The sequence below is a fragment of the Panicum virgatum genome, chromosome 4N, assembly GCF_016808335.1.
Source record: "Panicum virgatum strain AP13 chromosome 4N, P.virgatum_v5, whole genome shotgun sequence".
NCBI lineage: Eukaryota > Viridiplantae > Streptophyta > Magnoliopsida > Poales > Poaceae > Panicum > Panicum virgatum.
Genome location: NC_053148.1, coordinates 29,256,197 through 29,400,036, shown reverse-complemented (window position 1 = coordinate 29,400,036; position 143,840 = coordinate 29,256,197). Strand labels below are relative to the sequence as shown.

Below are 143,840 nucleotides of genomic sequence, written 5' to 3'. Positions count from 1 at the left end.
ATGCCGAATTTGATTAAAGAAGGATTTTTAACCTAAGCACCATGTTTAATTTAAAAATCCTATGGATGTATTGCGCCAATGCATCCAAACTAGAGCATATGAACGTAGGCAAGGAAGCAAGACTTTTGCATGATCAAGTTCTATGGATATAAATATGAGTAAGGATTGGTGAATCTTACCATTTCTTACCTGAGTATACTTACCGTCAACATATACGATGGATGTCTGGGAATTGCTACGGCAATGGCGTGTTGAGTGGGGTAGCAAAGGCCTGGAAAGGAAGCGAAGTATTTTCTTGATTGTATGCGTGTGTGAGCTGCTTGAGTGTGCGGAGCCAAGACCGGATGGAGTTTTATGTGAAGGTTGCCGGCTCTCTCCCATTCTTTCCTTCTTCCTTTCTCTCTTTCATTTTCTCTCTCTTTATTTTTTCTTTTTTCTTTTTTTATTTTTTATATCTCTCTCCTTTTTTTTCTTTTTTTCACCTCTCTTTTTTTTTCAAGTAAGCCAGGGCTGACACCTTCTTGAAACAAGGATACTCCTTTGGATGGCTGGAACTTGCAGTGTGACGCTATGCGATTTCCCTCACACTTGGACTTTTGTGTGAAAGTCAAGTGTGTAATGCCGGGGTCTCCTTTTGAGTGTGTTCCCACTCCAAAGAGCATCAAAGTGTTCAACTGATGCAGTCCATATGTTCTCGGGCATCATATGTCTCCTGTTCTTCTTAATCGTCACCTGAAATGGTTAGGACCAAGAATACCCGAAGGTGCATACTATGCTTAAAAACATGTTCTTGCTTTTATTGTTTAGGAGAAAGATTCTTTTTTTTTTAAGATTATCCGGGCTATCTTCCGGTAGTGCTTTGTTTATGGTCGCAAGCTCGACCATGGGGATTCATCCCGCAGCTATCAATGATGACGTAGTTCCTAGCTTCACCACCATTTATTGATTTATCATCGTTCAAGCTGCAAGGTTAGTGCACAAATACCACTACGAGCCCTCCAAAGATATTATGATAAGCAAAACCAACTACAACCATCATAAAGGGTGTCTATGATTAGAAACCCTACAAAGATCGTAAGACTCGTAGCGACTTGGTGCAAAGGACAAAAGATCTCAGAGATGTCAAAGACGAGCATGACTTTTGTGAAGAAACTTCATGCTCATGGAGTTAGTAGCTTGATCTCCAGATAGAGAAACTCAGGAATGTTCATGGCCCCATAGTGAAAAAGGATGTGTAACTCTGTGGGCCAAATGAACAATTCCGAGTTCGGGTCATGAGGGAAATGAATTTCTTTCAACTCATCCCCTCCTTAGGTGGAAAGCCTCACATTTCATGAAAGATGAACATGGTGGCAAAGCAATCCATCCTAAGCTTCCAATAGAAGTTCATTTGATAGGAAGGGTGATCATAACTTCTATTGAGCATCAATCAAAATCAAGTATTAAGAAATGAACTTTGATTCACTTGATTTGATTGGCATCGATCGATAATCGAGGATATGAATGTGAATTTATTTCACTCGATTCGATCGGTAAGGCATGAGGGTGAATCTTGTAGCCAGCTGAGGAAATAAGTCCAAAGAGGATGGCTCTAAAGACTTATCCCGAAGGGCGGAAGGTGTGTACGAGGATAACCTTCCAAGGGTAGCGGGGGTAGAGGTAGAGGTAGAGATAAGAAAAGCAAAAAGATAAGAGACTTGAATGGGTAGCAGGGGTGAAGGTAGAGCTAAAAAAAAGAAAATGTTTTTTTTTTGTTTTGAAAATATACGAGGACGAACTAGATTCGAAGGCAATATGGCAACTGTTCCCCGGCAACGGTGCCAGAAATGCCTGTTGGTATTTCTTAACATTCACAGAATAATCCACAAGCGTACGGAGATACCGTTGTAGCACTTCACCTGTGAGTATTCAGGGTATCGTATTTCCACGGGGAACGGAGGTACTAACTTTCTAACAGGTTCGTCCAAAGACAAACAAGAGGTAGGTAGGCAAGGATAGAGAGGATTCCTATGGCTTATAGTTCTAGTAAGATAGGTTCTACCTCTACTTACTTACTTCAGGCACCAGCTTACTCTTGGTCTGCCAAGAGTATCCGGCTATTAGCTCTACACCCAACCCTCACGTGGGGGACTACAAGGGATGGACAGGGCTGTCACCACCTGCCGCCTACCCCGACAGACCATGGAGAAGGTGTGAAACAAAGGTAACCTCTAGCCTAGACACCACGTCTACGCTATCGATTACTGCTCTAGCCCCGACTCCATCCACGACTCGAGCCATTAGACTAGAGCACCTGTCACGAGGACGGGCGATGATCCCGCAAACAAATGAAGAATAGAACTTACTTTACTAAAACACAAACAACCATAGAAGATCACGAACACTTACTTAAGAAAGAATCATCCGTCGAGGTACAAGTTGGAGAAGAGCGCCGACAGGCCGGCGCCCCTCCGAACTCCCCCTCACTCTCTCCATATTTTCTAAGTACTAGGCCTAAGCCTTGGAGTGGAGCTCTTCCTCCTCTCTTGTTGTGTGTCTTCAATTGGGGGCTCTCCTCTCCTTATATAGCCCTCCAAGGGTGGAACATTGGGTGATCTTTCGAGGTGGTACCACCCGGAGCCGGCGTAGGAAACACGGTGGGAATTTGCAGGAGAAAGATGGGCCTCATTGGCCCCAGTAGTGGTTCGGGCGACCCAGGGGTCGGCCGACCCCGAATGGGACCCCCTCGGGCCCTCCTTCGTCCGGACAACTGATAGGTGGGCCCTGGTGTTGCTCCTTTATGTTCTCCTGAAGTTATGTTGATTTGGTATGTCATTTGGCCCTTGGATCCTTGTATCTGCCTCTGATTTGTCAGAAGTGTGTTTTCTCTTGGGCTTGAGCTGATTTGCTTCTAAATGTGGGCCCTCTAATTCCCATGCTCATGTAGCGTGCTCTGAAATGTACTTTTGGCTTCATTTGGGTATGATTTCCCTCCTTATGCAGACATGGTCTCTTGAAATCAGTGATTCACCAAAACTTGTGGAAATGATTAGTATTAAACTTCTATCTCTAGTTTGGTGTTTGTTTTAGGCATTGTTCTTTGCCAGAGTTGATGGTCAGATATGACACTTAACGACCGTCAACAGACCCTCAGCCTGATTCTATGATTCAACCTAAGGCTCGGGGGGCTACTCCATATGGAGCACAGTACTTCGTGTACCATATATGATCAAGATTTTGGGGCTTGAGCTCCTCACAGCCTCGAAGTAACTGGACATACTTGGAGGACTACTCGACGTATCAGAAGGAAGGCCCAGAAGCAACCAGAAGGATGTTATGACTACTTGAAGTACTCAAAAACGCCCAGACAAGTACTCGACGCCTGCAGGACTCGGCTACGAAGAGCTCGGGGGCTTGTCAGACCCGGGGCAGCGGGACTGCTCATAGGCATAGAATGTTCTAGAGTAAGGGATAGCTCATGGATGTACCTTACTTCTCTTGTAACTACCCGAATAGGCGTAGAACTAGCTGCATTACAAAGAAAACTACCCGATTGTGTTGTAGTAGGACTCCAACTGTACTCTGCTAGGACTTTACATGTAACCCTCTCCCCCCGGAAATATAAGGGCGGGCAGGGACCCCCTCGAAACATCATCAACACTTAAGGCAATACAAACAACCACACAGGATGTAGGGTATTATGCAACTCGCGGCCCGAACCTGTTTAAATCTTTGTGTTCCTTGCACCATCGAGTTCTAGAGCAGTCGATCCCTACCTACAAATCTTACTGCTAGGGCTATCCCTGAGCAGGCTTGGCAGTAAACACCGACACCCAGAGGACAACACAGACGAGCCGCTCACTCTGGCAGGGGGAAGCTACAAAAGGTTCCTCAATGTTTCCTACGGTATGTCTCAGAAACCGCCCGACAGTACGTGGGACACGTACTCGGGTTGGTAAAGTCCTACTAGCCATAGATGCCACTTGATCCGCTAGGTGAGGGTGCCAGGGCTGACTGTAGTGAAGATCAATTTGATCAATATCTTACAGAGACCTCACCCATTGCAGATAAGATAGTGGACAGCTTGAGCAGGTCCTCATTTTCTTGGAGTTTCTTATATAAGAATGATGTAATGGGCTGCTGGAGCCGCATATACTCTTTTATTGTACAATTACTTCGATTTGCTTTGAGTATTTGGTGATGTTTGACTGGATCTTACAAATCCTTTGGTTGTCGAGTAGTATTACTTAGAAAGTATCATGGTGAGTACTTTGTAAGTTTGGCGGCAACGCGCCTACTCGATCTAGTGGTAGATATAGAGTATCTTGCCTTATAGTATAATATGGGTATTTGCCTTAAGAAGCAGGGTTTACTCAAAAGTGCAACAAGTATATATGTTCTATTTAAGAACTCAATGCTGACCGGTTAGGATTGAATCCCGTAGGATTAACCAAGTGGGAAAAGCACTAGGAGGGGGCAGCCAGGCCTTATGCTGAAGGGAATTTCCTTTTAGAGAAAAATAAGTGTTGGAGCAGTATCCTATGATCCTAGTTGTCCAAAACAAGCGGGAGACTCTCATCAACTACTCGGGGTACCAAGAAGACGTGAAACACCCTATGAACTTGGTGGCCTGAGCAAGCGGGAAACTCCCATCAACTACTCGGGGGCAGCAAGCCCTTAGTGTAACACTCTCAGTGGTCCAAGCAAGCGGGAGACTCACGTCAACTACTCGGAGTACCAAGAACGTTAAGCAACAACTAGTGAACTTAGTAGTCCAAGCAAGCAGGAGACTCTCGTCAACTACTCGGGGTACCAAGAAAACGTGAGACACCCTATGAACTTGGTGGCCCAAGCAAGTGGGAAACTCCCGTCAACTACTCGGGGCAGCAAGCCCTTAGTGTAACACTCTCGGTGGTCCAAGCAAGTGGGAGATTCGCATCAACTACTCAGAGTACCAAGAACTTTAGTATTGTTCTACCCTTAAGTTTTTTGGAGTAATTTCTGAAGTTGACCGGTTAGGATGAACCTCGTCAGGTTAACAAAGTGGGAAAAACTTTGAAAATATCCACAAACCTACTCAATCTAGTGAGTAGGGTGTCTTCTTGGAAGACTAGAGTCATCTTTAAAGCTGACCAATTAGGATTAACCTCGTCAGGTTACCCAAATAGGAAAAACTTTAGAGATATCCATAAACCTACTCGAGCAAGCGAGTAGGGTGTCCCACTTCGAGGACTGGAGTAACTTCTAAAATTGACTGGTTAGGATTACCCAAGTGGGACTTTATTTTGGATGTATCCAAAGCCTACTAGAACAAGTGAGTAGGGTGTCCTACCCAAGAACTGAAGTATCCTCAAAAGTCGACCAGTTAGGATTAACCTAGTTGGATTACCCAAGTGGGACAGACTTTGGAGGCACCCCTTAGGCTAGGTTGTGGCCTAGAAAACTACTCTATAGTTGCTCTTGTGTTTGTGCAGAAATTATGGAGTAGTGTAGAAGGGGGTATAGGTCGCATGAGTGAGAGCAAAGTAGTCAATTTATAAAGAAATCAACTTTATTGAGAATTGTCGTGATTGCAGGAATTGTAAAATGACAGACTCTGACTCGTAAGACCTACCCCTTGCTCATAGTATTGGATACTTGAGCAATGGTTTACATGACTAATAATGAAAGTATTTTAAAATTGTTCTAGTTGACATAGTAATCGACTAGATTTTTGGTAAAGTTTCCTTCACGAGGGATGCTCCGAGGGCTTAGCAGAGTCTGTTACACTCGAAAACTGTGTGAGAGCTCTTTGGATGCATAAAGCACATGCGTATGAGCATCTTGTTGATCTTGTCTCCTCCAAGGGATGTTTCGCCGCGATGTTGAGCATGGGGCATGCCCTGAGGAAGTGTAATTGCTTGCTTGCGTTTCTTGAAAGATCCAGAGACGTGTGCTGGGATGTGATAGTTTGAAGAAGGGCTACAAGCCTCTATTTCCTCATGCTCTTTTTTCCTTGAGATGATCACATTGCGTGCGTCATGGCCAATGTACATCACATTGCGGAGGTCGCTATTTGAGTAGTCATAGTTGTCGCCCTGCTGTTCTTGTCGGCGGTTTGCGGCGCACTGGCGCCTGAACGCCCTTTTCTGATTGAGCAGGCGACGGCGCACGTAAAGATTTTCCGCCACAGGCTCCTCTTCCAATTGGACGGTCACCGTCACAGCTGGAGGAGCTGCGAGTGCATATTGCTTGATTGTTGTCTTGACTTTTGTAACTGCTGAGGGAGTAGCTTCCATGTTATCAGAGAGGTACTCATCGTAGTCATCAGAATTGTAGTCGTCAAGGTTGACTCGCTCCATCGAGTTGTCATCTGATTCGTGGAGCACGGAGATGCGAACCATGAGAATTTCACAGCACAGATCCTTGATCTCCTAGTCTTGTTTGCTTCTTGATGGATCCAAGGGAGCGCCTTTCTGGAAGGGGAGAACAACTAGCTGAGGGCTAGAAGCCTCAAGAGGTTGAGGGTATGTCTCCTCCCAGCGCACTGTCTGTCCTTGCGGCGTCGCATATATGACCAAGTTGGGTAGGGAGTCCTAATCAGACTTGGGGTTCTTAGTCGAGTTGGATTCAACTTCTTTGCTGTACTGGATCAGGTTGTCCAATTCCTCCGAGTTGTAAAAGTACTCGGAATCGGAGTCGGTTAGGCCACCAATTTTGGAGTAAGTATTTTTGGGTGGGCGAGAAGTGGGATGCCCATCTCCACTCGTAGGGCATTTTCGTTCATCCAGTGTAGCCAGGATTGAGTAGGAGTCAGTCCTTCTGGCTCTTTGATCCAGGGTTTGTCGAAAATCAAATCGCTAGATTGTTCAGGGGCTTTGGATGCTCCTGTTTTCTTTATGAGCTTGACTAATTCCCAGAGGGCGTCAGCCATATGTGGGGGATGGGTAATGGCATCCATAAACAAGTTGATGTCGTCTGATCAGTCCTCGAGATCATCATATGGTTCGAGGTTGTCGAGACTCTCCATGAACTGATCGAAATCTTGATCAAATAGTGGGTCAGAAATGTTGATTGGTTCAGGAGTCCAATTGTGAGCAGAATTCGGCGAGGGGTTCTGGGGGTTCCCGGAAAGAGGTGGTCCCATCCAATCAAGCCGGGGGTTTGCCTTTTCGGGTTTCCCACATATTTCTCCTCCCGAGTTCTGCTTCTTGTTTTGCAGAATACTTTCGGCCATGTTAATACAGTCGATCAGCGTGGAGTCTACTTGATCGATCTTTGAGAACATATCGCCTGACCGTTCAGGTGGTGGGTTCAATATTTCTGTGTTCTACTGTGTCTTAGATGAGCCAAGAGCAGATTCTGCAAGCTTGATGCATCCCTCAATTGATCGTGAGACCCAGTCTACTCCATCGAGTAGTTCTGAGTTGACGATCTTAGGGCGCTTGATTGACTTGAGGTAAGCCACGTATTTTCCAAGGGTTTCAAAAAATTGAGAATTTTCGGAATTAGAGTTTGTACCTGACTCTGCTGGCTCGTGAATTCGAGTTGGAGTCGACACTTTTTCAGTGATGTCCGAGTCAAGCTCGAGTGGAGCTTGGTTTCCGCCGAGTTCTGCAGCATTGCTAGTTTCGGCGGATTGGCTGTTGATTTTTGATTCAGGTGCTTTAGGCGTGATAAGGTGGCTAGAGAAGCCGCACAATCCATCAGCCGTGCAAGCCCAGGAACCGAAAACGAGGGTTGTGCCCTTAGGCACGTTGTTGGCGTCGCTTGATTCGACCATCGAATTCGCTGATGAACTCGCCGAATCCCCTACCTGGTGCGCCAGCTGTCGGTGTTTACCGCCAAGCCTGCTCAGGGATACCCTCAGCAGTAGGATTGTAGGTAGGGATCGACAAGCTCTGGAACTCGATGGTGTAAGGAACACAAGGATTTAGACAGGTTCGGGCCGCGAGATGCATAATACCCTACGTCCTGTGTGGTTGCTTGTATTGCCTTAGGTGTTGATGTCATTTTGAGGGGGTCCCTGCCCGCCCTTATATAGTTCGGGGGGATAGGGTTACATGGAAAGTCCTAGCCGAGTACTATCAGAGTCCTACTACAACACGGTCAGGTATTTTCTTTGTACTGTAGCTTGTTCTACGCCTATTCGGGTAGTTACAAGAGAGGTAAGATACATCTATGTGCTATCCCTTACTCTAGAGCATTCTATGCCTATGAGCAGTATCGCTGCCCCGGGTTTGACAGGATGAGGGGAAGAAGGGGGCTGGGTGCTGGTTATATCGGGCGAACTTAATAGAGATGGGCAACGTAGAGCAACTGCCTCAGTTAATTGTGCATTAACAGAGGTGGTTGGTTACAGTATACCGCCTCGATTAACCTTTTAACCAAGGCGGTTGCACGGCCGGCGGCCCAGCCACCATTAACCAAGGCGGGGCGCCGGCCTGCCCGTCTCGAGGCTATTTTAAAAGGTGGTGGTTAATGCCTTTTAGTGAGCTAAGTTGTCTCTCGGCTACAACAATAGTGCCCTCAAATTTATGAGGCCTAGGGATACTAAGTATAACCCAAACCCTATCCCTAACCTACCAATCAATTACAACTCAAGTTTGATTAACTGAACCATTCAACACATATCTAACAACAACTAATATAAAAACCTGATCAAAATCTTTAATTTGGAGGAGAAGTTAATCACACTAGTACAGAAAGGTATTGTTGTCCCGGTTCCTAACCTATTGTAGTCCCGATTATAGCAACCAGGACTATGAATCCGGGACAAAAGGTCCAGGCTTTAGTCCTGCTTGCTACAACCGGGACCAAAGGGTATGTAGTGCATGCTAAAAAGTTTTGTGTCCTATGGGATTTGAAGACAGACCTCTCGCCTAGCGCATATATAGTTCCCTTGCCACTCCACCTACATAGTGCATGTAACTCTACATGAGATGCCTTCTTTTTAAATTAAATCGTGGAGGACCCTTTAGTCTAGGTTGGTGGTACTAACCGCGACTGAAGGGTTTGACTCTTTAACCCCGGTTGAAGCCACCAACCAGGACTAAAGATGAACTTTTAGTCTGGGTTGGTGACTTCAACTAGAACTAAAGAGCATTTTTGTTTCCTAGATGTTGGACCCGGGACTAATGCTTAAATTAGTCCCGGGTCTAACTATGGCTGAGACAAATGGCAATGATTAAAAGCCTATTTTGTAGTAGTGTCAGCGTGTAAGGCAAAACAATCGTGCAACTATTATCCATACTCATCTCCAAGAATATAAAGGGTTGTTTGGCTTGCAGCCACACCTCGCCACGCGAGCTGTGGTGTGGGCATCGGAGTTGTGGCAAGCTGTGGCGAGCGAATCAGACGCCACAGCTTGGCAGGAGTCACAACGTGAAAAAGCTGTGGCAGCCAAAAGCAAATAGTAAACCAAACAGCAGCCTTGGTAGGTGTCGCCGCTGAACTTGTGGTGCGGCGAGTTATGGCTGCAATCCAAACAGCCTCTATGCCTCAGCCACCTCCGGCCCAATTGAAAATTGAGTAAACAGAAAATTATTTTCTTGATCGAAACTATATAAGGTGATACTCAAGATAAAGTGAGCTATCTCAGAACTCATGTACTTCTTGGTTTCTGGAAAAGTAAAAACCCCAAGTTCAGAATTGACGCGCTGTGCAATTTGTTTCTCTTTCATTAATTATTAACATATGTAGATGTCGTAGCGGGCTAGTAAGACGCGCCTTCCAGTTTGTACCGTGTTCAGATTGGACCTATCGTTCACTGTAATGCTTATCCATTAGGATGTCATTCAGACTAAATGGTTATCTCTTTGACTTGTGCGTTACAAATTGGTTGAGTTGCATGATTTCCCAGTACAGCAATCAACTGATAATGCAGAGCCAACTCACGGCACCTTTGCAACTAGAATAGGAAACATCATCTCAACCTTTAAATAGTCCAGATTAATTTCCCCGCATTGCAAACAAGACTATTGCTGATATACTTAATTGAATAGTGCGTCAACTATCGTTTCATCTATGACAGACTTCTGGTAGTCACCCAAACCCCGCAAGAAACCACATGCCACTACGACATAAATTATTTTTAGGGTGGATGAAAATGTATTTTAGGGGCAGGTACAGTACCCGCACCTAGTTTTCGTAGCTAAAAATAATATTTTTAGGGGCGGGTAATGCACCCACCACTAAAATAATTTTTAGGGGTGGATTATGGAGTGACTCGCCCGTTGAAATTGAATTTTAGAGGTGGATCATGGCGTAGCCCGCCCCTATAAATCCAAATAAAAAATCAAAAACAACAAAATAAAAAGAAAATATATTCCAAGCAACTGGTCAACACCAGCTCTGTATTGTCGAGCTATAAATTTTTTGATGAAATATGCACACTTGCATCACCCTGAGATTCAAACCACCTACATCAAACCTCGCGCGTGCCTTTCTGATCACCACACGACGCAGTCACTTGTGAACTATAGAAACATAAAAGAATATGCCAAGTATATTTTAGTGTATATAAAGGTTAAGATTGTGGAAATCTCAAATTATATGAGTTGAGTTATATGAGATACTATGTAGTTATAGCAATTAGAGAACTTATAACAATTTTTTAAACTATTAAATGACTTTAAATGAAAAAAATTCAACTACAAAGTTTTAGATCTCGTCATTTTCTATAAATTTAATATTAATTTGACTTCATCCGAGATCATATGTAAAAGATAAATTTGTTTCATGGTATCATTTGTAGGGGAGGTCATGCCATCACCTGCCCCTAAAAATGCATTTTTAGATGTGGTGACGCCATCACCCGCCCCTAAAATGCCACCATCTTTAGGGGCGGGTGATGGCGTCACCCATCCCTAAAAATGCTTTTTATAGAGGCAGGTGACGCCATCACCAGTCCCTAAACATAACACTCATTTGTAGAGGCCGGTGATGGGTCACCCACCTCCTAAAAATGCATTTTAGGGGCGGTTCCAATGATACAGTAACTACATTTCATTTGTAGCAACGGATTACATTTTGACCTACTTCTGATAAAATCAAGGTGTTGCTACAAATTGTTTTTGGGTAGCGTGCATTACATTAGAATTTCCTGTTTGCATTGGTTGGATCTCCACTACCACTTTGGACTTGAGACAAAAAATCATTTGGAAGCATGCTAAGTGCAGCACCATTACACTAGTGACTTCAACATTTAGAATCAGAAAACGAGCAAAAGAGCCCATGCTAGTGCTCCAATAGCCCAGTTGCCGTCTTCCGCTTGTAGTGCAGTCCAATCTTTGTTTAGCAATCTTTGTCACCTCACGAAACCAGTAAACCACTCATGCGCAGCCGCCCACCATCGCGCTACCTGAGGTAGTATATTCCCTGATTTATAACTTTTATCGCCTATAAGAACTTGGCAAGAAACTGTGGAGTGTGCAAGCCCAGGATAGTGTGTAGACGAGTAACCGAGTAAGACATGGAACACGCTTACTCCCGGTTGCTGCTTGTATTTTCAGTTCTTGCACTGAGCCTCGGTAACCAGGGTGTGAGATGTCAGCTCACCTCTGATTATTACGACGAAACGTGTCCTCATTTGTACACTATTGTGCAGCAGCATGTATTCGCTGCCATGAGGGCTGAGATGAGGATGGGCGCCTCCCTCCTTAGGCTCCATTTCCATGACTGCTTTGTCAATGTAATTGCCTTGACTGTCTTCTACATCTCTGAACTCTAAGCATGTGTTTGGTTTGGAGATGGGTTGGGTACATCCCTATTTTTTCGGGTTGGGTTCAACCTACCTAGTGTTTGGTTAAAGGGTTGGGTTGATTCCAGTTTTCTGTTTGGTTTGAAGCTAGATATGTGGGTTGAGATAACCGTGTGTAACACCGTTAGACAACTTTTTGTGAGACCCACCTGTCAGTCTCTCTACTCGCCTTCTTCCTTTCTCTTCCCCTTCTTCCTCTTCCTCTCGTCGCCTCGCCCCGCCCCGCTCGGCCGCTCCTCCCGCAACCCGCCGCAAGCCCCGCTCCTCCGCCTCACCTCACCCCACTACGCCCGCTGGCGTGCCTCTGCCCGCCCCCCACGCCGGCGAGCTCCTCCGCCCGCTCCCCAGCGCCGGTGGCTCTGCCCGCCCGCCCTCGTGCCGGCGAGCTCGGTCGTGCTGGTGGCTCCGCCCACCCCCCACGCCGGTGGCCCGGCACGCTCCTCCGCCCGCTCCCCAGCACCAGTGGCTGCTCCCGCCCCCACACCGGCGAGCTCCTCCGCCCGCCCCCAGTGCCGGTGGCTCCACCCGCCCGCCCTCGTGCTGGCGAGCTCGGTCGCGCCGGTGGCTCCGCCCGCCCGCCCCCGCGCCGGCGAGCTCGGTAGCGCCGGTGCTCCGCCCGCACCCGCGCCTGCGAGCTCGTCCTCGCAGCCGTCGCCCACGCCCCCGCGGACGGAGCCGAGACTACGTCGAAGTGGGTTGGAGTGGTCCGCTCGATTTGAGCGGACCACTCCGACCCGCATCTGAGGGCTCGAGCGGACCACTCCGACCCGCATCTGAGGGGAATATACCCCTTCGGGTTCAACCCAACCCACATCAAACCTCCAACCAAACGCGGGTTCAATTGGGTTGGACTGGTCCCAACCCACCCGACCCAGCAACTAAACACACCCTAAGTCTCTGATAGTTTTACGTACGTAGATTCATCTATATACATGTTGCAGTTAATGAAATGGTGTAAACTTTATATATGCAGGAATGTGATGGATCAATCCTTTTGGACGGCAGTGATGGCGAGAAGTTTGCACAACCCCACTTGAACTCAGTTAGAGGGTACGAGGTCATTGACGCGATAAAGGCTGATATCGAGAGCGTCTGCCCCGAGGTGGTGTCATGCGCTGACATTGTAGCCCTTGCAGCAGGGCTATGGAGTACTCTTTGTAAGCCTCATCTAGCCCATACAGTCCAGTCTGTCGAAACATTCAGTTTCGTCAGACGAACCACTAAGACTGCAACAGGGCTGTGGCGTGTGCTGATTTTTTTTTGTTCTTCAGAGGCTTTCTCTCTCCAAACTTCACTATTCACCTATCACATCAAATCTTTTACTTCATGCATGGAGCATTAAATGTAAGTAAATAAAAAAATTAATTGCATAGTTTTGATGTACACGACGAGACGAATCTTTTTAGCCTAGTTAGATCATGATAGGACAACAATTACCACAAACAAACGAAAAGTACTATAATATACTATAGTGTCCGATGTGACTTTTTTTACCACTATTTTACAGATCTAAACACAACGAGGTCCTTATTGGGATGTCCTTCTCGGAAGGAAAGACGGGCTGGTGGCCAATCAATCTGGAGCTGACAATGGCTTGCCAGCACCATTTGAACCAATCGACTTAATTATTCTGAAGTTCAACGCCGTCGGCCTGAACACGACCGATGTCGTGGTCTTGTCAGGTAAATCTCGTGAATGAGCTACTTCTACTTACGCGTACATGTTTCAGAGCTAGTCCACATATATAGCTCTGTACGTTAGCCCACTCAGAAACGGTTATAAAAATTATATGAGTTGTACATTAAGTTTGTCATGATCTACTTGTGTTAAGATTCTGCAGAACTTACCCGCAAAAAAAAAAAAAGATTCTGCAGAACTCACATGCTCTGAACCTGAAAATGGACAGGAGCCCACACGATCGGTCGAGCCAGGTGCGCGCTGTTCAGCAACCGCCTGTCGAACTTCTCGGCCACGAATTCAGTCGATCCGACGCTTGATGCCAGCCTTGCCGACAGCCTTCAGAGCCTCTGCGCAGGCGGTGACGGCAACCAAACCACCGCCCTCGATGTCAGTTCCGCCGACATGTTCGACAATAAGGGCCTCCTGTCCTCCGATCAGGGTCTATTTTCCAGCCCGGAAGGCATTGCCAACACAATGGATCTCGTGCAGACCTACAGCGACGACGGGTATCAATTTTTCTACGATTTTGTCTGGTCTATGATCAAGATGGGGAACATCCCGCTCACGGGCCCGGAAGGGGAGATCCGCAAGAACTGCAGGGTTGTCAACTGACGATGAGGAAGTGAGGAGTGATACATGTGTCTGTGCGATCCATTTCTTGCACTTGTTTGTGAAGGAACCAAACTGTAGGATACGCGTGTAACGTTAAAGCTGTTACATGGTAAGAAGTTGAAAGAATAATAACTGAAAGGATCGTGGCCCAAGAAAGAGGGTTGAATTGGTATTTTTTTAAATTTCTAAAAGGTCCTTAACCTAGACTAGTATTGAACAATCTACAAATTTGAAACCTAATGACTAGAGCACACTAGCAAAAGATCCTTAAGTAGGAAAACACACTAACATGCTCATTTTGCCTAGGGAAGACCACACTAGCAAGAACAAGTCCTAAACAAAGATTCACACTACCATGCAAATTGTCCTAGTCAAACTACAAGCAAACAAGAGCAAGAGCAAGAACACAAGAATTTAATTGCTTGAAGTAAATGCAAAGGACACGAGACAACCGGATTTTTTTCCGTGGTATCGAGGAGTTGACGCTCCCCTCTAATCCACGTTGGAGCACCCACACAAGGGTATTGCTCCCTTGCTTCACCAAGGAGCAAGTGATCACCAAGAATGCTCCTTCTCCATCTCCGGAACGGCGAGCTTCACACCGTATACAAACTTCTCTTCTTGGGGCTCCCACAAACTCCAAGAGCTCACCAAGAACCTTCCGATCACCAAAACCATCTAGGTGCCGTCAAACACCAAGAGTAACATGCTCCTAAGCCTTCACTTGACCTACACTCAGTTGGCCCTAGCTCAGGCACACTTGCTACACTTGCAAAGGTTGAATTCTTCAAGTGTTGAACACTATCAAGCTCTAGATCATCACTCTTTTGCTCAATGCACTCTCTCTTCTTCTCAAGGGTGGCCTCAGGTATTCAATGCGTCAAAGGTAGCTCAAATGAGCCAGGGGGTGCCCTTATATAGAGTGGAGAGGGTCACATAGCTAGGGATGGCACCCGCAGGCAAACCCGCGGGGCTGGGCAAAACCCGCCCGCAGGCAGACCCGCGGGTTCATTTCTGCACCCGCACCCGCACCCGTCGGGTTTCGGGCGGGTTTCGGGTATCCGCAGATTTGACAACAGCTATAATAATAATCACAATTCAGCATAATAATAAGATGAAGTTAACAATAAATCCATAAATTCAAGGTCACAAATCACAATTCAGCATAATAGTAGCACCACAAATCAACAATTAAGTGTTACAATACATTGAACAATCAACATAGCCACATAGGGATAACTAGTACAGTCATTTTATTTCAAGTTCACAAGTACTTCAGCAGCACCATGACAACACTCCCAGCAGGTCAGCATGCAGCACCACCACATCAGATGGCTCCCATCGGCAAGCATCAATCAATAATGTCCGACTCAGGTGCATCCTAATAGGAAAAATAGTAGAAATTAAATGAAGCAAGAAGGAGGAACAAATTAGAAGAGGTAAAGTGGCAGTACCATTTCTTCTTCTTCATCATCAAGACATGTCAGCAATGCATTCATAACAGGAGACTCAGGCCCTAAATCAAACAAGATTAACAAGTTAGTGTTATCATGTATGAGAGAAAACAATGCTACCATAAATGTAAAGCAAAAACCAGCATATATACCTAACATTTCAGCACGTGACTAAGCTTGCATACACATTAATGCTTCCACCATTTTTGGAGCAAGTTTGCTGCGACTCGGGCTTATAATTCTCCCACTAGTGCTAAAAACTAATTCTGAAGCAACTGTTGTTACAGGAATAGCCAAGATATCTTGAGCAATGTTTTGCAAAGTAGGATATTTCATCCCTGCATACTGCCACCAATGAATAATGTCTAGATCTGTTGTTCTTGGCCACAATAGCTCTTCCAAGTACAAATCCAATTCTGTGCGCACATAAGTAGTTGAGACTATTGGTTGGGAAGACAAATATCTATCAAATATGTCAACTACTGCTTTATCTCCACTTCCCACAGTACTACTGCTACTGTTATTGCTAGAAGTACCAACACCATCTGTTGTGCCAACACCTTCCATAGAACCTTGGTATTCCAACACCAAATCATACAACAAATCCCTAACTTTCTTCACTTCATTGAACCATGTATGCCCATAAATTTGTTCAAACATAGCATTCAGGAATTGCAATTTGTACCGAGGATCTAGAACAGTAGCAATTGCCATAAGACCATGAGTGTCTTTCCAGTACTTTAGAAATTTTTCTTTCATCAGTGCTGACATCTCTTCTACTTTGGGGATATTACTAGTTTGCCATTTGCTAATAGCTAAATAAATTCCACAAACTTTTGGAAAGAAAAGGTTTGCTGTAACATATTTAGTGCCTGACAACAATTCTGTTATATCATAAAACATCTCCAGCCTATCACAAAGCTGCCTAGCAAACTTCCAATCATCTGCAGATGGTCGAAAAGGAGCACAAAGTTTTTCACGGGTTGCAAGACAGTCAAAAATAGGTATATATTCTAGTGCAGTACTCAACATGAGATATGTGGAATTCCATCTTGTTTTCACATCAAGAGCTATCTTTTTGTCATATTTAAGGTTCTCCTGAGCAACAGCCTTTTCAAAACGCTCATGTCTTTTAGGTGTGGCAGTCCAAAACCTAACACTTTCACGGACTCTATCAATGCCCTCTACCATGACAGACAATCCATCTTTCACAATTAGATTGATGATATGTGCAGCATAACGCATATGCATGAGTCTACCATTTAACATAAGAGAGGAAAGAGGCATCTTATCTTGCATTTGGTCCATAAGATTGTCATTGGTCGTGCAATTATCAAGAGTCACAGTTGAAACCTTCCTTTCAATCCTCCAATCCAAAAGTACATCATGCAGCACATCACTTATAGCTCCAGCAGTATGTGGGTGTGGCACATATATGAACCTGTACAACAATAGAATGAGAATATAAGACAAGCAGTAAGCATAACAATGTACAAAGGAGCAGTTTCAGTTATTACCTTAGGAGGAGGAAACTTTTCAGCTTCCAATCATCATCAATAAAATGTACTGTCACTGCCATATACCCTTTCTTTCGGTGATTGGCCGTCCACAAATCAGTAGTGACTGCAATTCGAGCTTGAATTTTTTGAAAGAATTTTACCATGGAGATCTTTTGCACTTCATGCATATCCAATATATCCTTTCTAATTGTGTTTCTTGACACTACTTTAAACAAAGGTTGCATAGCAGCACAAAACCTTCGAAACCCAGCATGGTCAACAATGGATAATGGGTACTCATTCACACATATCATCAAAGCTAGCTCCTTCCTACAAAGATCTTGATCAAAGACATACTTCTCAACAACAACAGAACCATCCGTTTTTGCTGATAACTTCAAAGTAGACTGTTTTAGGCCTTTCTTAATGTTTCTTTATTCACAAATTTTTAGATGACCATGCAAGTGACTTGTGCCATTCCTTGTCTCAGCTGAAAGCAATTTGTGGCACCAATCGCATTTAGCTTTAGGTTTTCCTCCTACTGATTTTTCAGTAAATTCATCCCAAATCTTAGATTTCTTCTTCTTATTCCCAACTTTTCTATCACCATCATCTTCTATTTCTACCACATCAGTAGTATTAGTACCTTGTGTTGCTGTTTCCTCTTATGCAGCACCATTTCCGCCACCTGAAGATGGAGTCGGTGGTCTACTCCCAGATCGACGAGGATGTTTAGATCCTTCCACTCCACTACCATTAGTTCCTTGAGTAGACATCCTAGCTCAAATAGATGAACTAAATCAGTACATAAAACTATCTGAATTAATCAATCAAGTTCATAAAAGGCCGGTCTAACCTCATTCATACTTGTCTACTTAGTGTATCTTATTTATATTTCAAAGCAACATAATACTCTCATATAGCAAAATCTATGGGCCCGTGGCACGACAACACCTCCCTCTCAATTCTATGATGTCACTCAAACCAACATACAAGTCCACCTTTCACCCCTTTCTTTCTTACATAAAAAATTTGAAATGCTCATAAGTGATTGTTCATTGTTCAGCTCTAATGTTTGAAAGAAAAACAAATTTCGTATCTGCAGAAAAATAATGGGTACATGTAAATTGTGAAATATATGGGATTTTGTCCTTTAAAAGAAAAAGATGTACGATGCCGGCCTGACCTCCTGGGCTGGGTTGGACGGAGCCTGTGGTGGAGGCTGGGTTGGACGGCGTACCCCGCCGGCTGCCGCAGCGTGCCAGCGTCCTGCGCGAGGGCCGAGGGGATGGGTCAGTGCTGAGCGGCCGCGCGCGAGCACACGGACTTGTCGCCAGCGGCAGATTCCGGATCCTGCTGGAGCGAGGCGAGTGGAGAGTGGAGACGGCGCGCAGCGCGCCTGCCTGGCGGCTGACAGGCCGAGATGGGGGCGCGAGCACACGGACTTGTCGCCGGTAGTAGATTCCGGATCCTACTGGCGCGAGGTGAGTGGAGAGTGGAGACGGCGCGCCGCGCGCCTGCCTGCCTGGCGGCTGACGGGCTGAGATGGGTGGGGGGCGGCCGGTCGGGGGAATGGGGGATTGGAGTACTGGGAGCTAGGGTTACACCGTTACAACCAGCTATATATAGGTTGGGTAAATGGGCTGGGCCTAAAGATTATCTGGGCCAAAATTTATGTATGGTGCGGGTGCGGGTTCATCCGCGGGTGCAATTCTAAACCCGCACCCGCACCCGCATATTGCGGGTGCGGGTGCACCCGCGGGTTGAATTTGAAACCCGCACCCGCATCCACCGGGTCTAAAATCCGCGAGTACCCGCATCCACGGGTCCAATTGCCATCCCTACACATAGCCGTTAGAAGTCCACTACAGAAAAATCGTGACCATCGGAAGAACCGACGGGTTAGAAGTTGAGGGCGTCGGTTAAACCGGTCTCTCTGTATCCAAATATTAGCTGTTGGGGGTTTTGACACAGTATTCAGACTTGCATCATTGCACCGGTGCATGCTCCGAAGAGGCATCGGTTCAACCGGTGCTGAAGAGGTTCTCTGATCAACTCAAACAAGCTCTCTGGAACATAGTACATCGAATGCACCGATGGTAGTTTTTGAAGCGTCGGATGAACCGGTGCTGAAGGCGAGTTGAGGTCCACCAAACATGCTCTCTGGAACAAAGTACAACTAATACATCGGTGCTTTGCTTGGGACCATCGGTTCAACTGGTGATATAGAGGACTTGACTTGATTTCAGCTTGCATCCAGAGGAGATAGGCCGACAGGGGCGTCGGAACTTCCGCCAAGCGCCGGATGCACCGATGCTAAGGCATCAGTTAAACCGGTGCTGCAGTTTTTCTTGATTTTCAGCTGAATTGACTTGGAGTTGAATGTTACTTCAATTGTTTCTTTCTCCAAGTGTTTTGTTGACTTCTTTTGACTATTTTGAGCTGTTTTGAGCGAGTGTGCTAGATCTCTAAGGCCAACTCAATTTTAGCCAATCTACTAACTCACGAACCCCTCTTAATGGTACGGTCAAGAACTAGAAACTATAAAAACTAGCTAAATCAAGTGTGCTTCATCTCCTTGTGACACTTGAGACTAGAAAGGTTCTTAATCTTTGAAATTTAATCCTTGGCACACATGATTATTTTGAATTGAGGGGTCTCCTTTCACATTTTATATGGGACTAATCCAATCATTGATTTTTCCTTCAAAACACACGTTAGTCGCATACGGTTATCATTAATCACCGAAACTTACCATTAGCATCTATCGACCTAGATGCGCTTCATTCTCCCCTTTTTTGGTGATTCATGATAACACAAAGTAGAGATACAAAGATATGACAACACAAAGTAGAGATACAAAGATATGAAATTGAAAGCGATAAACAGGTATGCATTACTGAAAAAAAAACATATGTAGAGACATGTGAACACAGAGCATACACAATATTCAAATAACATGTCCATACATAAAATTCATGAAGATCCAAAACACGCCACAAACCACCAAAGCTCCCCCTATCTCTACTCCCCCTATCTATCTCCCCCTTTGGCAACAAAGCACCAAAAAAGAAGGCGATCTAGTCCTGGGCTGGAGAAGGCGGAGTCTTCTTGCTCGGTCCGGTGGTGAACTGAGTGGCGGAGTCGTCGACGTCGTTGTCCGTCCAGTCTTCGTCAGCCGAAGAGGACTTCTGCGTGACCGAAGTTGCCGGAGCAGCAGAAGTAGCCAGAGTAGAGGTAGTAGCTGACTCAGACACGACGACCGTGGAGTCCGTCGGAGGAGCAGATGTGACAGGAGTCGTGTCTGGCTGAGTGGGGCGAACAGCAGACGGATGGAGCACCTCAATCTGTGAGGGTGACTCGAACGTGAGGGACTGAGCTGAGGGGTGGTGAAGCTGATGCAGAACCTGCTGCTGCCTAAGGAACTCTGCACGCTGTGTAACACCCGGTTTACAAAAGGGCATAAACCGAGCAGTCATATATGTGCCAGGATCAAGTCACACGTATATACAACAGAATGAACAGTATATCACAGCACATATCATGTAAAAAGATATAATAAAATGAGTACGAATGTTATTTATTACATTAATAACAAAATGTCTGATACAAATATGCAGAAGCGTAGAACAAGTACGAAACTCTCTCTGAAGCTGGGCGCCACAGGGACATCGACTGGGAGACGACTGCCTAGAAGTCCTCGTATTCCTGGAAGTTCTAAGTGAACTCCTCCGTGTCGCCGGGAACTGAGCAGCAGTAGGGTGTCCCCAAAGAGAACAAGAGGAAAAGAGTAGAGTAGGCAAGAGTGAGTACACAACTTGTACTCAACAAGTATAACACAAACTATGAGGCTCTAAGGTTGGCTGACTCAACTGCATTAGCTTTTAATTTTGGCAAAATTTTATTAAAGCTAATTACTACAAGTGGATGAATTACCATAAACCCAGTTATATAGAAATTAATCAAAATTAATTATGAACTACTGAGAACCAAACCAAACCAAACCAAACCACCCGGGTAACCCCCCTAATCAAAGGAAGATAACCCCACTAATCAAAAGAATGATCTAGGCCGCTCATAACCATGAGCACGGCTAGTATACCAATTTTACACTCTGCAGAGGTTGCACATCTTTACCCATAAGTCGTGAGCTATGCTAGTTGTTCATCACACTTCCGTAGGTGAGATGACTAGCAAACTCACTACGAGGCCGTTACAAAGAATCTCGTTGGTAAGGAGTAACCGCGAGGGTTGGATTGGTGACGATGAGCAGGTCTAGTGGGCGTCAAGTCACAAAGCACAGACGAGGCCACTCAGTACGAGGGCCATAGAAGCTTACCACTCTTGCCCCGTAGGTAAGTTACTCCAAACCAAAAAGACCTAATTAGTAAGCCAAGACCGTCCCATTCCAGTCTTGTGGTAGCGCTGTTGTCCCATGTTATCGCTCTATGAACCGGTCCTTAGGGAGAGTGGCCAACCAAGCACTAAGCACCGTGCTGGCCCCCTAAACCATGTTTCTAGAAAAAAACCAATTTTAACGAGATGTGAGCCACTCAAGCACAGAACACAGAGGACCACTCTCAGAATTAAGTTGCATATATTATTAATCAAATTAATTAAAAAGGACCAAGTGTGTTATAGCACGACACCTAGCACAACTAACCAAAATGCAACCCAAGGGAAATATATAAATGATATAAAGTGGCTAGGAAAGTTCTTATTGGCATACAATATTAAAATGCAGTATGAAAATATATTTAAAAGTGGTAGGCGGTTCATGTTATACTTGCCTTCCTCAAACTACTCCTGCTGCTCGAAGTGTCCCGCGGAAGGTGGCTCCTGGTACTCCTCCAACTGCTCAATGTCTACTCATGATCGCAACGCCAAAACAAAGTCCAGCACATACACATACAAGCAAACAAGGCAAAAACTAAGAAACAGTACAACAATACATAAAAACAGCAAACAAAACTGAGCTAGAACTATTCTACGCATCACAATGATTGCGTGGACATAAAGAACACCTAAAACGGAGCTAGAACGCGAAATCTAGGGCTAAAACAAGGTCCAGGGACTAAACTGCGAGAAAACTAGAACTACAGGGGGTTCTGCGCAAAAACCAGGGACCTAAACATAATTAAAGGTTAGATCTAGGGTCTAACGTGCAAAAAGATAGGGGCTGGACTGCGGACCCAAAAACTGGAAAGCTCAGGGGGTTCTGTGAAAGATTCTGGGCTGATCTGGAATTATTTTTGAACTGGACAGGACTGCAGGTTGATTCAAGGAAAAGCCAGGGACTCTTTAGCCAAGAAGCCAGGCCGAACCGTTATTCTCAGATCTGATCCGTTGTAACACGATCGGGCGGCTGACGACGTAACGGTTCGCAATCTAATCCCATTCGCCGGAAACAGATCGGACGACAAGGATCAAGCGGACGCGCGGGGCGGCGGCGGGGCTCGCCAGCGACCTTGCTCCGCGGCGGAGCAAGGCCGGAGTTCTTCAAACTCGGCATCCCCGGGGGTGAAACGAGCTGGGGTTTGGTCGGGGAGCACGCCCGTGGCATGCGTAAACCACCTGGGCACTTGGCTGGGCACGGGGAAGCTCTGGGCGGCGCTAGTAGCTGCGGCGGCGGGTCTGCGCGGCGAAGCTCGCCGGGGCAAGCGCGAACGCGCAGCTCTTGGCTCAACAACGTGTGTAAAAGGATGTGCGTGCGTGCTCAGTGCACAAGCAAGGCAAAATGGTGCTCGCGCGGGGTCAGGGCGCACTGCAGGAGATCCGCCACGGCGGAGCTGCGGCGGCGGAATGCCGGCGTCGGCGTTCTGGTCTCGGTGGTACCTACGGGCCATTACATCTAGCGCAACAGGTTCAGGGGTGGGTGCTGGTGCTTACCAAGGGTGCAGGTCGGACTGAAGGGCCGTGCAGGGTCAACGGCGACATTGACCAGCGGCGGAGTCGGCACTGTGCTTGCGGTCCGGGTGCTAGGGTGGTCCTCCGGGCTCCTGGGCGCCACGATCCGACACGTGGGGCTCCTACGAAGTCAGAACGGGGGTTAGCGCGGGCTGAACTGCACTGGTGGCAAGGAATCATGGCGGTGCAGAGAGCTCACTGTCGAGCGGTCCAGGTGCAATTCCAGCGAGGCAGGGGCTGGGCTCCGGGTCAAAGAGCTTGGGGAGCTCCCTGGGGCTACGGAGAAGCTCCTGCGAGGGTTGGCACAAGCTAAAGGGCAGCGGAGCGGCGTGCTCACGGCGGCGCAGAGGAGCGGCGCTGGGCGGAGCAAAGCGGGGCGGTGCGCTAGGTTTCTGGGTGGGATGAAGATGGCACGTGCGGGTGCAGGGGTCTGTGGGTGACAAATTAAAGGCCGGGCGGGGATCCTGGACGTGCGTGCACAACACAACCACGGCGGAGATCGCGGGCGTGATTCGGGTGGAAGAAGCGGATCGCGTACCGGTGCTGCGCGATCTCATCTCGGGGTGGTGAAGCTTCTAGAAGGAAAGGCTCTGGCGAGGCTGGTCAGTGGGCCTTGCGGGGAAGGGGCGGTCCACAGGCAGTGAAGGAAAGGAGCTCATGGCGGTGCGGGAGGAGCTGTTTTGGCGCAGGGAGGAAGAAAGGAAGGTTGGAGAGAGAACGCGCCGACAGGTGGGGCTGCTCGGTCAGGGAAAGAAAGGCGCGCGCGGAGGGGGTGGCTGACGAGTGGGGTCGGCCTGTCAGTGGGGGCGCGACGCGCGCGGGCACGTGCTCGGACAGGAGCGGGGAGCAGGGTTTACCTAACCGGTGGGAACCGGTCCAGTTTGACCGGTACCAAACCGGCTCAAATTCAAAATTTAAATTTAAATTTAAAAAATGAAAAATTCCCAAAAAATTCCTAAAAATACTTCAAGGTGCGACGAATCTAATGGTGTCAAATTTTCTCAAAAATTCGTTCATTTAGTATAGTTTGCGGGGATTTTAAGTTAAAAAAAACGTGCATACAAAAGTATACAAATACAATGTAAAAGTAGTACAAAAGAGGGTTGGAGGGTTCATTTAGACTAAAATATGTTATACAAACATTTATTTAGTATACTTTGCGGGCATTTGAATTTAAACCAAAAAAGAAAAAAATTTGAATTTGTCCGGTTACCAGGCAAACCGACCGGTTACCAGTAAAACCGGCCGGTATACCGGTCTAACCGGCCGGTATACCGGTACGAACCAGTTGAATTGCGCCATTTGAATTCAAATTTGAATTCCACTGGTTCCGACCGGTAACCGGCCAAACCGGACCGGTATACCGGTACCGGAGGCCGGCGGTTACCGGACACCGGTCGGATATTAAAACCCTGGCGGGGAGAGGACGAGCTGGGCCGTCGGTGCTGCTGGGCCAAGGGGGAGAACGGTCGCGGGCCGAGCGCGGAAAAAGGCCGGGCTGACTCGCGGGTTGGGCTGGGTTTTCTTCTTTTTCTGGTTTTACTTCTCTTTTCTTTTTCTTTTTCAAACTAACTCAAACTATTTGAATTCAAATGAAATTTGAATTCAAACCCTATGCACTCAACTAAATAAAACTTATGCACCAGCATGTATACACAAACATGTCGAACCTAGAAAATTTTAATTACTTATGAAAGAAAATTAATTTAAATGCAAGACTAAGCATATAAACCTTAGAAAATTAAGTAAAGCCAATTAAATTTATTATTAAATACTGAGAATCTGGGCTGGCTAGCAAAGAGAAATAAGGATGGGATTAGGCTCTACGCACACCTGGTATCACCTGCTGCTGATCCTGATCATTCTAGGCACCCTGCTTGGAGAAGTTCCTGGAAATAAGGTGGGCCTCGTCACCACTGGTACGTGCGGGACTGGTGATAGGTCCTGGATCCTGAGCCTTCATGGTTTTTCTAGTGCACACCCTTTGGCATTGTTGAACTTAGTTGCACCCTCCCGTTTTTGATGAGACTGAGCTAGATACTGGTGCTACCGATGACAGGCACTTCTGTGGACAACTTTTGGCATAATGAACTTTTTGCCCGCATTGGTAGCACATGCGGTGGCGGTGAATGGCGCTACTTGGTTGATCTCCCTGTGAACTTAACATCCCATCTTGCATTATTTCTGCTGCATGCTTTTTGGACTCCTTGCGACCGCATGGCTGAATCACCTTCATAGTGATAGTCAACCCATCAACATAATCATAGAGGGCTTGGTTTTTGACCTGTGTATCTCTAGAGCACTCAGGATCCTTTCTCTTCTGGATGGTTTGTAGCTCATCGACCGATGGAAAGTCAAGGAAAAGGGAATCCTCTGCTAGCTGCTCTTGATGAGACATCTTTCTTTTGTACTGGAGAACAACCTCTGGTTCCTCCTAGTTCTGGCTTCATCTTCAGTCGCACGAACTTGACGACAAGGAACGCCATAGGATTGGCAACACGGGCAAGCTTTCTCACCATTCTTCGGGTGGTATGTTGTTTGCGAAGACTGATCTTGTACTGTTATCGGCTGCTCCACAGAAACTGTTGCATGAACACCATCACCCATTGCACTGTCTCCAAGGCCTTTTTGTTCCGCCGACATCTGAGCTGGGATAAAAGGAAGCATAGATTGGTAAGGTCAAAGAAGAGAGAAAACCCCACTATGTAAGGTTCTATCTTATTTAGACAACACTGCCCATGCATCACTTCTGCTAACTCCAGATAGGTGTTACGTAAATCTGAAAAAGGGAACTATAGCATAACTCTTCTGCCTCGTCTGAGAGATTCTCAAATTCTCCTGTACTATCTGTAGGCTGGGGTGTCCCACACTGCTCGGCTGTACAGACACTCGGCTGAGGAGCAGGAGTTGGGCTGGCAAACACCCCGGTCTGAAGAAGAGGTGACATTGGGAAAGACACCAAGGGTGTCTGCACAAAGCCTCCAGCAGGTGGAGCAAGAGCAGTGGGGTCGAACTGGAGCTGCTGGGGTGTAGGGAGCTAAGGCTCAGGCAGACCAATGTGATGATAGAACTGACCAAAGCATCCTAAGAAGAATGGTAACATCTGCTGTTGAATCTGGGACTGCTGCTGGAGCTGGATCCTCATGGCCTCCTGCTGCTGGCGTATCCCCTCGAGCACAAGTGTCTGGGCCTCCCGCTGGCGAGCCTGCTCGGCTTGCATGCTTTGCTGAGTTGCAGCAAATCAATCCTGCTGATCAGTGAGCTTCTGAAGAATAGCAGCGAGTGAATCAGGCTGAGTGACCTGAGCTGCTGAAACAGGAGGAGCAGGGGCTCTGGCTGCACCGGAAGATCCTGCCTCATCATCGTGAACACCTTGGGGGGCGGTAACAGTGGGAATGTAATCCTCGTCATCCTCCAAGTCCTCTGTGTCTATGGCCAGGTAGTGCGGGAGCTGTGCCTCTGCTGCTGTGAGTGAAGCATCCTCAGCTACCGTGGGATCATCTGCAACTCTACCCTCAGCCAAGGCACGCTCATCCAGAACCTGTTGTGCTCTGCGCTGGCCTCTCGGGCCACGACGTCCGTCTCGAGTAGTAGTAGGTGTGTGTAAACTGTGAAATATGTCCTCGACTGCGCCAGCGTATCCATATGGGCATTCTGTTCAAGTTGGGCAACAATCCAGCAGATCTAGTGAGCGAAGGGGTGGCGACGGTGAACTGTCATCCCATCCATGATCACGTCCTCTAGCTCGCAGATGAAGAAGTCGACAAAGTCAAAGTCTCAACCTGTCATGATGTACAATAGTAGCCACTAATGTAGAGCTGTGATCCCCTCATTGTAGCCTATCCTGAACAGCAGACTCTTCCTCAGAGCAAGATGGACAGTGTGTGCCACGGGAGTCAGCCTGTCCGGAGTCCTAGGAGTGCCAGACAGGCAGGGCTACTGAAAGAGAATGCCGACCTCCTCATCAGATGGGAAGTGAGTCTCATGAGGACGACGAGGAGGCACCGTGTTGCCATAAGCCTGGTAGTGCAAGAAATGTGGCTCCTCGGCAATTTGAACTCCAAGGAGAGTGGCCAATCTCGCACGAGTCAACCAATAGTGCCTCTCCTGAAACATGAAATCGATGAACTGGTGGTCCTCCTCGACAAATAGGGTGGCGTAGAAAATGTGAACCCACTCTCTGATGTATCTGGACCTCTCACTTAGCAGAGCTAGCAGTCCATCGTATCTCTCGAAGAATGGGAGTACTGGAACTCCTCCGGCTGCCACACGAAGAGCGACCCAGTGGAGCATCTTGTGCTCACTAATCTTATAATCCATCTGGTAGTAGGCATGGTAAAATGACTCCTGGAGCAGAGTGTGAAACCTGCGATCTACTCCAACATCCTTCTGCTCAGGAAACCACTGCTCCGGGGTGACATATCTCAATCTCTTCACTCGGGGCCCTAGTATCCCCCTGAGATCCAACAACTCAACCTCGGGAAGCTCCTCTCCGCAATCCTGACCGCCTGCCTTAGTGCCACTGTCGGTGTGCTGCTGCTGGGCATGGCCCGCTACCCTCTGAGTACCACCACCTCAAGTCCATTTTCCAGAGCGGGACTGAGGTGAGGTCTGAGCTGTCTCTGGCTGACACGTACACCCTGAGCGATGTAACCGCTGCTGTGGCTCCCCCTGAGCCTGAGGATCCCTGATCCGAAGCAAACACTATCTGTCCGCTGCATCTGCAACTGCCTGAGCTCGCTCTATCTCACGATCTTCACGAGTGCGCTTCTTTCTCTGCTATACCACCTGCTTGCCCTTACTCTTCTTATCTCCAGCCATCTGTCATAGAGAATCGATACAAGATAATAGAATAAGACAGGGAATTATGGATATACGAGATCATATACTAGAGATAAGAGTGTCCTTAAGCATAGAATGGAGTGATATGAGCCTAAATCAGGAACATCTAGTGGATAACAGCCTCGATGTCCATGACACACTAAAATGTCTTTAAAAAGAACCAGGTGTGTGTGCAAAGTGCAAGGGAAGAGTCATATGAAGACATGTGTGGAAAGGGTAAGAACCGAGGAAGTGACACAAGCCTAGAGCGTTAAAACCATACCCTGACTTAGCAGTGAAGAACCCGAAGAGCAAACGACGAAATTTGCCTTTGGGGCAAAACGTCGAACACCTGGCGTGCACAAAAAACTGATAGAGGGAGGTGCAGAGCACAAGCTTGAGTGCGCGCGAGTGGGTGAGAGCGTGGGGCAGGGGAAGCTGTGCGCATGAGATGCGAGGAGGAGGCGCATCGGCGGCAACGAGCGGTGGCACAGGCGGCGGCGCGCGGATGCAAAGCAGCGCTCAAACAACGACGGCGTGGAGGCGTGAAGCTCAGGCGCGGGCGGAGCAAAGTGCGGCGGCAGCGCAAAGCTGGTGCGAGGCGGTGGAGCAGCACACTTTGCGGAGGCGACGGTGAGGTGTGGCGACGTACGGGCGGCGACGCAGAGCGGCAGAGGAGGTTCTGATTTGGAAGGGGAGAGGAGGCATGTGAGTCTGACATGCGGGGCCCACGAAGAATATAAGCGAAATGGTGCGTGCGGGCCCGCAAACCCTAGTCATCGGAAAGACCAATGGTGCTGAAGATATAGCGTCGATGTATCATTGAATCAAAGTTTGACTAGATCTGAAAGAGTTTGAACGCGGTCAACAGAGGGGCATCGGAAGATCTGTTAGGCAGGCACCGGAATATCCCATAGTCATCGGTGCATTGGCCGGAGAAATGCCCAGAGACGCTGCGAGGCCAACGTTCCACGCAGAAGCACCGGAAGAACCGCTGCAGCAGCATCGGTTCATCCGTCAACCATCGGATGCACCGGTGGCAGTCAGTGTAACTGTTGGCGCTCCTTAAGTACCCACTTTATCCCTTGTTTATCCATGATAATGGCATGAATTTAATATCAAAATCACTAACTGTACTAACCCTGGCCTAATTATTGGTCATTTTCACACCTGCACATATATTTTAGAGGAACTTTGTTTTTGCAAGTTTTTGGCCTATTTAAGGAAGGATTCCCTATCCTATCCTTTCCTCGAAGATATCTCCAAGATAACGACGTCCAAAGGGGTGCAATTGTGAAGGACATAAACTCTAGAAGATGCGAGGAGTCTGCACGCGAAAGATGAGACCGAGGCGAGACCGAAAGGGGGTAGGTCGGCCTAGCCCGTTTCTGAGGCGGTTTGGCCTCCCCTTCGACCGGTGGCTTCCTCGGCTTATAAATAGCTCGCACCTTATTCAACTCGTAGCATCCATCCACCCTGAACTCGACGAAAACCTAGGGCCAAGACCAGAGGGAGACGACGGCTGCTGCAAGTGTTCGAAGTTGTCTAGGAGATGGCTTAGGCCACCCCTAGCTGCCATGGCCTCCCTGCGTGGTTGTGCCATGGTGGAGTTCATGAGCTAGTTGGAGTCGTCAATGGTATGTACTCGGTGGTGACGATCCAAACGAATCTATTATGTGAGTAATGATAATCATGTCTTCCAAATCTATTAGCGATCATGTTCTCTCTTTCGATTTCGTTCTTTTCTTTGGATTTGCTTCATCTTAGATCTATTATCGATATAGATCGCTTAGCATGATCTTGTAGTCATGGTGGCAAGAGGTTCATGGCGGAACTACCAAAGGGGGTTCGACTTGCTTCATGGTACTTTCGTCAAAAGGGGGGTGTCGTGATAGGGCGCTTCCACTGAGTAGGTGGGGTATCGAAGGATCGGATTGGAGATTTCGATTTAAAGATGCTTTTGATTGAGATGCATGATTTATTTGCTCGTTAGCTTGAACTACAACTAGATGACGATAGGCCTAGTCATGTCTTTGGTTTTGCTATGATTAAGCCTATGTGCATGGATGAGATCAACCTTTACACATCACTCATATCTGCCAAAGGTTTACCCTTTATATGCAATCAATGCTTCATGTTAGGATAGATCCGTTAGATTAGATGGAAAACCTTAGGTAGTTCTTTGTCGATCCACAGATTGATAAACCTTGGGGGAATACTCTAAGGGAAAAGCTACACGAACCGTGCACTTGCGGTATACAAATCGGGGCGCTAAGGAGCGTCAACAGTAACTGCCGGAAATTGTTCCAGAGACGTAACAAAAACCAAGCCACAAGAAGTTAAGCACCGGTTGAACTGATGCAGGGGAAACCAGGGCGTCGGTTAAACCGGTGGTTAAGGAAATTTTCTGCTGAACTACAAACTCTACTTCTGATCCAAATTTCCAAAACCAAAGACATAAACACTCAATTTGGACCATTTTTGAGAGACAACCTCACCCCTCAAACACTCATACTTATAGTGCTTGCAAGCTTTTACATAGAAATAGGCAAATTAAGATCCAAGCAAGGTTTAAACACAAAAACTAAATGTATGAGCCACTTTGCCTATGAACTTAGAGATTGAAACTTTAAGCTCGATAGGACGTGGCTCAATAGGCATGAAAGCCCAACATTGATTTTATCACCCTTGTAGAGATGATATATCATATTTAGCATGAATATCTTTCTTTAAGTGTGGTTTGCTCCCTTGTGATGCTACTAACGTGATGCAATGGCAATGCAAAGCGAGAAAAATGTTACTGTTTAAAGACTCCCCAAAGCAAAAGATGATAAATAATGTATGCCACCATGTCAATTGATTTTAAAGACTAATGTTTTTGGGAAAAATTGTTTGTTCAAGCAATAGGTATGAAGCATGCCCACGAAGAAAATCGTGCGATCGGATCATCATCATCTCCAAAGTGTTACTGTTGTAATGAGTTTTTCGTCCAAGATTAGTGAAGTACCGTGAGCAAATAATAGATTATTTTTAAGCTTCATCAAGTCTACTTTCCAACGCATCAAGAATCATGAATTTTGGAGATCGGTGTGATGAGTTATGGTAAAATCTTTCAACGCTCCGCGTTCTGAAATGTCTCGGGACAGAGCGTAGTGCCGGAGTAAAATGACCATAACTTCTTCATCCGGAGTCCGTTTGGGATCAATGACTACTCGTTGAAAAGTTAATTTCATAAGGCTTGCCATGGAGTATAATTTTGGTACATGTTCTGTGCAGGATGATCAAGGAATTCAATGAAGAAGATGCAGCAACAAACAATGGATAAAGTGATGACGATGTCGCAAGATGTTTGGAGAACCTTATGCACAAAAGTTGATGATTTGAAGTTGACAAACGCTAGAGGCAACAAGATTAGAGGAACCATGATGCCACCCATCTTCCCCATGGGATGCTCAAGAAGCTTCTAGTCGAGTGCAATCGAAGAAAGAGACCGCTCTGATCATCGACACAAAGCACGGGAGCCTCCTTCGATCCCGACACCTTAGGCAAAGCAAGAACCATGGAGACAGACCATTGGAGCCATGCTACTCACTGGTGAATCAATGGTGATGACCTTGAAGACAAGGATGCACAATAAGATGCTCCGAAGACCACAAGATCAAGATCATCGACATCTTCGGATCGATTCGTAAGAAGTCATTGTTATCATCAATATTCTGCTCAACCTCAGAAGCAAATAGCAGCATATTTTTGGATATTCAAAAGCTCCACGAAGTTCCCGTCCCAATGAATCAAGAACTAAGTCAATCGGAGATTCCTACAAGCGGGTATGGCCAAAACATTGAAGGTTGTGCACTCTGAAAATTTCTGGACAGCACGCAGCGCCAAAAGTGAAACGGGCATAACTCCCTCGTTTGGACTCCGTTTAAAGCGAATGACCACTCGTTGGAAAGGTAATTTCATAAAATTTTCAATAGAGCTATATTTTGGTATATGTTCTATTGAGTATACAGGAGAGATTCCACGAAGAAGAGGCAAGAGTAACGCGATGAGAACAAGATAGAAAAGATGACGATGGCAACAATGAAGGGGAGCTTGGGCGATGTTTTCATCAACAGTACATGATAAAATTCAGAGGCTTGGAGCAGAGGAAGAACCCCAATGACATTGGCAAATGAAGGCACAAGCAGTCGACCTTCGACAAATGAAGATGTTGCAAACAAACCACGACGGATTACAAGAGCGCAAAATTCAACACATGGAGACGTGAGAAGCAAATCATGACGGACCACGAGGAGTGCATCAAGATGATATCTCGCACAAAGCACCACAACTCCAATGAGTATGAAAAAGCTCCGAGGCTAAGGTATATAGTGAATTCTCAAGCTTCTATTGGTTTTGTTGATAATCTTTAAAAATCTCATGCTTGAACCGATAGTCGGAATGAAAGTTTAAATTCTATGCCTTGTTCTTTTCATGATGATAGACTAGAGTTTCTAGAGAAGGTTGATTTCATGCTTAAAGAACCTCTGCCTAATAATGAGCTCCGTGCTATGCAAGAAACACCTGCTGCATTTAATTACACCATGCCTTGTTGATGAAATTTAATTGAGGATGTGATTATGTTGCATATGTTTACAAATAATTGCAAATCTCGATCTTGCTTTGCGCTTGGTCAAACTCATGACCCTAAAAGAGCACATGTCGGGAGAAGCCCCAAATTTCACTAACCATACAGGACATGAAACTCAAATGATGAGGAGGAAAACTGTGCCCAAAATTTTGAACACCATCATCAACATCTTCAAGTTTCAAGAACGGACGTCGCTAAGCCTCATCAATTTTGTGCACAAGTCCAGAGATTTACAATGCAAGAAAGTTGAATATTCAGGATCTCTATCAAGTCATCGGTTCAACGCATCCATGACCGATACAATTGAAGACCCACATGAGGAGCTATGTCTCAAACATCGGAGATGCACGTGCTGAAATCAGCACGGGGCAGATTGCAGTGACGGGGAAAAAGGGGCATAACTCCCTCAATTGGAATGCGTTTTGGGCAAATGAAGACTTGTTGGAAAGAAGATTTCGTGCACCTTGCATTCGATCAATTGTTTGGTGCAATTCCCAATCTGGACAGAGAGGAAAATCTGTGAAAAGAAAGATATCTACGAAGGACAACAAAGAAGGAGGTGACCATGATGTGAGAGACGATTGGGCAAGTTTTCCATTAAGCGTGATTGATCTTGTCCAACATGGGAAGTGGAATAAGAGCTGCATGGAACACCTTCATCTCTTGCATGAAGGACCATGGCTTCGCATCAATGAGAAGGTATGTAAGAAAGTCGAGCTCTATGACTCTAAATGAAGCGCTTTGCGGGAGGCAACCCGATCTTTTATTTTGTATATATTAATATGACCGTCTACATTGCACTCTTTAATCGGAATATCAAGTAACATTGTACCATTGCTCTAATAAAAACCACAACTTCATGTTGTTCATTCTAAATGTTATTGAGGGAGCACTTTGTTATTTGATCTTGGGAAACTTATAGACCTTTTTGTGTGCCTATTAGTGTCTTGAGTCTTTTTCTTTGTGTCCTTTTTAGAGAGATTTATGAAGCATTGCACCACCCTTTGATTCTAAACTTGTGGCTAGTTAACTTAGGCTAACTTTTTGTTTTGTTTTAGACCACCTCATCATGTCATATCATTTTCTTCACCCACCCCGTGTTGCATTGGATACCATGTTGTTCGTCTCACCCTTGCATTGCATTGCATGTTGCATTAAAAAAAACTTTTCTAAAAACATTGACTAGCCTCACTTTTGAGATCCTAAAACCCTTAGGAAAACCACTCATAGAGCAATCCTAATACCATAGGTTATGTTTTTCATTCAAAAAAAAATCTAACTTTTGTTTCTCTCTAGTTTTTTTAAAAAACCACCTTAGATAGAATTTCTATACCCAACACTCTCTCTTCAAAAAAATATAAAAAACTCATAAACCTACTTCTAAAACCTTGTTAGCTCGGTTGCTTGGTCCTTTTCGATAAATAACCTTTTCATTGACAAAAACCTCACTTCTTATGAAGTGTCGCGAAGGCTTTTTGTCACTCTTAGCAATTGTTTTTGAATAAGCTAGTTGCGGAACAACATCGAAAAGTCCTTTCAACTTTGCTAACACTTGTTTTTGCTAACTTTGCATTTACATTTTGCATCCACCTCATTGTCCTCACTTTCATTTTGTTAGCTTGATCCTTCGGAAGAATTTTATTGATCAAAGCTTTCATATCCATGTTAATGCTTGACGTGAGCATTTTCCTTTTTGCAATCTTGTGTAAACATGGTGTTTAGACATGATTGAAGACCATCATCATTCAGTTTTATAAACCAAGCTATGAGGTTGCATTTGGTTGGTTTATAAGCTTTGCAATGCGCGTTATTTTTTCTTGTGCTATGAAGGCCTATTGATCTTGGGATAGACATGGTGTTTTGACCTTGGTTAAATAAGTCTTTGTGGCTATCGAGAAGTTCGTCAACCTAGTTGTAAACATGGTGTTTAGAACTAGGTGTAAACATTGTCTTTGTTTATATACCTTCTTCTCATCTGTATTTACACTAGCACACACGTACACTCACTAGGTTTTTATTTTTTTCGCTAAGCTAGCTATGCCACAAATTGAGATCTTAGGAATGGTAGGTTTGTTGGCAATTGTCTCTACTCCCGACTGTCACCTTGGGGGTAGATTGTGCACCTGAATTGTTTTGCAGGCATGACAAAGCGTTCCCATGAATTCGTGATCAAAGAAGAAATCAAATTCGTCAACATCTCCAAAGTTCGAAAGTAAGCCCCGCTGTTTTCATCAAATTTTGCACATGGACAGAGATGTACAAGGAAGAAAAAGTTGATATTCAGAAGCTCCATGAAATTCCCATTCCAACGCATCCAAGATCAATGAATTTGAAGACCCGTACAAGGAGATATGGCAAGAACATTGGACGTTGCGCGTTCTGAAATCCGAGACAGATTGGAGCACTGGGATGAAATGGACATAACTCTCTTGATCAGAATCAGTTTTGGGCAAATGAGGACTCGTTGGAAAGGAAAATTCGTGCACTTTGCAATGGAGCAATGTTTCAGTACATGTTCTGTTCTGGAAATTGAAAGAAAAAAATTCATGAAGATGAGGCAGCAATGAGACAACGAGGAATTGAAGGAGGCGACGACGATGTGAAGCAATGATTGGGACCATGACTTAGTACAAGAAGAAGTTGAAAGAAATTGAGGCAACAAAGGTGAAGATACACTGAAGATGATATTCATACACATGAGGGAAGGACTTCAAGATGGTTCATCTTCTCCTTCCACGCCTAGCATCATGCTAAGCATGGGGGAGGATTTCGTGGACAAGGAAGAAAGATCTCATGGAGTAAGATAATCACGGTTGCCACAAGATGCTCATGATTCTTCTTCCATGCTTAGCACAATGCTTAAGTATGGGGGAGGCCACGCTACACTTCATTACGAGCATCGAGAAGGACGGTAATTCTTCCTCAACTCTCTCTTTTTCTAAATGCTTGTACATATATGCCTTCAACCATAGACGCAACCTTTGTATATACCTCTCAACCTATCACATGGCTTCTAGGAGGACAACCTAGTTTTGTTTTTGTTTTCAATAAGCGTAGAATCACCATCACTTTGTGCTCACCACATTGATACATTTTGGCAATGCCTTATGCTTATGGAAAAATGATGAAAGTTGATGCTTTGTTTTACCTACGCTATGTTGTATATGACTTGACCATTTGCTCTCAATTAAATGGAATTAAAATGATTAAATGCTGGCTCTTTTATTTGTGGAGGTTAAATGACTAAATTCTAAACCCACATATTCTATGTTCCTCTTTGATTTAAGTCTACCGATGACTTTACACCTTGTGATTGTTTAATTTGAAAACTTAATTCCTATGCTATCTACATTTGTGAATCTCTTGCAAAGTTCTACCTACCAAAGCCTATACATACATATTCTTTCATGATGAAACCTTTAGATTGCAAACTTATATTTTGATTAGTTGGATTAAGATTGATTTCTTTGGTATGAGACTAAGAAGATGATCATTCCGTTTTTTTTGTGTAACCTTCTTTTTGCTAGCCTATTTATCCATGCATTGTGAGTTTCTACTTCGGGAATTTTGCAAACCTCGCTGGATATCCACCTAAACCAAAAATATCTTTTTGTGATTACCTCCTTGACCACAACCCAATTTGAGTATGGATTATCATTTCGACGGAATCAAAAGAATCAAGGGCACCATATAAAGAAAAGTTTTGGGAGACAAGGCTCTCCGGAGATTCAAGAGGTTCTACGAAGAAGAAGGTGAATTTGAGATACTTACCCTAGCTAGTTGGTTCTCCCACTATTCATACTCGAGGACGAGCATTCATTCAAGCATGGGGGGATGGCTGGGTAAGTATTCTATGCTATCAAAAGTTCTAAGGAGCAAAAATAAAGAAAAAATAAAGAAAGAGAAAAATAGAAAAATGAAAAAAGGGAGAAAAGAAAAGAAAAATGAAAGAAAAAAAGAGAATAATAAAATGCTCCTTAGCCCTTTTTGGCTTCATTAATTTTCCAAGTTACTTTGAAGAATTATTCCATACTCAAATCTTCCAACCATGTGCAATCCGATAACGAGAACTTCATTTGTGTCTCGGGATCATCCATTTTCCACTTGCACATGTCCACCTATCTAAATGTGTGTGTTTCATCTTTCTCCCTCTCCAACATTATTTTCCAATGGCCCTTTTGACTAGTCTCAGTAAATCCAATAGATCTCTCTCTTAGTTTGACAATATTTCAGATATAATGTTTTACTAGGATTGCTTTTACCTACCAAGCTCCACATAAGCCTTCTACTTTTATATATGAGTAGAATAGGTTGAAGACAATCTAACGTAGGCTTAAGTGATTTGATGAGATGAGTATTTCCATGATCTTTTGCTATGATCTTTTGTTTGATATGCATTCTTTTGAAAACTCTTCACGATGAAACAAGGTAAAGGTTTGAAGTTCGCTTAAGTTTGAGAGCATTGCATTTATTTATTATTGTGGCTTGTTCTTTAATTGCTAGTCTATCTTCCATAATGAAAAAGTAGCCGGTCACAACATAAACTTAAATGCTAAATACTTGTGAGAGCAATATGTCTTGTTATGTATGACTAAGTGCAGAGAGAACACTGAGGGGCAACGCTGATTTCTTTATAAGCAAAGCTCCTGGACTTACTCGAGGACGAGCAAGGTTTAAGCATGGGGGGAATGTTGGCGCTCCTTAAGTACCCACTTTATCCCTTGTTTATCCTTGATAATGGCATGAATTTAATATCAAAATCACTAACCGTCCTAACCCCGGCCTAATTATTGGTCATTTTCACACTTGCACATATATTTTGGAGGAACTTTGTTTTTGGAGGTTTTTGGCCTATTTTGGAGCATGAAATGATGAGGCCCGTGATCGAGCGCCAACATGAAGAAAGACGAAGGCCAAAGCCCAAAGGAAGGACCAAAGCCCATATTGATTCGAAGCCCATTCATGCACATCCATCCTCCAAGAGAGCCCAAAGGACCAAGCCCACGAAGATGAGATCAAGATACTTCGGGATTAAGCAAAGCAAATGAAGATTTAAGGAAGGATTCCCTATCCTATCCTTTCCTCGAAGATATCTCCAAGATAACGACATCCAAAGGGGTGCAATCGTGAAGGACATAAACTCTAGAAGATGCGAGGAGTCTGCACGCAAAAGATGAGACCGAGACGAGCCCGAAAGGGGGTAGGTGGGCCGGCCGGCCCATGGGGCCGGCTGGCCTAGCCCGTTTCCGAGGCAGTTCGGCCTCCCATTCGACCGGTGGCTTCCTCGGCTTATAAATAGCTCGCGCCTTATTCAACTCATAGCATCCATCCACCCAAAACTCGACGAAAACCTAGGGCCAAGACCAGAGGGAGACGACGGCCGCCGCAAGTCTTCGAAGTTGTCTAGGAGATGGCTTAGGCCACCCCTAGCTGCCATGGCCTCCCTGCGTGGTTGTGCCATGGTGGAGTTCATGAGCTAGTTGGAGTCGTCAATGGTATGTACTCGGTGGTGACGATCCAAACGAATCTATTATGTGAGTAATGATAATCATGTCTTCTAAATCTATTAGCGATCATGTTCTCTCTTTCGATTTCGTTCTTTTCTTTGGATTTGCTTCATCTTAGATCTATTATCGATATAGATCGCTTAGCATGATCTTGTAGTCATGGTGGCAAGAGGTTCATGGCGGAACTACCAAAGGGGGTTCGACTTGCTTCAGGGTACTTTCGTCAAAAGGGGGGTGTCGTGATAGGGCGCTTCCACTGAGTAGGTGGGGTATCGAAGGATCGGATTGGAGATTTCGATTTAAAGATGCTTTTGATTGAGTTGCATGATTTATTTGCTCGTTAGCTTGAACTACAACTAGATGACGATAGGCCTAGTCATGTCTTTGGTTTTGCTATGATTAAGCCTATGTTCATGGATGAGATCAACCTTTACACATCACTCATATCTGCCAAAGGTTTACCCTTTATATGCAATCAATGCTTCATGTTAGGATAGATCCGTTAGATTAGATGGAAAACCTTAGGTAGTTCTTTGTCGATCCACGGATTGATAAACCTTGGGGGAATACTCTAAGGGAAAACCTACATGAACCGTATGCTTGCGGTATACAAATCGGGGCGCTAAGGAGCGTCAACAGTAACTCCCGGAAATTGTTCCAGAGACGTAACAGAAACCAAGCCACAAGAAGTTAAGCACCGGTTGAACCGATGCAAGGGAAAACAGAGCGTCGGTTAAACCGGTGGTTAAGGAAATTTTCTGCTGAACTACAAACTCTACTTCTGATCCAAATTTCCAAAACCAAAGACATAAACACTCAATTTGGACCATTTTCGAGAGACAACCTCACCCCTCAAACACTCATACTTATAGTGCTCACAAGCTTTTACATAGACATAGGCAAATTAAGATCCAAGCAAGGTTTAAACACAAAAACCAAATGTATGAGCCACTTTGCCTATGAACTTAGAGATTGAAACTTTAACCTCGATAGGACGTGGCTCAATAGGCATGAAAGCGCAACATTGATTTTATCACCCTTGTAGAGTTGATATATCATATTTAGCATGAATATCTTTCTTGAAGTGTGATTTGCTCCCTTGTGATGCTACTAACGTGATGCAATGGCAATGCAAAGCGAGAAAAATAAACATGGATGCATTCTATATGACAAGCACAATGCATTGCAAGAATTTGAATCTATCTTGTCAAGTTTGAACCCTTGGCAAGCTTCTTCATGATGAACCATTCTTCATGCCATGAGCGAAAGCAAGACCACCGGCTCATGCAAGATCCATGTTCATCACTATCTTGACAAGGTTAGACAAGCTCCTAGCATATATACAAATGAAATGCATCTATATGACAAGGCATTTTCATGATGTTAGAAGCATCTAGAACGTTAAGCTCACTTCGCAACCTACAAAAGGTGCTCTCATCTAGAGGTTTTGTGAAGATATCTGCCAATTGATCTTCGGAACAAACACCACAAAGTAATATATCATTTCTTGCCACATGATCTCTTAGAAAGTGATGGCGAATATCTATGTGCTTAGTGCGAGAGTGCTGAACTGGGTTATTAGCAATTTTAACGGCACTCTCGTTATCACAAAGGAGCGGAATCCTATCTGATACTACACCGTAGTCCAAGAGGCTTTGCTTCATGTAGAGGATTTGAGCACAACAAGCCCCGGCGGCAATATATTCCGCCTCCGCGGTTGACAAGGCCACGGAATTTTGTTTCTTTGATGACCAAGAGACTAAGGAACGCCCTAGCAAGTGGCACCCACCCGATGTACTCTTGCGATCCACACGACATCCGGCAAAGTCCGAATTCGAGTATCCCAAGAGTGTAAAACAAGCACCTTTGGGGTACCACAAGCCTATGCTAGGCGTATGCTTGAGATATCTAAGGATCTGCTTAACGGCACTAAGGTGTGATTCCTTAGGATTAGCTTGAAAGCGGGCACACATGCATACGTTAAACATGATATCGGGCCTAGATGCGGTTAGGTAAAGAAGTGACCCAATCATGGAACGATAGAGAGTTTGGTCAACCGATTTACCTCCCTCATCCAAGTCAAGATGTCCATTAGTTGGCATTGGAGTCTTGATCGGCTTGCAATCATCCATCTTGAATTTCTTGAGAATATCCTTTGTATATTTTTCTTGATGGATGAAAGTCCCTTCCTTCAATTGCTTGATTTGAAACCCAAGGAATAAATTGAGCTCACCGATCATGGACATCTCGAATTCTCTAGCCATCATTTCTCCAAATTCTTTGCAAAGAGTGGGGTTAGTTGAACCAAAAATGATATCATCAACATAGATTTGACATACGAATAGCTCTTCATTGATGATTCTTGTGAATAGAGTTGTATCCACCCTCCCGATCTTGAAGCCCTTGTTGAGAAGGAAGTCACGAAGGTGTTCATACCAAGCCCTTGGCGCTTGCTTGAGCCCGTAGAGTGCCTTATGCAACCTATAAACATGATTAGGATACCTAGGGTCTTCAAACCCAGGAGGTTGTTCCACAAACACCAACTCATTAATAAAGTCATTTAAGAACGCACTCTTCACATCCATTTGAAAGAGTTTCATGTTGTGATGTGAAGTGTACGCTAAAAGGATATGGATGGCTTCAACTCTTGCAACGGAGGCAAATGTTTCACCAAAATCCAACCCTTCAACTTGTGCAAAGCCCTTTGCCACAAGTCTTGCCTTGTTGCGAACCACTACACCATGCTCATCTTGTTTGTTGCGGAAAACCCACTTTGTACCAATGACATTCTTGTCTTGAGGACGTTCTTCAAGAACCCAAACTTCATTGCGGGTGAAGTTGTTGATCTCTTCTTGCATGGCCATCACCTAATCCGGGTCCTCAAGAGCTTCATCTACATTTGTGGGTTCCAAGCAAGAAACAAACGAGTAATGTTCACAAAAAAAGGCATATTGACGTCTATGAGTTCTTACTCCACCGGAGGGGTCACCCATGACCAAGTCAATGGGATAATTCCTTGAAGTTCTTGTGAGCCTCTCTTGTGATTGAGACGATGAATCTTCTAGTGGTTCGACATCTTGGGCTTGAGCTTGGGTTTGTTCACTTGTGATGTATGTATCATAAAATGGAAGTTGTTCTTCAACCACTTGTTCATCTTGGGTGTCATGAGGAGGATGCGAAGTGCCATATTCTTCATCGGATGACTCATAATGGCGATGTGATGGTGTACTCTTCTCTTCATCCTTGGAGTCATCCTTGGAAGTGGCTTCAACTTGAGTGGATGAACTTGGTAGCTCCTCAACTTCCTCCTTTGGCTTGACTTGCCCAATGGCTATGTTCTTCATGACTTCCCTTAGCGGTTCATCACCTACATTATCACAAGAAAATTCTACCCCTTGGGAGCCATTAGTCTCATCAAACTCCACATCATAAGTTTCTTCAATCATGAGTGTGGCATTATTGAATACTTGATATGCTTTGGAGTTTGATGAATAACCAACAAGAAAACCAACATCACATCTACTTTCAAACTTGCCTAGGTGTTTCTTTTTCTTGTAGATGTAGCACTTGCAACTGAAGACTCAGAAGTATGAGATGTTGGGCTTCCTCCCAATGACAAGTTCATAGGGCGTCTTCTTCAAGAAGCGGTGAAGATAGATCCGGTTGGATGCATGACATGCGGTGTTGATGGCTTCCACCCAAAATCTTTGTGAGATGCCATAATCATCCAACATTGCTCTTGGAAGAGTGATCAAGGTCCTATTATTCCTCTCCACCACTCCATTTGGTTGGGGTGTGTAAGATGATGAGAATTCATGCTTGATGCCAATATCATTGCAAAACTCTTCAACTTGAGTATTCCTAAACTCTGTGCCATTGTCACTCCGGACCTTCACAACACTTGACTCAAATTCATTTTGAGCTTGCTTGACAAAAGTCTTGAAGATCCCCATAGTCTTGCTCTTGTCCTCTAAAAAGAAAGTCCAAGTATATCTAGAGTAATCATCAACAATTACAAGACAATAGAGATTACCATCAAGACTTTTGTAGGTGGTTGGCCCAAAGAGATCCATGTGTAGTAGCTCCAAGCTTCTTGATGTTGATAAATAAGCCTTCATGGGATGTGATGATGCAAATTGCTTCCCTGCTTGACAAGCACTACACAATTTGTTTTTGTCAAATGTAACATCTTTGACACCAACCACCATACCTCGTTTGAAGTCCTCCTTGAGTTGGCTCATGCCAATATGAGCAATGCGGCGATGCCAAAGCCAACCCATGGAGTTCTTGGAGAAGAGACATGTCGCCAAGCTTGCATCATTAGATGAGAAATCAACAAGGTAAATGTTACCATGTCGAAATCCTTTAAATATTAAGCTCTTGTCCTCCTTACTTGTCACTACAACCTCACTATCACTAAAGGTGCATATTAGTCCTAAATCACAAAGTTGAGCAATAGATAACAAATTGAAATTAACCGACTCAACAAGCAACACATTGGAGATAGAAAGATCCTTGTTATGGCTACCTTACCCAAACCTACCACTTTTCCTTTTGAATTATCACCAAAGGTGACATGTTCATGATCGCCCACATCTTCATCTAGTGAGGTGAACATCTTTACATAGCCGGTCATGTGTTGTGTACATCCGCTATCAAGCACCCAATGCTTTCCACCGGCTTTGTAGTTCACCTACACACAAATGAATCATTTTTGAGGTTTGGGAACCCAAGCAAGTTTGGGTCCTTTGACATGAGTTACTAAAGCTTTAGGAACCCATAGTTGGCGTGGTAGCTTTCCCTTCATTTGAGTGCCAATGAACTTTGCCTCAACCTTACCACTTTTAAGCTTGCTTAACAAGAAATGATGTTCATTGAATTGAGACATGTAGTTAGGAGGCAAGGTAGGAGGTGGGCGAGTATGAATTGGACACTCCCTTGTATGATGCCCGGTGATGCGATAATGTTGGCAAAATGAGCCAACTTCCTTGTTGAAGCATGCCTTGAGTTCTGGGGACTTGGGACAATTTTCCGGAGACTTGGGAAATGATCCAAGTCCATTTGTCCCAAAGTGCATTGCATCATGGAAGAAAATCTCCTTGTGCAAGTATTCTCTTCTTGTCACATTGAATATGCACTTGGTCATGCTTTCAAGTTCCTTCTCAAGTTGTTTCTCCCTATCATGGTTAGTCTTTGAACAAGAAGGAGAAGTATCATGACAAGTAGTAGGGTGTAACACCCTAATTTAAATTTCAGCTTTTATTAATAAATTTAATTGGCTTTATTTAAATTTCTACGGTTTATTGTGTTTAGTATGGCATATAATCCAATTTTGTTCCTCAAGTAATTAAAATTTTATCATAGGTTTAATTGTTGGTGTTGCATTCATGCCGGTGCATTAATTTATTTGTTTGAGTGCAAGTTGTGAATTTAAATTTGAATTTGAATTCACCTAGTTGTGTGTTAGTTTGAATTAGAAATAGGAATGGAAAAGGGAAGAAACCCAAAACCAAGCAAACCAGCCCAGCATCCAACCCCGCGGCCCAGCTCCCGCATCAGCCCAGCCCGCTCACCCCTCTCCCATTTTCCCGCTCGGCCCGACCCAGGCAGCCAGCACAGCTCCACACCGGCCCAAGCGCAGCGGCCCAGTCCTTTTTTTCGCCCCACTCGCGCACGGCCCGCATGCCCGCGTTACCTAGCACGCTGCTCCCGCACGCCGCGTTGACGCCCCGTCGCTGACACTGCGGCCCCACCCGTCAGCGCCCCTTCTTCAACCTTCCTTCCTTCTTCCCCACGCCGAGTGCTCTCTGCTCCGGCCCGCTCACTCATCCCACTGCCCTTTGGACCACCCCAACGTCGTAGCCCCACTGGCCATCCACCCGAGTGCGCGCCGGCCTTCTAGAAGCAGCAGCCAGAGCCCGGGATCGCGCAATCCGTTGCCCGCGATCCGCTTTCCCTGCGCAGAATCCCGCCGAGATCACCGGGGCTCGCCCGCCATCGTCCTACGCCGAGGATCACGGCCTCATCCTTTAATTGACCCCCGCACATCCCCCTACGCCCTCACCTTCGCCCCCATCGCAGCCAGAGCCGAGTCACACCGTGCCACGCCTTGCTCCGCCGTGCCGCCACGGCCACGCTGCTCCTCCGCACCCCAGCCCCACCGAAGCCGCGCACCAGCCTCACCTCAATTCCAGGATCATCACCGAGGCTACTGTCCCCAATCCGAAGCCCTACACGCGCCGGATTCCGCCCCGAAGCCATCACCGCCAGTAAGTCCACTCCCGAGCAATTGCTTGCCGCCGTGGAATCTTGGACCCCTCTGACCCCTTGTTCTTCTCCCCAGAGACGCCGCGAGTCAAATCTTGCAGCCTCGACGCCCGGAGGACCGCCGTAGCGCCCCTGTCCACGAGCTCCGCCTCCGCTCCGCCGCTAGTCAACGTCGCCGTCGACTCTGCCCGGTCTTCCAGCCCAATCTGCAACCTCGGTGAGCACCCCCAAACCCTCTCCGTCCTTTTTTGCTAGTTGTTTTCACTAGTGGCGCGCCCTGTTGCCCCGACCCCGTGCGCCGGCGACCCAGCGCCGCCGCACCACGGCGAGCCCCTCCGCGCTACGCGTTAGGCCCCGCAGAGTGTGCCAAAAGGTGTGCCGCGACTTGTGCGTGCTCCCTGGCCCCGTTGCCACAACCCTGGCCGGATTAATCCCGGGAAGGCCGACATTGGCCACTTCCGGCGATCCCCCACAGCGGGAGCCCTGCTCCAGCGACAGCGCCGCCGCCCCGCGCCCCATCTCTCCTGAGCCGTCAGATCCCGCATGGACGCCCGCGATTAGAACCCGAACTAAACAGATCTGGGCCACCAGATCGAGATCCAACGGCCTGGATCCAAGGATACCGGTTCGGCCTGGCAAACTTGCTAAAGAACCCTTGCCTTTCTTCGTATTCAACCTGCGGTCCATCTTTATTCAGAAATATTTGCAGAACAGCCCTGTTTTCTTGCAAGGACCCCCCTGAGTTTCTCGAATATAGAACCCGCCGTCCTAGCTTGGTAATTTCGCGAGTTAGACCCCAGATCTAATCCTTAATTATGTTTTAGTCCTCGGTTTTGCCCAGAAACCCCCTGGAACTCCAGTTTTCTTACAAATAGGTCCCTGGATCTTGTTTTTGGCCTAGATTATGCGTTTTAGCTCCGTTTTAGGCGTTCTTTATGTCCACGGGATTGTTGTAATGCGTAGAATAGTTTTAGACTAGTTTAGTGTGCTATTTTTATGTATTGATGTACTGTTTCTTAGCTTTTGTTAGTGTTTGCTTGTATGTTTATGTTGTGTATTGTTTTTGGCCATGTGTTCGTGAGTAGACGTTGATCCATCTGAGGAGCCCCAGTACCGGTACCTGGAGCAGCCGTCTTCCGACCAGTTTGAGCAGTAGTAGGAGCAGTACGAGCAAGGCAAGTATAACATGAACAACTTATCACTTTTAAATACACTTTCATACTGCATTTTAAAACTGAATGCCTATAAGGATTTCATAGCCACTTTATTATATTATATATATCCTTTGGGTTGCATCTTGGTTAGTTGTGCTAGGTGCCGCGCTATAACACACTTGGTCCTTTTTAATTAATTTGATTAAAAGTTTATGCAACTTAATTCTAGGAGTGGCCCTCTGTGCTTCGTGCTTGGGTGGCTCACGTCTCGTTAAAATATGTTTTGTTAGAAACATGGTTTAGGGGGCCAGCACGGTGCTTAGTACTTGGTTGGCCACTCTCCATAAGGACCGGTTCATAGAGCGACAACCTGGGACAACAGCGCTACCACAAGACTGGAACGGTCTTGGCGTAATAATTAGGTCTTTTTGGTTTGGAGTAACTTACCTGCGGGGCAGGGGCGGTAAGCTTCTATGGCCCTCGTGCTGAGTAGCCTCGTCTGTGCTTCGTGTCTTGACGCCCACTAGACCTTCTCCATAGTCGCCGATCCACCCTCGCGGTTACTCCCTACCAACGAGATTCTTTGTAAAGGCCTCGTAGTGAGATTGCTAGTCATCTCACCTAAGGAAGTGTGATGAACAACTAGCGTAGCTCACGACTTGTGGGTAAAGATGTGCAACCTCTGTAGAGTGTAAAACTGGTATACTAGCCGTGCTCATGGTCATGAGCGGCCCAGATCCTCCTTTTGATTAGTGGGGTTATCTTCCTTTGACGAGGCAAGTTTCCCCGAGTGGCTTGGTTCGGTTTGGTTCTTAGTAGTTCTTAATTAATTCAGATTAATTACTATGTAACTGGGTTTATGGTAAATCATCCACTTGTAGTAATTAGCTTTAATAAAATATTGCCAAGATTAAAAGCTAACGCAGTTGAGTCAGCCAGCCTTAGAGCCTCATAGTTTGTGTTATACTTGTTGAGTACAAGTTGTGTACTCACTCTTGCCTACTCTACTCTTTTTCCTCTTGGGGACACTCTACTGCTGCTCAGTTCCTGCCGATGTGAGGGAGTTCGCTCAGCGCTACCAGGACTACGAGGACTTCTAGGCATTCGTCTCCCAGTCGACGTCCCTGTGGCGCCCTGCTCAGCTTCGGAGAGTTTTTATCGTATTTGTACTTCGCTTCCATTGTATCAGACATTTTTGTCATTATTGTAATAAATAACATTCGTACTCGCTTTATTATATTTTTTTACATGATATGTGCTGTGATATACTGTTTATTCTATTGTATATACATGTGACTTGATCCTGGCACGTATATGACTGCTCGGTTTATGTCCTTTTATAAACCGGGTGTTACATAGGGTGAGACAACTCCACAAGATCATCACATGAAGTGGATACATTGACTTTGATGACTTCCTTTTCAGTTTCTTTTAGTTCTTCATCCAAGGCATCAGAGGCAAGGTCAAGTTCTTGATACTTCATACTTAAGTTGGCATAATCAAACTTAAGTTTCTTGTTGCATGAAGTGACTTATTAAGCACAACTACTTCCTCATGTTTGACATTCAATTCGTTGTGCTTAGCAAGTAACTTGTCATGCTCCTCTCTAAGTTGCTTGCTAGAAACAATACATGTATCACGAGTTTCTACTACCTCATTGTGTCTAATAAGCAACTCATTATTTGAGGCCTTAAGCTTAGCATATTCATTTTCAAGAACTTTACATTTACATTTGTACTTCTTGATCACTTGTTCGTACTCATCTAGGATGGTTTGCACTTCATTAGGAGATAAACCATGTTCACTTTCATCACTAGAGGAGTTGTCATCATCGCTCACCTTAGAGTTACCTCTTGCCATGAGACACGGAGGTAGAGGTGGCTCATCATCACCATCATCATGCATGGCAATCCCCACTATCTTCTTCTTGGAATCATCATCACTTGAGGATTCGCCATCGGTGATCCACTCTCCAAGAAAAGCCTTGATATCTTCCTTTCTCTTGAAAGACCTCTTCTTCTTGAAGTCCCTCTTCTCATGACTTTTCTTCGAGTGCTTGTTATGATTGTCATCATCATCTTGTTTCTTGTTGAGCTTTGAGGGTTCGGGACAATCATAGGAGAGATGCTCATATTTGCCACAATTGTAGCACATCTTCTTGGCATTGTCATTGCTTTTCCGGGTATGGAATTTGTTCTTCTTTGGATCATAGTTGTACCCTTTCTTGTTTAATCTTGACATCATCTTAGAGGTCTTCCTCTTGAGGAGTGCAAGCTCAACATCACCATCTTCATCACTTGAATCATCACTAGCCTCATCATCACTTGAGCTTGGTGAGGAAGCCTTGCACTTGTTCTTCTTCTTGGACTTGTGATCACTCGTAGCTTTGAGTGCAAGATCTTTCTTTGCTTGTGGAGTATCTACTTCTCCCAAGAGGAACATCTCATGAGATCGAATCTTTCCAACAACTTCACCTACTTCAAGTTTTGATAGATCTTTCTCATAGAGTAATGAGGTGATGATGTTGTACTTGGGCTTGTGAAGTGAATGAAGAATCTTCCGGATGATGTCACTATTAGTCAAAGGAGAAATTTCAAGAGCATTAATGTCCTCAACAAGTACATTCAATCTAGCATACATTTGTTCAACTAACTCATTGGGGAACATTTTGAAATCATTGAGTTTTTCCTTAAGCACTTGGTACTTCTCCTCATGAAGCTTTGTAAACCCAACATGAATGGTCTCAAGCTCTTTCCAAACTTCGTGAGCCATTTTCTTTCTATGGACGCGCGCAAAGATGTCCTCACTAAGAGCATCAAACAAAGCATTCTTGGCTCTAGCATGGTACTTAACTTGGTCTTCACTTCAATCACCACCAATAGGTTTTTCGGTGACCTCCCAACACATGACATGGAGAGCCTCAAGGTAACCCGTCATGCGGGCTTTCCAACAGCTATTGTTTCTCCCATCAAGTTTGGGCGGTCCACTACTCCCCGGGCCATCTCTAGGATTTTAAGCCTATGAAAAGAGAGCATACGCTCTGATACCAACTGAAAGGATCGAGGCCCAAGAAGGAGGGGTTGAATTGGGACTTTTTCAAATTTTTAGAAGGTACTTAACCTAGACTAGTATTGCCCAATCTACAAATTTGAAACCTAATGACTAGAGCACACTAGCAAAGGATCCTTAGGTAGAAAAACACACTAACATGCTCATTTTGCCTAGGGAAGACCACACTAGCAACAACAAGCCCTAAACAAAGATTCCCACTACCATGCAAATTGTCCTAATCAAACTACAAGCGAGCTTCACACCATGTATAAACTTCTCTTCTTGCGGCTCCCACAAACTCCAAGAGCTCACCAAGAACCTTCCGATCACCAAGACCGTCTAGGTGCCGTCAAACACCAAGAGTAACAAGCTCCTAATCCTTCACTTGACCTACACTCAATTGGCCCTAGCTCAAGCACACTTGCTACACTTGCAAGGGTTGAATTCTTCAAGTGTTGAACACTATCAAGCTCTAGATCATCATTCTTTTGCTCAATGCACTCTCTCTTCTTCTCAAGAGTGGCCTCAAGTATTCAATGCGTCCAAGGCAGCTTAAATGAGCCAGGGGGTGCCCTTATATAGAGTGGAGAGGGTCACATAGCCGTTAGAAGTCCACTGCAGAAAAATCGTGACCATCGGAAGAACCGACGGGTTAGAAGTTGAGGGCGTCGGTTCAACCGGTCTCTCTTTGTCCAAATATTAGCCATTGGGGGTTCTGACACAGTATCCAGACTTGCGTCATTGCACCGGTGCATGCTCCGAAGAGGCATTGGTTCAACTGGTGCTGAAGAAGTTCTCTGAAGAAGGATCTCGTGCAGACCTACAGCGACGACGGGTATCAATTTTTCTACGATTTTGTCTGGTCTATGATCAAGATGGGGAACATCCCGCTCACGGGCCCGGAAGGGGAGATCCACAAGAACTGTAGGGTTGTCAACTGATGATGAGGAAGTGAGGAGTGATACATGTGTCTGTGCAATCCATTTCTTGCACTTGTTTGTGAAGGAACCAAACTGTAGGATACGCGTGTAACGTTAAAGCTGTTACATGGTAAGAAGTTGAAAGAATAATAACTGAAAGGATCATGGCCCAAGAAGGAGGGTTGAATTGGGATTTTTTCAAATTTCTAAAAGGTCCTTAACCTAGACTAGTATTGCCCAATCTACAAATTTGAAACCTAATGACTAGAGCACAATAGCAAAAGATCCTTAAGTATGAAAACACACTAACATGCTCATTTTGCCTAGGGAAGACCACACTAGCAAGAACAAGTCCTAAACAAAGATTCACACTACCATGCAAATTGTCCTAGTCAAACTACAAGCAAACAAGAGCAAGAGCAAGAACACAAGAATTTAATTGCTTGAAGTAAATGCAAAGGACACGAGACAACCGGATTTTTTTCCGTGGTATCGAGGAGTTGACGCTCCCCCTAATCCACGTTGGAGCACCCACATAAGGGTATCGCTCCCTTGCTTCACCAAGGAGCAAGTGATTACCAAGAATGCTCCTTCTCCATCTCCGGAACGGCGAGTTTCACACCGTATACAAACTTCTCTTCTTGGGGCTCCCACAAACTCCAAGAGCTCACCAAGAACCTTTCGATCACCAAGACCATCTAGGTGCTGTCAAACACCAAGAGTAACAAGCTCCTAAGCCTTCACTTGACCTACACTCAGTTGGCCCTAGCTCAAGCACACTTGCTACACTTGCAAAGGTTGAATTCTTCAAGTGTTGAACACTATCAAGCTCTAGATCATCACTCTTTTGCTCAATGCACTCTCTCTTCTTCTCAAGGGTGGCCTCAGGTATTCAATGCGTCAAAGGTAGCTTAAATGAGTTAGGGAGTGCCCTTATATAGAGTGGAGAGGGTCACATAGCCGTTAGAAGTCCGCTGCAGAAAAATCGTGACCATCGGAAGAACCGACGGGTTAGAAGTTGTGGGCGTTGGTTAAACCGGTCTCTCTGTATCCAAATATTAGTTGTTGGGGGTTCTGACACAGTATTCAGACTTGCATCATTGCACCGGTGCATGCTCCGAAGAGGCATCGGTTCAACCGGTGCTGAAGAGGTTCTCTGATCAACTCAAACAAGCTCTCTGGAACACAGTACATCGAATACACCGGTGCTTTGCTTGGGACCATCGGTTCAACTGGTGATATAGAGGACTTGACTTGATTTCAGCTTGCATCCAGAGGAGATAGGCCGACAGGGGCGTCAGAACTTCCGCCAAGCGTCGGATGCACCGATGCTAAAGCATCGGTTAAACCGGTGCTACAGTTTTTCTTGATTTTCAGCTGAATTGACTTAGAGTTGAATGTTACTTCGATTGTTTCTTCTTCCAAGTGTTTTGTTGACTTCTTTTGACTATCTTGAGCTATTTTTGAGCAAGTGTGCTAGATCTCTAAGGCCAACTCAATTTTGGTCAAGCTACTAACTCACGAACCCCTCTTAATAGTACGGTCAAGAACTAGAAACTATAAAAACTAGCTAAATCAAGTGTCCTTCATCTCCTTGTGACACTTGAGACAAGAAAGGTCCTTAATCTTTGAAATTTAATCCTTAGCACGCATGATTATTTTGAATTGAGGGGTCTCCTTTCACATTTCATATGGGACTAATCCAATCATTGATTTTTCCTTCAAAACACACGTTAGTCGCAAACGGTTGTCATTATTCACCGAAACTTACCATTAGCATCTATCAGCCTAGATGCGCTTCAATAACACTTACAGATTGGTCCCACATGTCAAACTCAATTGCTATTTCGACAGAAAAAGGAAATTTCAGAAGGTAACAAATGGGTTGCAGGCCGCACGTGCTGTTATAAAGTTGCTACTGGCTTTTATTTCCTGCACTATCTTGAATAATAGGCCACTGTATTCTACACTGATGTACTATATTGCTATGTTTACAATTTGTAGGACTAAAGTGAAACAATGATACAACTTCATGTATGGTGGATACATTTTACTCGTGTAACTAAAATTGTAAGGAACAGTAACATTTGTTTGATGGGAAAATTGCTAGATGACAATATTCAAACTTGACTTTTGCTTATAGCCACTAAAAGTACATCTCTTTGTTAGGAAAAACTCTTCAACCATACTAATTTGCCATCTTCCCCTAGTGCAATTATGGTCTCGTCCGTCCGCGGGCGTCGGTGCAACCATCCCCCCCACCCAACTGCGACCGTGCGGCACCGACGGCCGATGCCCCCCATCGCTACTCACCACGCACCGCACCCACCCTCTCCCGCAGTCTCAACTGCATCGGCCGGTTGCCTGAGTAATCAGCAATGCATGGAATCGACACCTTCCCTGTCGTGTGTGGATCACCGACTTCTCCTTGTATCGACACCATGTACGGATCACCGGCTTCTCCTCGCATCGACACCGTGCATGGATCACCGACTTCTCCTCGCATCGACACCACGCGCCGATCGCCCGGCCTCGCCTCGCATTGACACCATGCACGGATTCATAGCCCACCACACATCAACGCCGAGTGGAGCGACAACGATTGCTCCCCTCCACAGCCTCTTCCTCCAATGTGGTTGCAACCGCTGCAGCCTAGGCTCCACGGCAGACATGGCGCCATGGCGGGGATTGTATCTTGCACTTTTTCGTTGCAGAAGCTGGTAGGTCTCGGTGCCGGGTGGCCTGTCACGAACCGCAAATGTGTTGGCCACGTCGCTACCACAGGGGATCTGGAGCACCTGGGGATGCATCACGGTGATCGCGGGTGCCTCCACTCTCTGCCTCCTGCGTGATCAGTAGGGGCGGCTTCGGCTTGTTCTTGGAACCTGGGGGCAGTCGCTTCACTTCTTGGACACCTCGATTCTTGCCGTGTTGAGGCTAGCAGACATCACCAATGCGGCAGTGCCCTATACCACTTGCAGGCTCCTTCAGCTCAGCGCTCTCGCGGTTGTCCGCCTCATCCGAGAAGTAGCACCAGTGGTGCTGCTCATCACGGCAGCCATGGGGGTGCTGGTGGGATGGCTACGACATGTTAGGGACGAGCAGGGTAGAGGGGAATATAGGAAGGAGAAGGGAATTATGGAAGGAACAGCTAGCAATTGGGATTGGATGATGTCTGGTTGATTAGGGGACAAGTGTTCTTGTTACATTGATGATTCTCCCGCTCATGTCTTTCTCTCTCTCTCTCTCCTCTTATACATCATCTACCACTCCCACTTTGGGACACTGACGCGCTTATTGGGCTTCTCCTGCTGCTTGGGCCTTGGGCAGGGCCCCTATGGAGTCAGGGCGGTGCTCAAGCCGCTAACACGCCCCCCCCCCCCTTGTGAGAAGACTTGTCCCCAAGTCGGAGCATTCAGAAACCGTTGACGCAGAGCTTCCAAATTCTCCCGGATCGCGAGACCACTTGATTAGACCCTGCAACACTGGGCGCTCTCTTGCAAAAACTCGGCACTAAAGATTACATTCTGGAATAGCCAATGATGCTAGAGCCATAGGGAGCGAAGGAGACACCAACTAGTTTCCAACAGCTTGCTTCAATTGGGACACAAGAAACACCGGGTGGATGAGCGCTGAAGGAGGAAGACCCAAGTGGTAAGCGATAGCGCCAATGCGCTCCACCACTTTGTAGGGGCCGAAGAACATGAAGGAAAGCTTTTGGTTGGCGCGAGGGGCAAAGGATGATTCCACATAAGGGTGAAGCTTTAGGTATAGGCTATCGCCCACCTGGAAGCAGGGTTTTCCATGCCGGTAACAAAAAAATACCGGAGGTCACCAAGAAACGTGTTTCTCGGATTTATCGGAAAATTTTCGGATTCGTCGTTTTGCTTTCGGATGAAATTTAGAAAAACCCCTTCAATTTGTACAGGGAATAACTTAGATTATTTCCAAACAACCTAATAGCAAAACAAGATATAACAATGCAATGAGATGAGAAATATGATTTTGTTGAAGCAACAGATAATCTTTTCAGTACGTAGCAATGGAGGCGCAGAAGCATCATCCTCCCCCGCCATCGCTGTCACCGCGCAGCACCCGACGCAGCCGGTCTTGAAGGCAACGAGACTTGCGTGTTGCAGCGAGCAGAGACAGGGATTGGGGTGGCGGCAGGTGGCAGCACTGCAGCAGCGGCTCGCTGGCTCCGTGCGTCGCACGCGAAACTCGGCAAGGAAGAAGGTGGAGCCATGCAGGAAACAGCGAGCATGGCTGCACCTCTAGCGCCGTTGCGCAGGACAGGTGGTGTGCGGCCGCGGCAACGGCGACCAGGGGAGGAGCAGGGCGCGGGCACGCAGAGATCTGCCGCTGCCATGGCTTGCTGTGCAGGCGTGGAGAAGCGATGGGGAATAAAATGGATGAGATTCAGGGTCTGGAGGTGGCGGGAGGTTGCCTGGTATTAGACCGGGCCAATATAGTTTGGGCTGGATTCAAAACTACCGAAAAATTTGGGCAATAAACAAAAAAATCGGGCTGCACCGAGAAACACGATTTTCGGTTTTCTCGGAAAATTTTCACCGAGAAAAAAAACCCTGCCTGGAAGACCTGTTCTGAACACCATTTATCGGCCTGCCTCTTCATACAATCCTAAGCACGGAGAAGGTGCTGGCGAACCAAATTCTGCATGACCTCACACTCCTTGAGCCAATAAGACAAGTCGGAAGCTGCACAAGTTGACACCGGGCCGATACCGAAATGACGAGGAGTGTGACCATACAGCACTTCGAATGGGGAATGTCGCAAAGCAGAGTGTGAGCTCGTGTTATACTAGAACTCCACAAGCGAAAGCCATGAAGACCACTTGGATGGGTAGGCGTGTACAAAGCAACGCAGATATGTCTCCATGCACTGATTCACCTACTCCGTCTGACCATCCGTTTGAGGGTGGTATGCGAAGCTCATGCGCAATTGAACTCCAGCTAAGCCAAATAACTCCTTCCACAAATAGCTGGTGAACACCCGATCACGATCAGAGATAAGAGATGATGGCATACCATGCAGCTTGTAACATGATCCATGAAAGCCTTGGCAAGTGAAAGAGCAGTGAATGGGTGTGGTGTAACGAAATAAAGTGAGTAAACTTGGAGTATCTGAATGACAAGAACAAGGCAGACCCTCCACAAAATTGAGTGACACCATATTCCAGGCTGAAGAAGGCACTAGCAAAGTTGGAGAAGGCCTGGGTATCGGCCATGAGCATGTTTCGCCTGTTGACAAACTGAACAAGCGTGCACATACTGGTGGACTGCAAACTTCATGCCGGGCTAGAAGAAATACTGCTTGAGGCGGTTATAAGTCACCGAGATGCCCGAGTTCCCCCAATGGCTGAACTATGCATAGCAGAGATCACTTGTTGGTGCAGATTCTTATCATGCCCGAGCCAGATACGGTTCTTGTAACACAAAACACCAGCAGACAGGGTATAGTGGGGCACAAAAGCGGGTTGCAAGGATAGCTTGGCAATGAGATCGACAGCGACAGGGTCTTTGGCATAAGAACTCACGACTGCCTCTAACCACTGCGGGGTGCAGGTGGATATTACCATCAGCTCCGGAGGACTGGTCCTACGGGACAGCGCATCAGCGGCACGATTTGTAGAGCCATGTTTGTAGACAATCTTGTATTGCAACCCGAGGAGCTTGGTAAAGACCTTCTGCTACCAAGGCATATGAAGACGTTGTTCATTAAGGTGAATTAGGCTTCTCTGATCAGTGAAAATCAAGAACTTGTCGTATAGAAGATAGTGGCGCCATTGCTCAACTGCAACTATAATGGCCAAGTACTCCTCGTAGGTGGATAGACCCATAGTATGGGGCCCCAGAGCCATGCTGATGAACGCTAGCGGGTGGCCACGCTGCATCAGGACGGTACCCAACCCATTGGCACAGGCGTCAGTCTCAATAGCGAATGGAACAGAAAAATCAAGCAGGGCCAGTATCGGAGACGAGGATAGCACCATATTCAAGGCTGAAAACGCAGCATCATCCTCAACAGTCCAGACAAACATAGTATTTTTCTTCAGCAAATATGTGAGGGGTCGGGAAATAATGCCAAAATGATGCACAAATTTCTGATAATATCCAGCGAGACCGAGGAAGCTACGCAATTCCTTGGCTGATGTGGGAACAGGCAAACTAACTACAGCCTCGACCTTGGCGGGATCTGTCGCCACACTGCTCTCGCTGACAATGTGTCCCAAATAAGAGATAGACTTCTAAGCAAATTTTCATTTAAAAAATTTCAGCTCTACTGATCGCGGGCCAACCACTCAAACACCTGACTGTTGACGGTCCTTAAGTGCAAAATATATACCGTCAACTCCTGCATTAAGACATAAAGAATGAACATCAACAGTAGTGGTATGAGTTATTACTAACGAATTCCACGAGTGTTGGTGAATTATTGATTGCAGGGACACAAGCCGGAAATAAGATGAAAACTTGCAGAAGACACAACAGAAATACACAGAACATCGTTGCCTGCGTTACACATCCATAAGAGGCCCATTTAACAGAGCAAAAGGACCAACCAAGGCCGGGCACTGCGAATCCTGAACAAGGGGCCCACAAGCAGTGCACCAGCCAAAGATGGGCCCAAACAGCCTCAGTCGGGGTTTGGCCGAACCCATGGATGGGCCGACCCCCTTTGGAGGCGGTGTTGGCATTTCTTAGCGTCGCCACTAGGAGGGGTTAGTTCCTAGCAACGCCGCCAAGGGAACGCCGTGTTGGTATGTCTTAACGTTTACAGAAAGATCCGCAAGCGCACGGATATACCGTTTTAGCATTTCACCCGGAAGTATTCAGGGTATCGTTATTTATATTTTCCCAAGGGATGGCTAGGTTGTGTAAAGATATTTTCTAGTTCCATAACCATGACACTTATGAAGTAAGATGCAGACTACTAACTACACAGGAGTAAGTGATAAATAAAGGATAATCAGGGGTAATGTGACACACACAGAACAACCAACTCTCATGAATGAAGAATAAACAAGCACACCTAAGGTTAGTGGGAGCATAGGCACAGATTCCTAGTATACTATTTATGTTAGCAGATAAGTTACATTAGCCACATGCTTAGACCTGCAGGTGCCGGGAAATTAGGGACACCGGGGAGAATGACCCGCACTGGAGAACATCCAGTCCTGTTTCATCTTTGCATGAACTCCTACACAATATCCGAACGTCGGGGAGTACGCTAACCGAGAAGCAGCTTCCCGGCAGACCGATAGGGCTGTCACCACCTGCAGTCAACCCCAGTCACACCGTGGAGCATCGTCATATCCGAAGGATCTTGCATACCCGGGAACCATACCCGCATATGAGGTCACTACCCTAGCACCCCCGCGTCCCCCACCCTTCGGATGGACAGGTAAGATGCTAAGGTAAACCCGAAAGCACAACAAACCGATATCCTTACCCAGATCATCTGGTCTAAGCAAGCAACTAATATAACTTGATAAAGCACAGATCAAGGCTAAGCAAGCTACAAACATAGCAAGATAACCAAGACCGAACTCAATATGAATAGCATAATAAAAGTCAAAATACAAAACCATACCAAAGGCCGAGGATTGCTCGCCGACCCCGAGGATGACTGGATTCGCTAAAGAGATGAAGTACTAGCCTAGCTCCACTACCCTAAGGAGTACAAGTCACAAGAGAGTGTGAGAGAGAGGCCTTCAAGTGGTGTGTGTGGTGAGAGTGGTGGGAGGCCCCTTTTATAGCTTGAGAGGTCGGTTCCCACCATCTCTATACATGGAAACATGCCAAACCGCCATTGGGAGAGGATAAGATTAGCCTTCCCGCCAAAATTCAGCAGGAACGGCTTACAGGTAGGGTTGGCCGACCCCCCTGTGCCGCCTCTGGTCACCGCCTTTCTCTTGTACACAGCCTGGTGGGTCCTGATGTCAGATGGTCGGTGCCGGGGCTTGGTTGGTCGGTTTGGTCTAGTTTGTGGGCCTCCTTTGCATGTGCTACGTAGGACGCGATCGTCTGCGACTTTGTCTGCGTATTCGTCGTGTTTTCTTCTTATTCCAGACTTGTGCTCCTGAAATCATGAATCTTCGAAAACAACTGTGGAGCTAGGTTAGTGATACAAATATGTGAGTACGAGGTAAAGTTTTCCTTCTTTTATGAGTATGGTTGACGGTCATATTTCACACTTAACAACTATCAACAGGCGGTTCAAGCTCATCTTTGGCGAGAAGATTGTTCTTATCCTCTAGAAGGCGGTTATCAGCGTTCCCGCCCGTATCTCACCCGGGAACCGACCTATTAGAACTATAAAAGGGGCCTCCCTCACCCCCTCTCATCACACACACCACTTGAAGGCCTCTCTCTCACACTCTCTTGTGACTTGTACTCCTTAGGGTAGTGGAGCCAGGCTAGTACTTCATCTCTTTGGCGAATTCAGTCGTCCTCAGGGTTGGCGAGCAATCCTTGGCCTCTGGTATGGCTTTGTATTCCGACTCTCGTTATGCTATTCATATTGACTTTGTTCTTGGTTATCTTGCTATGTTCATAGCTTGCTTAGCCTTGACATGTGCTTTATCAAGTTATACTAGTTGCTTGCTTAGACCAGATGATCTGGGTAAGGATATCGGTTCGTTGTGCTTTCGGGCTTGCCTTAGCATCTTACCTATCCATCCGAAGGGTGGGGGACTCGAGGGTGCCAAGGTAGTGACCTCATATGCGGGTATGGTGCCTGGGTATGCGGGATCCCTCGGATATGACGGTGCTCCACGGTTTGACTGGGGTAGACCGCAGGTGGTGATAGCCCTATCGGTCCGCCGGGAAGCTGCTTCTCGGCTAGCGTACTCCCCGACGTTTGGGTATCTTGTAGGAGTTTATGCAAACATAAAATGGGACTGGATGTTCTCCAGTGTGGGTCATTCTCCCCAATGTCCCTAATTTCCCGGCACCTGCAGCTCTAAGCATGTGTCTAACATAACTTATTTGCTAACATGAATAGCATATTAGGATCTGTTTCCCTATGCTCCCACTAATCTTAGGTGTGCTTGTTTATTCTTTATTCATGAGAGTTGGCTATTCTGTGTGTGTCACATTACCTATGCTCATTCTTTATTTATCACTTACCCCTGTATATTCAGTCGTTTACACCTGACAGAGGTAGATCTAAATACCTCGCTGCCGAGTGGGGTCCCCGTGTTCGGGTGACTACCCTACTCGGTGACTCGGCTATGACTACTCGGCATGCAGGGACTGAGCTGCACGTGGAAAGGATCTTCAGTAGATCAGGATGAGAGGCACCAGTTAGAAGCCCGAATATCTATGGATCTTAACCGACCTCCTTCCTTGTAAAACAACCCGAGCATATCTTCCTTGTACCCCTACAACTCCTAGTCTACATAAAGGAGGCGTAGGAAGACCCATAGAGTGACTTTTTCTTCGCATCATTCCACAATCCCTAATGCAACCCCGAACACAGGACGTAGGGTATTATGCACATTGCGACCTGAACCTGTCTAAGTCCATGTGTCTTTGTGTTACCATCGAGCTCTTGGTCCTGAGATCCCCGTACAGCCCTGGTGGACTGGCCGGAATAACAATCCGACAGATGGTGCGCCTGGTAGGGGACTCAGGGCTCATACATCGAGTTCAATGGCAGCCAACACCGGCGTCATCTTCTCGACCAGCGTCACTGCCCAGATGCAGGCGACAGTCGGCTTCTCCTTCAGCTTCGGAACCTTTCCGGAGGCCGCGGTTCCCAGGAGCCCCACTTCTAGCCCCTCGACCACCGAGGGCAACGTCTTCACCGGGGTCGGATCCAATCTGACTTCCCGGACTCCCGTCATGTCTCGGGTTTCCGAATCCGAGAACCTCAACATGACGGCCACGCCCACCAAGGTGACCCGTCACCATGCTGAATCTGCTGACGATCTATTCTTCCAGATAGATCGCGTCGGTAGATCCATTGCCGAGTGCATCCAACTCGACGAACTCGCACTTCACCACCAAGATGATCCTGACCGAGTCCTCCGCGGACTCAGCAGCGCCTCCACTAGGACCAGATCCGATCTGGCCACCCCAAGATCCGTTACATCTCGAGTTCCCAATCTCGAGGCTGCCAATGTGATGGCTACTTCTCCCAGGGCGATCCGTCACCCTGCCGGGTCTGCCGACAATCTATTCTCCCAGATAGATCGAATCGGCAGATCTATCGCCGAGAGCATCCAACTTGGTGAGTACGCACTTCGCCATCGTGATGACCCTGATTGGGTGCTCTACGGACTCCACAACGCCGCCACAACGTACTCGGATTAGATCCGAGTGCTCCTCTCGGACTCGTCTACCCCGGGTCAAATCCGATCTGGCTCAGCTTCGGGAATGGAGCTCGGCTTCCAGGATACTCCGTTCACCCTACCACCCAACCGCTCATCGGCAACGGAGCATCGCCGGATCTTTGTCGTCTCCGCCGATTGCAACACCCGGCCCAACAAGGACAACAAAGAGAGAGCCAACCGACTCCGCTGCAACGACATCCTCACCGACAGAAGGCGCAATGAGGCGGTGATTCGTCAGTCCGAGCATGACATGCAGGACGCTGATCGCCGCAACCCCACAAAACCGGCGCTCACCGATCCGACCGCGCAACCCCGACGCCGACTTTGTCCTCAACTACAACGGCCAAGATGTCTTCGCCACACCATCGGCCAATTTGACCATGGTGTTCTGGGTGCTCGAGGGCCTCCAGGAGACCCCCGAGATCGTCAAGGCTCATGCTCATCTGCCCATGGCAGCCACGCAGGCCCAGTAGATCCGCAAGGACAACTCGGCTTACTGCGCCCAGTCGAGTCATCACTCGACACGACCCCAAGATCCGCAAGGACAACTCGGCTTACTGCGCCCAGTCGAGTCATCACTCGACACGACCCCACGATGATGGAGAGGAGGTCACCCAGAATGACCTTTGCCTTGAGCTCAACTAGCAAGACCTATGCCCACGCATCAACAACCGTCATCGCGAACGCAATGCCGCCGAGCGTGAGTGACGTCACCGGTACGATGAGGAACACGGCATCCCTGACGTTGACCACCAGTACCATGGCCGCTGAGGCAATAACCCTCCCCGGCGACCACCTCACGACTACGAACCCAGCAACGACCTTGACAGTTTCTTTGCCTTCTCCAACCGGCTCCAGGCCATCCAGTGGCCCGCTACCTTCAAGCCAGTCGGCATCGAGAAGTACGATGGCGAGTCGGACCCCAAGACGTGACTGCACACCTACTCCATCACCGTCCGAGCAGTGAACGACGACAACGACATCATGACTGCCTACTTCTCGGTTGTTGGCATTTCTTAGCACAATCACTTGGATCGGGGTTTTTAAGCTCGTTCATGGTAACAGCGCCAGAAATGTTGGGTTGGTATGTCTTAACGTTTACAGAAAGATCCGCAAGCGCATGGATATACCGTTGTAGCATTTCACCCGGAAGTATTCAGGGTATCGTTATTTATATTTTCCCAAGGGATGGCGAGGTTGTGTAAAGATATTTACTAGTTACATAACCATGACATTATGAAATAAGGTGCAGACTGCTGATTATACAAGGGTAAGTGATAAATGAAGGATAATCAGGAGTAATGTGACACACACAGAATAGCCAACTCTCATGAATAAAGAATAAACAAGCACACCTAAGGTTAGTGGAGCATAGGCACAGATCCTAGTATAATATTCATGTTAGCAGATAAGTTAGGTTAGCCACATGCTTAGAACTACAGGTGCCGGAAAATTAGGGACATCGGGGAGAATGACCCGCACTGGAGAACATCCAGTCCCATTTCATATTTGCATGAACTCCTACACGATACCCGAATGTCGGGGAGTACGCTAACCGAGAAGCAGCTTCCCGGCGGACTGACAGGATTGTCACCACCTGCCGTTTACCCCAGTCAAACCGTGGAGCACCGTTATATCTTAGGGATCCTGCATACTCGGGCACCATGCCCACATATGAGGTCACTACCTTAGCACCCCGGGTCCCCCACCCTTCAAATGGACAGGTAAGATGCTAAGGTAAGCCCGAAAGCACAACAAATCGATATCCTTACCCAGATCATCTAGACTAAGCAAGCAACTAGTATAACTTGATAAAGCACAGATTAAGGCTAAGTAAGCTAAGAACATAGCAAGATAATCAAGAACAAACTCAGTATGAATAGCATAATGAATGTTGGAATACAAATCCATACCAGAGGCCGAGGATTTCTCGCCGACCCCGAGGACGACTGGATTCGCTAAAGAGATGAAGTACTAGCCTAGCTCCACTACCCTAAGGAGTACAAGTCACAAGAGAGTGTGAGAGAGAGGCCTTCAAGTGGTGTGTGTGGAGTGGGTGGAGGGAGGCCCCTTATATAGTGCCTTGAGGTAGGTTCCCGCCAAAACTATACATGGAAACACTGAGAACCCTACGTCCAGTTTGTGCTACTTGTGTATCTTGCATTGGTTTGTGGTAGGGATTACAAACAAGCGAGAGAGGGATGGGCATCCCAAGTCTTTGAGATCGGTCAGAAGAAAGTGTGTGTGTGGCTGGATCGCTCTGGTCTAGTTAGGGTAATTGCCGACGAGAACTGCCCCAGAGTTCCGCCTGCTTCTTTCCAAGGGGTGAGATGGTGTCTACATGCTCCGATGTGGTGGTGTGGTTGGTCAGAAGTTCGATCGTTCGGAGTCCCCCTTTGTGCAAGAATCCGTCCTCCCTTTATACGACAAAGAGGAGGACGTTTGTTCGTGGTCCACTCGGCCAAGCCAATCTCCGCCTCCTCATCGGAGACATAAGAATCTCCAGCAAAATTTACTTTCTTCTGGAGCATAGTCCATCCTGGAATCATGGTTCGGGTGTCAACACACGCTAACCTCTAAGAAAAATGGCTCAGGCTCTCGAACTCATGAGAAGAAAACCTTTCCTTGATGTGAGGAAGCAATCCTTGAAATGCCAATTCAGCTAACTGGCTATCGCTGAGAGACAGGCTGAAGCACCTACTCCTGATGTCCCTCAATCTCTAGACGTAGTTGTTGACACCAGATTTTGACACGTGTCAAAATTGAGTGTTGCAAAGGAGAAAAGGTTCTACTCGGGCAGGAACGGTGGATTTGGCAGGATGATCATACATCGCCGGTGGAAATCCTGTTGACCGAAGAAAGGCAGAATTGACAGGATTTTTTGGCTTCGGTTTGGCAGGAGATATTTTATTTAGAAGTAGTTTTTATTTTTTAAGTTAGAATCATATTTGCCGTGATCGGCTAGGACTTTGTTAGCGTAGGGTATAAATATAAACCCCTAGTCATTGTAGAAGATTGATACACATCCACACAACAAAACTCTACTTTTCCTGCAATTTACTTTTTCGTCGGCTACTTCGCCTTTTTCTTTTTCGCGAGTTATTTCAAGCCGATCAAGGACGCCTCACATTCGAGCGACTTGGTTTGCTGGTAAGTTTTCATTTACCAAGTAAATCTGAGCTTTAAATTCTAGCCATATCACTGCAGCTTCGTTCAGATCTATTCAAAAGTTTAGATCTCGGGCTTTGATCTCGGGCGCATCGCTGTTTTCTCGTTTAGATCTATTCACAAATTACCCAACTTAGCAATTTGTTTAATCGGCTATCAGTTCCTTTGTCGTAACGTTAGACCTTGAAAAGCAGATTAGATTGGTTGTAAGCTTAGTTTGGCTCAGATCCATACATTCATGGGTTTGCGCATTGTTTCATAGCATGTGTTGGTTTTAGATCTAGCCGTCTGTTGCAAACTTGTATCGGCAGCTTCTTGTCGATTCCCTTTAGATCGCTTTCAATATACGTTTATTCTACCTGATTTATTATCGTTTTCTGTATCGGCAGAGCCTTGCCGATACGGCGCGTGAGAGTTATTCAGAAATCCTGCCGATATGCTCTCATATTTGACGGTTTGCTGTTTCCTTGTCAATTTACAGGTCAATAATTGACTGGCATGCCTTGGTTTGAATCAAGTGCAGTCCGAGCTTGGCGTACGGGGCTATCGGGCTTTGGTGTGTGATCGTTTCGAGCCGGTGGAACTAAAAGGATCAACATGTCCAAAGGCGAGGTTACAAAAGATAATTACATCCCAGTGGACGAGGATAAAACTGAAGGATGAACATAAGGCAGAGCTCCAAAAGGCTACAGATGATTATAAGAAAGCATGCCTTAAGTCTTTCAGTGCAACCAGGGGTGGAGAGGTGATCAAAAAGTTTGATTTTCCTACTCTCCATACCTTTACTGAGGCGCAGCGAGAAGACAGGATGGCGCACATGGTAAATCAAGTGGTCGGACAAGCTTTTATAAGTCAGGGTCCGGTCATGACCAATTCTGTTCATAATGTTGTGGTCAAGACACTACAAGAGGGGGGATTGCAAGGTTTTATGGGACTAGCCTATCAGCAAGCTAGTCAGACGATCTTCGCCCCTACCGGATTGGCTACTGTAGTGCCTCTAGTTATCCCTCAGACCATAACAGAGGGAAACATTGGGGTTTCATAGGTGTTCACAAACTCTACACCAATGGCCACACACGCATAAGGAGGTTTCATGACAGGATTCCCTGTTGGACGGGACCCTGCTTCTGGTCTTTGTATGCCTCCAGAGTTCCAAATTCCAACTACAATGGGGCCAACAAGCTTGTCGGCTTCATAGCCGGTGAATTAGCAGGTAAATGCATCGGCTCCACAGCTGACCCAGCCTCAAGATAGCACGTTGGCTCCACAGCCAGCAGTTACAAGTCCGTCAGCACCGCCGTCAACGGATCCGGTCAATGTGTTGACTACTGGGCCGACACCTCATCAGCAACACTTGGCGATGCTGATACAACCCAAGTCTCCTACGGAGGTCCTTGTGTCAAGATTCCCTCACAGCAATGGAATCACTTGGATATTTCATGACCCGGCAAATGGTTCTGTTCGTCATGTGAATGTGCCATATGTATATCCTGTGGCACAACAGCAAGTTAATCAATGGTCAGCGCAAGCAAACATCGGCAATGAGATGGTTCTGTATTAGCAACCATCCAATCAGATCACTCAGCATGCTACACAGAGGACATCAGCTGTTCAGCCGATGGCTCCGGCCAGTCCACAGCCAGCATCGGCAGCTTTGCCGATGGCTTCACCACTGTTACAGCCAGCGCTAGTAGTTGGTCAACAGGTTGACTGGACGTCCAAGATTGCTGAGGTGATGAGAGATTAGTTTGGGTTAAGGCCAAAGTAGCAAATTCTCATGTACAAGATGCCTTATCCATCAGCATATGATCAGATCCCGTTGCCACACAAATACAAGTTGCCAGATTTCACCAAGTTTTCGGGGCAAGGGGAAGTCTCCACGGTTGAGCACGTCAACAGATTCATCATGCAATGTGGAGAAGTAGCACATAATGCCGCGCTGAAGGTGCGTTTGTTTTCTATGTCTCTCTCAGTGGTTTACAACACTTCCAGCCAACTCTATATTTTTCCGGGTCAATCTGGAGAAACAATTCGACCAGTTCTTCTACTCTGGCGTGTACGAGATGAAGCTGACCGATTTGACAAATCTGAGACAAAGGAACAATGAATCGGTTGCTGCTTTTATCTGGAGGTTCAGAGATGTCAAGAACTGGTGCAATAGTCTAGTTCTGTCTGATCAGTAGCTAGCGGAGTTTGCTTTTCAAGGGCTTTTGTCACACATCAAAGAGAAGTATGCCTCCCAAGAGTTCGAAAGCATCAGTCAGATGGCTCACAGAATGACTGGATAAATCAGGCCCTACGAGCAAAAGAGGGGTAACTTTCAGAAGAAGGTTAACTTTGTCGATTGCTCAGATTCTTCTGATTCCGATGATGACCAAATGGTGGGATCGGCTGAATGGGTTCATAACAGCAAGAAGCCGATCTCATGCCCGTTTGGTAACAAGGAACCCGAGAAGTTTGGGTTCGACATTACTAAGGCTGACAAAATCTTAGATCTGTTGTTGTCAGAGGGTCAGATCAAGTTGAAGCCATATCATAAGATCCCAATAGATCAAGAGCTGAAGAACATGAAGTACTGCAAGTGGCACAATGCAACTTCTCAAGACACGAATGAGTGCTAAGTGTTCCGTTAGTAGATACAGTCGGCTATTGAGCAGGGTAGGCTCAAGTTTAAGGCACCCAAGAAGCCGATGAAAATAGATGGGCACATGTTTCCTACTAACAATGTAGATGTTAGGGGAAAGAAAAATGCGTTGCAAACAAAGGTGCTTACATCACAATCGGCTAAGGAGTCTGGAGCTGTTGATCCCAAAGCTCAGGTATCGGCCGATGAAGCCAAAAGCAAGAAGCCGCAGGAGGAAGCTAGAGGATCTACGGCACCAAAGAAGAAGGTCACGTCCCAGATGCTACTGAACAAGTTCCAGCGTGACCAGGAAAGGCAACAATACAGAGACAAAGCTACACGACGCAACGAGGGGCACTGGAGATGTCTTTTCTTTGTGTACTGTTGGGAGGAAGGGTTGACTTTGCCGACAGTAGATAACTGTCCGGAGTGCAATGGTTTTTACGTGATGACTGATCATACAAGAAGCCATGTGTCGACCAGAGGCCTTGAGGGCCGATCATCAAAGAGAGAGGTGATGACAGACGCATCTCTGTACATAATCGGCTGGGGGGGCAGGGTCTCAGTGCATGATCGGCTAGGGGGCAGGACCATGTTGCATGATCCTGCGGGAGGAAGGTTTCCTGCTGATGAGCGGTTGGAGCAGATGGCTAACGACAGAGTTCCAGATGATCAGCCAATGCGGAAGGATCTAGAAAGTGAGCCAGTTCATGATAACATTGATGGGCTTTGATGGTGTCCAGCAGGTTTGACCAGATCGCAGAAGAGGCAAGTTCAGAGGTTGCGTCAGACAGAGCTTACTAGAAGAAGAGGGAAAGGAAGCTCCCAAAAAGAAGGGAGTCAGATCATAAGTTTGGCGTGTCAAGCCAAGGGCTGATGATCGGCAAGATTCTGGCTCATTGGCTGCACCTGTTAACATGATTCACATGCTTCCACCGATCCAAGTAGTCGGTTTCCCAAACCGTTCCTAATGGATGAGTTCCTTGATGATGACGGGAAGTTAGGGCACGGGTTCACATCGGCCGATGCATTAGAAAAGGTAGACATTGGTGATGGAGATAGACCAAGGCCGATGTTTATTAGTGCCAAGCTAGATCCTGAGTACAAACAAGAGTTGGTAAAATTGTTGAAAGAATACAAAGATTGTTTTGCTTGGGAGTATTATGAGATGCCTGGCCTCGATCAATCTATTGTTGAGCATCGGTTGCCTATTAAACTTGGGTATCGGCCATTTCAGCTGGGTGCGAAACAATGCAATCCTAAAGTCTTGTCGATATAAAGGCCGAGATCACAAGGTTAATAGAGGCGAAGTTCATCCGGTAGTGCAGATATACTGAGTGGATATCTAATGTGGTCCCTATGTACAAGAATAATGAGAAGCTACGTGTATGTATTGACTTCAGAGATCTCAACAAAACTGCGCCGATGGATAGTTACCCAATGCCTATTGCCGACATGCTGGTAGATGCTGCTGCAGGGCATAAAGTTATCAGTTTTATGGATGGTAATGCTGGATACAATCAGATATTCATAGCTGAGGAGGATATCCATAAGACTGCATTCAGATGTCCGGGACATGTCGGATTGTTCGAATGGATTGTCATGACCTTTGGGCTAAAGAATGCTGGAGCTACATATTAAAGGGCCATAAATTATATTTTCCATGAAATCATCAGCAAGATTGTGGAGATTTACATTGATGAAGTTGTGGTGAAATCCAAAGGGTATCGAGAACATTTAGCCAACTTGTGCAAAGCTTTGGTGTGCACCAGAAAGCATGGGTTAAAGATGAATCCTAACAAGTGCGCATTTGGTGTGTCGGCTGGTCAATTCCTTGGGTTTATGGTTCATGAAAGAGGAATTGAAATTAGTCAAAAGACTATTACAATAATCAACAAAGTAGTGGCTCCAGTAACGAACGTTGAATTTCAATCTTTGATCCACAAGATTAATTTATCTGGAGGATTATTTCTAATTTGTTCGGTAAAATACAGCTGTTCAGTTCATTATTTAACATTGCCTCCTGTGTTGGTTCCACCGCAAAAGCACAAGCCATTTAAATTATATTTATCAGCTGATTAACGTGCTATCGGATCGGCCCTTATTCAAGAATTTGAAGGAAAATAATGCGTAATATATTTTGTCAGCAGAAGACTTCTGGATGCTGAAACCAGATATTCTCCCGTCGAAAGGTTATGTCTCTGCTTATACTTTCTTGAACTAAGCTTAGGCATTATTTATTATCGGCAGAATGTGTTGTGGTAAGCAAAGATGATGTAATTAAGTACATGCTCTCGCTGCTGATTTTAAATCAGAGAATTGGAAAATGGATTTTGGCCTTATCTGAGTTTGATCTAAGATACGAATTGGCTAAAGTAGTTAAAGCACAAGTCATGGCCGATTTTATTGTTCAGCATTGTGGGCCAGAATTGGGAATTATTGATCTTGTTCCATGGACATTATTCTTTGATGGTTCATCATGCGGAGTTAGATCTGGTATTGGCATTGTCTTGGTGTCTCCTCGGGGGGCAACCTTTGAGTTGTCTTTTCCAATAGAAGCAACTACTACTAATAATCAGGTAGAGTACCAGGCTTTGCTCAAAGGAATTTGACTATTACGAGAAACTGGAGCCGATGTAGTAGAAATATTTGGGGATTCCATGTTGGTGGTTATTCAATTGATCGGCGTATATGAATGCAAAGATGATATTCTACGGGTTTATCATGAGGAGTGCTACCGATTGCTGAAGGAATTTAAGAAGGTGACTATAGAACATGTTCCCAAATTCTACAATGCTGATGCGAATCGGCTAGCACAGCATGCCACTGGCTATCGGCCGATGGGAGGTGTGATGGCTCTGGAATTGCCCGCCAATGATTGGAGGAAAGAGATTGTTGATTATCTGGAAGATCCTTCCAAGAAAGTGAGCCGAAGAATTAGATTTCAAGCGACTAAATGTGTGTTGCTTGAGGGAGAATTATATTACCGGACGGTTGATGGAGTTCTGCTCAGATGCCTTGACAAGGAAGAGGCTAAGGTTCTGATGGGAAAGATACATGAAGGTGTTCGTGGATCTCATCAATTGTTGTACAAAATTAAATGGGTAATCAGGAGAAACAAATATTTTTGGCCAACAATGCTGGAAGATTGTTTCACATATTACAAAGGATGCCAAGAGTGTCAGAAATTTGGTAACGTGCAGAGAGCACCGGCATCGGCTATGAATCCCATAATTAAGTCGTGCATTTAGAGGATGGGGAATTGACTTAATCGAGCAGATTTATCCACCATCCAGCAAAAATCATAGGTTCATACTAGTGGCAACAGAATATTTCACCAAATAGGTTGAAGCAATTCCTCTAAAAAATGTGACATCCAGAGAGATGATTGAGTTTGTGAAGGAACATATAATTTATCGGTTCTGTATTTCGCAGACCATTACGACTGATGAAGGTAGTATGTTTATTTCTGAGGAATTTGAGGAGTTCGCCACGAGTATAGGAATCAAATTGATGAATTCTTCTCCATATTATGTCCAAGCAAATGGCCAAGCAGAAGCATCCAACAAAGGGATCATAAAGTTGATTAAGAGAAAGGTTGATGAACAACCTAGGAAGTAGCATACTACGCTTAATGAGGCTTTGTGGGCCTACCTTATGGCTTGTCATGGGGCCACCAAGGTGTCTCCATATCAGTTGGTATATGGGCATGAAGCTGTTCTTCCCTGGGAAACAAGACTTGGATCTAGGCGTGTGACATTCCAGGACCAATTAACAGCCAATGATTATATGGCACTAATGAAAGATGAGTTAGAAGATTTGGCTACTCATCGGCTGAATGCTCTCATAAATATTGAAGCTAACAAAGCTAGAGTGGGCCGATGGTATGACAAGAAGGTCAGGGTCAAAACTTTCGACTAAGGGGATTTAGTGTGGAAGTTAATCCTGCCGATAGGAACCAAGGATCCCAGATTTGTCAAGTGGTCCCCTACATGGAAGGGTCTTAGTAGATGTGTTCCTGGAAACGCATATATTCTGGAGACATTAGAAGGAGAGGAATTTTCCAAAGCATTTAATGGAAAATATTTGAAGAGATACTACCCAAGTGTTAGGGTAGATGCATTGCCGATTACATGGATGATAGGTTGGTTTCATATATAGCCGATGCGGGAGACATCACCTTCAGCATTAAAATAAGAAAGACATGATCGTGACGTGGACGCGTTCGGGTACTTTTGTGGCCGGTATGATATATATCACCCTTAGTGCAAAAAACACACCCAATACAAGCAGATTTTGCTCGAAATCACGTGGTGTTTTTCCTTGTTTGTCAAGGTTTTCGAAATGGGTTTTTTGATTTGGATCGTGAGGGTGCATGAATTTGTTCAGTGCAATGGTTGAGGTTAATGCAAGAAGAAATCCAGAAGAAATCGAAGAAAGACAAAGGAAAAAGAAGGGGAGGAGGCCCATTCATTAATTATATTTACAAGGAGCCAGATAGGTTGTTACATCACTACAACCTAATCCGACTCCTCGCAGAAGACGATGCTGACCACCCCATCAAGGCTAACATCGTCGACAATGGCGTCAGCGACGATACTGAGGTCGACAACCAGGTCCTCAAACTCCTCCCGCGTCGTGCCCCACTCCGAGAAGACCGGCTGGAATTGCCGGTAGTTGGCCCCGAACATGGTCGACACCACGGCAATGGCCTTGGCAGCGCTGTCGTGAGCCCCATGACCGTCGACCTCCGTGACGCAGCTGGGGATGTTCCGCAGGCGGGCAGCGATGGTGCTCCCCCGGGCATTGACTGAGTCTATGGCGACTCGGGTCGCGTCGAGGAGGGTCTCGACCTGCGACTCCAGGTTTGAAAGGAAGAAAATTAGAAGCAAGAAATTAAAACGATCAATGGAAGGACTATGGCAAGAAGGCTTACTGGCGACCCTGGTGTCGGCATTAGAGAGCTGGCCACGGATGACGACCCTGTCGGTCTGTGCCACATCGAGCTAGCAGCGGGCCTCATCCCTCTGGCGGAAGAGGTCGCGGATGAGGCCCTGGGTGCCCTCATCTAGGGCGTGGAAGTTGGCGGGGAAGTCGGCGTCATTGTCCCTACAGAAGTCAAGAACCAGTTACAGATCTGAATTTAGAATGCAGCTTTGGTGAAGAAGAGAAAGAGCCTCCTACCCATGACGGGGACGGAGAGGAGGAGGCGCATCAGAGGAGCCCTCACCGGCGCGCTTGTTGCTCGCCATTTGCTCGAAAGGGGAAAGAGAGACTGGGGTTTTTGTCTAAGAGAGGAAGAAGGAAGCAGAGAAAGCTATGGCCAATGAAGAAAGTTACTGTGCCGATGGAGGCTATTTATAGCCCCAAGTGAGGAAGATGAATCGGCCGCGGGTGCTGATACGGTTTTTACCCCTGGATTTAATTAGGAAGAGTGTGTGGGTAAAAAGACGGAAGGTGAATCGGCAGATTAAAATTGTGTCGACGAGAAGGCGAAAGGTGAAGGGCAAAGAAGAGATTTTGGCTCATTGGCCGCACGGGAAGCGATATGGCAGTGATGAGAAGACCGTTCGACAGCATAATCATGACAAGGTTTAATTTAAAAGTAAAAGAAAATTTTACTCCAAAATTTGGGGGCATGTGTTGACAGCAGATTTAAACACGTGTCAAGATTAAGTGTTGCAAAGGAGAAAAGGTTCTACTTGGACAGGAACGGTGGATTTGGCAGGATGATCGTACATCACCGGTGGAAATCCTGTTGACCGAAGAAAGGCATAATTGATTGGATATTTTGGCTTCGATTTGGCAGGAGATATTTTATTTAGAAGAAGTTTTTATTTTTTAAAGTTAGAATCATATTTATCGTGATCGGCTAGGACTTTGTTAGCGTGGGGTATAAATATCAACCCCCGGTCATTGTAGAAGATTGATACACATCCACACAACAAAACTCTACTTTTCCTGCAATTTACTTTTTTGTCGGCGGCTTCACCGTTTTCTTTTTTGTGAGCTCTTTCAAGACGATCAAGGACACCTCACATTCGAGTAACTTGGTTTGCTGGTAAGTTTTCATTTACTGAGTAAATTTGAGCTTTAGCTTCCAGGCGTATCGCTGTGGCTTCATTCAGATTTATTCAAAAGTTATCGGATTTATCTAAGCTTTGATCTTGGGCGCATCGTTGTTTTCTTGTTTAGATCTATTCACAAATTACCCAGCTTAGCAATCTGTTTAATCGGCTATCAGTTCCTTTGTTGTAACGTTAGGCCTTGAAAAGCTGATTAGATTGGTTGTAATCTTAGCTTTGCTCAGATCCATACATTCGTGGGTTTGCGCATTGTATCTTAGCACGTGTTGATTTTAGATCTAGTCGTCTGTTGCATACCGATATCGACAGCTTCTTGCCGATTCCCTTTAGATTGCTTTTAACATACGTTTATTCTACCCAATCTATTGTCGTTTTCTGTATCGGCAGAGCCTTGCCGATATGGCGCGTGAGAGTTATTGGAAATCCAGCCGATATGCCTTGGTTTACGCGTGAGAGTTGTTTCCTTGTCAATTTACAGGTCAAATTGACTAGCACACATTGGTTTGAATCAAGTGCAGTCCGAACTTGGCGTACGGGGCTCTCGGGCTTTGGTGTGTGATCGTTTCGCGTCAACAGTAGTCTATAACAGGCTCGTCATTCCTCTACCTAATGACAGTCAGGTATGTGAGCTTCATCTCGTGTACTCCTGAAGAAGTACTTGTGGAACTATTTCTCCAGATCGGCCCATGTAATGATAGAATTTGCAGGCAAGGAGGAAAACCACGTAAAGGCCGATCTAGACAGTGAGAGTGGGAATAGACAAATCTTCAGAGCGCTGACTCCTACAGCTTCTCCGCATTGGATCAGGAATCGGCTAATGTGGTCGACCATGGACATCATGTCCTGGGCAAAGAATTTGGTAAAATCTAGCACTCTGTATCTATGTGGTAGAGGAATCTAATCGTAAGACTCAGGATAAGGCTTACGGTACATGAATGCCAGTTCTTTAGGCTTCAAGCCGAATTGATTTCTCATCATATCAGCTATCTGTGCAGACCAGTCAACAACTTGAGGTGCAACAACCTGCTGTTGTGTGGGTCATTGTTGCATCTAGATTCGCGTCGGCTGTGCTGACTGTGGAGTAGGAGCTGCAACAGGTTGAACTGGTAATTGTTGCTGATGCTGGACAGGCACCTGATCCTGCTGATGTTGGATGGGCACTTGTTGTACCGTTGACGGTTCCTAGAGGTAGGCTAAAATCGTTTGGTGGAGTATGTGATGTTGGTGATCCAGGCTTCCAATCAGCACGATTCGAAGTCCTGTAACCATTACACAGCTGCTCCGATGGTTATCAATCAAGCACAACTTGATTGACCTCGCCGAGAAGGCTTTTCCTGCAAGCGAATAGAAAAACACAAGCAAGAAAGGGTAAACATGTAATTTGAAATTGCAGATGTATATGAAGTAAGAAACAAGATGGGGTTCAAGCTTTGGTCACAAAAGGACTAATCGCCACAGCGGTGAAGACCAAGAACAGGAGCCCTGATTAACAGCGAAAGGACTTGTCGTCACATTTACAACGAAGAAGACAGTTTCACGATGGAAAACTTCATCTAAACAAAACCCAAACCCTAAGTGGCGGCGGCTATTGAGTTTGTACTAGATAGAGCCTAGAGGGATGTCCTAAACTTGGGGGCAACCAAGGGGGCGCCCACAACTTGGGCTTAAGGCCCGACACGACACAAAGGCATGCTCGGCCCAAAACAGGTGATGCAGCACCTTGTCGTGGACACACAAAATGATCCATGAATTTTTTGGAGGTAGGACCAGAACCAAAATAAGCATCTCATCGTCAGTTTTCCAATGCATTGGAGACACCTTATTTGGATGCTGTATGAGGGAGGTATCACCGTTTGAGTGCAGGGTTTTTGGTTGAATCCGAACCGAACGCGCAGTCCAAGTTGGCGACGACTTGTAGCTTGGTGATTAGACCGGCTTGATTGTGTCCAGCATGGTGATGTCCTCATCATCCTCCCCTTCTTGAATTGGAGTCGTTCTCGACTCCATCCCACGATCAATCTCCTACAAAAGGTTAGGGACAGCAAGGCGCAATTTTCTAGACAAAGTAGTATGATCATGGGGAGGTGAAACATGTTTAGAGAACATAGAAAGCATAGTACGGCATGGTGCACCATCAACATAATTTTCAGCATTCAGAAACGTTTTAGCAATTAAAGCACCTCCCTTCAACTTAATCTCTTTGGTTGTAGCAGCAGATGAGTCTAAAGCATTGTCATTCTTAGAAATTTCAGCAAGCTCTTTATCATGTTTGACAATTTCAGCAGGTGTTAAAGGCAACAAAAAAATTTTCTTGCCCTTATGCACCAAGGAATGTGTATTAGTTCTACCATGGTCTAAAGCATCAGTATCATATTCCTATGGATGTCCTAATAAAAGTGAACATATTTGCATAAGCACAACATCAAAATCAGCATAATCATGATATGAACAAATGAAAAAGTGTATCCTTGCTGATTGAGTTACCTTTTCCTTACCACTATTGTTGATCCATTTAAGGTGATAAGGTTTGGAGTGAGCACGTGTGGTCAAGCCAAGCTTCTTGACCAAATCTGAACTAACCAAGTTATTGCAGCTCCCACTATCAATTATGGTACAAACACAACAATCCTTGACAATGAGAAACGTGTGGAACAAATTATGGCATTGTAGCATCTCTCGTTCGTGCTCAAGTTGTGTACGCAATGTATGCTGCACAAGAATAGATTTGTAGCTCGCAGTAGCAGTCATAGAGTCAGTGACCTCTTCTTTGATCTCTGAATCTGCAACATGGTTAGCAGCAAGAGCCAAATCATCCTCAACATCACTAGCACTTACATACCCTCCATATTCTGTAGCAATGAATGCACGACAGCTCGGGCAATCCTTCATGACATGTCCCATGCCCTTGTTGCGGTGGCACACGATGTCGGTGGAGTGGCTCGATAAAGCACTAATAGAAACAACCTTCTGAGCAGCTTCTTCCAATACACACAAAAAGAGAGTATATAACATTATTACATTCTAATAAATAGACACAAAGGTCTTTATATGTTCCACAGATATCCAAAGCGAACAACTTCTTCCACAGGAAATTGACTGGTGAGCACACGCCTAGAACTCCTTGTAGTCGTTGTAGTTCTCCACTTCAATGTTCCCTTTTGAGCAATAGTTAGGCAAGGGTGAGTACACTTATGGTTAGTTCTAGCAAGTGGGAGAAAATGCAAGGTGATCAAGGAAAAGCTGAGGTTTATATCAGATAGCATTTTAGTTGGTCAAATTTTTATAAGCAAGCACCTAGTTACTAGATATAAGTTTATACCACCCCACGTAAGCATATAAGCATAAACGATCCAACACATACCAAAGAACCATAAGTTAATTATTCTTCGAGTTCGATTATCATGTGAGGGTCCAGGCCGCTCTTGACCATGAGCACGGCTGATATATCAGTTTTACATGCTTTGTAGAGGTTGTACACTTTCACCACAAGTCACGTAAAAGTTCAAAAGAACTTTGGACCCAACCACACTGTGCTGATCAGGCACAATACCACACTTCCGAGGTGTGATTGCATAGTGACGCTACGAGGCCTTTACAAATATTCCCTAGTAAGAAGTAGTCCGCTAAGGTTTCTGGTGCAATAGCAGAGTATAAACCTCCCTAATGGGCATAGTGTCTTATCTAAGCCCTCTTCACAAGAGGACCGGGTTATACCCCATCTACTGCCGCCCCTTTGCCCTTTCGGTAAGACCGCTTCAAACTAGAGTCTCTAATTAATCAGCCAAGACTACAGCCATGTGGTTCTTATGGTTGTCCTGTTTTCCTAGGTGGTTCTCCATGTTTCAATTAAAGTCATATGATCTTGTAGTTAACCACAATATAACAGCATAAATAAAGTCATGCTTAATATTCCAAAGATTATAACATAACCATCCCAACCTAAAGCATCTAAGCCGTTCTACCCAACAAATTTATTTTAAACCCGGTGTTCAAGGTTTTAGGGTAAAAGACTAGGTAAAGTCCTTAATAGGATTCCCATCAAATTTATGCAATACAATGATAAATTAAAGTGAATTAATATGATATTATTAGGATAAAACATAATATGTTTTTCTCTTCTTTGAACTGCTGCTCTTGATTTCCCTCGAACGGCGCATCATCTAAATGATCACACAAGAAAACATTCCAAAATAAGGAACATCAAATAAAACAGTAAAAATAGAGAAAGATATGGTGATAAAGATGTTGTGCGTGTTCCAAGGATAGTGTGAGCGCAAGAATTGATGAAAACAGAGTTGAAACGTGGAAGTTATGGCCAAAACAAGGTTCCAGGGGCTTATTTGCGATAGATACAAACTTCCAGGGGTTAGATCTTAAGAAAGTGAGGGTTATAATGTAACTAAACTTAAAACATAGGGGCTAGATTGAAAATAGAGGGCTGAAGGATGGTATGTTCTAATTTGCAAAGGTCAAGAGCTAGAACATAAAGAAAAGGATTAAAACCTAATATTTTCAAACTGAGTAGGATGGCGGATTGATTATGGGAAAGCATTGGAGCTCTTTAGCAAAAATGTGGGGCGCTCTCCAGTATTCACCAAGGTTAGATGGCTCTGATTCATCGGAGCTGGATCCGATGGCTCGAATCAGGTGGTGGCGGCTCGGCTCGGAAGGCAGCTCAGGATGGCTCGGCAAGCGGCTGGCTCGGGCAAACGGCTTGGCTGGGCTGAGCACGAGGCTCGGCCGATGGCACAGGCGACCACAAGCGGTGGAGGGCGGCTGGGACTTTGCCGGAGAAATGCATTTAAGCATTTCCGGTGTCGATTTGGAATGGGAAAAGGGGCGAAAGTGAGAGAAGGAAGCGGTAAACATGATGGATGGGTCGGACAATGAGTTGGAGCTGTAGAGAGGGTGTTCTGCGACGAGGCGCGGTGGTGAGGTCGCCGAAGACGGGCGGTGGCGCTCTGGTGCTTGGCTTCGCGTGCGGAGTTACTGAGGAGGGAGAGCGGGCAAAGGGGAAGGCGATTGGGGCCAGCTCGGGTGCGCAGGGTCAGGGAGGTGGCGTGCCACAGCGAGGGGTGGAGGAAGAACTCTGGCATGGAATTGCCGTGGTTGGAGGAAGAACTTTTCCAACGCTGGAGATCAAGGAAGAATAGCACGACGAGGTTGGAAAAGTAGGGTAACGAGGAAGAAAGGTAAAAACGATAAAGATAGATTGATTTGGTAAATTTGACTAGGTTGGATATCCTCAATCGGCTGTGGCCCATTATATTTACAGGGAGGAATGGTCTTGCCCCATTAGGAGTCGAAACCCAAATTAATCTCGTGCTAAAATACAACTCCAGCTCAGATTACACAGCCAAAAACCGGTCTGACCGCCCCTGTGAACCGGTCTGACCGGTTTGCCCGGAGTGCAGATCTTCTTGAAACCATATCTCCCTCATACGGACTCCAAATTGGATGTTCTACTTATGCATCTTGATATACTCAACGAGAGTATCGAATGGTGAATTCCAGTTTACATTTTGAGGATTTTTACCAAACTGGTCTGACTGGTTGGGGACACAGGTCTGATTGGTCTCCTCCAAACTGCCATATTTTGGAGCAAACATATGCCCCCCTGTTTTATGTCAAAGCTTGCCTACCATAAAACATTCTCAATTGTCAAAATTGCTCAAGGACGATGATGGACAATACGTTTGGCCATATATTTTGTAAGGGCGATAATATGCTATCGGCCATGACTTGCTTTAATTTCAAGTTGAATGAAATAGCCTGCTTCGGTTGCCACACTTTCTTCATGGTCGCTAACTTCATTGGCAAAACCTCCGCTTGCTGCTCCTCTGATTTTTTCTTGAGCATCTGTTGTAACCTTCTCTTTTGAGTGTGAGATAAGCTTGAGGCACACCATCTCAGTTGTGTATACTTAGAACTTTTCTTGCTACTAATCACACTGTTTATCATTAGTACATGCATTACCTTTATCCAAATTTCTATTGCAAGCAATCGGTTGTTGTAGTGCACCATAATTTGGATATGAAATAATGTATGGTTGTAGGTACATACTATTATAGTCACTAGATGCATAAGGATATGACAAATACAATGGCACATATGACCCAACAAAAGAATATGGTGCAGCAGCACAATTACCTCGTTGTTGGTGAGATCCTTGTTGCTCTCGATGCCTTAGTGATGAATTTGCATCTCTAGTGCTATATGGCCGACTCCTTTGCTTCTGATCATCTCTTTTCTTCTCATAGACGACTAGCAGATCCTTGAAGCTCGGCCTCATCTTCTTCTTTGGCCTTGGAAGAATTTCTAGGCTTCCTGGATACACCGATCAGACCGATATGAGCACCAGTTAGACCGGTCTGAGCACCAATCAGACCGACTTGAGAATCGGTTGGCTTGTTGCTGGTCTTCTTCTCCTTGCCTTGCCCCCAGCCGAACTTGATTGTTGTTCAGCTATATTATTAAAAGTATGATCTCCATTGGGGACAATTTGATCAACATAATTAGCCAATGTTTCTTCAACGGTCGGCTTTTCTTTGTCTAGTGTCAAATCTGAAATTTTAGTCAATCATCCATCTTTCTTGACACAATAGACTTGTTTAATCACCTTGTACATCTTTTTCTGTATAGACCAATCTTTGTGATCAAAATGGTCATTATTGATAGGTGATATTTTACTAATCACCGACTCCCTATAGGTAATATAATCTGGACACAAATATCTAGGAAGAGGCTGCAAACATGAATTATAATACCATGATGGATAAAAATAAGGCATGCTGTAATAAGATCTGCATGGCATAGCTATAGGTCACTCATGTGACGGAAACAACATTGAAGTAGGAAAATTATTCCCTTGCCGATTCCGATCATGGAATTCCTGTCTTGGAGTAGATCTTGAGTGTCTTGGATGTTTTCGCCGACTAGCATCATTGACATTCTTTTACCTTTTGGATTTAGCATGAAGCTCTCCATGAATATGCTTTGGCTTTTCCTTTTGATGCTTGCCATGGCCTTTGGCTTGAATAGTTTTCCAAACATCGATCTCATGTTTTTGGGCTCAACCATCTTATGTTTTGATTTAGTTCTGGAAACCCTAGAAGAAGCGATTAGACCAGTCTTGAAACCGGTCAGACCGGTTTTGTCACAACCAGCCTCTTTATCTTTGCCTTGTTGCCCCCTAAGCATAGAAGTACTTGATATAGTCTCTGTGTGCTTTTTGGGGAGTTTTGGGTCGACATATTCGGCTTGAGACGGCCGAATTGTATATTGACCAGCAACATTAGGCAAAGTTTCACAAGAATTATTATTTGCCAGCTTCTCAATAGCCGACTTTTGAATAATAGGAACTGAAATTGAACTATCTTCTTGATCAATCAAATACTATACAAGATTAGATAGAGCATCGGATAAAGTACCTAAGGATTGCACTTCTTTAGTAAGTCAATCGTGGATGGTGGCTGCCACTCTTTCATCTTGATGATGCCTTGCTCTATTTTACGATAATAGGATCGAAGCAACCTTTCATCCGTCCGATCGCACTTTCACTGATACTCCTGAAGTAGTTCTTCATGTGAAGATATATTGCTAGGTAGGGATGGCAACGGGGCAGGTTCGGGTCAGATATCCACAGGTTTCGGGTCTAGCAAGTTCGGGTTCGGGGATGATTTCTTACCCACGGTTTTCAGGTTCGGGCCCCAAAATCTATCGGGTTCGGGTTTGGTTTCTCACCCGTGGATACCCAATGAATAACTATTTCGAACAAAAACTCTTGTTTTATAGTATACTTAATAATAATTTTGTTTATTTAAACTACTAAATTTATTCTCAATTGACTTAGAAAATTATTTACTATTTATTACCTCTTGTTTATATTTGTGAATGTTATATATATCATGTATATGTTTATAGGAAGTACTTATTGCTCTTACTAGATTGTCATATAAAACGGATTTCGGTATCCAATCGGGTTTCGGGTATCCGTGGGTTCGGTTTTGGGGATGAATTTTCACACGAAATGGTGTTCGGTTCGAGTTTGAGTTTTAAGTTTGGGTTTCAGTTTTTTGTGCCCAGACACTCCACCCGATCCGAACCTGACCCGTTGCCATCCTTATTGCTAGGGTTTGACGGATCTTCCATCATAGACTGATTCTCATCCCCAATAGAGGAGCCAAAATATGTTGGCGCCTTTTTTGTGCCAACGCATGATTGCACTAGATTGCGCAGCGCGCAGCGACGCACCCTGCAACGCCGCTGCACCATCCGGTCAGACCGGTCTCATCGGGGTAGCTCGACGAGGATACAACGAACGAACGCCCGGGAGGGACCCCGTTGGGGTAGGCACACCTTGGGTTTCTCTAGGCTCGGCAGACCAGCTAGGGTGTCTTCAAACGCTATGAAGATGAAGGAAGAATAGCATGACAAGGTTGGAAAAGTAGGGTAAAGAGGAAGAAAGGTAAAAACAATAAAGATAGATTGATTTGGTAAATTCAATTGGGTTGGATCTCCTCAATCAGCCTTGGCCCTTTATATTTATAGGGAGGGATGGTCTTGCCCCATTAGGAGTCCAACCATAATTAATCTCGTAATAAAATACAACTCTAGCTCGGATTACACTGCCGAAAACCGGTCTGACCGCCCCTTGAACCGGTCTGACCGGTCTATCCCGAGTGCAGATCTTCACGAAGCCATATCTCCCTCATCCGGACTCCAAATTGGATGTTCCACATATACATCTTGATCTACTCGACGAGTGCTATCCAATAGTGAAGTCCAATTTACATTTTGAGGACTTTTACAAGATGGGTCTGACCGGTTGGGGACACAGGTCTGACCGATCTCCTCCAGGCTGCTGTATTTTGGTGCGAACAGAAGGTTGAGCCGAGCAGAGGATTGGGCTGTGTAGGGAAGGAAAAGGGAGATGGGAGAGGGAGGAAGAAAAGAAAAATAGAGAGGTGGGCTGGACTGGGCCAAAAACAAGGGAGGAAGAATTATTTTTTGAACAAGGCAAAAAGGTCGGTTTGAAATTAAAACATTTTGAATTTTAACAAAATTGATTTTGGGTGTTACAGTACTTGACCGGGGTAAGATAGGATATGCATCATCGGATGGTGGCTCGAACGTCTTGGCCGGACATCAGCGTGCGGCAGGAGCGGCGGCGACTCACTAGAGCGCGAGCGAAATCAAGCTTTGGTGTGCCAAAATAGCATCGAAAGATGCTATGACACGAGCGCGGGATAAGAAAGCAAGCGCGGGGCTTTGGGGCATCGGGTGAAGCACTAGTGGCGGCCGGTGAGGATAATTTCTGGTGGCATGGCTCCAGGAAGATTGCGAGGGGTTGTCGGGGCACGGAAGAGGATGGAGGAAAGGCCGAGGAGCACAACTAGATTACCACGAAGCTAAAAGCGGCAACAGCACGGGCCGAGGGGTAGTGGCAGAGGAGATCGTCGGAAGCGCAGTGCGGCGACGCTTGGTGGCAGTGAGCAAGGGCAAGGAAGGTGTCTCGTGTGGCGTGAGGAGTGCTGGTCCGGGTTCCGCGGAGGTAAAAAGGAGATTGGGTGGTGAACTCGAGTCTGCCTTGGTGCGCATGCCATAGGTCTGTGGGGGAGGGGAAGCTCGAGTCGGGATCAGACCCAGTGGGAGGTGGGTGATGATAGGTGGGCCTCGCCCATCCGTGAGGAGGAGGGTTGAGGCCTGAGGGGTGAGGGAGAGAGAGGGCATTGTGGGTTAGACTGGCTTGGGCCTAAGAAGGAACTAGATGAAAAAAGAAAGGCTGGCCTGAGGGAGGATTTGCCGGCGGCCCAAGATAGAAAAGAAAATGAAGAATAAAAGAAGAAAGAGGAAAAAAGAAAAAAGAAAGAGAATTTTCCTTCACTAGAAATAGAAATAAAAGCATAGAAAATAGAATCGAACCTGAAATAAAATCGAGAAAAATTTTGGAAAAACTATAGAGCACAAACACTTCCAAACAAAATTAAAATATGCGACAAATCAAGTTTGAGCCATGGTGTGTTTTAAATATTCCTAAAATTTATAGAATTAAGCTAGATACTCTAAAAGTGAAACTTAGGGTGTTAGACTCCATGTCATTTCCGAGGTACCAACACAAATAGACTACAAAAAGAGAAAAAAAAATAAGTTTTGGAAATAGGTCTATAAAATAGATTGGAGTGAGTATCAAATAGTGATGTACATATATTTTGCAAGTGTGTTTGCACCTTTCACTCCCCAACATTATTTTTGTGCAAAAAATGTATTTGTCCCTTTGACCTAGTGAGTTATACCCGGTTAATCTTCTTATTAAATAAAATCTTATAAAAAAGAAATAAGAAAAAAAGAGTTTTCCTTTGCTAGAAAAAGAAACAAATTCTTATAAAATAAAATTAAATCCTAAATAAATCTGGGAAAATTCTGGAAAAACTTTAGAGCACAAACACATTCAAATAATATTATAAGACATGCAACGGCTTGGATGCAACAAATCAAGTTTGAGCTTACGATGTGTTTTAAATATTCTAAGATTATTTCTTATGAAGTATAAAATTTATAGAATTAAGCTAGACACTCTAAAGGTGAAATTTAGGGTGCTAGTCATTTCCGAGGTACCAACTCAAATAGAGTACAAAAAGAGAAAAAAAAATCAGTTTTGGAAATGGATCTATAAAATAGAATGGAGTGAGTATCAAATAGTGATGTGCATATATATTTTGCAAGAGTGTTTGCTCCATTCACTCCCCAACATTTATTTTTTTGTTAAAAATGTATTTGTCCCTTTGACCTAGTGTTATACCTGGTTAAACTTCTTAATAAATAAAAGCCTGCTTTCCTCTAAAAATGAAGAAGAAGGGAAAGGAAATGAGAAGTGGACTATAGAGGGTTTTGCATAAAAAAGGAACAGCTGAATGTTCTACCATAGGGCATCGTGCACCTTAATCTCAACTGGACCAGCTGCCACTATCTTTTTAAGACCATATATAGCATTCCCAAGTCCCGCTGCTGTCAGAGCTTGGGCATATAATAGAACCTACTCTGTACAATAATAAATTTCTCCATAAACGACGAATTAAAATTACAAGGTTGGTGCTCTCCTTTAGCCCCTTCCAGTAGAAAATATGGAGAAGTCGTAGGTTTCGTGCAATCAGCAGCATTGATCTTCAACTAAGCATTTGAAAACAGCTGCTTAATGGTGATACAATTGCCCAACACGCTGCAGTGTCCAAATAAAAATGCATCACGCTGCATCGATCGTCCTTTAACAATTCGCTCGCCCCTTTAACAATTCGCTCGCCCATCTAAGCGCCGATGGTAGCGTGGATGCATGTGCATGGGATTTAATGCTTGGAACAAGTCAACACATGCGATGAGCTCCGCGATCCAGGGCTCTCGTTCCTACCAATACGCGATAAAAAGAGGTGGTGCCAGACGAAGCACACTCTCTCACTATAGCTGCATTGTCGCCGGCGTGCAGAAGCTTGTGGCAAATGAGAGGGAAGCAAGAATATACCAAGCATGGGAGCAGCACCGGGACGACGGCGATATGGCGGCTGCTGCTGCTGCCGCCTCTGCTAGTTCTCATTGTGCTCAAGACTGGGTTCCTGCCGCAGGTCACTCGCTGTAAGTCGCCATTTATGTGTTTTATCCTTGGATGAAGATCAATTCCATGGATCGGCCCGGGATCATTTTCGGTTCGGCTTTTATGTTTTATTTTTGGATGTCTTTTTATTTGTTCACGAAACTTAGTAGACCATTGTGGCATGGTATGCAAACCTTTGCTCTTTTCAGATTTCCTTGAGCAGGTCTCGGATAAAAATGTGCTAAAGCGCTGCATATAATCAAAATTTGTAATTAACAAAGGGTAGAGCAAATATTCCTTTGACTGAAACAAATATTTTCCTAGTAATGTTGTAAACAAATTCTTATGGTCTTTAATTTGGTCTGCTGGAATTATCAAACCATAGAAGCATGATGAAAATAAAACCCAAATGACAACAACTGTAAGAGCATAGATACTGATTGCTCTTTTTCTTTAATTTTCATTCAAGAAACATGTTTTAAACCGTTTGAAGTATCAACGCCTTAATTGGTAGCAATGGGGAAGCATGTACTATAACGACAATTACAAGTTATGACTACCTTACAGAACTAAAATGCACCTTCAACTTTGTGCAGTTCGGGAGACAGGATTCACCAAAGTCAGAGACGAAATGGTTCACAAGGTTTCAACTTTAGGTGAGCTATACAAAGTTTGTAAACTGAACATTGGGTTTTCATCTTCATATTGATGTCCAAAGTTTGACATAGCTTGGTGTAATTCACTTTTATATATCATATTCAAGGTCTGGACGGTGCAAGGTGGCAGGAGCCATCACATGACAAGGTGAAGCGAGAAACTGCAAAAGGTATGTTTGCCAATCTAGAAAAATTAAACAAGTGCCTCCCCGATTGGTAATAACAACAATATACACCATGTGCCTCTCCTTAATTTGATTCAGATTCGATTCATGAGCATGCAGTTCCTTCACTTTCCACTTCCTCGAAACTAGTGACTACTACCTAGAATTGATCAAGTTATGTACGGCATAGTATCACCGAAGTCTATATGGTTTCTTTTTTTTTTGCAAGGACTAAAGTATATATATTTGATTTTTATGGTATTTAATTAATATCCAGTTGATCAAGTTGGCCGTTAGCATGGATCCAGTAACTGGCTTAGTCAACTTCAAGTCATAGTGTGCTCAGATATGAAATGAGCAATAACTGAAAGCTTCATATAACAATCATCAGTTCAGTTATTAGTTTGAAGTGTATATGTACTGAGTTTGTGTTACATTGTTGTTACACTTTTAGTAGCACTGCATATGAAATCGCATTAATCCATGCCGATTTTCTGCAGAGTACAACAAACCACACCAAATGTTGGCTGCAAACAGCGCAAAAGATACTTCATTGATAAATTCAGGTACATGTACATTTGAAAGTATGATTACCGTGAACTCTGTATTTACTCCAATCCTTCCATCCCAAAAAGAATGCAACCCTCGTTTAATTTCCTGATATAATTGTAATAATGTAATTTAGATATTTTTCAAACATCATTCCTCTGGTATATGCAGATGTGGCAGCACCAATCAGCAAGTTAACATGCAACTTCAGCAATGTTCACTCTGACACCTGCACAATGGAAGGCGACCTACGAATCCATGGCAAATCCGCCACAGTCTATGTCGTCTCAGCATCTACCTTCCGGCTGGAGAATTCAACGATCAAGGTGCAGCCATACACGAGAAAGTGGGAGAAAGAGACCATGTCGAGGATCCGGGAGGTCACCATGCGATCCATGGCTCCAGCACCTTACAGTTTCACTATCCCACCGCGATGCACGGTCAGGCACGACGTGCCAGCAGTGGTCTTCTCCACCGGTGGCTGCGGTACAAACTTCTTCCATGCCATGAGCGACCTCATCGTCCCCCTATACATCACGTCCCACGAATACGACGGCCGCGTCCAGCTTCTCATCACCGATTATCAACCCAAATGGGTTGCCAAGTTCAGGCCGATCCTCGCCGCTCTATCCATGTACCCCGCGATAGACTTCGATGCCGACACCGCCGTGCGCTGCTTCCCGTCGGCGCATGTTGGGTTGGAGAGTCACAGGATGCTTGGGATCGACCCTGACCTCTCCCGGAACGGTTACACCATGATGGGATTCCGTGACTTCCTCCGGTCTACCTTGTCGCTGCAGCAGCCATGGACGGCCCCTATAAACAGGAGCTCTGGACGGAAGCCCCGGCTCGTCATGGTTCTCCGGCGCCACTCAAGGGCAATAACGAATGAAGCCGATGTCATCACCTCCATGGTAGACTTAGGCTTTGAGGTGGTTGCAGCAGGACCAGAGGACGTCAGTGACATGCGCCAATTCGCCGGGGTGGTGAACTCCTGCGACGCGATGGTGGGCGTGCACGGCGCTGGGCTGACCAACATGGTGTTCTTGCCTCACAACGCCACGGTGGTGCAGATCATTCCCTGGGGAGACATGAAGTTGGCGTGCAGGTATGACTTCGGCGATCCGGTGCCGGATATGGGGCTCCGGTATGCAGAGTACGAGGTGACCGCGGAGGAGACAACCCTGAACGATAAGTATCCCAGGGACCATCCCGTGTTCACAGACCCAGCTTCGTTACACCGCCAGGGTAAACTTTGGGAGATCTTCCTGCAGGGCCAGAACGTCACCCTGGACATCGGCCGGTTCAGAAGAGTCATGCAGCAAGTGTACCAGTCCATCACAACGGAGTAGAGTAGAAGGAATGCATGCATCAAGCTGTCTCTGAAGTGGTACGGATCAATGTGTAATTTTCATCATCTTTTTAGGTTTCGTTTTTCAGCTCCTAGCTATTGTCACTCATTAGTCACAGTATAGTTTATGAAAATAATGGCAGAAGTGTTAAGAGGGTTGCAGAATGGCATAGGCCGAGATAAGCGCATGCTTGTCTTGGCACGAATTTTATTATTTATGAATGAGGAGGGGCAAGCCCCTACTGTGTTTAGTTCGGGAAAAAGTTTGAATTTTGGTAATGTAGCATATTTCATTGTTATTTAACAATTAATGTCCAATCATTAACTAACTAGACTTAAAAGATTCACCTCGTATGAAACAGTTGAATTATATAATTAGTTATTTTTCAACTGCATTTAATACTTCATGCATGTGTTCGAAGATTCAGTGTGACGAATATTGTAGGAAATTTTTTGGGAACTAAGCATGGCCTAAAATGAAAATAAGTATATACATCAACAAAGGTAAAAAAAAAAGATTTACAACAGAGTGTTGAGCCATTCAAAGAATCTTGGGAGGTTTTTGCACGATGGATAACCATGGCAAACTCATTCTTGAAGAGGCCACACATCGATGCACCATGCTGTTACGATTGTTGAAGATGATTCCGTTTCTTGCTGTCCAGATGATCCAGGTCATCAGGACCACTATCTCCATACATGAAGGGAAAACCCACCATTTTTCATTGTTGAAGTACGGCTGACCAACCAGTTTATTTCAACCGTTCACTCGTCAATTGTAAGGAAATGGAGCTCGAAAGAAGGATTTTAATGAAGTAAACTTAACTCTGGGCATTGAACGGTTTTGACCGAATTCTGGAACGACGACATAGATCAAACACCCATAGAGTTAAGGGAGTATACAATCCAAGACAGCATCAGCTAAAAAATTGCACCAGGATCTCTCTGCAGTTTTGACCACTATGGCTCTCCATTCCATACGTGGATGCCATTTGCGCGCAAGCATGTGCATGGGATTTAATGCTGCACGCAAGTCAACCCTAAATACTAAGCTCAAGAATCCAAGCACGGATCGAGATGCGATAAAAGGGTTGGCTTGAGTAGCTGCAAAGGAAGCTCTTACTAGTTGGAGTGCACACAGCAAAGGGCATTAGAGAGGTTGTGGGGATGTACGGGAGGCATGAGAGTACCAAGCAGCATGGGAGCGGGGGAAGAAGGGCGGTACTGTGGCTCCTTCTACCTCCTCTTCTAGTCCTCATTGTGCTCAAGACTAATTTCCTGCCAGAGGCTGCACGCAGTAAGTCACCCTTTCATTGGTCATTCAACAAAGATCAGATATGCAAGTAGGTTTTTTTTCTCTTTTATTTATGTGTTATTAAACAGTGCTATCCTTTCTCTGTTTTGTCTCTCACATTACCAGTAATGTTTTTTTTTTGTCTTTGTTTTCTTTCATCTCCCAATAATGCAACATAGAACAGTGCAGTGTGTGATTTTAAGATTTTATTTGAGCAGGACCCTCAGTAAAATGTGGTGAACTGTCCTGATATTACTAGAGATCTACAATAGTACTTGAAGTAGATATTTTTCAATGTATAAGATACACCGAAATTTTTATGTTTGGTGGAGAAAACTGATATGCGTTTTGCGAGAGCATATATTAATTATAAATATATCTGCCAGGATATACCTTTTCATTCTGGAAATAGGTTCTAATAAATCTGATAAAGCATAGCTCTGGTGGTATAGTGTTCAGGATCTTTAGATTTACACTTACAAATTATACTATGCACCTTCCACTTTGTGCAGTAAGGGAGTCCGGATTTACAAGATTCAAAGATGAAATGGTTAGCAAGGTCTCATCCCTAGGTGAGCTAATGCAAGATAGTATGCTGAATTCTTTTTATCTCCCTAAATCTCGATGCAAAATGCTTGACACACAATGGTACCTCAATTCAAGGTTTGGACAGTGCAAGATGGCAGCAAAAATCACTCGACACTGAGAAGCCAGAATCTGCAAAAGGTATATATGTATATCAATGATATGGAGAGAAAAAACTTTGTACTAACCATTTTAGAGAAGCTTCAGTTCTCTTCCTCGATTCTTATTATTAACAATAAATACATGTGGCATCACCTTCGATTCAGTCTCGATTTTTGGTCACCACCTTCTCCAGCATCAAGAGCGGAGCCTAGTGGTCCAGTACCATCATCACCTTCACCTGCTACTTGCGCTAACCAAGTTACTTCTAGAATCACACAAATTGTTTAGTGAATGAATCAACGGGGCTAGTTTATAAATGTGATGTTTCCGATGCAAGTAATGGAGTACTTAATTATATAGTATATTTTTCTGCAAAGAAGGTATATATATATATTATTAGTTCATTACCCAGCTAATGTTTCGAGATCTTCATCTAGTTTGTCCTCTGCACTAAGAAACTAGAATAATCATATGATACATTTACTGTGGGCCGCAGTACTACTTCCCTTCTCAAACATACTATCTGCAGCACATGTTACATGAGTCAGCACAAGTTAGTCTGCAGGTTACATTAGACCAGTCATTGAATATAAAAATCATAATGTAACCATGCATGTCCATACACAATGCAAGCTACATACTTCATATATCTAGCTTATGGTAATTGTTCTGAAAGTGTATATATACACCTTGTGTTTGCAATGCATTACATTGCAGTTTCACTCTTGTAGTCTCTTGTAGATGATACCTAATATTATATCAATCCATAATAATGTGCCGCAGATCAGTATAATAATCAACAAAACGAAATCCTCGCCACCAACGGGGCAAAAGATGCTTCTCTGATAAACTCAGGTACAAGCAAGAAGCAACTTTCCGAAATATTTACATTGTTTCTGGCTTTATTAATTACATGAGGGAGGGGCTGTATGCAGATGTGGAAGCACCAGCATTGAGCAAGCTAACCTGCAACTTCAGTAACCGTCACTCCGACTACTGCACAATGGAAGGCGACTTGCGCATCCACGGCAAATCTGCTTCGGTCTATGTCGTCGCGTCGTCCACCCACCGGCCTGAGAATTCCACGATCACGGTCCGCCCGTACACGCGCAAGTGGGAGCCAGGGACCATGGCGAGGATTCGGGAGGTCAGCCTGCGCTCCACGCCGCCAGCCTTCAGTTTCGTTATCCCGCCCAAGTGCACGGTTAGGCACGACGTGCCGGCGGTGATCTTCTCCACCGGCGGCTGCGGCAAGAACTTCTTCCACGCCATGAGCGACCTCATCGTCCCACTCTACATCACAGCCCATGAGTACAACGGCCGCGTCCAGCTGCTCATCACCGACTACAATGCCGACTGGGTGGCCAAGTTCAGGCCGATCCTCGCCGCACTGTCCGCTTACCCGGTCATCGACTTCGACGCCGACACCGCCGTGCGGTGCTTCCCGGCGGCGCGTGTGGGGCTGGAGAGCCACAGGATACTTGGCATCGACCCGGCTCGCTCCCGCAACGGTTACACGATGAGGGGGTTCCGGGACTTTCTCCGTTCCGTCCTCTCCCTGCAGCGGGCTTGGTCGACACCCGTAAGCCGGAGCTCCGGGCAGAAGCCCCGGCTCGTCTTCGCTCTGCGGCGCCACTCCAGGGCAGTGACGAACGAAGCCGACGCCGTCGCCGCGCTTGCGGATGTCGGCTTCGAGGTGGTCGCCGCGGGGCCGGAGGACGTGAGCGACATGGCCGGGTTCGCGGCGGTGGTGAACTCGTGCGACGTGATCGTGGGCGTGCACGGCGCCGGGCTGACCAACATGGTGTTCCTGCCTCACAACGGCACGGCGGTGCAGATCATCCCGTGGGGGAACCTCAAGTACCCGTGCCGGTTCGACTTCGGCGACCCGGTGCCGGACATGGGGCTCCGGTACGAGGAGTACGAGGCGACCGCGGAGGAGACGACGCTCAAGGACAAGTACCCCCGGGACCACCCTGTGTTTGCGGACCCGCTCTCAATAGAGCGTAACGGTAAAGTTTGGGAGGTGTTCCTGGAGGGCCAGAATGTGACCTTGGACATCGACAGGTTCAGAGGGGCAATGCAGCAAATTTACCAGTCCATCACCACGGAGTAGCGTAGCTCGAGGCATCAAGTAGTGGTTGACAGCGATGGATCGGTGTGCAATTTCTCTTCTTTTTGTTATTTTGGTTTTTCTCTTTATCAAAAAAAAACTTCTACTAGTATCACCTGTATGAATATAATGATGGATGTTGAAGGACTGAACAGGAGACCAGAGGGGGGTGAATGGCAACCTTTAAAATTTTTCCATGAGAACAAGGTGTATGTCCTGAATTCGACTTGACGCACATCTTTTCTAACCGCCAAGATGACGCAAGCCAACTCGTGACGAGCTCACCCTAGGAGTGGTTAGGAAAAACTCAACGCAAATCAGATGCAAGCAAAAAGCAATTTATTTGAACAAGCACAACACAAAACGAAAGCACGGAATAATCAGAGTGTCGAAAAAGCTTTTCCAAACAAATTCGCAAAAGTGCTTACTTCACTAGGCATGTAAAGAATCCATAAAGCTTAACCAAAACCCAATTAAAAGTATCACAAAAAGATTAACTAATCACCATAAAAGAGAGAAGCATGCAAAGACTAACAATTAAAGCTAATTAATACAAGTCATTTAAGCATGCAAAAGCTACCACAAATTAGCAATAATAAAAACTAATTAAAGATAGTTAATTTACTAGGCATGGCAATAAGTACTAATAGACTAACTAAGCATGTGAGAATAAAAATGAATAAATGAGAGTCGAGAGAGCAACTTCCCTGTTCACGTGCACACACAGCTGCCGAGCTGCTCATGGCGGACTGCAGCCAGGGTTTTACTTACCGACCGGTCCGGCCAAACCGGTGCATTCCGGTACCGGTATACCGGTCCGGTTTGGCAGGAAACCGGTCGGTACCGATGGAATTCAAATTTGAATTCAAATTTCGCAGTACAACCGGTTTGTACCGGCCGGTTTGATCGGTTTATCGGTTGGTTTGATTGGTAACCGGTCGGTTTGACTGGTAACCGGCCAAATTCATTTTTTTTTCTTTTTTGGTTTAAATTCAAATGCCCGCAAAGTATATTAAATGAATGTATGTATAACATGTTTTAGTCTAAATGAACCCTACAATCATTTTTTGTACTATTTTTACATTGTATTTGTATACTTTTGTATGCACGTTTTTTTTTTATTTAACTTCAAATCCCCGCAAACTATACTAAATGAACAAATTTTTGAGAAAATTTGAGACCATTAGATTCGTCGCACCTTGAAGTATTTTTTGAGAATTTTTTTTTTTTTAATTTAAATTTGAAATTTGAATTTGGACCGGTTTGGTACCGGTTCAAACCGGAACCGGACCGGACCGGTTTGACCGGTACCGGTTAAACCGGTCCGGTTCCCACCGATTTGGTGAACCTTGACGCAGCTCGTGGTCCCTGTGCCTCGCGTGGGCTGGCAGTGTGCTGCTGGCCTGTTGGGCTCGCGATGGGCTGCAAGCCCCGTCGCCTAGTGGGCCGTACTCCTCCCAGGCTGCGCCCCGTGAGCCGCCTGCCCCGCACCGGCTCGCGTGGCGGAGATGCTGGCGCTGTGGCGCACGCCTCGTCTGCGGCCGAGCGAGCGCTCGACCCTTCAGTGCTCCGAGCCTCCGACCAGTGCTCCGCTGCGGACCTCCTTCTTATCCTCCAATTTCTTCACTAAAAAAAATTAAAATACTCATACTTAATTAATTACAATACATGCCTACGCAGGAGTTCATCCTTCCCCACAGTCCTTCAGTATGAATCTTTCGCATGACCTTCACCTCTCGCCGTCGACCATCATACTGCATTCTACACCTACACATCATGAGTCAAAAGATACATCAAATACATATAAATTGTCAATCACTCATCATCCAAGAGTGACCACCATTGGTCCTCGGATGTGCTGAGAACAAATTGATGAGGGCTTCGATAAGAAGGATGGAGAAACAAATGAAAATATATAGCAGTTTGTATCATCAATGTGGATGAGATGGACTTTTCTGAAATTCAGTCCAGTAGCTACATGTTTGTTTGAGGTTTTTTTTTGAAGCTAAATGATACAAGACTAAACCTCCAAAATAACAATGAAACAAAAAAGACACATTCAAAACTTTTGGACACACAAAAATTTACAAGTCAAATTTTATTACAAGAATCACATTGGTCAAATCGCTGCAAGTTCTATTAAAGAAGACTCAAATGACAAGGACTATGAGTGATGCAACTCAAATTACGTACTCCCTCCGTCCCAAAAAATAAGTCACCCTAGGATTCAAAATTTGTCCCAAAAAACAAGTCATCCTACTCTATTTAGAAAGTGCATGCACATGCAAGAATCAATTAGTGCCAAATATGGATAATATACAGGGGCAAATATGATCATTTTACCTTGTTGTTAAGTTGTCCTAGAATTCCTAGGATGACATGTTTTTTTTGGGACGGAGGGAGTACATCTAACTTTCTATGTAATGTAGGGTCTCATCTGTTGTTGCTGCTTTTTCACAACAGAAATCGACAGCAAGCAAAAAGAATATCCAAGTATACATGATGTAAAATTACCCGACTTAGTGTGTCCAGTTTCAAGAATTCCTTCACATTCACATAGGGTCGACTCATGCAAGGCATTCAGGCTTAAGGGAGGTAAGAATTAAAAAAGAAACTAGTGCATCTGACTTTTCTGACATGCCATTTTAATATAAGCAAAACACAGGTAAGCAGAACAAGATCTAGATATCTGAGCCGAACAAGACAAGAACATAACTACGGCCATGTTTAGTTTTCAAAAAATTTGCACAGTACCCATCACATCGAATCTTCGAATATATACATGGAGCATTAAATGCAGTTGAAAAAATAACTAATTACTCAGTCTAACTGATTAGCATGAGCTGAATCTTTCAAGCTTAATTAGTCTATAATTGGACATTATTTGTTAAGTAACAACGAAATATGCTACAGTACCAAAATCCAAACTTTTTCACCAACTAAACACACCCTACAAGTAAAAGAGTTTCACAAATCTATGCCTCATTTATGAATCGGATCCTGATGCAACAACATTGCTCTTTATGAAACATCACCACCGACAAGTATATGGTGCAACTGTAACAAGAGATAATAGGAGCTTTCTAACTTTGAAGATAGTTCACAGTTCTTTCAGGATTTTGCATCATGCATCCACTTTTACAAATTATACAAAAATTGACAGAGTCAACAACATGGCATAACTGTAGAACCTAATAGGACAAGCACATTCTAGAAGTTGCAATGTTATAAATGTATAAACACTATTAGTTTGTTATAGTTTGCTATCAAAAAATAAGAAAAAGAATTAAAATTACAAAATGTGCTACCGGTGTTACTTTCATAGATGCTACAACTACAAGTGAGGTTTACGAGTGGCAACTGCTAAACTTCTAGCGAATTATCCAATATAGACACATGATATATGTATTAAAAGAAAGAAAAAGCCTATCTACAAAAAATAATAGATGCTGGAAAAAATATAGCCAAGACAAATTACCTAGCAAATATAAAGCTCAACTCCTATTAGTTATGTTTAAAAAAACTTTAGCTGAAATTACATAATTCCAAAATGTGTAATATTTATATACATCATTATTAAGTTTTCAATTGGTCCTAATAATATGTATATATTTACATGAATGATCTTTCAAGTAGGCTAAGAAGAAAAGAATTGAGATTGAAACCAATGGTTAATAGATCTGGAAGCACAAAGGACATGTTAGGTAAAAACAAACACAAATATGATGAGATGACATGGAAATTACATTTAACTACTTAATCTTCATAAACAGTACAAGCTCATATACTATTATATAACTTTACTGGACCGTACAATTCAGTGACATATAATCTGCAGGAGTAATATAAAAAATACACAAACTTTACCTTTAAAGTTACTACACTGATTTTGCAGGTTTACCATAGAACCTGCTAAATGCACAATGCGGATCTTCATCAAAAGACCCTCACTGGCCGGACCATCACCATTGAGATAGAGTCCTAGGACACAATCGATAACATCAATTAAAAGAACAATAAACATATAGCACTATACATAAATTAAATAGAAATCAAAGAGTTTATTTTTTTACTTGGTACATAATATAGTAATAATATAACTTACATAGGTTAGACAGTCTTATATTAACTAACTACATAATATTTCCCTAGCTCTTTGAAAGCCACAAACAATGCCAGACAAATAATCTTTTTTTACTTTCTACACAACATAGTAATAATATGATTTAGAAAACTAAGACAAATATTGTCTTAATCAACCATAAATGAAACAAATCGCAAATCACAGGAATCTAGTAGAACATCTAGTTAAGGGTCTACAAACGGAACTTAATAGAAACAATATAAAAATGGTACCTAGTATAACACAAAACGGACGCAGTATGTGAATAGATAACTTCAATCTCTCTATATCGCACACGCGCGCACACACACATTCAGACATCAAGTTGAGATCCTTCCATATAATGTGACTAAATAGTCAACAAATATTTTGCATAAGTGGTACTAGCTAGACAAAGGGACAATTATATATCCAAATAAATTATGAGTGACCACTTATTGTTAGAACACATGCTATTATTTCATAATAATTAGAGGTGTGAATGGGTGCCCCTTAGGGTACCATTGCCTCTCATTAGTTCAAAAATTTGTACTAGTTTCTCAACATTAGCTCCCACTTTGGAAAACTAGTACAAATCTGTGAACTAAAAAGGAGCTGTAGATGCCCTTAGAAGCATCTATTTGCATCCCTAATCATAATGCACATAAAAGATTGAAGTGTCCCCTCATAAGAGAAGACTTAAATGTGATACCAACATCAGTCCCAGGAGGCTGATGACACATTTATTACGTCAGATGGTTCATCACCGTACAACTCTACGCGGTAATGGGCAGTGAAGCGCCACTATCGTGAGGATTACAACTAAAACCCACACAACTACATTCACTACAAAGAGAGGGTCATCAGAGTCTTGCGCCATGCGGAACCTCCTGCGAGTGACCCTAATCCACAGGCAAGGCTGGGTGCAGGACGGTACCCCTACTCAGCGTCATCAGGAACGAAGTCTGGATCTTCCTCTGTAAAAATTAAGAATGGGGTGAGTACAAATGTACTCAGCAAGTCCAACCACACCCACGGAGGGGGTATAAACAGAATATAATGCACAGGGTAATTCAAGGATAAGGTTAAGGTTCATTTTGCGGAAAGCTAGATTTTATGCAGGGTTCATTTGAAAGAAAGGATTTTCAAAGCAAGTTTTCTTTGTACCAAATAACACATAATGTTGGCCCACACAGGACCCAAATTTTAGGCTGCTACCGGACTCCTCATCCGCCGTAGCACACGGCACATCTGCCGGACACATTTCCAAAACAACTCACGCCAACCCATCCCAAATAAACACTAGTTATGTGACCACATCGTAACTCGCCCAGTACCGTGGGCACGGCTATTCGAATAGGTTTTAACTCTACATAGGTGTGCAACTTTACCCAAAAGTGGGGTACCGCAGCTCGATCACCTTAGTGTCGGTGCAGATCCCAACATAGCCATTGCCCACCTTAGCTGGACCTGACTAGCCATCACGGGATCCACCAAGGGGTCATCGACCTATCACAGAGGTTTTAACCAGGGCATAAGTCACACAGAGCTAATCCCTTCTCCTTGATCACCCGTAGCTCTCAGCTCTCCTGATGGCTATCAGATTAACTAGTGGGGTTTATGCTAAGCCGTTGCCCATTAAACGGTCGAGTGGTTTGCACGATAGTGGAGTTAGGTGAGATGACACACCAACTCGGTCCTTAGGGGTGACAAGATGGATATCTCCCTTCCTTTCTCTGCCACACAGGCACGAGCACACCAATCGGCAAATCACACAGAAATGCTATCCATCCCATCTAAACTCATCTTTCGAAATTCCACATTTCTCCCTTCCCACACACTCACACATTTTCCTTTATAAAACAAAATGTATTGAGTTTAAGGTCCTAAGCGTTCTAATAGCGATTAACATCCAAACGCATTCAGACATTAACATAGGTGGTCAAGGAATGATTATAACAAATCAAGGGGTGGCTATCCATCCATGTTTTCAGCAGGCAAAACATATGCAGTTTTATAAAACAGGCCAATAGGTTGTGTTTATAAAAACTAGGAAAAAAACATGCATCAAAGGATGGGATTGAACTTGCCGTCTTCGAAGCCTTCCGGGAAGTCCTGCTCGAGGTACTGTCCTTCGGGTTCGGGGTCACGGAACTGGTCCTTGTTCGCTTGCTCGCAGAACTGTTCGTCGGTGGGCTCTCCTTCGTTCACACCGTGATCTACGTCGTATACAAACAAGCACACAATCAAGAAAAAGAAATAAAAGTTTTATCGTTGAGCTCGAATCAGAAACAATTAAGATATGGGGATAGAAGTAATATTTTTGGGCGGTTTCCTAATGGCATAGACAAAACTATGTTATGAGAGGCGTGGTAAAGTTTTAGGTCGATCTGAGGTCATTTGGCGCATGAAATGATAGGTTATATAAAAGTTTAGGGGTTAAATCAGAGTCCAGGGGCCTAATTGTAATTATCTCTGAATATGGAAGGGCTTGATCATAATTTCTAGAAATATCCGGGACATACTGAAAAGGTGTAGGGGTTTATTTAAAATTAATTATATATGGTGGAAGGGTTTATTTGCAAAAAGGGAAAACAGGAAGGGTCTTTTTGGAAAAGGGTTATAAAGGGAGGGGTTCTTTAGTAAATAAAGGGAAGGTGGGGGGTTTTGGGGCAAAAAGCCCTTCCCTTTCCTTTCCCCACGCTGGAAAACAGGGGAGGGGGGCGGCGCGTTGCCGGCGGCGCCTGAGCGGCGGCCCTGGGGCTCGGCGGCGTCCATGGGGAGGGGGAAAGGGAGAGAGGGCCTCGGGGAACCTGTTCCCCACCTTGATTTGGGCCGGGGCGCAGCGAGGAGGTCGATCCACGACGGCGGGCGGCGATTGGCAGAGGTGGTTGCGGCGGCGGTGCTGCAAGGCCGAGGAGGGGGCGCGCAGGGCTGGGCAGGTTCGTGGAGGAGCGGAGGCGAGGCAGGGGTCCCTTTATAGCCGCGGGAAGGCGGTGGAGCGGCGTGGGCAGGTGGTGGCGGCCGGCGAGCGGCGCGGCGAGCCTTTAATGGGGTGATGGGACGCGAGCGGCAGCAGTGAGCACAGGGAGGCGGCAGCGGCGGCGTGCGCGTGGCGGGGCTGTCGCTAGGCGACGGGCGGCGCGGCGAACGCACGTGGGCGGGGCCGGGGGCAGTGGCGGCCGGCGAGCGGCACTGCCACGCGGTGCGCGTGCGCGTGCGCACGCGTGCGTCGAGGCGGCGAGCAGCAGAGCGGCTCAGTGAGGCGGGGCGTGCGGCGTGTCGCGGCGCGCACGGCGTGGCGTGCCGAGCGCGGCGAGCAGCAGAGCGCGCGCAGCCGCGACTCACGTGGAGTGGGCAGCGGGCGGCAGCAGCAGTGTTCGCGCGCGTGCGTGTGCGCGGGCCGCGCATGGGGTCGGCCGGGGCGGGGCGCACGTGTAGGGGCGGCGAGCGGGCGTGGCCGACCTGGGCGGGGTAGGGGCGGCGAGCAGGCCGCGGTGCGCGGGAAGGGACAGAGGGAAGGAAAGGAGGAGGGGAAGGAAAAAGAAAAATGGAGAAAAGAAAAGAAAATGGGAAAAAGGAAAAAGAAAAAGAAAAAGAAAAGGAGAGAGGGAGAAAGAGAGAAAGGGAGAGGTGCGTCGGCGCCGACCGCGGCGAGCGGTCGCGCGTGGCCGACAGGCGGCCGAGCGGCGCGACGGCGGCGAGGAAAAAGAGGGAGGGAACGGTCGGCGGAAAAGAAATGACAGAACGTTGAATGAACTCGGGTGTTGGGACGGCGGAAAAAAATTCAGATTAGGGTTTAGGGTTAACTGAGCTCAGCGATGAAAATACTTTTGAAAATAATTTAGAAAGTGATTTATTTGGTAAATTTTCCGGGATGTCACAAAGATCATGGAGATAACAAATTTAGAATTAGCATGAAACACATCACATGTAAGCCAACAGCGAAATATCAGAAAGTTTGGGTCAAAAGGCAAATGCAGGATTTTGCATTAAGGCTATGGAAGGAGCGTTGCAAAATAACTTTAAATAGCATAGCTATGGAAATTTGGCAAAGAATATAATTTCAAAGGCAACAAACTGAAAGGGACAGAACAACATCCCAAATGGACATAACATACTTAAAACGGATGTGCAGAGGCACCAAACTGAATGCATGGGTTAGTTTAGATGACTGACACATCACTTAATATGAATTTAAAGGGTTAGTTGAGTTTCTGATATATCTTTTTTTTGTCTTTCTTAAACATGACGAAGTCCAACAAGTCATCATTGGCCAAAAGTATGAATAACCTAGAAATGGAAAATAAAAAGTGGATCAAGAATTCTACAAATTGCTGCCAAAAGTATGAATAACCTAGAAATGGAAAATAAAAAGTGGATCAAGAATTCTACAAATTGTTGAACTGGGAGAGGTGACTGAACACATCAACTCTGGAGTACAGGTGGCATCTTGATAAAATGAACCCTTGTTAGGAAACAAAAACATATATATGTAATCAGTGTATAAGATGCACATAAGCAATTTTCTAATTTCACATCCTACAGATACACAATTGTAATAGGAAAAGCAACAAAGCAAAAACCCACATATTTGCATATCCTCCCCTATCTATATCATTAAACAGCTTATGCAACACACTACACATACAATCCAAGAAGCCAAAGTAGGGTATGCAAATCATAAATTAATAATAATTATTCTATTCAAATCACAAAGCTATGGAGAAATGAAGTTGTATTTCTTTTTAATAATAATTAATAAAGACAATAATGGTCTTCTGTCATTTCAAATTTGAAAGTGTCATATGAAGGCAACTAAAATTAATTGAATATTTCTTTTTTACCTAAACAAACACTAATACACATCTCAATTGGATAACCCTGCACACTTCAGTTCAGTTTAACACTAGAGGCGCAAAATAAATATACAAATTTTGAACATTAATACGATTGAATTGGAATCGTTTATCAAATCATGCACAAGTCCGAGTATGCCATGATATTTTTAGATCCTTTTTTCAAATCTAGGAATGGATACAAGGCTCGGGGGCTACTGGAACGTGTCATCAGAGATTTATTATTTAAAAATATTTGACAAATAGATAGACTAAATTCAAGATTCAAGATGGACTCTCAGCCTAATTCTTCGATTCAACCTAAGGCTCGGGGGCTACTCCATATGGAGTGGGACTATTCGTCGCTTCGTCTCCCCCCATATATGAAGATTATTCTTGAAGATTTCAAGACTACTCGAGCAAAGAGTACCATGCAGCCTCGGTGCAACTCATGAAGTACTTGGAAGGCACACTCGATGTGAAGTTCGGAAACTACTCGACAACAGCTTGATGAGTACTCGAAGATCTGTAACTACTCGGCTACGAAGGGCTCGGGGGCTTGTCAGACTCAGGGCCACAGGACATCTGACATGGTGCGGTCCTGTACGTATAGATGGCAACGGATACTATCCGCGCGGATAGTAACTCTGTAAACCCGAACCCGCGGAGCAAAAACCGTGCCCGCACCCGCGCCCGTCACCCGCAACGGGCACCACCCTACGCCCGCGCCCGCTACCCGTGGGTAACGCATGCCCGCGGGCATGCCCGTACCCGCCAGGGCGCCAGGCCGGCCGCTGGATCTGGGGCGGCCGCGACGGTGGCGGCCGGGGAGGGCGGCGGGCGGCGGCGGCCGTGACGGCGGCGTGGACAGCGGAGGGCGGCGGGCGGCGGCGACCGGGGACGGCGGCGGGGAAGGCGGAGGGCGGCGGCGGCCGGGGACGGCGGCGGGGAAGGCGGAGGGCGGCGGCGGCCGGGGACAGCTGACGGCGGCGAGGAAGGTGGAAGGTGGAGGGCGCGACGGCAGCAGGGGAACGCCGAGCCGGAGGGGATCTGGCCGGAGGGAGAGTGGCGGGCCGGCGGTCGGAGTCCGGAGGGGGAGGCAGGGAGCGATGTCCTGGGGCCTGGGGGCCGAGCGCGGAGCACCCGAGCGGAACTCGCGGAGAAGCAGGGCGATGCTGGTTCGGCGGCGGCGCGGAGGAGCAGGGTGGATTCGACTCGATGGCGGTGGTCCGGTGGCAGCACAGAGGAGCAGGGGCGGCACGGGTTCGGCGGCGGCACAGAGAAGGGTGGTGCGGCGAGCCCGGCTGGCGTCCGTGGCGCGGAGGAGTGGAAACGGCGGCGGCGGCGTGAAGGAGCTGGACGGAGCTGGTTGCGTGGGTGGCGGCTGGGTTTGGGTGGTGGACGCGGAATGAGGAAAACCCTAGAAGCTGTTTTATATATGGATCTAGTTTGGGCCCACATGTCAGCGGATTTGCGGGATTGCGGGTTCGGATATCAAATTTTGAAACCCGTTAGTAAATACCCATTGGGTTTGAAGTTGTACCCGCGCCCGTGCCCGCGGGTATAAACCCAAACCCGAATCCGCGCCCAACGGGTTCGGTATCCGCGGATTTGCGGGTTTTTTCTACCCGTTGCCATCTTTACCTGTACGAGATATGGGATGGGGCATATTCTATACACATACGTCATGTAACTACTCATGTAGATCTACATCTAGTCGGTACAGATAAAAACCACCCGAGTAATACTCGGGAGGGACTCTAGACCTCATACCGGTCTAGGGCTTCATGTAAACCTATCCCAGCAGGATATATAAGGGAGGACAGGGATCTCTCTAATGCATTTTCCAACCCTTAAGTAATCCAAACCACCAAATAGGATGTAGGGTAGGGATCTCTCCAACGCATTCTACAACCACTACTGGAAAAAGTGAGATTTGTACCGGGCCTTTGCCGCTGTTAGTACCGGCTGAGGCAGCCGATACCGGTTGGCCGGTACTAAATGAATGGCCCATTTTGTACCGATCACAGTGTCCGGTACTAAAATGTACTATCACTTAGAAAAATACAACCAGATAAATATGCGTGTGCCGGGGTTCGAACTCGTGACCTATGGCCTCGTGTGTAGCCTTCTCTACCGTTTCACCCACACAACACATGTAAGTGCATTGAAGATGCCATCCTTTTGAATTAACCGGAACTAACCATTTAGTACCAGGCCATAACACTACCCGGTACTAAATGTCATCATTTAGTATCGGGTGGTGTTATGGCCCAGTACTAAATGGCTAGGGGGCCCGGGAGCTATTTAGTATCGGGTTATACACCAACCAGTACTAAATAATGGCATTTAGTATCTGGTGGTGTTAAAAACCGGTATTAAATGACCTCGGGGGACACTGTGCTATAGAACCGGTACTAAATTGGTATTAGTACTAGGTTTAAAGCAACCGGTACTAACCAGAGGTGGACGAATGCCTCTTTTTTTAGTAGTGAACCCTAAAGCAATACAAACAACCAAACAGGGGTATTACATAACTCGCAGCCCGAATCTGTCTAAACTCTTGTGTTGCTTGCACCATCGTGATTCTGATCTCGGCGATCCCCTACGAACAATCTACTACCTTAGGGTATGCCTAGGTAGGCTTGCCGGTAAAATACCGAAAGTAACGTAAAAATAGATAAGATGCCATATACAAATTAAATGGAGTGTTGCAATGCTGACAAGACAGGTAAGAGGGCAGTTACACATTAATTTTATTTTCTGATGAACTAAAAATCTTACGACAGGATAGAGTGAAAGTGAATTCAACAAATAGTTACAAACTAACAAGGGTATATGTAACTACTGGCAAAGGAAAGGCAGCAGAAATTGATCGGATGCTGATACAATGTTGTAACGAACATGGCACCATTTATGCCATTTCGAGTGATTTTAGTGATCGTATGACAACACAATCAATGGGACTAATGATTTTATTTCGTGAACATTTCTAGATCCCAGGGATGAAGTAAAAAGGCCATGCAAAGCAAAACACGAAGAAAGAACTCAAAGGAACGATGAATTAGACGAGTTCTACTGAAATCAGTAGCACCGGAAGAACCGATGCCTATAGCATCGGTGCATCCGATGGTTGTCACAAGATCCGACGCCCTGGCATTGGCACAAGTCTGTGTGCCTCTGGAGATCAAGTGAAGAAAGAATGAAGCACCGGTTGAACCGACGGTGTAAAGAGAAGTGTCGGTGCATTCAACGTACTATGTTCCAGAGACGTTGTCAAGCATGCAGCAGCCAAGCTTTCTGCACTGGTTGAACCGGTGGTGCGTCGGAGCAAGGCGTCAGTGCAATGAAGTCAGCAAAAGCAACGGCTATCTGCGGATCAAGTGTCACCGGAAGAACCGACGCCTAAGCATCGGATCAACCGATGGTCCCTGAGGTGCTGCGGCCGTGTCAGAGAAGCCAACGGCTAGTTCAGAGCGCAGAGTGACCGGAAGAACCGATGCACTATGCACCGGATGTTCCAATGCCTACGCAGAAAGCTGCTAACGGCTACAAATGGCTAGTTCGACTTGGAGTCCTATATATATGAGCTCCCCCGGCCATTTGAAGATTGCAGGAGTTGATGAACATCCCACACACACCCAAGAACATCTCCAAGCCATCCAAGAGCATAAAGATCAAATCCTTAGTCCTTAGCACAAGCTTTGTGAGTGTTAGTGCAAGGTTAGCTCTTGAGTGAGTGATCAAGCAAGGTTTAGATCATTGTGCTGTGGTTCTAGAGTGAACCATCCTTGTATCTTGGTGCGCCGGCCATCCTTGGAGCTTTGGTGGCTCGCCGGCAAGTCAACGACCCTCCGGCTTGGTGTGGAGCGGCGTCGATGATAGTGTGCGGGGGACGGAGACCCCTCCTTCATAGGCAATCTCCCTTAGTGAAGATCGGGATCAAGGTGACCGTGATTGTGTTCATAGAAGAGACTTGATTGCCGGGAAGCGGTACTCTTCGTGAGTGCTTCAACAATGTGGACGTAGGGGGCGCCTTTGTGGCAATCCGAAACACGAGATAAATCCTCGTGTCGAGAGTTCGCTTTCTCTCATCCCTCCCTTTAAATTTCTGCATTTCATATTGCAACTTGTGTGCCTTTACTTTCTTAGTGTAGTATCTTGCTAAGATTGGCTATAGGTTATAAAACTCTTTTGGGATGAGGGTTTCACACTAAGGTGAACCGTAGTTGCACATCTAGATAGCTTGATCTAGTTTAAGTTTTGTGCAAACTAGTTGGAGCCATAGGTTAAGGTTTTAATAGTGCCTAATTCACCCCCTCCCCCTCTTAGACTAGAGCACCCGATCACTTTCAATTGGTATCAGAGCCGGGACTCACTTCTCTCACAAAGAAAACCAATTCCATTGGTAAATTTGTGTTTACCGGCTCATTAGATCGGTAGGCTTCACCGCCTAGTGAGTTAGCTCTTAGGGGGAAAGGATGGATCCTTTTAGACCCGCTACACGATTCGACGGCACGGGCTTCCAATGTTGGAAGGTTTTGATGCAAGCCCATCTCCAAGCGACGGGACTAAACATTTGGAGAGTTGTGAGTGAGGGCATAAAAAATAATGGTCAACAAAAGAAGCAATATGATGTTACCGCAAAATGCATAATTTTGTCTTCTCTTAGTGATAATGTGTTCAACCGGGTTTATTCTTGTGAAAATACTAAAACGCTATGGAAGACTATCATTGAGAATCATGAGGGCACGGAGGATGTAGCCAACGAAAGATATCATGTTCTCATTGATAAGCTTAATAGCTTTAAGCAACTTGATGATGAGAATGCCGAATCTATGTACTCACGTTTGAACACTCTTGTAAATGAGATTAATTCCTTAGGTGTGAAGCAAATTGAAGATTTGGAACTCATTCGCAAGATCCTTCACTCACTCCGAAGGTCGGACCATGATTTGGTGACAACAATTCTATATGAAAAAATCTCACCACAATGATACCAAATCAAGTCCTCAACAAGGTGATCGCCCATGAGCTACGCAATGACATCAAGGCAAAAGCGTCTTCTTCTTCACTAACGCATAGCGCTCTTGCATGCAAACAACTCAAGAAGTTGAAGAAGATGGCCATCAAATGTAGCTCAAGTGATGAGGAAGAAGAGGATGCAAGAAGCTCCTTAAGTGATGATAAAGAACCAATGCACCCCAACCTCTACAAACAAGTAAAGAAGATGAACAAATGCTTGAAGAAAATCAACTCAATGGGGTATATGGTCTTCCTCAAAGATGGGCCTCACCATCAACTTATGAAGGTTGAGAAGAAGTTCAAGAAGAACAAGCAAAAGAAGGAGAAGAAACCCAAGCATGAATCATTTGCCATATTTGGTGAATGGGTTAGCGGTGATGAAGAATCAAGTTCAAGTGATGAATCAAATAAAAAATTCACCACTCGCATGGGATCATCATGCAACAATTGTTTTATGGCCAAAGGTATGGATAGCGATGTAAGTGATGATTACTCCGACTCTCCTTTAATTGATGAACTTCTTGACCTTATTCATGAGCACCAAAAAGTCATTAAGAAGCAATCAAAAGAAATTAAAAACTTTAATGCTCTCAAAGATCTAAATGCTTCTCTTGCTACAAATTTTGAAGATTTGATGTGCAAATTCAAATTGCTTAGCAAGGAGCATGAAGAGCTCAAATTAAAATTTGAGAGCATTAATGATACTAATGACTCTTTGGAAATGAAATAAATTATCACTTGTGCAATTCCAATCTCTAGGGTAGATGCTTCAACTTCTTGCATTGACTTAATTGATGAATCTTGCTGTAACCCTTGCAATGAGAAATGTAATGAGAATGTTGTTGTAGAATCATGTGATCATCTCATTGCCAAGGAGAATGATGAGCTCAAGCAAGAAGTAGAAAGGCTCATGAAGGACTTGTATAGATTGAAGGGCAAAAGCATAGAGAGCAATATCCAACCATCTCAAGATAACCGTGAAGACATGGTGAAGAAGCTTGAGAAGGGGTCCACCGTGACTTGCTCAAAGTGCCACAAAGAAGGCCACAAGTCCAACAAGTGTCCTCAACCAAGGAAGAAGCTTCCGGATGAGAAGAACAAGAAGAAACTCACAATCAAGAGTTCTCTCATCTACACCAAGCCCAACCAGAGGAATAAAAGCAATAGCACCTCCTATATGATCAAAAAGAAGACCAATGGCAAGGTGATTGCTCATAAGGTTGGGAAGAAGGAAAGGAGTTGGAACCACTCCGTTTGGGTGCCCAAGGACATCATCACCAACTTGAAGGGGTCTTCAAATGGTGTGGGTTCCAAAGGAGACTTAAAGCCAAGAACGGCTTCAGGGGGATTTGGAGGCTTAGCTTTCAAGTTGAAGTGAAGGTTTAAGCCAAAACAAGCTACGCTCACAACTTGGACATTTATTGCCCAAGTCCCCCATAAGGTAATGGTAGCTAGATTTCAATTCAAGCATCATGTAGCTCCATTGCTCTTGCTAGGTTGTTTGCATGCTTTGCATCTCCTAGTGTTATATATGGTGGGTTGCTTATGTCATGATTCTAACCCATGAGCAACTTACATGGTTTGAAAAGTGTGTAGAAAGCTACACAAGGTTACCCTTCATGATACATGGATCTCATAAGGTATGTATTTCATATGTATACCATGAACACAAGCTATAGGATAAACTTCCCAATTGTGCCAAAATCTATGTGCGTACATTTGCTTGGTGATTCAAACACTAAATGCACACTTTTAGGGGGAGTTCATCCTATAGGTTGTGATTTTGAGACTAACATATTTGCAAGTTTATCTTTTGTAGTCTCACGTGGAGTTAACACTATAAGATAATGTTATTCACGCACAATGTGAACAAACAACTCTATAAGAGTGATTAGATAAATTGTGCTTCATGCATATTGAGCCATGCTCTATTGAACTTAAATGCTCATATCTAAGTTCATAGGCTATGTGCTCATACATTTGCTTAACCTTGGTGTACCAAGTGCTCTTCCTTTGAAGACTTTCAATTGGTTGCAAGTCACTTTCAATTGGTACATGCAAAGTAAACAAAGAGACCCCCGGAGGTATGCAAGGTTCTAAACACATTCAATTGGTATAATTGTCAATTTCTTTTTTTTAGCTACCTCTGTGCATGATATGATCTAAGCTTTCTAGTCATAATATCTAGTTGTGCACTTGATTTTCACATTATCATGTTGTGTACACACTTGTGGAAAGCTTAGCTCATATCATGCTAGTTTCGTGATTTTGTGATCCACCATAATAAATTTTCAATTGGTATCTTCATTAATATCATACAATTGGATCATGAGTCATGAAACAAACTCTCTAGGCTACTAATCTTCTCTTGAGCTATATTGTTTTGCAAGACCCTTTAGGTACAAGACATTTTAGGTGATTTGATTCCAAAGAGGGAGAAATGTGGATCAAAGCAAGGCATGTTCCCAACAAAGAGGAAGAGATGTCCCAAAAAGAAAAAATATTTCAAAGGGGGAGACATGCCGAGTGGATCAAGTCAACACATGAGAGAGGAGTAGCAAATAGGGGGAGGAACAAAAGGGGATCATAGTTTTAGGGGGAGGCCAAACCGTCATTGGATGATGGTAAGCATCCAAATAAGTGTAAGTGGTTCAATTTGTCAATTCATGCAAATTTTATGGTTGCTTTGATTATGTTGTCATCAATCACCAAAAAGGGGGAGATTGTAATGAACATGGCACCATTTATGCCATTTCGAGTAATTTTGGTGATCGTATGACAACGCAATCAATGGGACTAATGGTTTTGTTAAGTGAATATTTCTAGATCCCAGGGATGAAGTAAAAAGGCTATGCAAAGCAAAACACGAAGAAAGAACTCAAAGAAACGCTGAATTGGACGAGTTCTTCTGAAATCAGTAGCACCGGAAGAACCGATGCCTATAGCATCGGTGCATCCGATGGTTGTCGGAAGATCCGACGCCCTGGCATTGGCACAAGTCTGTGCGCCTCTGGAGATCAATTGAAGAAAGAATGAAGCACCAGTTGAACCGACGGTGTAAAGAGAAGCGTCGGTGCATTCAACGTACTATGTTCGAGAGACGTTGTCAAGCGTGCAGCAGCCAAGCTTTCAGCACCGGTTGAACCGGTGGTGCGTCGGAGCAAGGCGTCGGTGCAATGACGTCAGCAAAAGCAACAGCTATCTGCGGATCAAGTGTCACCGGAAGAACCGACGCCTAAGCATCGGATCAACCGATGGTCCCTGAAGGTGCTGCGGCCGTGTCAGAGAAGCCAACGGCTAGTTCAGAGCGCAGAATGACCGGAAGAACCGATGCACTATGTACCGGATGTTTCGATGCCTACGCAGAAAGCTGCTAACGGCTACAAACGGCTAGTTCGACTTGGAGGCCTATATTTATGAGCTCCCCCGGCCATTTGAAGATTGCTGGAGTTGCTGAATATCCCACACACACACCCAAGAACATCTCCAAGCCATCCAAGAGCATAAAGATCAAATCCTTAGTCCTTAGCACAAGCTTTGTGAGTGTTAGTGCAAGGTTAGCTCTTGAGTGAGTGATCAAGCAAGGTTTATATCCTTGTGCTGTGGTTCTAGAGTGAACCATCCTTGTATCTTGGTGCGCCGGCCATCCTTGGAGCTTTGGTGGCTCGCCGGCAAGTCAACGACCCTCCGACTTGGTGTGGAGCGGCGTCGACGACATTGTGCGGGGGACGGAGACTCCTCCTTCGTGGGCAATCTCCCTTAGTGAAGATCGGGATCAAGGTGACCGTGATTGTGTTCACGGAGGAGCCTTGATTGCCGGGAAGCGATACTCTTCGTGAGTGCTTCAACAACGTGGACATAGGGGCGTCTTTGTGGCAATCCGAACCACGGGATAAATCCTCATGTCGAGAGTTTGCTTTCTCTCATCCCTCCCTTAAAGCTTCTGCATTTCATATTGCAACTTGTGTGCCTTTACTTTCTTAGTGTAGTATCTTGTCAAGATTGGCTATAGTTTGCAAAACTCTTTTGGGATGAGGGTTTCACACTAAGGTGAATCGTAGTTGCACATCTAGATAGCTTGATCTAGTTTAAGTTTTGTGCAAACTAGTTGGAGCCATAGGTTAAGGTTTTAATAGTGCCTAATTCACCCCCTCCCCCTCTTAGACTAGAGCACCCGATCGCTTTCAGATGTTGATCTCTGGAAAAATCAGCACACTACGACGCTCATTAATAAGCATAGACACAGATATTACAATCCCCCTGATTACCAAGCAAGCCAGCATAACAAAGCAAAATGCCTCTACATGTAACTAGGGAATATCTGACAACTGGAAGGCTTCATGACGCGGAACCGTAATAATCAAGTTTTAAAGTGTAACAACTTCGATCATGGACTCTCTGCTAGTTTAATTTTTATTGTCGATGTCAGTGGAGTGGAATATCAGTGGAGTGGAATAATCTGTCGCGTGTCTACTTGAACGATCGTTGATCCAAGTTTTTGTCTTGTGCTCACGAGTGTCTCTGCTTCAATCGCTTTTGCAGTGCCACTCTTGTAAAGCAAACAGAGTGATGAAGTACACAGTTCATATCAAGTAAACTACCCAACGCATTATTACAGACAAGTGAGGAGAGACATACGCCTACCACAAGCTAAATTAAAGTTGATGTATAGTTTGCACACATAGTAGTTATGTTGATGTCACAAACCTTGACACAGTTGCTTATTTTATTTCTTCATATTGACTAAAAACTGTCTGTTGCTGACCGGAGAAAGTTCGTTACCTGTAGCAGTAGTCCGTTCCACATCGATAAACAGCCTATCACGCTGCATCTCCTGCTCACAATCAGCTATTCTCGTTTCCCTCCGTCGCCTTTATTTGCAAGTGGCCGAGTGATGAATCAGAATGGAAGTCGCGTGAGCCGTGACCTCCGCTTGCTTTGATCATGCATATATCTCCATCGATCACAAGCTCCACCACCTTCGCGTTGCTTGTCACCTCCACCCACTTGTAAAGCTCCTCCGCTTTTCCTGCCCTGGGCCCCTGGCCTGCCACTGCACTGCACCCATCTCTTCCGATCCTATCCCCTCTCTCTCTCTCTCATCTGTTTCTTTGTTGCTCCTTGGATCGAGGCAAAAAAACGGGAGCAATATATATCAAAGATGGCGATGGCCGATCACGAGGCGGCGGACTCCAGCAGCGGCACCTCGCTCCTGGTTTGGGACTGCGGCAGCACGCTCTACGACTCCTACGAGCTCGCCGCCTTCACGCGCCAGCTCGACGCCGCCGTGCTCGCCTGCGGCCGGTCGCTCTCCATGCCGCACCTCCCGTCCGCAGCACCGCCGCCGGCCGACGCCCAGCTGCAGGGGGCCGGCCCCGGCCGGCGCAGGAGGCGGGGGCGCCTGCCCGCGCTGCTCCGGAGGCTGTTCTCCAAGGTGCTGCGGCTGCGGCTGCCGGCCCCCGGCGCGGCGCGGGGCGCGGCCTACCGGACGGGGAACGACGGAGCCGGGTCGCCGTGGTCCGGCGCCCTGACGTCCATCCCGGAGGAGCAGAGCTCCAGCAGCCCTGAGATGGGGTCGTCGTCCCCAGTGGAGCCCGGCGCGAGAGCGCTGCGGAAGACGCAGTCGGAGCGATTCATCGGCGGCAAGACGGCGTCGTCGGTGGTGCAATTCGAGGTCGTCTTGTAGATATATGCAAGTATATATTCAGTGTATAGTAGTATGTTTAGCACTGCTTGTATAAATTATGGTGGCAGCAAATTAAGTTGTTGTGACATTAAGAACACGTTATGTGCGAGAACTGCATTCATCTCTGCAGTGCTGCAACGTGAAGGCGCAAAAACTGGTTCTTCGGTTCTTCCCATCTTCGAGTTTCCAGCGGTGTTCAGTGTGGAGAAACAGGTTAACGTTGATGTTTCTGGTAAACTATGGCCATGAACTGAACCAAAAACTTCTTCTTTGTTGAAATGAGTTCTTTTAGAGCCAAAAATCTATGAATTAGGCCATGTTGACATAGGGAAAATTCATTCCTAGAAAAAATATTCAAAGGTGTGTATTTGCAACGGGGGTAGAGTGGAAACAGTTACAGAAGCATATAGTCAAAATTTCAAATAGTGAGGAAGTCTTGTGGAATTCTGAAAATGACATCTACTTGCAAAGTCAAAACATGATTTGGAAAAGTGGGCAGTAGTACATAGTTGTCAAGGACCTCAGCGCCCAAGACAGCGGGACCTCGACTACGTAGCTCGTAGTCTCGGCGGGTAGGAGCGCTAGGGTTTTTGCCTAACTGCTCAATGGTGAAGGGGATGAGATTAAGAGTAGAGAGAGAGGTAGGAGATAGGTGTCCATTGCTTAATCCAAAAGAGTGCTGATTACACGATATATGAAGGCCCCGTGGGCTGCTAACAAATTGGAAACTAACTCCTTCAATCTAGGAACTAATGCATGCGGTTGCATGCCTCCTGCCGCAGATCACGCCTAGCCACTTGTGGCCCGCGGTTGTTGCTCCTAGCTGTGCAGCCTGCGCCTGTACGCGATGCCCCACATGACACCTCACCCCCCCCCCCCTCACGAGCAGCTCGTCCTCGAGCTGAAAAGCGGGGTAGCGCTCGACGAAGCTGTCAAGATCCTCCCACGTAGCCGATGATGCAGCTTTGCCCTTCCAATGGACGAGGAGCTGGCGAACGCCGCGCGCTAGGCGTGAGCGAGTCACGCGTTCCGGTTCCGGGACCGCCGCGCCGTAGTGGATCGGAGGAAGGGCCGGCGGTGTAGTCGGAGACGTGCCGATGAACTGCTTCAGGAGGCCCACGTGGAACACATCATGGAGCCGCGAACGCGCCGGGAGCTCAAGGCGGTAGGCGACGTCGTTGATGACCTCGGAGATGCGGTACGGGCCGTAGAAGCACGGCTTGAGCTTGCCCTTGGTTGGCAAGTTGAGAGAAGACGCGGCGTGCTGGCGAAGACGAAGCCACACCCAATCGCCGACGGCATGCCGAACGTCATGATGGCGTCTGTCGTAGTAGGACTTGTAGACCGCCTGCGCCTGCTGCAGACGATAGCGGACGTTGGCGAGCAGCTCGTCCCGCTCCGCCATGCTCTTCGCCATGGCCGCTACCCTCGTGTCGCCCGGCTCGTAAGAGCGAATAGTGGGAGGGTCGCGGCCATACACGATCTTGAACGGAGTCTCCTGGGTCGCCGTCTGGTAGGCGGTGTTGTAGATGTACTTGGCCCAGGGAAGCCACCGGAGCCACTGCCGCGGACGATCTCCTGTGAGGCAACGCAGGTACATAACAATGATCTTGTTAGCAGCCTCTGTTTGGCCATCCGATTGTGGATGAAACGCCGACATCATGTGCAGCTTCGTCCCGGTGAGGCGCATGAGCTCCTGCCAAAACGCCGAGGTGAAGACGGGGTCGCGGTCAGAGACCATGGACTACGGAACGCCATGGAGATGCACAATCTCGGCGAAGAACACCTGGCCCACCGACTCCGCCGTGTACGGGTGCGCCAACGCCATGAAGTGGCAGTACTTGCTGAAGCGATCCACCACGGTGAGGACGACGGACTTCCCGCCCACGCGAGGGAGCGCCTCCACGAAGTCGATGCCGACGTCAGTCCACACGGCCGCGGGCACCGGTAGCGGAAGGAGCAGACCGGCGGGGTGCACGGACTTGTACCGCTGGCAAGTAGCGCAGGCGCGCACGTACTCTTGCACCGTCTTGCAAAGGTTGGCCGCGTGGAAGTCGCGGCGTAGACGATGCAGCGTGCGCTGAACGCCCTCATGCCCGTCGTCGTGCACGGCGGCGAGGATCTCCTGGAGTAGTGGGGACATCGGCGGGATGTAGAGGCAGCCGTTGAAAGTGACGAGGCCATCGGAGAGCGACCAAGGCGACTCCCGAGCGCCCGCCGTGATCTCCTCGCGTAGCGCGACGAGCGCCGGATCGGCTGACGTAGCATGCCGTAGTCGATCGATGAAGTCGAAGCGAGGACCAGAGATGGCCATGACCGCCGTCTCTTCCGTGTCGCGGCGGGAGAGGGCGTCCACCACCGTGTTCGTACTGCCGGCCTTGTACTCCACGGTGAAGTCGAACCCCAGTAACTTGCCGACCCAATGGTGCTGCGGAATAGTTGCCAAGCGCTGGTCGAGAAGGAATTTGAGACTGAAGTGATCAGTCCTTACCACAAATTGGCGCCCCCAGAGGTACGGTCTCCAATGGCAAATAGCGAGCACCAGACTGATCAGTTCCCATTCATATGCTGCTAGGGAATGGTGACGGGCCGCGGCCGGTCGGCTAAAGAACGCTACCGGATGCTAGTCCTGGAGGAGAACGGCCCCGAAGCCGTACGTAGAGGTGTCGTACTCGACGATGAATGGCTGCGTGAAGTCCGGCAAGGCGAGTACTGGAGCCGTGGTGATCGCCGTCTTGAGGGCGGTGAAGGCTGCTGCCGCCTCCGGTGACCAGGAGAAGCCGTCCTTCCGAAGGAGGGCCGTTAGGGGCGCGGCGACCACGCCAAACTCCCTGACAAACTTGCGGTAGTACCCCGCAAGACCAAGGAATCCCCGGACCGCGCGCGCCGAGCATGGCTGCGGCCACTCGGCCACCGCCTGCACCTTGGCGGGATCATGGCCACTCCTGCAGCTGAGATGGTGTGGCCGAGGTAGGAGATCGACTCGACGCCGAATGCGCATTTGGATCGCTTGACGAAGAGCCGGTGCTAGTGCAGGACGGTGAAGATGGTGCGCACATGTCGGAGATGATCTGCCCATGTCTCGCTGTAGATGAGGATGTTGTCGAAGAAGACGAGGATGAAGCGGTGCAGGTACGGCCGAAGAACGTCGTTCATGAGTGCCTGGAACGTCGCCGGCGCATTGCAGAGGCCGAACGACATCACCAGGAACTCGTAGAGGCCGTCGTGGGTGCGGAAGGCGGTCTTGGAGATGTCCTCCACGCGCATCCGCACCTGGTGGTAGCCGGAACGCAAGTCGAGCTTGGTGAAGAAACGAGCGCGACGGAGCTCGTCGAGGAGTTCGTCCACCACCGGGATCGGGAACGCATCCTTGACGGCGTTCAGAACGCGGTAGTCAACGCAGAAGCGCCAGGACCCATCGGGCTTGTGGACCAGCAGGACCGGCGAGGAGAATGCGGAACAGCTCCGGCGGATGATGCCCTGGGCGAGCATGGCGACGCACTGACGCTCCAGTTCGTCCTTGTGCGCGGCCGGGTAGCGATACGGGCGAACGGCCACCGGGGCGGAACCGGGCAGCAGGGTGATGCTGTGGTCGCGGGCGCGGGGTGGTGTCATGGCGGAGGGCTCGGCGAAGATGCTGGCGAACTCGGCGATAATGGCGTCGAGGAAGTCGCGGCCGCTGCAAGACTTCAGAGCTGGTCCAGGCGGACCCGCAATGCCGCGCCAGCACACCTGGTGGTCACCCTGCCAGAACGTCATGGAGAGGGTGCGGAAGTCCCACAGGAGCGGCCCAAGCGTTGCAAGCCATTGCGTGCCCAGGACGATGTCGTAGCCCGCGAGCGGTAAGGCGAGGAAGTCCGCCGAGAATGCTTCCTGGTCGATGTGGAAGGGCACGGCGCGGTACACACCATGGCACGGAACGCGCTCGCCGTTGGCCACCGTCACACGCATCTTGTCGAGGGTGGGGGATGGCAGCGTGACGCGGGCGGCCGCCTCCTCGGCGATGAAGTTGTGGGTGGAGCCGGAGTCGATCAGGGCGAGAAGGGAGACACCACCAAGCGTGAGATGCATCTGCATCGTCTCGCTCGTGCGCATGCCAGCGATTGCGTGGAGCGAAATCTGGGGGTCGGCCGGCGTGGCATCTGTGGTGTCGGAGGCCGTGTCGTCGTCGTCGTCTTCGTCGTCGTCGTCTGGCTCCAGGTCGAGGAGGAAGATGCGTTGGCACACTCGGTTGTGGCCCCAGCCAAACTTCTCGTTACAATTGAAACGAGGCCCAGGCGACGGCGTTCCTCCATCTCCGCCTGCGACAGGCACTTGACTTGGCGCCCTTCCACCAGAATCGGTGCTTGCTGGGGTGCGGCTAGTGGTGCCGGCGTGGGGAGCGCGGGGCATGGTGCGGGCGCCGGCAGGATGCCCTTCTGCTGAGGACGAGCCGACGGCGTGGCGGCGAGCACGCACTGGTCGCGCATCTCCAGCTTGCGGGCGAGGCTCATGGTGACGGCGAGGGACTGCGGGTTATGGATCTCCACGTCGAGGCTAAGGGGTGGCTGGAGTCCGTGGTGAAGATCTGCACCTTCTGTGTCTCCGAAAGGTAGCCTACCCGGGGAAGGAGCGCCTCGAATCGCTCTTGGAAGTCGACGACGGACGCCTTGCGCTTGCATGCCATCAGTTCGCCCAGCAGATTAGATCGCAGGGGCCGACCGAAGCGGAGGTTGAGCAGCTCGGTGAAGCGGCGCCACGGCGGCATACCCTCGTCGCGCTGGACTTGCATGTACCATAGCTGGGCACCGCCCTCCAGATTGTATGACGCCATCCACACTTTCTCCTCATCGGCGATCCGTTGTTGATGGAAGAAAGACTCGCATCTGTTGATGAACGCGAGAGGATCGGACTTGCCGTCGAACTTGGGGAAGTCCATCTTCTGGAACCGGGGTGGACGGTCGTTGTGGTGCTCGCCGGTGGCCAGCGCGCGGGGCCCTGAGGACGACGCGTCGGTGCGCTCCTGTTGGAGCCCATCGACCTTGGACTGCAGCGACTCCATGTTCGTGGTGAGCTGCTTGATCATGGCAGCAAGCTCCGACATGGTAGGTTCGGCCATGGAAGGCGGCGGCGGCGCGGTGGGGTTTGGCGGCGGCGCGGTAGGGTTTGGTGGTGGTGTGGTCAACGAGGAACGCCTAGAAGCTGATACCAGATTGTCAAGGACCTCAGCGCCCAAGACAGCGGGACCTCGACTACGTAGCTCGTAGTCACGGCGGGTAGGAGCGCTAGGGTTTTTGCCTAACTGCTCAATGGTGAAGGGGATGAGATTAAGAGTAGAGAGAGAGATAGGAGATAGGTGTTCATTGCTTAATCCAAAAGAGTGCTGATTACACGATATATGAAGGCCCCATGGGCTGCTAACAAATTGGAAACTAACTCCTTCAATCTAGGAACTAATGCATGCGGCTGCATGCCTCCTGCCGCAGATCACGCCTAGCCACTTGTGGCCTGCGTTGTTGCTCCTGGCCGCGCGGCCTGCGCCTGTACGCGATGCCCCACATGACATAAGTCAAGGGTAAATATTATTAAAGATATCCTAGAAATCAGTCGAAAGCCCATGTCATCAGCATGGTTGGAGACAAGCCAACAACTACCGCGAACTACTCACAACCCAGAGAGAATTCAGGCAAACATATGTAGCCAAGAATCTTGAGGACGGAAAGGCTGTGCGTTCAGGTTAATGGATCTCTCCTCATCATCCCCGTCTAGAGGACCATATATCGCAAGCTGAACATGAACAAAATTTTACTTGTATAGATAGATTTTGAATCCATAGGTTGTTATGCAGCAGCTATTTTATATACCGCGTGTTCAACGCATATGAAGTCAAAACATGTGTTCACTTTTTTTTGTTTGAGAAAGTCAAAACATGTGTTCACGATCAGATACAATCATATAAGCCGGTCGTCATAAGTCATAACTCATCAGCAATTTATAGCCCAACCCAACCAGCCAGCTGCACACAACATGTGCACAACCATTTCTAACCACAGCCTACAACGAATTGAATCAGCAATGAGCACCAGGACACGTTCAAGACCAAAGCTCTTAAAATGATTTATATTCAAAATAAGGATTCACCTATGTCAGAGTTCAAAGTAGTCCTTATGTTAATCACAAAATAACTGTTCTTCAGGTGACCTAAACGAAAAGTATGGATTATTTCCAGGAGAGTAGTCCTTTTATTATGTATGTTAATCACAAAATATCTGTTGTCTAAATTATATGGTACAATAAAAACATACAAGTTGCAAGTATGCAACGCGGAAACGTAAAGGAATGGATTAGAGAAGATACCACCCGTAATCCATATTGAATCTCCACTAAGGATATGCTCCTACTTACCGAGCCTTTTCCGGTCAAGATCTTCGCCACTGCACCTCCCGCCAAGCTGGATGAGAAGCTTGGCACTAAGGTAAAGGCGGGTCACTACTCCCTCAGTTCCGGTCACCTTGACATCATCTTCACTACGGAGCAAAGGGTCAACAACTTGTTGGCGAGCCACTAGGAAAACTTACAAGCTTGGTTCACTCCACTATGGAAAATGACCCCTAAGTTATTTGCTTGAAATTTTCGTGATTGAATAACCACATAGTTACTAGGACTAACCGATAAAGAATCGTGAAGAAACAAGTCAAAATAGTGAAGAACTGGTTTATTTTTATGGGGTATAGATGTGAAAATTATGGCAACGAGGACATGTTCACAGGCTGTATATAAATTAATAAAAATGCCTTTTGTTTACTTTTAATTTCCTAGCGCCAAGGAATTCATGAATCCCGCGACAAGGAATTTATGAAGCCCGTCAATTGCTTAAGAACCTTGCCAAGCTGATACTCATCCTCCTGCCATCCCGTGGCAACAGCTTTCGGGTGAGGAAGCATCACGCTAACTCACCTTCTGCGCAGGGCACGCAGAGCTGGGATAACTTTTCACCTTACGCGATATATTATGTCACAAGGGTGTGCGAATTGCGATCTTGCCTTCTTCCACGTTGCATGGATCCACTGAAACGATGGAACCAAGACACACTAGAGATTTGCTAGCTTGAACCAAGACACACTTCTGGCTATCAGCCTGACATCTATCTTGCCATTGCCACAGAATCATTCTGCAGGAATCCACCTGCTCTAGCACAATTCACAGCCATCTTCTATTCACCTCCAGATTACATTACCCCAGTGTCCAGACTTTTTGGCTAGCGCAATGTAATCCGGAAGGGCAAGCTACCAGCTGAAATGCAAAACTAATCTTGGAAAAACAGGACTCACGTCAATAGTGGAAAAGAGTAGGATACAAAGAAAGATGATAAATGTCACTGAATGTTGACAGCCGATATTTTTTGCATTTACAGAACGTATTCCAAAGTTGGGCCTACTAAATATTGTCGATAAAACTGCAAATGTCTACCAAATTGATTCCAAAAGGTAAGTGATAATACTCACCTCAAAGAGGAATGATCAAGATTTAGATGATGAGGACTGGTAAAGAGAGATTAAAGCCACAAAAACTGCACTACAAGCAGAAGTAAATCATAGTAGTCACCCAATAATCAGATGCCTTCCAAACATCCAAATCTCACAATTACACACACTCTAAACCCACACATCGCAGTAAAAGGGTGGACAAAGAAATATGTAAAATTTAAAAATCCAGCCACCAATGGTGAGCAATCCTCGAAGGGCCAAAATAAAACTAATATATTGAGGTGCGCTTCATCCTTCCAGATGGTCACACACTCACACTCTGCCTAGATTGAACAACCCTGGGTAATCTTCTTTGTAGTGAACTGATTTTGCAGCCCCCTGCACTGCATTTAGAGAGACCCGAGAACAGCCTTCAACAATTAGGGACTCCAGATTCCGTGCACGTGCCACCTCAGTCACTCCAGCATCAGTGAAACCATCACACTGCCTCAACGTGAGGTTAATCAAACATGGGCAACGTGAGAGGAGGCGCATCCCAGCATTAGTTACTTTCACACAATCCATAAGTTCAAGTGATTCTAGGAATTGTGCAGATGAGACTGCCTTCATTCCCTCGTCATCAAAGATGTGAGCACCACTTAGCACGAGATCACGAATTGGACAAGACTGAATGAGCATCACAAGGCCCTCCTGTGTGAAACCTATTTCTGGCCAGGAGCGATCACATGCCCAAAATATAAGCTCAAAAGACTGAAGCATACGGCACCTGAGGGCTAGAGCCTTAAGGGTGTCATCAGTCAATGATGTCCTGAAAACACTACCTTCATTGAACTGAGGTGTCAGCCAAAGTGAGACGCTTGTAAGGTTGTTGCAGTTCTGCGAGAGTGTAACTATGTCATTGTCATGTAGACCATGAACATAATGAAGGCTCAAGTTCTTTAATGCTTTGCACTTCCTCAGGAGACAACAAAGCCCTATTTCCTTCTCAGTTGTGATTCGTGCCAAAGTCAAATCCTCCAAACAATCACAGCTGAAATCATATCTATACTGATAGTGTGCCATGCATGAAGGATCACGAGGATCAAATACGTTGAGCAAACCCTTGATCTGAAACTCAAACTTCCGGAGCTTCATCCATCCTGAACCAAACTTTAGTAGGTCAAACTGGCTGATCATCTCACAGTGCTTCACTACAAGTTCTTCCAATGATCCAACCCTGCCAATGTACTCCAGCCACTCCACAATACCAACTTTTTTGCAGGCAATAAGGTGGAGAGCAGATAGATTCTTGCATCCAACAGCCACCGAGAGAAGCCCAAATGAAGTTATTGCTGGTAGTGTGTTCAACCTGACAGACATCAGCTTCTTGAAGCATGCTAAAAAACCAAGGCCTGAGTCATCAATGTATGAGCAGAAGCTTAACGTGAGATCAGTCAGTGAGGGGCAGCAAGATGAAAACACCTGGAGACCATGGTTGTTCAACTGCATCCCGTGGTTATGAGTCCAACCAGAGTAATTGAATTCCACTTTGCACAAATTGGGGAAACGGGAGCACAGTGATACCAAGGCCACTGTCACAGGGCTAACGCCGCAGCCAATGAAAATAGCATCTCTTAGCTCTCCCTCAACAGCATAGAGCCGCTTTGACACAAGAGAAAGAGATTTAAGATCACATGGGCTGGTAAGCCGCTTGACAATCTCTGCAAGCAGTGACTCCGGGATATCGTCCATTGGAAATGCAGCTTTGCTAGTTTGGCAATTTCAAGGTTCCATAGGTATTCAGAGTGCTAGATTGAAATTAAAGAGTACAGAAATTCAGTAAGAAGCATTGAAGATAACCAGACCATGGGAGTGAAACAAATGAAGACGCGCAAATGCATATAATGAAGTAATGATACTTTGAAGCTATTACATACTCCCTCTGTTCCAAATTATAGGCTGTTTTGGCATTTATAGGTGCATAGTTTTTGCTATGCATCTAGACACTAGGTCTAGATACATAGAGAAAACTATGGATCAAGAAAATCCATAAACAACCTATAATTTGGAACAGAGGGAGTATGTAATAAAAGATCTCTGTCCATAATAACAAAGAAGAGTAGTTAAAGGCAACTAAGAAACGTCACACTGGGGTGGTAAAGGGCCTTAATTTTTTGTCTATATAATCTATGGGCCGGGCCCTAAATGGATCGGGCTCTAATCTTATTCAATTTTGAGCTAAAATAATTAAGGGCCAACTAGGATTGTGAAGAGAGCATTAGGGCCATGATCCATTACCACCCCTACATTGGTCATCAGTACCAAATCATTTTACATTTTTCAGGTTCTTTTGCATCGATGCAACTGAAGCTAAGTAGATCACAGTGGAAAATTTCATTATTTGTGTGCACACAAACAACGAACACTTTTTCAGATAAAACAGATATGAAGCATACTGATCAGATATGAAGCTAAGTAAAGTAATGCATACTGGTCAGATAAGCAGTTCACATAGAAGACTTTTGTGTAAATTTTCCAAAATTTCTTAAAAGTCACCAAGATGATGAACAAGGCAGCACCCTATCTATTTAGAGAAATATCCAGAAGCATGTGTACAAGTTACATACGTTGATGAATAAATATGCACCTATTTTCTCTCCCTGTAAAAGGTCCGTGCTCCTACCTCATAAAGGATGAACTTGCAAGCCTATTAAGCTATTTATTCAGTGATAACTTGCAGAACAAACAGTAACGAAGCAAAATGCAACACAAGCACATCAAAATAAGACCCTAGTATGTGCATCTGCTGAAATATTAAAAAAGTAAGCAACTACAAATTACAGACAAACTAAACAAAAAAGCAACAAGTACTAGGCATCTGCTTAACTGGCATACTTGGGAGCCGCCAAACCAATCCCATAGAAAATAGGACCACCCCGGCACCCCCAAAGAAAATCACATGAAAATCAACCAGTTTATTACGATGGGTGCGCAAGAAGCACAAACAAATCAAGCCTATTCCGTGCATCATATTGTACAGCTCAAGGGTTCCATTTTTTGTTTTTTTTATGGGTTTATATTTATCGAACAAAAACCAACTAGATTCTTCTTATCTGCCGCTTAAATCAGCAGAGAACGCAAAAGGAGGGGAAATCCAGGGCCATACCTAAAATCAGAGGAGATTCCGCTAGGGTTTCTTGGGGCGATATCAGGGAGTAGGCGGCGCCATGAGCGCAACCGAAGGACGGAGGAGCAGAAACCCTAGTCTTGCGAGTTCGCCGCAGTCGGTCGAGGCACCAGAACCGCCTGGACTTGATGGATAAGCAGACAGTGTGGGCCAGAATGGGCTTGGCTGGGCTGACGCTGACCTATGTGCTTGTAATTCTTTTTTTTTCGTTTGGCACTAAGCTGTTTTTCCTTTTTTCCTTTTTGTTTTTTGAAAAATGGTTAAGATGCCATTACGAGTTTGGAAGCAATTTTTTATCGAGTGAATTTTCCATTTAGAGACGTTTTTTGTGTGAAAGATAAAGCAGGTGAAAACATTCAGCATGCAATGGATTTTCCATCCAACAGTGTCAGTTGACTTTTGTAGCACCGGACATAAATAAAAGAAGCAACCTATTATGTGATATAACGGATCCGCTCAGAAATCCATTAAATTCCGTAGGTTGGCTTCTTCTTGCAAATAAAGTTGTCTCTTGGTAATTAATTTTTTAATATTAAATTTGCCATGATGAATTCGTCATGAAACACAAATGACATCACATAGAGATTTTCGTGAACAAGAATGCTCAATGGCCCACTATATTATCCATCACAACATATGCTTTGTAGTACACTTCCATTGAGAGACATTTTCACAATCTCTAAACGAAATGAACTTTTTCTAACTCTATACAAACTGATAAGAAAAAAATATGCATACAAAGGTCAAATAGTCACTCTCTAAACATTTTTTTTTTGAGATAGCTAAACATATGTATAAGTTCATAACGTAGAACAGAAGGGCGTAACGTCGTAGCTACTAGTTTCTGTCTCGGCCCTGGCCCATTTCCTCACTCCTCTCTCTCCGGGGAGAGTCTTCGTGAGGACTGAGGAGCATCGGTCGGTCAGGCCTGAATGGCCAACCACCAGGAGAAGCCCGCCACGCCGCCGCCGCCGCCACCACAGGCGGCGGAGGGCGGCGGCGCCCGACCCCGCTTGCCCGGCGGCGGCGGAGCTCACCCCGGGGGCGCTGGATACCCTAACCCCCCGGAGGCCGCGGTCCCCGACGCGGCGACGCTGCGGGACCAGTGGCGGTTCGCCGTGCGGCAGTACAGCCGCTGGTACTCCCACGCCTGGGGCACCGCCATCCTCGCCGGCGCCGCCTTCTTCGCGCTCGGGTGGCTCGTCAAAGGCTCCAACCCGCTCCCTTCCCGTGCCGAGCCCCACGACACCAACGCCAATGTCGTTGCCAAGGAGGAGAGGTGACTGGTGAGAGCAGCTGATGCCGTTATGTTTTTCTTCTTGATCTGTTCGTCGATAGATATGGGAATGCGACTTTTATCATCTATCGGGAAGAATTGTATCTCGTGTGTGGAAATTAGTTTCCGTAATATTGCTTTAGCGAAGAATAAAATATGTTCTGCATTAGGGTTTCAGTGTGTGTGCTGTTAGATTATTTCTATCTATCAGGATTAGATGGTCCAGATTCGAGTCTTTTCTGTATCATTAAATGGGCCGAATGAGGATTCCAAGGCTTTAGACACTTGATAAATTCCTAGGTTGTTGATCAGGTAGAGTGCTGTCTTGCCTCGAAGGTTAATATGTAAATTTGGAGAGTTACGCTTCAAGAATTGCACTAATGAGGGGCGGGCTGCTGCTATTATGTATGTCATAGGGGCAAGTAGCATCAGTCCTGTCACCACTCACCAGCATCATAATTCATAGGTTCCCCACTCCCTGGTTTTGGCCTGAGCCTGCGAGGCACACGACCAAGCTCATGAACAGATGAACTTGAAAAGAAAATTTTCCATGGTAGCAGTCGAACAGTGGGACAAGTCATGAGTACTATAGAGTCATAGTCATCAAGGGATCAGTGAGACAACTCATGAGTAATATGACGACTTTGGAAAATTGGAACACTGGGAATATATATTTGCATAACGAAATACGGTTGCTATTGAAGTACTCCCTCCATTCTCTTTTGATGGTCCTATTTCACCTTGACACAATGACCAAGGAAAATAACCTTACTTATCATATAATAAATGCAACATAGACTTTTTAGTTGGTCCTCCAATGTTTTAACTGGAAACTCCTCATTACTACTGCTATGTATTGCCATAGCCCATACCAATAGTAAATAGGACTATCATTTGTGAACATTTTAGTTTTTGAAATAGGATATCAAAAGAGAATGGAGGGAGTGCTTAGGAAGTAACATTTACAATGAATTGTAATGTTGGAGGATGACTTGATTAATGTCTGTTTTATTTTTTGAAGATGATTTTATTGGGTGGATATTACTTACAATTTCGTTTTGAGGTTAATGGAGGTTTCCATATTTTTTTCCTCCTTAGAGCTTCATCTTTTTTTATAAAACGTATCTTCATCTGGTTGAAGTAGATGATGAATTTTATTTAGTTCGAAAAGCATAGTGTTTCTTTTACATTGAAGTATTGTATTGAGAATCTAATTTTAAGGGTAATTCTTTCATTAATTTCTTTTCTAGAATATTGATTTTTGAGTATCTTTTGGATATGTAGTGTTGTAACTCTGGATTTCAGCTTGTATGTGTCATCATATTGTATTTTATGTATCCAGTGTTGAAAGTGTTTGATTTCAGGAGGATTTCTGAAATTTCCTGCTAAATGCTGCTGGTGTTTTACACAATGAACGAAATGCTATTTTTTTTCTGCCAAAGCTTTCTGTTAGTTTCTTTGATTGTTTTATAAATTGAGTATTGCTGTAATAGTAGTATTAATATCCTTGCTGGTATTCAACTTTCTTTTTGAGGGTTTCAAATTTTGCTGTAGTACTACTGTTCCTAGTGCTGGTCAATGATCAGAGTGTTAAATCCTATTCGTGCATGATGGTATTGTTAAGAAGTAACCAAGCAGTAGTATTCATGAATAACGCTGACTGACCAAACTTTATCACTAGCTGTTGGAGAAACTGCTGCCATCGCTAAATCTGCACAATTTTGGAGCCTTTTCTACCATTTTCCTGTGTGTTTGTTAATATGGTTATTTATTGATTGAATTGTCTTGACTGACTTATTTTTCAACACCATCAAACATGTAATTGTGAAGTATGTAGTCTTGGTGATGCTGAGAGGTTTTTCTTATGGTTTATAAAATTGGCAGTAGTAAACCACATAGCACAACCTAGATGAGTTGTGTTCTGAGTTCTGCCACTTCAACTTCTCTGGCAAAATTTCATTTTCTTGTAGTTGTGTTTGATAAAGGTGCCTTGCAGATAATCCATTCCTTTCCACCTGTGGAGTTCAAATGGGCTGTTAATGGTGAAGAGAGAGAGTTCAAGCCAGATGGGAGATATAGTGTGGCTTGGAGTTGTGATCTATGCACTTGTTCCAGGGCAGTGATTTGTTTTCTGTTCCTCTGCTGTTGTATATTTTCAAAATAAGGAGGTGCTTTAAGTGAGGCTTTTAAAGATTTTGTAAAAATACGAACTAACATCTGAATAAAATGATAAAAGAGTTGCAATATCCTTGTACATTTGCTCCGATGGGATTCTTGGGCAAATGCAAATGCTTGCTTCATTGTTTATGACAATAGAAGGCTATTAGGTTCAGCCAAGTTCATCAGTGCGTTGTTGGAAGAGAATTCAGTTTTGTTGATGGAATACATTTATGAAAGGTTGGATGTTTCGCGGTTCTCCGACGGAGTTCATTGACGAACGTTTCATCTGATTATTTCCTTCCCTGTTTTTTCTGAGGGAAGACCGTTAGCCTTTGTTGCGACTACCTGAAAAATTCTGTTCAGGTATACGACAAAGGGAAAGTATGTTAAAGTCCACTGTCCACCATTGCTTGCCCTTCTGTAGCATCTCATGCATCATTCTAATGTATAAAATTCAGGTAAAGACATAAACGCGTAGATCTTTTCCTGTCTCCATGGTATAAAAGGATCACGAATTGAAATTCGTATTGAGTTTCAAAACATCTTAAATCTGCGCCAGCAAAGGATATTATTCTCTGCAACCTGAGTTGATGTGGACACGGGGCACTTGACATCTCAAAGGATGTGCACAATGGCATTCTCTTTGCAAGAAAGGCCACCAGACTTTTTTCCCCTTATTTTATTTCATTATTTTATTAAGATCGTGAAATTTTGCTCCGCGTATTTGAAAGTACATTTTGCACGAGTAGTTGTGCTCATTGCTCGGAACACCTGATACAGGTGCCATCCTATGCACATCGAGAAGCAGTATACAGCCAGTCAGCTTCAAATAACTGTTACTGTTTATATATTATTATGTACTACAGCTGTCTGGCAACGGGAAAACTTGTTCAGTTCACCACTGTATGCCTCTGAAGACTAATAAAGATTTAGCTGCATACATTCGCTACAGAATATGACGCGCTACAGACAATAGGCGCACCTTTTCCAGTCTATCACGGTATAATATTACGACCAACAGTCATCAAGAAGTAACTGGAGCACTTTGGCATGCTAACAGCTAATAAACCCTCTATGGTGGCAGATTGCTTCAAGAAGAACCATGCTACATAGGCTCCTGGAAATTGCGAATTTGAGCAGCAGAGCACATATGTACAACAACGAGGTGGCTCGAACCGACATCGGTATCGAAATCAGATGGCACAGTTAGGTACCACCTGAGGAAGTTTTAGTCCTTCGCCAGCATCTGCATGATGATGTCGTTCCACGCATCGATAGGGCCGGGCAAGCACCAGTGCAGACAGTCATTTTGGACTTTGGCAGTCATCCCCTTCTCATAAGGATGGTATGTTCTGTAAGGCCCAGGGTGCCCATCAGGCCGCAGCAGCGAGAGCTCAAATGTGTCGAGCAGTTTCAGATGGTCAGCATTGCCATTAGGCGCTTTGTTTGCCATCGCCTTGTCAAACTCTTCTCTCTCGATCCTCCACATCTTATTGTCCGACTCCCTGTCGCCAGCCTCCCCTGGCTTGAATGGCGACGTCCTGTTGCAAGTCCCACCACTGAACCACTCACCGTTCTCGAAATGTGCAGGCGTCCATGTCCTGTAGAAGACACCTGGCTTGTGAGGCGAGGATACGATGAACCGGAAGGCTGCGCTGAGTGCCTTGCGGAAGGAGTACTCTGGGGCCATCTCTTTCAGGTTTTTGTTCTGGCAGGAGTGGCAGCCGATCTCAGCTCCATTCTCCCAGTAGACTGCAGTTTTGAAGAACCATTGGCCTGTGGATATCACGACATGGTCAAAGCTTTCCCACTGACTAGTCCAGTTTGTCTCGAGAACATCAAGGTGCAGCTGAAGGTCAGCAGTTGAAACTCCATCGTCATCCTCAAATATTTTGGCTTTGACAAGGAACGGTGCCCAGATAAGAGATACCGTGAAGTTGTGTGAGGGAAAGTGCCATCTTCTGGATTTGAATGTACTGTCATGGTAGACCTCAGTAGCATCTTCGACCTGCAACAGAAACAATAAAGTCTTTTAGCCCCATGCAAGCTGGAGACTTGGAGTAGGCTAGAGGTGAAACCTGGCAACAGCCTTGCTTTTGAAATCATAGTATGAAGGATTCATGCAAGCACTACCGATACTATCTACAGAAAGCACCAGACAATATGCATGTGGAAACAGGGCAGCACAGACTTCAGACACAAGATTTACAATCAGGTGTTGAAAGTCTTGTCTTCTCGTCAAACCATCATCAACAAGAACACCTTGCTAGCAATTTCATAGGATGTTTATGAAGTACAAACGGTAGGGACGCAAACACAAGCTATGCCTCATCAAAATGTGGTTTGATGCGGTTGATGCACAATTTGCAGGGCTCCAACTGAAGTTGCTGAGAGAAATGCGAAGACAGAGACTCAACACCTTTAAGGTTCATAGTACGTTGATATGTCAGACCAATCTCTTCCCTAGTGACATGGGCGAAAAACCGATTGTTCATCTTATTTACAGCAAAAATATCATGCTTGGGTGGTTGTGTCTTTATTTTCTTGCTTTGTATATCTAGTCTTACACATAATAATAAAACAGAGAGCAAAAATAACTTCTTATCAAACAAGCATGGCCCGTGATCCTGTTTTATGCTATGCATAATTAAGGAATTCCTAGTTGTGCACAATGAATAGTGAAGGAAAATTTATAACTGGTGAAAGTTAGGTAGTACATAATGAACCGACAGATGTACATTAGTGATTAATGGCACTCTGATAACGTTATTGCAACATCTCAAGCGAAGAATCAACTACAAAGTATTTTGCATGGTGGATTTGATTTACATGAATTGTGTTCTAGTCTACAGAGAATAAAAGAACACTCTGAGGCACATTCAGTATGCATATTTTAATAGAATAAACGCCTTTCAGATCCAAGGGATAATTTTATCTGCACTGCCAAAGATAATAATCAATCCTAAATAATAACAGAGCTCAACCATATTATTGCAAGTTAACCAAGTTTGCCTGCACTAAAAGAGGGACAACTAATATCTACTTAGCTAAATTAAAATGTAAAGCCCACATATGTCGGAAGTTGAAAGAAGCATTAAAATTAGACAGTGGCCATAAAAAATATTATGACTGTCTAATTACAAGAATACTTAAGGGATCATAGAATACCTTAGATACAAGACAAAGCAATGACTGCACGTGATTGCGAAGGATCGAATCACCAATAAGTGCCCAATGTTTGCCCCGCATGCCATCCAAAAACTTCTTGCTGTCAAACAGTGGTATGTCACAACCATATGGCTTCCATCTCCAATAGAGATAATCAGTGTCCGGCCTTCCATTTGTCATACAATTCTGAGGAGATTCAATGAAGCGGCAGCTTGCATTGGTATAAGCTGGCCCTGATGAATGTGGAACCCACTCACCATGGAAAAGATTACAACTTTCTGCACAGTGAAAATAAAATGTGTGGTCAATTACTAATGGAAGAACTAAAGATAAAAATGTTTTTTTTCTGAACACATGAAAATGAAATGGGACTGTACAAAATATTTCCTTAAGAAGATAACAAATATCTTACAAATTCTTGTCATTTTGGTTAAAGATAGCATTGGCTGGTAATAGCATAGGAAGCAATGAAACTGCATAGATTTACCAAAACAAGAAGAAAAATCTATACCTCTTCAGACCATAGTCACAAAGATTCGGGGTCGAGGGACGGGGTACGGTCCTTGTGAGAGGTTTTTACAAGGCGGGGACGAAAATGACCCCGCGTTTCCGGGACGGGATCGGTGTTTCTAGGTCGAGGAACGGTACCCTCGACCCCGATTTCTGTGACTATGCTTCAGACTTCCGATGACAGTAGCAATGGGAATTTAGGGATTCTGTTCGAATTTCAATAAATCCTAGGGATTTACATCCAAACAAGCCCTTTAATGTTTACCACTTAATTAAAATTGATAACCTTATCCGTCCATAAAGAATTTAATTTGCTACCCAAAATGCCATTCACACGTAAAGTGTAGATTAAGCAACGATCGCATCTATGAATTAAGAAACATACCTCCTGGGGAATCTTCCTTCTTGTCTGGAGCTGTTAGAGGTCCCGAACCAGTCACATCAAAAATCAAATCATTCGCTTCTGTTAATCACAAGCAAGATATTAGTACAAACATAAGATCCAAAACAAAGTGCAGTAATTGTTTCATTAGTAAATCCATGAAAAGCAAAGAGAATGGTAAAAGCTGGCATCACTCTAAGACAACAAACTGGGCATTTTTTAATCCAAATTGAGGATCCTCCCAATCATGAACCCGTGAAGCAAAAAAAACTCCCACCTTTTCGTAGAGGATCTAACAAGCTTGCCCCTCTCACTAAACTAATGCAAGTGATCAATCACACACCTCCATCCTCCAACTGTAGGCATTTGGTCATTTAATCAAATACATGCAAATAACAAATGCCACAGAACTAGAATGTAGCAGAACATGCACACAGGGTCAAACAGAACAAGTATAATAAATTAAACGGAAGGAAACAGAGGGGATCCACGCAGTCCCTCCTGAGCAATAAACAAATCAAGTTACAGCAGGACACGTTAAATAAAGAGGAAACCTTTAAAGTAATTCTGAAGATCCTCAGACCTTTCAGTAGTATAGTTTCCACATCTAATATCTTTTTTTATTTTGCTGTTTAACCAATAAGCTAGAGTGGAGCATAAGCATTTCGATTCAAATGTTTTCACAATATAAGGCAATCCAAAATTCACTGCTGCTCTTCTCCAGCAACAATCAATCAATATTCAGAATTCTTCTAGTACAGAATGGGCATGTTTTAATGCTGCAAATCCCAACCAAATATCAAGCCAAATCATTTCCCCGTGAGGAGACACGCCTGCATGCCTTTCTTGTTGGAAGAAACAACAAAAATGAAAAGAGGTAAAAAGACACAAAGGCATTCCAAGAACCGCTCACCGGAGGGAGGCGTCCCGCCGCCGCCGCCGGTTCTTCCCCTCCCCGGCGCCGCCACGAGGCGCGCGGCCTCGTCCGGCGCGGCGGTGGGCGGCAGGAGGTAGGCCGCGGGGCCGGCGAGCAGCCGGACCGCGAGGCCCGCGAGGATCACGAACAGCAGCAGCTTCAGCGCCGACCCGACGACCGCCGCCGCCTTCCTCTGCAACTGCAGCGCTGGCGTCGGCGCAGGCGGCCACTCCATCCCCATCCCTCTCCACACCCAAGTGATCGCGGAGCCGGGCAACAGACACCAGGTACTGGTTGGCACTTCTGTTGTGTCGGTGCCTCGTCTCTCGGCGGTGACGGTGGAGGTGGTTGGCATGCAGTGCAGGTTTGGACTACGGAGTTATGTGGGGTCGGTCCTGTGTTTGCGTGACGTCAACTACAGTCAAGACGAACCTGGAAACGGTGGTGCCTAGGTGAGCATTTCAGAAGCTGCCAACCAGGAGCAAGACTAGAGGCACCCGAAGGCTTTTTACCAGACGCGTGGTGGTTGTGAAAAGGGTATTCTGTTTCGTTTTATTTGTTTTAACGTTTCGGGGCATGTTACAACAACGGCATGTTACAACGAAATTCCTGCAAATTTCGAAAGGCAGAGATGCGTGGTGACAACACGGTAAAATAAATATGGAAATGAAAGGTTGTCGCACATAATATAGTTTGATAGAATATGTATAGGTGACTTGCCTTGTACTCTAAGTCTACTTGACTCTTATTTGTACATCAAACTGTCTCGGCTATATACATGAAAGGTCACCCCCACAATGGGTGTGTGGTGTTTCCCTTTCTCGCTATGTCTCTACATGGTATCAAGAATCCGGGGTTTAATTCCCTAGCTCCCAACCCCCCACCCCCACCCCGCTGCCCTAATTCATGTGTGCCGCCACCCGGCCCGCACGTCCACCACCCCACTCGACCGCGCCGCCTCCCTGGCCGCGCCGCCCTAGGTTGCGCCACCCCCTGGCCGCGCTACCCCTAGGCCGCGCCGCTCCCCTGGCCGCCCCGCCCCCAGCGCAAATCAATCTGATCCGGCGTCATGTCGATGGATTCGTCCACCTCGTCGGCATCCAGCCCTAGCTCCGGCATCGGCATGACGCCCGGCTCCTCCGACTCCGTCTTCCCGGTCTTCATCAACCCGTACGCCTCCGTCAACATCAAGACCCACATCCCCATCGAGCTCGAGCTCCGGCTGCCAAACTACAATAAGTGGAACGCCTACTTCACCGCCATGTGCGGCAAGTTCGGCCTTCTAGGACACATCGACGGCACCATCGCGTCCCGTCCGACTGATCCCACCTGGAATCAGCCGGACGCTTGTGTGCGCAGCTAGATGTACAGCTCCGTCTCCGATGGGGTTCTTGACCTCGCCATGGCGCCAGATAAGACCACCCGTGCCCTCTACACGGCCATCCGTGATCTGTTCCAGGCAAACCAGGAGCCACGCGTTGTCATCCTGAACCAGGAGTTCGCCTCCTTATCTCAGGGTGACCTTCCCATCGAGGCTTATGCCTCGCAGCTGAAGCAGACTGCCGACGCTCTTCACGACGTCGGCCACCCCATCCTGGATCGCTAGCTGGTGCTCAACCTGCTGAACGGCATCAACCCGCCTCGCCAACACCGCTGACATCATCACCAACACGAGGCCACTGCCGACCTTCACCGAGGCAGTGAACATGCTACCCTGCGCCAGGCCCCTCCATGATGGGCGCATGGAACCAGGCGGGTCTCATCGCCGCCCTCAACCAGATGGCAGTACAAGGCAATAGCCCTTGGGTCCTCGACACTGGAGCGACATCTCATATGTCCTCCAATGACAGTATACTCATATCCCATCTTTCCCATTCGTCGTCCTTCATCACTGTCGGCAATGGAAATTCCATACCAATTTCTTGTCGTGGCACTTCCAGTATTCCTACAGCTGATTATTTTTTCAACTCAATAATGTTCTTATTGCTCCGCATCTTGTTCGTAACCTGTTAATTGTTCGACAGCTTACTCGCGATAATAACTGTTTCGTTGAGTTTGACACTTTTGGCTGCTCTATTAATGATCTGAAGACCAAGACTGTGATTTTTCACTGCAATAATGGCGGGGATCTCTACACTATTCCACCCACCCACGCCAGCTCCTCTGCAGCTGCCTATCACGTCGCCTCTGCTTCATCCTCGCTGTGGCACTCACGTCTTGGTCATCCTACTCCAGCCGCCATTAGTGAACTTAATAAAATTTCAGCTATTTCATGTAATAATGCAGCACGTGGTCTTTGTCATGCTTGCTAGATGGGCAAACACATGCGTCTGCCTTTTACTAGTTCATCATCTAGCACTTCTGCTCCCTTTGAACTCGTTCATTGCGATGTCTGGACATCACCTGTGCTTAGCATCTCGGGTTTTAAGTACTATCTTGTGATGGTTGATGATTTCACACATTACTGTTGGGCTTTTCCTCTTCGGCATAAATCTGAGGCCCACAAGCATATTGTTGAGTTTGTTGCTTATGCTCATACCCAGTTCAGCTTGTCTGTCAAGTGCTTTCAGGCGGACAACGGCACCGAGTTCATCAACAACGCCACTTCTACCTTCCTTACTAGTCGCGGCGTCTTGCTTCACACCTCATGCCCCTATACCTCCGCACAGAACGGCAAGGCTGAATGGATGTTGCGCACACTCAACAACATGGTGCGCACCCTCTTGTTTCATGCTTCTATGCCTCCCTCCTACTGCATGGAGGCACTGGCGACCGCCGTTTTCCTGCTCAATAGGCGGCCCTCCTCATCCATCAATAATGGTATACCACATCATCTCCTTCATCGCTCTATGCCAGACTATTCCTCTCTTCGAGTTTTCGACTGCCTGTGCTATCCAAACCTTAGTGCCACGACACCTCACAAATTGGCTCCACACTCTTCTGCTTGCGTTTTCATCGGTTATCCCTCCTCCCAAAAGGGCTACCGCTGCCTCGATCTCTCGACCAGACGCATGATCATCTCCCGTCATGTGATTTTTGATGAGACTAATTTTCCATTTTTGGTTGCAAAGTCGTCTGCGGAGGCTCTTGATTTTCTCCTGCAGGATTGTCGTCACATCTCTCCCTCGCCTCCTGTGACCAGCGAGCCCTCGAAGGCTCCTGTCGCTGGGCGGGATCTGGTCAACCCCCTGGAGGATGACCCCGCCATCCTCTGGCGTGATCCTATTCTCCCGACCGCGGCAGCCACTGGCGGGCCTCCGCCGGTTCCTGGACCGGCCCCTTCGACCACCCCTACGCCGGCCCTAGCCGCCGGTCGTCCACCGGCTCCTGCTCCGACCGCGGCTGCGCCCCAGCCACCCCCTGCGGGATGCAAGTTCCGCTTCATCTACAATCGCCGCCCGCCTCTAGTGCACATCAACGGTCAGCTGCCGCCTCAACGATCGTCCATGACTACCTCGCCGTCCACGATCCCTCAGGCGCGGGCTCTCTAGTCCCCACCCCAGGTGACTGTTCCGCACCCACCCCAGGAACCACCTCGTCGTGTTGTGACGAGGGCGCAGACTGGCTCTCTTCCAGGGCCTGCTGATCGTCTGACGTACTCTGCCGTCCACGCTTCTCCACTTTTGGCTAACTACCGGAGTGCCCTCGCCGATCCTAATTGGCGTGCCACGATGGAGGATGAGTACAAGGCGCTGATTGACAATGGCACCTGGCGCCTAGTTCCTCGACCACCTGGTGCCAACGTCGTCTCCTGCAAATGGATCTTCAAGCACAAGTACAACTCCGACGGCTCTCTTGCTCGCCATAAAGCAAGATGGGTCATTCGCAGGTTCTCACAGCAGTACGGCATCGATTACGACGAGATGTTCAGCCCGGTTGTCAAACTGGCCACTATTCGGGTCGTCCTTAGCATCGCCGCTTCTCGCGCTTGGCCTGTACACTAGGTGGACGTGAAGAACGCTTTTCTTCATGGTCATCTGGACGAGACGGTCTACTGCCAGCAGCCGCCGAGTTTCGTCGACCTCACTGCACCTGATCATGTCTATTTCTTGTAGAAGTCCTTATATGGGCTCAAGCAGGCACCTCGGGTGTGGTACCAGCATTTCACCACATACATTCGTGGCCTTGGCTTCGCAGCCTCGGCTACGGATACGTCTCTCTTTGTTTACAAAGAGGGTGCTGCTACTGCTTACTTGCTACTCTACGTCGACGACATCATCTTGACGGCGTCCATGAGGCATCATCTTTGCCAGCTCACAGGGCTACTCCACTATGAGTTCGCCATGACCGATCTCGGGGATCGCCATCACTTCCTCGGGATTTCGGTCACACGCTCATCGGATGGCCTCTTTCTGTCTCAGCGACAGTATGCAGTGGATCTCCTCCAGTGCGCCGGCATGGCCGAGTGTCTCTCCATGTCAACACCAGTGGACACTCGTGCCAAGCTGTTGGCCACAGATGGTGCTCCGGTGGTAGATGCTACTGTTGACATTTCTAAGCGCAATCACTAGGAACGGGGTTTTTAAGCTCGTCCCCGGCAACAGCGCCAGAAATGCTTGTTGACATTTCTTAGCGTCGCCACTAGGAGGGGTTAGTTCCTAGCGACGCCGCTAAGGGAATGCCGTGTTGGTATGTCTTAATGTTTACAGAAGGATCCGCAAGCACACGGATATACTGTTGTAGCATTTTACCCAGAAGTATTCAGGGATGGCTAGGTTGTGTAAAGTTTATTTACTAGTTCCATAACCATAATACGTAAGAAGTAAGATGAAGACCACTGACTATACAGGGATAAATGATAAATAATAGATAATTAGGGGTAATGTGACACACACAGAACAGCCAACTCTCATGAATAAAGAATAAACAAGCAATCCTAAGGTTAGTGGGAGAATAGGCACATATCCTAGTATACTATTTATGTTAGCAGATAAGTTACATTAGCCACATGCTTAGAACTGCAGGTGCCGGGAAATTAGGGACACCGAGAAGAATGACCCGCACTGGAGAACATCCTGTCCCGTTTTATCTTTGCATGAACTCCTACACGATACCCGAACATCGGGGAGTACGCTAACCGAGAAGCAGCTTCTCGACGGACCGATAGGGCTGTCACCACCTGTGGTCTACCCCAGTCACACTGTGGAGCACCATCATATCCGAAGGATCCCGCATACCCGAGCACCATGCCCGCATATGAGGTCACTACCCTAGCACCCCCCGGGTCCCCCACCCTTCGGATGGACAGGTAAGATGCTAAGGCAAGCCCAAAAGCACAATGAACTGATATCCTTACCCAGATCATCTGGTCTAAGCAAGCAACTACTATAACTTGATAAAGCATAGATCAAGGCTAAGCAAGCTACGAACATAGCAAGATAACCAAGAACGGACTCAATATGAATAGCATAATGAAAGTCGGAATACAAAGCCATACCAGAGGCCGAGGATTGATCGCCGACCCCGAGGATGACTGGATTCGCTAAGGAGATGAAGTACTAGCCTAGCTCCACTACCCTAAGGAGTACAAGTCACAAGAGAGTGTGAGAGAGAGGCCTTCAAGTGGTTTGTGTGGTGAGAGTGGTGGGAGGCCCCTTTTATAGCTTGAGAGGTCGGTTCCCGCCATCTCTATACATGGAAACATGACTAACCGACCTCTAGAGGATAAGATCAGTCTTCCCGCCAAAACTCAGCCTGTTTGGCTGCCAGGTGGGGTCGGCCAAACCCCCCTGCCGCGCGCCTCTGGCCACCGTCCTTCTCTGGTACACTGTCTGGTGGGTCCTAATGTCAGATGGTCGGTGCCGGGGCGTGGTTGGTCGGTTTGGTCTGGTTTGTGGGCCTCCTTTGTATGTGTTACACAGGACGCGATCGTCTGTGACTTTTGTCTTCGTATTCATCGTGTTTTCTTCTTATTCCGCACTTGTGCTCCTGAAAACATAAATCTTCGAAAACAACTGTGGAGCTAGGTTAGTGATACAAATATGTGAGTAAGAGGTATAGTTTTCCTTCTTTTATGAGTACAGTTGACTGTCATATTTCGCACTTAACGACCGTCAACAGCTACCCAGTATCGAAGTCTAGCTGGTGCACTTCAGTACTTGACACTGACGCGCCCCGACCTCGCTTACGCTGTTCAGCAGGTGTGCCTCTTCATGCATGATCCACGAGAGCCTCATCTGGCATTGCTCAAGCGGATCTTGCGATATGTGAAGGGTACGCTGTCTACTGGTTTGCACACTCAGATGCAGACTGGGCAGGCTGTCCAGACTCTCGGCGATCTACTTCGGCCTATTGTGTCTTCCTCGGCGACAACTTGGTGTCTTGGTCTTCCAAACGACAGACTACTATCTCTCGTTCGAGTGTGGAGGCCGAGTATCATGCTGTGGCTGAGACCTGCTGGCTTCTGTAGCTTCTTCAGGAGCTTCATGCGCCTCTATCTTCGGTGACGATTGTCTACTGTGATAATGTGAGTGCTGTATACATGACAACAAATCCAGTACATCATCGGCGCACGAAGCATATAGAGATCGATATTCACTTCGTCCGCGACCAGGTGGCTTTGGGACAGGTTCGTGTGCTACGAGTTCCATCATCTCACCAGCTTGCGGATATTATGACCAAAGGCTTGCATGTACAATTATTTACTGATTTCAGGTCCAGTCTTTGTGTCCGGGATCCTCCCACTCAGACTGCGAGCGGGTATTAGAGATATGTATAGCTGACTTGTCTTGTACTCTAAGTCTACTTGACTCTTACTTGTACATCAAACCGTCTCGGCTATATATATGAAAGGTCAACCCCCCCCCCCCACACACACAATGGGTGTGTGGTGTTTCCCCCTCTCGCTATCTCTCTACAAATACGTAATGGTTAGTGATAACGTATTTACTATGTACTGTAAGACCTCAAACAGTTGAAGCTTAGCTGTAAGTTATTCCATATCAGCTTTTCCATCTATTCTCCAAGCTTTTTGTGGGATTCATGTTTGACCATCTCTCCTCTGCTTCTCTCCCCGGGTATCCTCTCTTGCTCAGTCTCTCTTCTTGGGGCAACTCCAAAAAAATTAGTCAAATCTCATTCTCTATATTCCAATTTAACTATCCATTTAGCTAATATTTGCTCTTCAATTTTGGATGGATCCTAACATACTAGCCAAATGTTCCTCTCCATATTCCGTTCCTCCGCCCTGCACAGCTCATCGCGCGCTGACCATCACACCCCGTCATCCTCTCCTCCCTTGGCGACGCATAGAGGCTCCTCCCGCCCAGTGGCGGATGCAGGAATTGAACATTAGGGGAGGGTTTATTGTTGACGGTCTAATTCAACCCATTTTGACCGTCAACTCCGCCCATGCATAAAAGTGGAATAAGTGGTAGCCTAGGATTAAATATTAATAAATTCCAAAGTGCTTGTTTGAGAATGTATGCAGGTGAATTTAAACCTAATTTGGAGCTGGATGGCAGGTCATTATCCAAGATACAACTTTTCAGCAAATCAAACAGCGACACATGTCGTCACCACGTCACATGGATCAAATGGCCCACCAGAGCAAGAAATCCTACATGTCACAAGCTTAAGCACATGTCAAGGCCATAGGGACCCACAAGAAAGATTCCTAGCCAAAGACAGTGGCCAGAGGTGGTGCCCACCAGTCGGCCGAGCACCCTGGTTGACCGACCAGTGGGACCCACCACCGACCTTCAGCTATGGCCAGTAGCTTCCAGGCAGCTTCCCTACGTCGGTTCAAGGTGCCTCTTTTGCTGCAAACGCCGGATGAAGACCCATTTGCTCCTCCCTATAAATATGAGAGGGGGGCAAGAATAGGACACACACATCTCACACCTCACCTCTCATTCTTCACTTGGAGCTTGGGAGCTTTCCTTAGATGCTTAGTCAGTCTAGGAGGTTAGGAGAAATATGGAGAGAGTGAGGAGAAGCCGGGGGAAGTGCCGGACCTGTCGGCACTCTTCTCCGCTTATACCTCGACGAATGCTTATCGGTCAATAAATGTCCGTGACTATTTTAGTATTCATAATTTTATTTCAAGTTCAGTTAGTAGTTTCGTGTTGTTTACTAGATTAAGTGTCTACTGGTATTATAGTAGTTAGCTCTAATCTAGGCCTCCCGATAGAGACGGATGTTCTTGGCCAGGATTAGAGTTAGTAAATGATAGTGTAGGCGTGGTGCCTAGGCTAGATTTTACCATTCGATTGTTGTGCCTCCCATGGTTTGTAAAGGTAGCATGCAGATGGTGACAACCCTATTTAGTGGCATCGTAACCCTCCACATTCGGTTGCATCTAGTTGAGCTTAACCACTGGTAATCAGTACATGGGTACCTGTGATCATGCAACTAAGTTTCAGTCAACTCCTGGAAACTTAAGTGCACAAATACATAATACACAACATAAATTGCAGGTACTGGAAAATAATAATAGGTATTTAAATGCACCGAGCCATGCCTTCTTGGGCACTGTTAGCCTTGAGCTCTTCCGAACTTCAGTTCGGACCTTGGATTACTTCAGTTAGATTTGCCTATTCGTCCTGGGATTCGTTCTCGTGCGTTGGCACCAGCTTGTATGTTGCGTCAACAAGATGAGTAGCTTCTATATGAATGCAAAGACGTTCTTTGTTACAGTGGGTCACAATATCAATTTTTTCCTTCACGATAAAGTTGCAATCCAATGTATATGCACTTTTAGTGATGAACTTGCTTAACTCAATTTACTGGGCAATCATTTATAGAGTAGTTCTTAAATCAACTTAACTTCATAAAGTGAGCTGGGTGCGTTGTTTTGAATCTAAGTCAATATTCATAAGGATAATAAATAAATGCATTTCTTAAGCTAGGATGAGTTTCTAGAGCTGGAAATTTTACACAGTGCATGAAACATAACAATGAACTTATAGTACAAATTTCAGATAAAAACATTAAAGAATCTAGGCATGAAAATTAACTTAAACAGACTACGTCAATAAAAAGATTGAATTACTCCGAGCAATGCACAATAGTTCAGGTGCTCAAAATTTTAAAGGTTGCTCTAAACATGCTGGACATCTTACCGTAAATTTATCAGAAGTTTCCTATGCAAGTACCAGAAGAAAAATATTATACAAACTTGAGTCATATATAACAAGATTAAAATCTACAGAGACTTCCAGAGGGTTTCTAAGTCTCAAAATTTTACTACAGTCTTTCCTAACAATAACTATGCACCAGTAAAAATATATGCAATTATCGCCACTAGAAACTTTATTCTTACATGTACTTAGATTAACACATAAATAAATATTCGAGCTAGTTTCTGTTAAGCAATAAATCTCAAACTTTTTGTGTAGCATCTACATACTCATAATATGATTTTGCACAAGTTTTGTGAATAAAAACATAGTATATCATCCAGAGGAAAAATAAACAATCTAAATATAAGAATAACATAAGCTAAATGTATCTTTGTTTCCATTAAGAATCTAGCTTCCAAACTTTTCATGTAGGTTCATCTACTCAAGATTAGGTTCTGGTAAAAGTTTCAGAATTTTCCAGGTACTAAAACTATTTAACATGATATAGTACCATTTCTCATGGATTAAATCACACATATATATAGACAGTTGCACAAATTCTCAAACTTGCGCATTACTGTTCTTTCAGTACTCTTATGACATAAAAAAAGTTTCATCTAGTTATGTAGTTAAACATCCATAAATAAAATGTGAAGTTCAGCACTAGATCTAGCCAGATTCAAAGTTTCATCTAGTTATAGTGACCTTATGGGTGGCGGTCTAGTATTAGGATCGATAGTCATTAGTGTGTCAGGATCTATTTCAAACTAATTTAGGCTATGTGTGTTGATGTCTCTTATTCTCAATCTGAATAGGTATAAGCGCACAGAATTACTGGTGTACCACTTCACCACGGAGTATTCCGGGGTATCGTAAAATCCTCAGAGAAGCACTATGGTAAAGTATATCGTAAATCGTAGTGACAATCTTTACTGAATCTATCAATCGACTAATTCAGCAGGGGTAACCAGATAACTTAATAGGATAGGTGGCCAGGCTATGACCGTCTGACATACAGGAGACTCTATATCTTAGAGAGGTAGCAGCTGGGAGGACAATGAGCAGAAAGGACACCTGATTCACTTCTAAACTACCGAGTAAGCCTCACTAAAACTAATCTAAACTTCTTCCTTGATGTCGATAACCTAGAGCTTACTTTGGTAGCCTCAGAGAAGGACTCAGAATGGGATGCGAAGGAAGTCCGACGTCAGTCGGCAACTACTGCTATGAAAACACCCGAACATGGTGGACTACGAAGATCGGACAAGGCTGTCACCACTTGCCGACTACCACTGCGGTACCGTGGGGTGGAACACACTTTCTAGCTAGCACTGAGTCAGACACCACGTCTGCTCTCGGCACTAGGATGTCTCTTGAGGCCTTCAAGAGAAATCCCCCTCAACCTAGCGAACTACTTGTGCTCACTAGTCTGGGCGAGAAAACCCGTAATACAAGCTCCGACAAACAAGAGAGATAACTTAAACTGAGCTAGAGGTGAATTACTTCTGCAGACAAGTATTCGTACTTGGAAAGGTAAACGACTTGTGGAAAATAAAACTGACTCAAAGTAAATAAAGAAAATTACTTATATTAATAAAGTCGAAGGAAAGGATATAAGATCTTATACCGAGCTCCGATGACGACTCTGGATCCCTGAGACAAGCTCGACTCGACTCTAACTCCCAACTACTAACCTACTCTAGAAATGAGAGAAGAGAATTCCTTTTGGTGTTTTTTTACAAGTGAGGGTGAGTGGCCTATTTATAGTGGTGGAGGTAGGTAAGTGACGGGTAGCTACAAGAGTACGCAACTACCTTCTTGGCTTAGACTTCACGCGAAGGGGGAGCACCAGTGGCCGCCAAGTGGGGCTGGCAGGCCTCTCCTAGGCCCGCCGGCCTAGGGGTCCCGCCTCTCGAGCACCGCCTTCAGATGGACGCTCCTGATTGCTTCTTCAAGTCGGTAAGTCTGGTACTCGGTTCAAAGACCGTTTCCTCATGCCGGGCGGCCCGGAGGAGAATCTTGGAGAGCAGAGCAGGCCAATTGAAATGGAGAATCACGAAATGAGAATCCAGAGAGAAGCCTTTGCTCTTCTTTATAGGGCTATACCTGAATTCCAATTGCAGTAGCAATTTTACCTACCTTTAATTTATGTATCGTCAATGCTTGTGCTAAGAATGATGCCCGTGTGTGGTTGGGGAGGCCGGAACTGTTCTTTTTCTTTAAAAAAAAAAGCAATTTTACATCCCATTGCTACTAATAAGGACATAATTGCTGTAAGAAATAATCATGACTAGTTAACCCAACATGAATAACAACTTCCCTTTTGGCCGACTAGATAATTCCTTCGAATTGTTCTTGCCTAACAAGTAACAACCAAATGAAAAGGGGAAATGTTTCCGTAAAATTCAATGCATCAGAAGATTACAAGAATACCGCCATATATGACTAAATTACGCCTCAGCTTAAGGGGAATACAATGGAGTGGTCTTGAAACTAGCACCACAACTGAAAGTAATCTACACTAGACCTGAAATATTTCCATCCATTTGCCTTCCGAGGTTCAGAAATCTAGTTGTGCTGTATTTGACCTCTCACTGGATGAATCTTGGGACTCGCATGCCAAATCCTCTCCCCATTTTCTCAACTCTGAACATTGAAGGAACAAGCGTAACACATCAGTTATCATGGTGAAACGTAAAGCTGTACTCCATGGCTGAAAAGCCAATACAGAAATTCAAGAAATTAAATGGCATGACTGTCTCTGAAAAATGAGAATCATGTACGTCACCACGCCACATACCAAAGTACTTGCGACAGCATAAACACATTAGTCTTAACAACTAGAACATACAACCCTCCCACTAACATGTGCAGTAAAGATTTAGAGTGCTATCATTGAAAAAGGGACTTCAGTTCAGCTAAAAGCAACCAGTGATGCCAAACCATCTTGACAAAACCATACACGTGAATCACCGATTAAGTAGCTCTTAACTTTTATGAGAAATCCTCATGCAGGCAGGTGTGCAAACCTGCGCTTAATTTTTAGCTGAAAATTATGTTATGCTAACTGTGCAATATGAGATGTGATCATCTGCCATTTTATATATTAACAGTGCTGCCTTATCATTTGTAAATAGTAAGTTCGTTGTCAAGCATTATATGTTGAGATGAGAAAAAAATGCACTGTAACCAATACTAGGGAAAGTGAAACGGATTAGGGCAACTTTTTAAGAATGGAACATGTAACCCATCTAATAAGAAAGATTTTGTTGTTTCACTGTGTTGATTCTTGAATATATTTCAGAAATCATAGAAGGATCAAATTCAGAGAACTATAGTTTTCTTCAGGCCTTTGCTTGACATTTTCCAGGCAAGATGTATATAAATATATACAAGGGAACAGCAGCAACTTAGAAAGAAACTCGCAGAAAGCAAAATACGGTAAGCATACTCGTAAAAAGTTTTGATTAATGAAGCAATGGAACAAGACTTCTTAGTAAGGGATACTTACGTTGGTGCAAGCTTGCCAAGGCCATAAAGTTCTTCACCAGATACTTCATCTGAAACCTTTCCAGAATTTTCAACTACATACGATCTGCCAGGGGAATCAGAGAGTCCTCTAGTCACAAGCAAATCCAAATCCTTCTGATGAAGTTCTCTTCCATTAACAAATACGCTAGTGTTTCCACCAGCACAGTTCTTGGGCATAGGGTAGTTAAACTCTGGAATATAAGGCTGCAAACAAAATATGCACTTTGAGCTTTGATCACCACGGTATATGATACAGAAATGAACAAAATACATGACAGCAGCTCTTACAGGTATCATGCCAAGGCAGGGACGCCCCATAACACCCCAGAAGCCAGCATGGTAGTCATACCTAAGTTAAATAACATCAAGATCGTAGTTGTGTTGGAATTATTCCCCTTTCAGATTTGCAAAGAACAGTTCAAAGGTAAAAGCCATATCTCAAAAGAAATTTACCAATAATCACCAGGACAGATTGCTCCAGCGAGCTTCTCAGCCTTCCTAACCGCACGGTCAGAGATAGGAAAGCCATTCACATACACCCTTGCTCTTCCATTGCGCGTTCCATTATTAATTTTGAAGCTCCTTTTTATAAGATTGGTGATAAAAGAATCATTGCCCTTTGTTGCTCTACTGTGGCCAGTACCATGTTGCACATTTGATACATCTTCTATGTACTCAGGATCATCAAACTCATTGTCTGGAGATTGCATCTCGTTTGATGCACGTACATGTTTAACCGAGTTCTGCTTGCAACTTTCAGTTAGTAGTATAACCTTTTCATGTTCAGAATGAGCACTTCTACTTCCCCCTCCAGAATGTTCAGATGGAGATGACCCACAATGATCGCGATGTGGCAAACTTGGTACATGCGAGACCACATTGTCTTCAGGAGGAAGATCCCTGGAATGGGAAGTGTCCTCAGAATTAGTTCCTAGCGGGGTATGGTTGTTCTCTGACTCGCTCAAATTTGAGTGCAGATCTTTTTCTTGAGACGCGGGACTCCCATCAGAAAAACGATAAGCTGGAATGGACCTCTCATCTGGAGTATGTTCATTGGTTCTCATGTTATTTTCCTGACCGCCAGATAAATGTGTGCTTACTGCAAATTCTGATACGTCGAGCCTGTTTCCATCAAGCTTGACTAGAATTGCATGTGAGCATGATCCACACCGCAATTTATACTCCTTTCCTGACAAGGATTGTTTCTTTGGTATCTGAAGCACTTCGTAGCAATTGTAGCATATGGTGAAAGGGGCGCCACCTGCAACTGGTTGACAACTCTGTGCAGGCTTCTTGCTTATGTTGGCCCTCGGGTGATTCCGCTGCATGGTAGTATTGGTGCCTCTTGCTGAGTATCTTTGCTGACCAAACAAGGGACTGTCCACGGGATAAACCCCGCAACTGTTCAGAAGATACGGTGCCCTTTGATCATTGAAGCCCGGGTGGTTTCCCTGTACAGGTAAGAATTCTTGGTGGCAACAATGCAAGCAAGAACAAGCTGCTTGGTGATAGAAGCCATCATGGCGGCAAGAGAGGAGAGGATCAGGATCATGCTGTCCAAAGAAATAAGTATCAAAATTTCTCCATGGATAGAGGCTAGCAGGATAGCTAGAGGCTCTTGCATGCGGAATGGGCTCTGCATATCCAACATGGTCATGTTGTGCTGGCAGTGCAGCATAAACACGAGGAACGCTGGGACTTCGCACATTCAAGGATGGAGAGTGATGCGAACTGTTCCGATGCAATTGAGGTGCATCATGCCTCAATTGACTCAATCGGTCAGAAGTACCATATGAACTTGGGGCATCTGGTGCTCTATTAGTTGGTGCACTTCCACTAGGCCCATCAGTTACCTCGCAGGATTGCTGCACCTGGTCTCTCAACTCATCAAGCATCCTCAAAATATCAGCACGGTCTTTCTCAAGTCCCCTGACTTTGCTTGGACCATCTAAGTTCCTTTCGCTGGGGCGTTCCCTAGTAGTATATCTGTATCTCTGCTTCAAATGGTAGTCAACAAGGCCTTCTCCCGGGTAAGCATTGGGTGGAATGTAATTGATTGGAGACCTTGGGGATATGTTTCTTATCCTCACCGACTGCCCCACTTCTCCGTTCTCCCAATCACGAATGTGTCGGTACTTTGCCTCTTTGCCATTACCTCTGACCGAAGTGTTCTGATTTGAGGGACTTGGCGCTGTCGGAATGGTATCATGGTGTCTGTAAACTGGTTTGCTACGTACATCAGCCACTGTACTGGTTTCGGACCTATCAGCAGTGCTAGCTCCAGGTTTGGTTGCAGATGCCTCTGGAACACACTCTAGAACTTCAAGGTATTTCACATTTCCATTGTTAGCGTCATATGAAGGTTCAGCTGAGCTCTTCTTCTTTGCTACAAGATTTTTAGCATAGGAGATGTTATTTTCAGATTTGGATTACCATTTTATGACAGTTTAATTAGCCGTTAAAGAAGAGGAACCCTAATGACCTCCAAGTCATGTTGAAATATTTAACGAGCTCAAAACGAGGTGACAGAGGAGACAGGTTCTGCAGGACAGGCGCCAAAGCCACAGCTCTGGCTCCCCATTGACCTCAAAAGCAACCTTGAAAAGTACAACCGGGACTAAACAGCAGCTAGGATTCTAAACTAATCACTGATGACAACGGTATATGTTATAGAAGAATCACTGAATCAAGTA

At 45.8% G+C, this 143,840-nt stretch overlaps 8 protein-coding genes across 9 annotated transcripts in view; 5 read left to right on the top strand and 3 right to left on the bottom strand.

The window, feature by feature from the left end:
* Positions 1 to 11,431: 11,431 nt before the first annotated feature.
* LOC120668426 (peroxidase N-like) lies at positions 11,432 to 14,011 on the top strand. Its single transcript, XM_039948129.1, has 5 exons — positions 11,432 to 11,650; positions 12,693 to 12,876; positions 13,192 to 13,197; positions 13,240 to 13,401; positions 13,626 to 14,011. Exons 1-5 carry the CDS (start codon positions 11,432 to 11,434, stop codon positions 14,009 to 14,011), a joined length of 957 nt encoding a protein of 318 aa, XP_039804063.1.
* A 68,913-nt stretch (positions 14,012 to 82,924) lies between these two features.
* On the top strand, positions 82,925 to 86,069 carry LOC120670652 (beta-1,2-xylosyltransferase XYXT1-like). Its single transcript, XM_039950811.1, has 5 exons — positions 82,925 to 83,086; positions 83,642 to 83,701; positions 83,809 to 83,871; positions 84,366 to 84,431; positions 84,586 to 86,069. The coding sequence occupies exons 1-5, from the start codon at positions 82,954 to 82,956 to the stop codon at positions 85,764 to 85,766; spliced, it is 1,503 nt and encodes a 500-aa protein (XP_039806745.1). The 5' UTR covers positions 82,925 to 82,953; the 3' UTR covers positions 85,767 to 86,069.
* An 833-nt stretch (positions 86,070 to 86,902) lies between these two features.
* Positions 86,903 to 89,968, top strand: LOC120670574 (alpha-1,3-arabinosyltransferase XAT3-like). The gene is made up of 5 exons (XM_039950710.1): positions 86,903 to 87,062; positions 87,572 to 87,631; positions 87,723 to 87,785; positions 88,530 to 88,601; positions 88,682 to 89,968. The coding sequence occupies exons 1-5, from the start codon at positions 86,933 to 86,935 to the stop codon at positions 89,860 to 89,862; spliced, it is 1,506 nt and encodes a 501-aa protein (XP_039806644.1). The 5' UTR covers positions 86,903 to 86,932; the 3' UTR covers positions 89,863 to 89,968.
* An 18,957-nt stretch (positions 89,969 to 108,925) lies between these two features.
* Positions 108,926 to 109,844, top strand: LOC120670606. The gene has a single exon (XM_039950751.1). The coding sequence runs from the start codon at positions 108,986 to 108,988 to the stop codon at positions 109,508 to 109,510; it is 525 nt and encodes a 174-aa protein (XP_039806685.1). The 5' UTR covers positions 108,926 to 108,985; the 3' UTR covers positions 109,511 to 109,844.
* A 7,200-nt stretch (positions 109,845 to 117,044) lies between these two features.
* LOC120670061 (F-box/LRR-repeat protein 14-like) lies at positions 117,045 to 120,305 on the bottom strand. Its single transcript, XM_039950047.1, has 2 exons — positions 120,122 to 120,305; positions 117,045 to 118,763 (listed from the first exon to the last, which is right to left on the bottom strand). Exon 2 carries the CDS (start codon positions 118,705 to 118,707, stop codon positions 117,289 to 117,291), a length of 1,419 nt encoding a protein of 472 aa, XP_039805981.1. The 5' UTR covers positions 118,708 to 118,763; positions 120,122 to 120,305; the 3' UTR covers positions 117,045 to 117,288.
* A 691-nt stretch (positions 120,306 to 120,996) lies between these two features.
* Positions 120,997 to 123,672, top strand: LOC120670062. The gene is made up of 2 exons (XM_039950048.1): positions 120,997 to 121,428; positions 123,415 to 123,672. The coding sequence occupies exon 1, from the start codon at positions 121,075 to 121,077 to the stop codon at positions 121,423 to 121,425; it is 351 nt and encodes a 116-aa protein (XP_039805982.1). The 5' UTR covers positions 120,997 to 121,074; the 3' UTR covers positions 121,426 to 121,428; positions 123,415 to 123,672.
* Positions 123,673 to 124,397: 725 nt separating this feature from the next.
* On the bottom strand, positions 124,398 to 128,887 carry LOC120670609 (protein trichome birefringence-like 24). Its single transcript, XM_039950754.1, has 4 exons — positions 128,552 to 128,887; positions 127,642 to 127,719; positions 126,747 to 127,024; positions 124,398 to 125,586 (listed from the first exon to the last, which is right to left on the bottom strand). The coding sequence occupies exons 1-4, from the start codon at positions 128,793 to 128,795 to the stop codon at positions 124,807 to 124,809; spliced, it is 1,380 nt and encodes a 459-aa protein (XP_039806688.1). The 5' UTR covers positions 128,796 to 128,887; the 3' UTR covers positions 124,398 to 124,806.
* Positions 128,888 to 139,893: 11,006 nt separating this feature from the next.
* The window catches only part of LOC120670060, a 5,366-nt gene continuing 1,419 nt past the window's right edge, over positions 139,894 to 143,840 (bottom strand). The window contains exons 2-5 of one of the 2 annotated variants that reach the window (XM_039950045.1): positions 141,601 to 143,533; positions 141,436 to 141,496; positions 141,128 to 141,351; positions 139,894 to 140,262 (exon numbers count right to left, since the gene is read on the bottom strand). In XM_039950045.1, the coding sequence (XP_039805979.1) occupies positions 140,208 to 140,262; positions 141,128 to 141,351; positions 141,436 to 141,496; positions 141,601 to 143,533 (2,273 nt within the window). In that variant the 3' untranslated portion in view covers positions 139,894 to 140,207. Of the gene's footprint in view, positions 140,330 to 141,127; positions 141,352 to 141,435; positions 141,497 to 141,600; positions 143,534 to 143,840 lie in introns of both variants that reach the window. The other variant, XM_039950046.1, reaches the window with a different exon arrangement.

Bases quoted from the DNA above. Each gene is read 5' to 3' on its own strand.
- LOC120668426 (XM_039948129.1), top strand. From the start codon at position 11,432: ATGGAACACGCTTACTCCCGGTTGCTGCTTGTATTTTCAGTTCTTGCA. The intron at 11,651-12,692 runs GTAATTGCCTTG...TTATATATGCAG, and splicing joins TCCATGACTGCTTTGTCAAT to GAATGTGATGGATCAATCCT. The intron at 13,402-13,625 runs GTAAATCTCGTG...GAAAATGGACAG, and splicing joins CGATGTCGTGGTCTTGTCAG to GAGCCCACACGATCGGTCGA.
- LOC120670652 (XM_039950811.1), top strand. From the start codon at position 82,954: ATGAGAGGGAAGCAAGAATATACCAAGCATGGGAGCAGCACCGGGACG. The intron at 83,702-83,808 runs GTGAGCTATACA...ATCATATTCAAG, and splicing joins TCACAAGGTTTCAACTTTAG to GTCTGGACGGTGCAAGGTGG. The intron at 83,872-84,365 runs GTATGTTTGCCA...GATTTTCTGCAG, and splicing joins GAAGCGAGAAACTGCAAAAG to AGTACAACAAACCACACCAA.
- LOC120670574 (XM_039950710.1), top strand. From the start codon at position 86,933: ATGTACGGGAGGCATGAGAGTACCAAGCAGCATGGGAGCGGGGGAAGA. The intron at 87,632-87,722 runs GTGAGCTAATGC...CCTCAATTCAAG, and splicing joins TAGCAAGGTCTCATCCCTAG to GTTTGGACAGTGCAAGATGG. The intron at 87,786-88,529 runs GTATATATGTAT...AATGTGCCGCAG, and splicing joins GAAGCCAGAATCTGCAAAAG to ATCAGTATAATAATCAACAA.
- LOC120670606 (XM_039950751.1), top strand. From the start codon at position 108,986: ATGGCGATGGCCGATCACGAGGCGGCGGACTCCAGCAGCGGCACCTCG.
- LOC120670061 (XM_039950047.1), bottom strand. From the start codon at position 118,707: ATGGACGATATCCCGGAGTCACTGCTTGCAGAGATTGTCAAGCGGCTT.
- LOC120670062 (XM_039950048.1), top strand. From the start codon at position 121,075: ATGGCCAACCACCAGGAGAAGCCCGCCACGCCGCCGCCGCCGCCACCA.
- LOC120670609 (XM_039950754.1), bottom strand. From the start codon at position 128,795: ATGGGGATGGAGTGGCCGCCTGCGCCGACGCCAGCGCTGCAGTTGCAG. The intron at 127,720-128,551 runs GTGAGCGGTTCT...TGTGATTAACAG, and splicing joins CGGCGGGACGCCTCCCTCCG to AAGCGAATGATTTGATTTTT. The intron at 125,587-126,746 runs GTATTCTATGAT...TTTCTGTTGCAG, and splicing joins TGCTTTGTCTTGTATCTAAG to GTCGAAGATGCTACTGAGGT.